This window comes from Sander lucioperca, chromosome 22, assembly GCF_008315115.2.
Source record: "Sander lucioperca isolate FBNREF2018 chromosome 22, SLUC_FBN_1.2, whole genome shotgun sequence".
In the NCBI taxonomy this organism is placed as follows: domain Eukaryota; kingdom Metazoa; phylum Chordata; class Actinopteri; order Perciformes; family Percidae; genus Sander; species Sander lucioperca.
Window position 1 is genome coordinate 19,983,125 of NC_050194.1, and position 114,558 is coordinate 20,097,682.

The 114,558-nt window shown below is 39.8% G+C and overlaps 8 protein-coding genes and 4 long non-coding RNA genes across 33 annotated transcripts in view; 7 read left to right on the forward strand and 5 right to left on the reverse strand.

Annotated features, from left to right (window-relative positions):
- Window positions 1-5,872, forward strand: part of LOC116061210 (alpha-N-acetylgalactosaminide alpha-2,6-sialyltransferase 1) — a 12,394-nt gene extending 6,522 nt beyond the window's left edge. For both annotated transcript variants that reach the window (XM_031315237.2, XM_031315238.2), the window contains exons 5-9: window positions 3,893-4,031; window positions 4,120-4,223; window positions 4,736-4,819; window positions 4,944-5,043; window positions 5,336-5,872. In XM_031315237.2, coding sequence (XP_031171097.1) covers window positions 3,893-4,031; window positions 4,120-4,223; window positions 4,736-4,819; window positions 4,944-5,043; window positions 5,336-5,509 — 601 coding nt within the window. In that variant the 3' untranslated portion in view covers window positions 5,510-5,872. The remainder of the gene's footprint in view (window positions 1-3,892; window positions 4,032-4,119; window positions 4,224-4,735; window positions 4,820-4,943; window positions 5,044-5,335) is intronic.
- A 5,596-nt stretch (window positions 5,873-11,468) lies between these two features.
- On the reverse strand, window positions 11,469-12,715 carry LOC118494253. The gene is made up of 2 exons (XR_004896370.1): window positions 12,279-12,715; window positions 11,469-11,754 (listed from the first exon to the last, which is right to left on the reverse strand). It is a non-coding gene; the product is annotated as an uncharacterized LOC118494253 (long non-coding RNA).
- Window positions 12,716-12,877: 162 nt separating this feature from the next.
- Window positions 12,878-18,842, reverse strand: LOC116061211. 4 transcript variants are annotated; one of them, XR_004107674.2, is made up of 6 exons: window positions 18,358-18,842; window positions 16,463-16,709; window positions 16,223-16,331; window positions 15,411-15,468; window positions 15,019-15,307; window positions 13,328-13,439 (listed from the first exon to the last, which is right to left on the reverse strand). XR_004107674.2 is itself a non-coding variant. In XM_031315241.2 (5 exons), exons 1-5 carry the CDS (start codon window positions 18,631-18,633, stop codon window positions 13,325-13,327), a joined length of 648 nt encoding a protein of 215 aa, XP_031171101.1. In that variant the 5' UTR covers window positions 18,634-18,842; the 3' UTR covers window positions 12,878-13,324. The 4 variants fall into 4 exon arrangements, 3 of the variants coding, with proteins under 3 accessions (XP_031171101.1, XP_031171100.1, XP_031171099.1); XM_031315241.2 differs by lacking the exons at window positions 15,019-15,307; window positions 15,411-15,468 and having other exon boundaries at window positions 12,878-13,439; window positions 16,463-16,496; window positions 16,596-16,709; XM_031315240.2 differs by lacking the exon at window positions 15,019-15,307 and having other exon boundaries at window positions 12,878-13,439.
- Window positions 18,843-20,185: 1,343 nt separating this feature from the next.
- LOC116061382 lies at window positions 20,186-29,822 on the reverse strand. Its single transcript, XR_004107708.2, has 3 exons — window positions 29,810-29,822; window positions 29,483-29,492; window positions 20,186-21,387 (listed from the first exon to the last, which is right to left on the reverse strand). It is a non-coding gene; the product is annotated as an uncharacterized LOC116061382 (long non-coding RNA).
- On the reverse strand, window positions 20,312-23,589 carry srsf2a (serine and arginine rich splicing factor 2a). 5 transcript variants are annotated; one of them, XR_004107705.2, is made up of 4 exons: window positions 23,032-23,589; window positions 21,512-22,492; window positions 21,149-21,241; window positions 20,312-20,651 (listed from the first exon to the last, which is right to left on the reverse strand). XR_004107705.2 is itself a non-coding variant. In XM_031315560.2 (3 exons), exons 1-2 carry the CDS (start codon window positions 23,391-23,393, stop codon window positions 22,189-22,191), a joined length of 666 nt encoding a protein of 221 aa, XP_031171420.1. In that variant the 5' UTR covers window positions 23,394-23,589; the 3' UTR covers window positions 20,795-21,813; window positions 22,165-22,188. The 5 variants fall into 5 exon arrangements, 1 of the variants encoding a protein (XP_031171420.1); XR_004896440.1 differs by having other exon boundaries at window positions 22,165-22,492; window positions 23,032-23,588; XR_004896441.1 differs by lacking the exon at window positions 20,312-20,651 and having other exon boundaries at window positions 20,795-21,241; window positions 21,601-21,813; window positions 22,165-22,492.
- On the forward strand, window positions 23,908-48,629 carry rnf157 (ring finger protein 157). 12 transcript variants are annotated; one of them, XM_035997951.1, is made up of 20 exons: window positions 23,912-24,688; window positions 27,257-27,375; window positions 29,851-29,939; window positions 30,424-30,573; window positions 31,697-31,814; window positions 31,931-31,997; window positions 32,095-32,138; window positions 33,001-33,048; window positions 33,215-33,286; window positions 33,448-33,607; window positions 34,741-34,853; window positions 34,929-35,161; window positions 35,808-35,908; window positions 36,684-36,794; window positions 38,666-38,880; window positions 38,999-39,061; window positions 39,146-39,194; window positions 42,778-42,888; window positions 43,964-43,998; window positions 46,568-48,629. In XM_035997951.1, exons 1-19 carry the CDS (start codon window positions 24,601-24,603, stop codon window positions 43,996-43,998), a joined length of 1,986 nt encoding a protein of 661 aa, XP_035853844.1. In that variant the 5' UTR covers window positions 23,912-24,600; the 3' UTR covers window positions 46,568-48,629. The 12 variants fall into 12 exon arrangements, with proteins under 12 accessions (XP_035853848.1, XP_035853841.1, XP_035853840.1 ...); XM_035997955.1 differs by lacking the exon at window positions 42,778-42,888 and having other exon boundaries at window positions 23,908-24,688; window positions 38,765-38,880; XM_035997948.1 differs by lacking the exon at window positions 43,964-43,998 and having other exon boundaries at window positions 23,908-24,688; window positions 35,808-35,907; window positions 36,686-36,794; window positions 38,765-38,880.
- A 2,408-nt stretch (window positions 48,630-51,037) lies between these two features.
- LOC116061380 (5-hydroxytryptamine receptor 3A-like) lies at window positions 51,038-59,760 on the forward strand. Its single transcript, XM_031315559.2, has 10 exons — window positions 51,038-51,112; window positions 51,487-51,647; window positions 51,755-51,799; window positions 51,934-52,043; window positions 52,403-52,572; window positions 52,668-52,828; window positions 54,547-54,757; window positions 54,859-55,011; window positions 56,703-56,749; window positions 57,960-59,760. Exons 1-10 carry the CDS (start codon window positions 51,073-51,075, stop codon window positions 58,176-58,178), a joined length of 1,317 nt encoding a protein of 438 aa, XP_031171419.1. The 5' UTR covers window positions 51,038-51,072; the 3' UTR covers window positions 58,179-59,760.
- A 2,196-nt stretch (window positions 59,761-61,956) lies between these two features.
- LOC116061379 (5-hydroxytryptamine receptor 3A-like) lies at window positions 61,957-69,285 on the forward strand. Its single transcript, XM_031315558.2, has 10 exons — window positions 61,957-62,016; window positions 62,861-63,021; window positions 63,436-63,480; window positions 63,640-63,749; window positions 64,573-64,742; window positions 67,015-67,172; window positions 67,687-67,897; window positions 68,014-68,190; window positions 68,666-68,751; window positions 68,868-69,285. The coding sequence occupies exons 1-10, from the start codon at window positions 61,977-61,979 to the stop codon at window positions 69,111-69,113; spliced, it is 1,404 nt and encodes a 467-aa protein (XP_031171418.2). The 5' UTR covers window positions 61,957-61,976; the 3' UTR covers window positions 69,114-69,285.
- Window positions 69,286-71,218: 1,933 nt separating this feature from the next.
- LOC118494276 lies at window positions 71,219-93,247 on the reverse strand. Its single transcript, XR_004896401.1, has 3 exons — window positions 93,145-93,247; window positions 87,848-87,853; window positions 71,219-71,229 (listed from the first exon to the last, which is right to left on the reverse strand). It is a non-coding gene; the product is annotated as an uncharacterized LOC118494276 (long non-coding RNA).
- On the forward strand, window positions 75,036-98,794 carry LOC116060994 (5-hydroxytryptamine receptor 3A-like). Of its 2 annotated transcripts, none has more exons than XM_035997740.1 (9): window positions 75,036-75,205; window positions 76,988-77,032; window positions 77,170-77,279; window positions 77,409-77,578; window positions 94,105-94,265; window positions 97,205-97,415; window positions 97,536-97,643; window positions 97,847-97,932; window positions 98,513-98,794. In XM_035997740.1, the coding sequence occupies exons 1-9, from the start codon at window positions 75,128-75,130 to the stop codon at window positions 98,750-98,752; spliced, it is 1,209 nt and encodes a 402-aa protein (XP_035853633.1). In that variant the 5' UTR covers window positions 75,036-75,127; the 3' UTR covers window positions 98,753-98,794. The 2 variants fall into 2 exon arrangements, with proteins under 2 accessions (XP_035853633.1, XP_035853632.1); XM_035997739.1 differs by having other exon boundaries at window positions 75,038-75,205; window positions 97,536-97,712.
- LOC118494275 (5-hydroxytryptamine receptor 3A-like) lies at window positions 80,973-82,550 on the forward strand. 2 transcript variants are annotated; one of them, XM_035997741.1, is made up of 4 exons: window positions 80,973-81,220; window positions 81,341-81,517; window positions 81,692-81,777; window positions 82,216-82,550. In XM_035997741.1, the coding sequence occupies exons 1-4, from the start codon at window positions 81,016-81,018 to the stop codon at window positions 82,453-82,455; spliced, it is 708 nt and encodes a 235-aa protein (XP_035853634.1). In that variant the 5' UTR covers window positions 80,973-81,015; the 3' UTR covers window positions 82,456-82,550. The 2 variants fall into 2 exon arrangements, with proteins under 2 accessions (XP_035853634.1, XP_035853635.1); XM_035997742.1 differs by having other exon boundaries at window positions 81,341-81,448.
- Window positions 86,211-89,325, forward strand: LOC116061383. The gene is made up of 3 exons (XR_004107709.1): window positions 86,211-86,296; window positions 86,542-86,619; window positions 89,293-89,325. It is a non-coding gene; the product is annotated as an uncharacterized LOC116061383 (long non-coding RNA).
- Window positions 98,795-114,558: the final 15,764 nt, after the last annotated feature.

Here is a 114,558-nt window from a genome sequence, read left to right on the forward strand (position 1 = left end):
CGCGACTGAGCATGCAGCGGCAAAGCAGCGGCACTTCAAAAGGGTCACAGTGCAATACAAACTTCCGCAATAACTTTGAAACACATGACAATACAGACTCCAGCCCGACACACCACATCTGTCCCTCATCACTCCTCCAGAACATAGTCATGGCATAGTGCATCAACATTGGAATTACATTTATAAGTGGAATACTCTGTCAACGTACCTGTCTCTCTCAGTTTCCAAAACAGACTGAGAGAGAGACGCTCATGCGCATGTACCACAATACACAGGTGATTCGCTGATCACAATTATCAACATATCTAAACGATAATAAATGTACATGAAACATTACTGCTTTCTTTTGGACTGAAAACAATTCAACAACAGTGACAAGGCTAATCTAACACAATCACTGCATTTTAAATGACATTAAGAAGGTAGTAAAATCCATACTCCCCTTGTCATTGTCGACAAATGGAACATCCTGTTTCCCCTTTTGAGACAGTACCACTTAAGAAAATAAAGTTAGCTGGAATATACACAAAACACACTATTACAATAGCTCCCACAACTACAATCCTTTGGACTTTTTAAAGCGTAACTCCCGCCAAAATGCAACCTAGGGTCTTTTTGTGAATGTACACGAGTCAAACTTTCGTTTAAAAGCATAATTAGGACGGAATCGCCACTTTTAAGATTTACTGTATTTTCGTTTTTCGGTCAAATGGCCTTTTTAATGGGAGTGCTAGGGACACTTTTATGCTAGCCTCAAAATAGCTATTTTTAAAACACTAAGAAGGCTCGACACAACATGAAACTTTGCTCCAAGTATCGCCAGGGTCTCTACACATGAACGCAAGCATTGAGAACATTGTTTGTGTACCCAGAGTTTACTAAAAAGAAAGGTTTTGAACAACTCACCGTCTTGTTTCCGTAGCCATATTGCCCAGTTCTATAGTTTGACATTTTGAGGATTATGCTTTTTCACTTTCTTGCAGGGAGATGGGGTAATTAATGCCACTCTTATGTTTGTACGCTAAGAATCAGGCTACCGCCAGCAGCTGCTTACCTTAGCTAAGCATAAAGACTGGAAACAGGGTCCAAAGCTAACTAAGTAACATTGTATCTCGTTTGTTTAATCTGTACAGAAACTCTTTATGAGAAAAAAGTGTAAAATCCTCACTCTCACTGAATCATGAGGTTATGAATGCATGGTGATATTTTTGCAATGTAGTCTAACATTAGACCGAGATTACCTCACTATAGACGATGCAGCTCTTCTGTCTCTCCTCTCCCGTGCTGCTGCTGGGGCATTTGGGTTAAGTGGCATCGGCACATGCAGTTCAACATCACATCTCCTTAAGTCCTCTAATATTTCCTCATTTATGTCATCAACGCATCCATGATTCATGGATATGTTGTGTAAAACAAGCTCATATTTTTCCTTGTATTTATGTATGGTTTGCAAAAATGGGAACTGCTGAGTCCGTGAGATGAGAGATGCAAGTGTATGTGCGGTGTGCACACTCTACATTACGGCCAAGCATGCGCCCTTAAAATAGCATCTGAATAACATACCACTGACTTTAGACTAGGTTTTTCCTGGTCTGTGGCGGAACTGTTTTCTGAAAAAATAGCACTAGGAAACGTTTGCGCCGGAACACGCCTCCTCTTTTTGCTTAACCGCAAGGTGTATGCTCATTCATTCAGTTTGGGCGTTCCCACTACTGAGAACTTGTGGATAGGGGCCCCTGAAGTGCTTACCCAGCTAGAATATTTGTTGTCACGAAGAATGTTCTGAGATTGTAATCATACACTGTTCTCGTAATGTTTTTAGTGGGAAGTTTTCTTTTGGTTCCCAGAATGTTCCAACTAGCCTACTGCTCCGAATAAGTGACAAAATAACACCAACATGTTCCTGTTTATGTGTTGTGATTTGTATAGTCACAGGGTGTACAAATAACAAGGTCACTATGCTTTTACTATCTAATAATTGTTGACTCTATTACTCCAACTCTGAGTGAACTCCAGGCGAACTCTCTGCTCCTCACCACAGGGCTTCAGGTGCTGCTAGCAAATCACTCCGCCCAAGTAGCAGAAGTAGCAGTGCTTCAACTTTCTGAGAATATAGTTCCCAGTTTATATACGGTTAAAAGATGGCTGTGTCTCATATGACCTTATTATTTGTACACCCTGTGACTATACAAATCACAAGATGTAAATAGGAATATGTTGGCGTTATTTTGTCACTTATACGGAGCAGTAGGCTAGTTGGAGCTGGTTACCTCCAGGATCTGTGCTAGGCTCAGCTAGCGCTGGGGGCGTCAGACAGAGTTACAACACGCACGGAGATGAGAGGGGTATGTATCGACTTGTCTAACTCTGGGGGATACGGTGAATAAGCTAAAGTCCCAATAAATCGGCGTGTTCCTTTAAAATCATTAATAAAATGTTTTGTGGTAACATTTAGTTTAAATATGTTGACATTATTAGAATGTTATGTCACAACTTTTCTGTAACTGTTTGACACTAAATTCCTGGGCAACGATGGTCACTAGGATGACTTAGATAATTTCCCTAGAAAAGGTTTGATGTTCAAAAGTCTTTCATATCTGCTATTTAAAGAGTCGCTCATCTCCTCTGTTTTGTTGGCATTGAGGATGAGAAAATGTTTGTCGCCCACTGGACAAAGTTCTGGATCTCAGTTTTATACACATCTGTATCTGATGTGTGAGTCATAAGGCCCAGGATGGCTGTATCATCGGAAAATGTTATCATATAATTGTTAGTAGTGCTGCATACATTCATTAGTGTACAGGGTGAACCGGACTGGGGAAGTGACACATCCCTCGGGGGGCACCAGTAGTACTGATCGTCAAGGTTTCAGACAGGGTCCTGTTGACCCTGACCTGCTGGGTAGGCCTACAGTTGGTGAGGACGAGTGGTAAAATGCAGTGATTAAGGCGTTGACATTCATCACTAGTGTATTCAGGAGAACATGAGGCTGTAGGGTGTTAAAGGCTAAACTGAAATCTACAAACAACCAGTGTTGTAGTCGTGACCACCTAAACTGAGACCAAGTCATCACCAAGACCAGAGTGTGTCGAGACCGAGACAAGACCAAGACTTTGAGGGGTTGAGACCGAGTCAAGACCAAGACCATATTTGTGACAGCTAGAGCTTCTTCTACTGTCTCACGCATTCACTTTCTGTGTGTAAAGGGGAGTGGAGGGTTTACGGTAACAAATTTCAAATTAGATATGAGTCAAGTTATTGCTTGCATTTGCAAGTTTTAACATATAGGGCTAAATCAGACAATGCACAGACAATTTAGCCAAATCCCTGCAGTTGTGGTCCTGACCGGTTTTAAAATAAAATCATGAGTCCTCTTCATCCGAGACCGAGACAAAACTGAGTAAAAATGCTCAGTTGATTCCGAGACGAGACCTTTAAAAATTGGTCTTAACACCGGTCTTGAGTACTACAACACTGCAAACAACTGTCTAGCATAGGTCCTAGGATTCTCCAGGTGTTTTGTCACTAGGTGCACTATACTGTTAATAACATCATCAGTGCCTCTCTGGTTTGTGTATGTGAACTAGAAGGGATCTAGCTGTGGGCCTACATACAGCCGTAGCTGCTCACCATGAGCTTCTCCATACACTTAATCACAACAGAGGTTAGAGCAATGGGTCTAAAATCATTATTCTCCTGTGGACAGGGTTTCTTAGGGACAGGTGTGATGATTGCCTTTTTGGCAGGTTCCAATTCATCTGCACATGTTTTTAATAGAAAAGCAGTGATACCATCTGGACCTGAGACTTTGTTGGCATTGATTTGCTTTTGTTTAATTGTTTAATTTGATTTACAAAGGCCACTCTCACATTTAGATCTGTTTGTGCGGCAGGATGAACGGTGCAATCACCAAAGGTTACGAGGAAGACGTAGGAAACAGAACATCAGTGTACATTCACACGGCCCACTCCATCACATCTGCGCTGTATTTCTTCAAGAATTTTGGATATACTACTGTCCCTCATGATGAGGTACTCAAACTTGTATGTTATGTGTAATATCATAATGGTTTATACCTCACACATACACACTTATCTGTCATCCTCTTCTTTTTGACAGGGTATAAAATACGTGATGGTTCCTGAGGGGATGAGGGATTTCAATTGGCTCAAGGGTCTTCTCAAAGGAGAACGAATCACTGCTGGCTCATATGAAAACATGAGGTGAATATCAACTCTTATCACAACAACTTAGAAGAGGGTAATATACATACACAAACACAAAAACACAGTATATCCAGTGCTGGAACATATTGGACTGGGCTTGAAGACGTGTCGCCAGGTCACCATGTTTATGGAAACAGTCTCATAGCTGATGCAGGTAAACATTTATTTTGAAAGTAATTTTACTCACAAGTTCCTAAATAAGTGAAATCAGGCAATCAGGCATCAGTTAGTACATTTTATGGAGGTAACAAGTCATGTTAAACACTCACAATATACACTACAGTATACGCTCCATTGTGGCTCAGGCAGAAAGTCACCAAACTCCCTTTCAAAAATAGGGTAATTTAATCTGCCAATCTAGAAGCAAAACTCATTACCAAGAGCAAAATGTAACTTGAGGTGCCTTCCTGCTCCAATTTTGCCTCAACTTCCAGCAGAGAGAATTAACTGCATTGTACAGACAAGAACGTTAGCTTTGCATCATTCTGTCATATGTTTTAACCCTGTAGGCCATGGACGTATTATGCCAGGCAGTACAATGAGACCCGTTTCTATGTTCTGCACCAGGATTTCCTCAGATACATTCGAAACAGGTCAACTTCTGCTCACAATCATACCAAAATATTTTTACTTTTAATGGTTTATAATTACAACCCTAACTTTATTTGTAGAATGATTTTTAATGTATGTTCACTTGACACTGTTCATTGCCCACAGGTTCTTAAAGTCTGCTGATCTGAATGCTTCATACTGGGCAATAGTCAGACCAAGCAATGGGGCATTCACTCTCTTCCTGGCTCTGCATACCTGCGACACTGTAAGTTATTAAACATGTCCACATGCCATCTATAGCTACTGTTAGTGAGTTCTATCTGCTGATTGGCAGATTACAGAGCCAAGCAAGTTTTTTCCCTCGTTTCCAGTATTTATGCTAAGCTAAACTAACCATATGCTGGCTGTAGCTTCCAATTTTCCAAACAGACATAAGAGTAGTATCGATCTTCTCATTCAACTCTTGGCAAGAATATGAATGAGCTAATTCCTCAAAATGTCAAACTGTTCTTTTAACAAATCATTTAGTTCCTGTTCTCTGTTTTTGTTGTTCTCAGGTGAATGCATATGGATTCATGACTGAGGACTACGAGAAATACTCAACTTACTACTTTGAGAAAAATATTAAAACCCCTGTCATTCTCTACGCCAACCATGACTATATCCTGGAGAAAAACATATGGAAAAAACTACATGATAGTAAAATAATTAAGCTATATCAAAGAACATAGTCAGAAACAGGGACAAAAAAGCAAAAGCAACACTGAAACGCTGAGAATGGAAGTAATGGCTTCAACAATGTAGGTCATTTTGTTTTAAATTCGTATTGTTTACACAAACCCTGCGAGACATACTATATGAGTTACAGTTTTGTCTTCCTAAGGTGTTTCTCCGTCTTAGTAAGACATTCCCAGATATTTCTATATTTATTCGACCCTCATTAATATGGGGTTACCGGGAATACAACAACTCACCTTACACAAGGTGAGGTGACAAACTGCAATAAAGCCAGACATTGAATAAAAGGTAGGACATCCCTTAGGGTATACATGGTCTATTATATAAATACTAAATGCTGTAACGTTAGTGGATAATAGATGCTTTCGTGTTTACAAAAATCAATGATGCGCGCATCATTGGGGTATAAAACTCACTGCCACGATGTCATGATAAATTATAGACCTTTGCAGTATTTTGGAGAAAAAAATCAACTTACCCAAAACCACTAACCTTTTAGAGGTAAACTCAGGTTCTAGACAGCTAACATGAATTCTGGCAAACATGTTAACCCAGACTACACAAAATTAGTTCTTACAGTTAGTGAGAAATTATCTGTGTTTATTTTACAGATTAAGAGCACTGAAATGCCCTCACACAAGTTACGTTAGCATATATGAAATTCCCGCTGTGGACAAGTTAAGAACACAAAGCCCATGTTAGCATGGTAGTGATTACCACCAAGATATACCATAAACCAGATATATATTTCAATGTATTATGTTATGATAGCTGTCAGCTATCTAAAAATCTAATTCTGCACAATTGAAAGGGAGTTTTTTTTCTTTCTTTCTTTTTTTTTAACCCCCCACATGCGCGCAGCTGCGCACATCTCACAATCACTTTGCCCAGAAACCCATCTATGTAGTGAGTTGTGAATTAAAAATATGATAAAAGTGTGGGATCATAGAAGTAAGATGTCAGTCTGTAAAAATGTGTAAACAACCCACTAACTTCATATTTGACCAAATGGCACCAGTGCTGAAAAAGTAGAACTGTACTTTACCTCAGTAATTCCAGGTACTTTATACTTCACTGCAGTTCACCTTATCTTTTTACTTACTTATTGTGATTTATCATGCAAATATCAGCTTTTAAAATATGCATTGTTACAGATTAAACAACGAAACAAGATATTAAGTAGTTCAAACTAACCCTACCTCGACCATCTACAACGTTTAAATGCTGCTTACATGTTAATGACACATGCACACACACACACACACACACACACACACACACACACACACACACACGCACGCATGCGCACACACGCACACGCACGCACGCGCACGCACGCACACACACACACACACACACACACACATATATATATGTACTGTATATATATATATATACAGTATATACACATATATACTGTATATATATAATCAAGTAATATTCCTACACTGAAAAAAAACTTCCCCACATGATCTGAATGTGGCTAACTGACACTTTTTTCTCTCTCTATTACTTATTTCTTGTCAAAACAACAATGACTAAATTACAACATTTTTTATTTTTTTTTTACTGAACGCTTTAAAATTTGAACTTTGAATTTGTACTGACACATTTTGACTGATTTTCAGATTTTTAGGCCCAGTGAGCTTTAGAAGAGCTTGTGGGCGGATTTTGTTTGGACAAAGCCAGGCTAGCTGTTTCCCCCTGCTCCCAGGCTTTGTGCTAAGCTAAGCTAAGCTAACCAGCTGCTGGCTATAGCTTCATATTTACCAGGAAGTGGTATCTTCTAATCTAACGCTCAGTAAGAAAGCAAATAAGCCTATTTCCCAAAATGTTGAACTAATATTATTTTAACAAGAGGCCATAGGTTCCCACTTTTTAAAAATAAATCTTGGTTGATTTCCAGCTGTGTGTGGTGTGTCCTGTGAGCTTACAGCAATTCATTATTGTTTGATATAAGTTAATAATCACACACATTTTCTGTCAAGATATTTGTTTTTGACGTTATAAATGTTGTTCTCTTGTTTAAAGGTTTTAACCGCAAACAGACCCACATCAACAAAGAAATGCATATAAAATGAAATTGCTCTGTATTGTTAGAGCACTGTCTCATCTCATCATCTCAACATTATATCACATCCATTGTTGTTACTATCTGAACAGATGTTGCATACTCTACCTTTGTAGTCACTGCTCTAATAAGTCAGCAAGTGGTGCTATTTATTTAAAAACTTCAAGATATTCATAATAACATAAGACTAATCGTCCTTATGGATTATGATTTAATCCCCTGGGGTATACGGCATCAAGCACGTTTAATGTCATATTTCTATGTCATATGCAATATCTCCAGATCAAAACAGTGTAGAGACTTACCTTTTTTTGTTTAGAGGCGGATCCGCTATAGCTGCCTCTGCATATGATACAGAGAAAATGTAAGCACATCATTTTCACAGAATCATTTTCACTTTCACTGAATCAAGGTAAATGCTAATAGTTGGCAATGGCAGAGCTGAACACACAGAGTTGCATTTGCATCTGGATTGAACACAAGGGATGGTTACAGTTATTACAAATCATCCTGAGGGGGACAATAATGTCTGTGCTAAATTCCATGGCAATCCATGCAATTTATAATTATATTATATTATATATTATTATTATGTAATGCAATTTAGTTGAATTGATTGATTGAATTGAATTTGAGTTGAGGCATTTCACTCAAAACCACACATGTTGTAAACTGCTGATATTGTTAGAGGAAAAGTCAGGAGATCATCAAAGTCACCAGGTTTCATCTTCTGGGAACCGGGAATGTCTGTTCAAGATTTTAGGTTATTCTAAGAGTTGTTGATTTCAGTCTGGGACCATCAAACCAACTTTGCCATGCTGCTATCAGCGCTACATATAACGCTGATACACAGCCTTTAAGTTGTACAGGTTCCCTGTTAAATATAAAGCAGATAGCAAATGATTCAACTACTGTATATAAAAAAGTTAAAGGTGCGCTGCTTTTTTGACTCGTTTGTAACTTTGGGTTTTAGGTTTTTATCTTTTAAATGATTTTCATTGGTCTTCAATTATTTTTTCCTTGCTTATTTTCTGTTGGATCTTACTGTATTTTTTACAAATGTTTATCATGTGAAGCGATTTGTGACTTTGTCTGTAAAAGGTGCTATATCAAATAAACTTGTTATTATTATTATTATTATTATTATTATTATATTATTTGTGACCTTTTTCTGCAGAATTGGTTCTTAATTATTGCTTATTGTCGAGTGTAGCGCACAGTGGCCACGTGTTTTTTGTGTTTTATCTGTGAAGCTCCAAATGTAAGATTAATTCTTTGAACTCATGCCATGTATAAAAATGTAACTCATTTCATCATACATAAAAACAACAAAACTAGTTGCATAATGTAATTGTTGACTGTGGTTCGCTAAAGATGAAGTGAAGAAGAAATTAATAGAAACTAGAAAATGCATTTCCTGCAGAAAATGTGTGGGAATGCTGAATAGCTGAATTGCTAAAGCTAAACTGGATGAATAGCTTAAATCCGTAAGACAAAGTTGAAGTAGTGAGAGTAGTTGAAAAAGTGGAAATCGTTTTAATAAGTATGAATTTCATTAAAAAGTTAAAAGTTGACGCTAAACTGAATTGTCGGCTTTAAAAGTTGAAAAATGACAAAATATGTAGATCATTGTGAGGTCTGAGTTTATTTTCTAACTGATAATGACTCACATATGCAAAAATATGAAACAAATTGTATGAAAAATCTTAAAGCCCAAATGCATTGCACCGCACTGCTGAAAGATCTGGAAAATTGTCAGAGATGGAAGCTAAACTGCATTACCTAAATAAGTGAAGAGCTAAAAAACATTGTTAGAAAAGCTGGAAGATGAACTGTAATACTGTCAAAGATGAAAATTTAAATGAATTACCTGAAAATGTCTTAATATTTAAAAAAGTATAAATAGTAGAAAAAAGTTGAAGAAGTCCTATCATTAGCTGAAAGAGTTGAACATTTTAAAAGTTGAATGGTTTTAATAGCTGAATGTATGCAGAAGTTACGGAGAGCCAAAAAAAAGTACGGAAGAGGGAATAAAAACAAGAAACAGAAACAGAAACAGACAGACAGAGACAGACAGACAAACAGAGACAGACAGACCGAGACAGAGAGAAACAAACAGAGAGACAGGGACAGACAGAGAGAGACAGAGACAGGGAGAAACAGAGACAGACAGATAAAGACAGAGAGAAACAAACAGACAGACAGACAGAGACAGGGAGACAGAGAGAGACAGAGACAGAGACAGACAGAGAGAGACAGAGAGAGACAGAGACAGACAGAGACAGACAGACAGAAGTGGAATGCAAAAGATGTAGACTAATGTTCATATTACTGCCTGTAGTATTCAATTCAACTGTCTGTGAAAGTGTTGTCATGGTAACGTATGACCAGTGAAAACAGCCTTTGAAGTCTGTGATGAGATCTCTTTGATCTTTAATCAGGTTAACGACCGTGTCACCTGCTGAAACTGTCAGCTGGCCACACTGGAGCTATTCAAAGACACAGAGCAAGCTCTCAAATAAAGCCTCAGACTGCTAAAACGATAAGGGCTACCGGTGAAATGATGTAATCGTGAGAACCACAAGGCCTTTGTGAACGTATTCATGTAAAATTTATGTTGATAAACTTAAAAATGTGGGCATATCAGCGATTTAAAAAAGTGGTTCGCTCTGCGTTTCGCTGGGAAATGTGGAGAATGTTAAACAGGGCAGCGAATTGCCTGAAACTAGACAAAAATACCTACGTTTTGATGTATAAATTGTGTATGACAAGTTAATATTGTGGGTGTGAGAGCAATTTATAGAGAAGGGACAACGATATTTTTTTAAGGCTCTGTGCTCTGGCGATGACATCATCCACTCTAGCTGGCCCCAACACACACTCATTAGAAACGCAGAAAAATCCTGAAATGATCACTAAACTTAAACAGCTTTTCCACAAAAACTGTAAAAGATATCAAACTGAAAAGCAATAGCCTAATATACCTATAGCTTTTGTGAACATTTTAAAGTTTGTTTGGTGTCTGTAGGTGAAAGTACAAAGGAGCTGAATCTTTTGGGAGTGGAAGAAGATTTTAAGGATTTGAAGCATGCTCTCATTGACTTCAATGTTAAAAAAAAAGTGTTAAAAAGCTTAATATTTTAAAAAGTATAAATAGTAGAAAAAAAGTTGAAGATGTCCCATCATTAGCTGAAAGAGCTGAACATTTTAAAAGCTGAATGATTTTAATAGCTGAACATATGCAGACGTTACGGAGAGCCAAAAAACGTACGGAATAAGAAAAATAAAGAACAGAATAACAATAATGGGAATGCTGCTGAATCAGCTGTGTGAAGCCACACACAGTATGGGTGTTGTTTACAGTGACTTCACTATATTATCCAATGTTACACAAGGCTATTTTAGTAGTCACAGATGTGCTGTTTTATGAACTTGAAACAGATAAACATCAACGGCATTCCATCAAAATGAAAACATGCTTAAACAGGATAAAACATCCTACAACAGAAAAAGCTGCTGCTTCCTTCTGCTTTAGTGTTTGATATCTGTGATGGTGCATGGGGGGCAGCAGAAACCAATGACATGTTTGAATGTAGATTACAAAATTCTTCAACACACACATTGCCCAAGATCAACCTTTTTTTCTTGACCCTTAAAACGAAGCAATGACAACCTGCGACCTATTGACGAGCGTGATATTCGTTTATTAAACTGTTTAATTTGTGTACTGAGACTTAAAACTGTTCAGCATTTTACAAGAAGAGAGCACAGACAAAGATTATTCATGATGACGTACAGTGTACAGTGTTTTGCTATAAATTTGGGAATTAGTCAAGCTTGCTCTTCAAATTATTTTCTTTTTTAAGATATATTTTTTTTTAAAACAGAAATGAAAATCTAATTACAAATTATTTATATAAAATAACCCATTACATTAAAAAAGTGATATGATTAAAAAACCCTGTAATGATATAGCCTATATCAATACTTTAATATCAATCAATACTTTATTACAGACTCTGGTCTGAGCTTTAATATTCATGGTTTACAATGGAATGTTTAGTTTATATAAAGTGTGATATTATACAGTGGCATGACTTGTTTAGGGCGATCCCATGACCTTTGTTTCATTTGATCAAAGGATTATTTTCTTTCCCCTCTTTGGTTCTTTAAAGGTCCCATGGCATGAAATTTTCACTTTGAGGTTTTTTAACATTAATATGAGTTCCCCCAGCCTGCCTATGGTCCCCCATTGGCTAGAAATGGCGATAGGTGTAAACCGAGCCCTGGGTATCCTGCTCTGCCTTTGAGAAAATGAAAGCTCAGATGGGCCGATCTGGAATCTTGCTCCTTATGACGTCATAAGGAGCAAGGTTACCTCCCCTTTCTCTGCTTTGCCCGCCCAGAGAATTTGGCCCACTCATGAGAGAGAGACATCATGGCTTTCAGACGAGCAAAGTGGCAGTTGGTCAAGGCCACACCCTCACCCTCCACCTTGCCCCCCCCCTCTCTCCTCCTCAATAGCTACAGATACAGAAACGGCACATACTAAGGAAAGCTCATTGTGGGACTGGCTCTAGTGGCTGTAATTCTGCACCAAGGCTGAATTACAGGAAAAAGACTTCAGATAAAGTATTAGGGGACCACTAAGGTCTATATAAAAGCATCCAAAGAGCACCATGTCATGGGACCTTTAAATTCCATGCAGTTCACACCAAAGACACCCGAACACATGGCTGTGCAAATAACCCACTCACACAAAGTTAACACATTCATGATATTCCCGTCCCATCTTGTTATAACATGCTTACTGTCTGCCTGGGTGGTGCATCCTGGTTATAAACATCATCAAAATCCCACTGAGGAAGCTTCGTGAAGGAGGTTTTGGAGAGTACGGGCATGGGAGTCTCAACCACAGCACCAAGTGTAGAGCGTTTCATCTGATCAGTTTTTAGCTTTGTTTTTGTGGAATCGGCTTTTTTTGCTGTATGTGTAAACACAACAGGGGACGGACTCGAGAAAGTAGTCCAGCTGATGTGGAAATTTGACAAAGAGCAATAGATGCAACATACAAGAATTAGCAAGATATACTTTAAAATGACTTAAATGGAAAAAAACATACCTGGAAATGTGCTGATACACATCCCCCCCCAGAGACAGAGACAGAGAGAGAGAGAGAGAGAGAGAGAGAGAGAGAGAGAGAGAGAGAGAGAGAGAGAGAGAGACACACACACACACACACACACACACACACACACACACACACACACACACACACACACTTTTTTTTGGCTGGTGAGTAAATCAAATCTACCAGCCACTTGCATACTTTACCAGCACTTTGCTAGTAGATAGTGCTAATTTTGGACCCCATTTGTACCAGTTACAGAATATTGAATTTAAAAAATGTAAGAAATTAATAAATATGTATTTAATTATAATATAAAACTAATAGAAACAAAAGTCCTTTATGCCTTTTATTTACTTATGGGTAGCTATACAATGCTGTTTTGGTTTATTCTTCATGTGGCTGACAGGTGGATGCTACAGCAATATAACAACATAATAAAACAAAGTACATCATATGAAAAAGTGGTAGCTGAGTGGACTGCACTGCTTGAATCGAATACTGTGAACAAATGTATTTAAATATTTGGTGTACTGGAGTAGTCCTTTAGCGTTCACGGGTTAAAGGAGCGCCTTTAAAGGGAGGATCCTAAAAACACGAAGAGGCGTCTCAGATGGAGTAGAGTCTGAGCTGCTCCTCCATTTCTCCCTCGGACACCTCCCCAAACGTCTCCTGGTTGTCTTTCAGCAGCTGGAAGATGGCTGCCAGCTGCTCACGTTGCACCCTGGGAAGACAAATATATCAAAGAAATATTGAGTGGTAAAAAAAAAAAAAAATAATCCTGCAGACTGTTATCTTTTGTATAAACTTATCAACAATGCTCATCAGGTAAAATCCGCAATAACAAACAGCACCGGTACCGTAAATATATGTAAACATAGCTGGAAAAAAACACAAATCAGAGCTCCTCCCAGTGTCCATTATGCTAAATGAGCTCCTGTAATTGCAAATAAGTACTGAGCTTTTCCAATTGTAAACAAGACAGGTATGTTTAAAAATGTCAAAAGATAAACTAAGTAGGTACATATTCAATATACAAGGATAAACCAAATAAATACATATAATACAATAGAGAATTTAAAGGAATAGTTAATACATTTTAGGAAACATCCTTCATCGCTTTCTGGCAGAGAGTTAGATGAAAAGAATGATACCACCCTCTTGTCTGTATGGTACATTAAGCTACTACCAGCAGCCATTTAGCTTAGCTTTGCTTAGCTTAGCATAAAGACTGGTAATAGCTAGCCTGGCACTGTCCAACAGTTACAAAATACTTCCAGTCTTCCAGCACCTCCAAAACTCACTAAATAACACACCAAGAACACTGATCACATTTAACTCTGAAGAAATAGGAACTGGTCATTTTTTTCTTGGAAGAGCCAACACTCTAAGTCCATTTTTCTCCTTTTTGACAAAGACATTTTACGCCGGCAACTCCTGCACAAACAGTAGCCTACGCTTGACAGTGTGTATGTAAGCATGTGGGATCTAAAATAGTGTATTCAGCATGCAGCCTGCTACTATTAGGACAGCACGACCCCCAGTGGACAAATGGAAATATTGAAAAATTGACTTCTCTGCAAATTTCACAATTTACAAAGTTATCCAGCACGAACGCACACACGCACGCGTACACACACACACACACACACACACACACACACACACACACGTTTTACTTTCTCTATTTATTTCTGTTTTTGTGCTAATGCAACAACTGAATATCCCTTTTGGGGATCAATAATGGCTTATCTAACCTTACTTGACAAGTAAAAGTGAATCATTCACACCTGTGCAGATCATACAGCATCATACAGCAAGTAATGCTGATAAAGATAAGCTACATGTGGCCGGGTTAGCTCAGTTGGTAGAAGAGGCGCACATGTATGGAGGTGTATACCTCGACGCAGAAGGTCCAGGGTTCGACTCCGACCTGAGACGATTTCCCGCATGTCATCCCGCTCTCTCTCCCCTTTCATATCTATCTGTTCTTTCCATTAAAGGCTGAAATGCCCCAAAATAAATCTTTGAAAAAAAAAAAAAAAAGATAAGCTACATGACCCTCATTAACCTGGTGTGAGTGAAAGGTCCATTCCAGTATTTAAAAACTTTTTTTATTATTGGTCCATACCAAGCCACATTAAATACCGTGCATTGAATACAAGGCAAACAGGTCCTATATCAGTGCTGCTATTGTAAAATACTCTGACATGAATATTCCTCCAGTTGTCTGTCCTCCTGAAATCACATATTACAAGATGTATTTCTCATATCAAAGCACAAATGCCCAATTTTACCCTCACCCTCTCTATTCCAGTGTGACTGAATAGTTTTGGAAGTGACTGCCGTGTCAGCACCAGTCTCAGTGTCTCCTTGTGGCAGAACAGAGGAGAGTCCTGAGAGGATTAACTAACACTCTTCTGTCAGAGGTGACGACTGGACACACAATCAACACCTGCTGTGACACCTGAGAATCACACGCTGAATAATGTGGAATAATGGGGCAGTGGGAGGTGGGTAAGTGGGATGTGTCAGTCGCTTCATGGCCACTTGAGGAAAAAGAGATGATGAGGCCAAAAAAATCACTGAAAACTGAGAATGCAAATTAGCCTGAAAAACGGCATTATAGTTTTTCACACAATGGCCAGAAAGTGACTCCCCTGCGATAAACGGGTGAGAATAACTCATACTTTACCACATATTTGCTCCTTTTTCAGGCTTACAGACAGTTAAAGTCTGTGCTGGAGTGTATCCTGCAATGATAAGAGCAGGGAATGCAGATACATTATGTCTGTGAGTACTCCTCTGTTTTCTATTTTTTCCCCCAGCAGCCACCGAATGCGTCGTGTGGTTTCTTTAAATCTTTAAGTCTCATGCCATTCATCCTTCAGCTAATGCCTGGCAGAGACTCAATCTCGCCTTACTCAGTCTAGCCTAAAAAGGAGGGCTGATACAGCACCTAAATGTGGAGTGGACCACAAACAACACACAAACACGTGAAGACAGTGTAGGGGAGATTAGAGGGCTGGAGAAATCGAGTCAACACGGGACTGAGGGAAGCACCGCGAGGAAACAAGGGAACTTAATGTAAATGTTGAATGAAAAGATTATCTTTTCGGTTTTCAGTAAAACTTTGGCAAATAATCTTTTGCCTCGACATTTTTGTTCTGTTTTGGAGTATTTTGGGAGTAAATGTGTCCAACTCTGTGAATTTACTAATTTATATGTGATTTTATTACTATTATATTTGGGTACTTTTTCATAAAGCACCCTTTAAATGACTTTATTAATGGTTAATACATTGTTCACTAATGCTTTTTAGATCCGTTATAAGCTATTAATAAGAATAACTTTAGTTTTTTAATTCATCAGGAAGGCCTCTCAGCTATTAGAAGGGTCTATTGGAGGGGTTTTCCCCAAATTAATTGTTCTTATTAACAGCTTACAAACACTTTATGAAGGGTGCCTTGTCAGAAAATGGTACCCATATTTGTAGTTTTCACTGACCTCTGCTCCTCCTCCAGCTCCTCTACTGACATCATCATTTGCAAGTGGTGGGTTCGCGCCTTTCCAGGGACGTACTTCAAGGAATTGTTTGCATTTGATTCCTCTTTATCTGATGAAACAGAATAAACATTGATAAGAAATCCACATTAAACCTTTATTTTGAAAAACCAAAACAAACAAAAGTGGTATCTATTTCAATGTTTAACTAACAGCTTTTTCAAAGTGGGTAAAAGTGCTCACCGTTGATCCCTGGGCTCTCTGTGGCTCCTTCAGCCTGGGGGTATGAGAAAGCACACTTTAGGAGCTCCTTATCAGAGAGCCCAATGAATGACCTACGGCTCGGCCCCGACGAGGCCTTGGATGACGAGTCTACCTCTAAGCTCATATGCCTACATCCAGGCCTGGAGATGCACAGGCTGGATGTGGAGGAGGAGTGCTCAACTGGTGTTGCCAGTTCTTCAGTGTGAGGGTGGGGATGTGCCTCCTCCTGTCAGAGATTTAAGGGATCAGATGAGGGGCATCAAATCATAATTTTCCCCGTACAACTTAAGCAATTAATATATTCTTTAACGTCTGAAATATGTGTACGTCCTTGTAGGCCGGCCCAGATTAGAAACTGCTGTACAGATATTTAGCGCCAAACAAATCACTCTTTGTGTTACCTATGTTCCTCACCTCTCCTAGATGCTGACTTGGCCTACACTTGGCGCAGGTGTCAGGTTATCGTTTCATACTTTGCTCCCTTGGGTGCTGATTTGACATCTCTCTCCCTGTCCTGCTTTGGCCTCTCTACATCCAGATATCCTCAACAGGCATTTTAGAGGCTAAAACAGGCCAGGAAGGGTCCTGACAGCTACCTGAGAGGTGTTTGGAGTAAAGTCATGTTGCTTCTTTCTATTTATTAATACCAATTTAGGCTAAAAGACACAACAAAAGACAGTTACGGCCAGTTCATGTTGTTGAAGTGCTCCTACTTGTTGCCCTCTCTGCCCCCAGTGCCCGTTATTTTTGTGCACGGCAACACACAAGTGGGCGGGATGTCGTCTGCTAGAAATGTCTGCAGAGGTGGAAATCAACCACATTTAAGCGCCATGAATATTGTGCTGTGTACTGGGTTTTTCCATTTTATGCTACTTCGCACTTCTACTTCTACCACATTTTACAGGGAAATGTTGTAATTTGTAGCCTACTTTACAATATTGATTTGACATAAACAGGACTGCAGCTAACTAGCTAATTATTAGCATTATTGCAAAATCTGATTATTCCCTTGATTAATTGAATAATCTTTGGATTACAAAATTATAGCAAATCCTAGTTTCCCAAAATCCAACGTGACGTCTTCAAAATGTCTTCTTTCTTCTGATCAACACTCAAAAATCAGATGGTTAAAGAACAGTAAGAAAAATGTAAAACAAAATACTTAAAATACATTCCCCATTTTAATATTTTCAACTAACTGCGGAAGCTTCAGCCATTCAAAACATATGATTATAAAGTAGAGTGCATAAACTACTGCAGTCTATAAAACAAGCTTAGCTTCATCTGGACCTGGTACAATGTTACAATTCTGCTTAACATGTTAATGCATTAGTGTACTCCAATAATGTAATAAAGCAATAGCCTACAGCAAAATTATTACTTTTAATTTTCAAGTAAATCTTACTGATAACACTTCTCACTGCAGTACTTTTACTTGTAATTAAGTATTGTAATGTGGTAGTGCTACTTTGACTTAAGGATCTGCTTAAGTACAATTTTGAGGTAAAGGTAGGCTACTTCTCTTGAGTATTTGTTAGTGTACTTTTTACTCCATGAAATGTATCTTCGTGTGCATATTCAGGTTTTCCATTAAATATCTTTCATCGTTTCCCGTCTTGCCTTTTTCTTTTGATTGTAATACTTGATTACATCACGCTGCAGCTAATTCAACTTATAGGCTAATGCAGCTTTTCTTTAGTTTGTATTTTCATTATTGCTACTTTTACTTAAATAGAGGCTTTGAGTGCTTCTTCCACCTCTGACTGGACTTGTAAGCTGCATCTGACTGGGAGGAAAACAGATTAAGAGAGAATAACATAATACAATGCAAAACAAAATAAACAAGCAGCGCTTTCTCATGACATACTACTTACTGAAAGCACAGATTTCACTACATCCCAGTGATCATGCGTGCTCCCGCTGATCTCACACCAGTCGTCCTCCTCCTCCTCCTTCTTCTTCTTCTTCTTCTTGTCCGGTAAATAGCCATTCTGCTTCGTCTGATCTAATCCCCCGGCTGCGCCATCTCCTCTGTTTCCGAAATAACTTGCAAAGTCGACTGTAGGCGACGAGCCGTTAAATAGCGACGTTGCCACCACAATCGCGAGAAGCGTGAAGATAACAGCTGATAATACAAAAGTTAGATCCATATTTGTGGAGCTCGGTGGATGATGTGTTTAGGCCTGTATTGTGACTGCCTCTATCCCGCTTTCTGTTCACCTGAGGCGGCTGCATTCACTCACAGTTGGCCATCCCCGCAGCTTGTAATAATCCTCACCAAACATTTACGTTAACGAGCAGCATTACGGGATATGGTAGCCTACAATCTCCTCTGCGATCAGGACGTCACATCCTCCGGTCCCGCCCCCCCCCTACCGCCCGGCGAGTCAGGTGGGCTGGCACGGCACGTTGCAACGTGCTCGGCTCTCTACTTTTGCCGTTAATCCCTTCAGAGGTGAGTGTACCGCACAGAACGGGAGATTGAAATGGTTTGTGACAGGACCCGTGTACTGGGTGCAGGCTATTAAAGTCAAGCAGGGTTTACACAGTCGGTGCAGGAGTGAAGTGTTCTCACCGAGGACGCACCTTCCAATCAGTCTGCACCAGGGTTTCATCTGGACAATACACATCTGAGAGCCAGAAAGCTGTAGATTTAATGTCCAATTAGTCTACAGTCAGTGATATAGTTGACATCAATATCATATTGTACATTTCTTGGTCAATATTTTGCACACCATTTGTTTCAAATACTGTAGGCTACAGCTCTCTTCTTTTAAAAGCAATCTATTTTAATATGTATTGTACTTTTCTATGATTCTTGACTGTTGTAGTAGGCCTACTTATGATTCTATTGTTTTTATTGCTATGCAGCCAATAAGAATATGAAGTGTATACAGTGAAAACACTGATTCAATCACATTTATTTTTTACCTGAAAAACATGTAAACACGTTAGTCCTTTTTTATTTTTAGCCTGACAGTGTCTTCATGTCTTCCTCTCAGCTCTAACAAGCTCCACTGATGATTACTTTTGACACTTTAATCTGCAGATGAAGATATGTGGTGATTGAAAGCTCCAGGACTACTATTAAATGGATCTTGCCGTCTGATTGCTCATTCAACAAACTGAGGAAATGACTTGTGTAGCACTGTTACACATATAATGTCAGACTTAACTCTTGCGTAAAACAAAAACATCAGTCTTTTTAAATACAGCTCGTTGGCCAATGTGACAGTCTAGTTGATATCACAATACAAAAAACACATGTATACTTATTACTGGCTGGATTACCAACCAGGCAAAAGCACCAGGGCCCCAGATTCAGTATGGATTGTGGAAATTTCCACTCAAAAATCAATATTGACAGCCCAAATCACCTTATCTTGAGGCTCCATCTATTCCAAGTCTCTGCTTGGAATATTTTGATTGCACCATAATTTTCCACAAACAGAATTTTTTAAATCCAAAATATTAATATACTTAATAAAGCTATATAACGTTTACCAAACAGCCACAAGAGACCGTTCTGTGACGATACATGTTATAATGCAGCGTGACAATGGCACATTTAGAAAAATAAGTCACGTCAGTTTTACTGCACGTTTCGTATTTTAGACATCCTTTAAAAGCATTGTTGGAGGGAGTCCGAGAACAATAATTTCACTGCCACTGTAATTGTTCAAAAAAGATTTGAAGCTTGACTTGAACAACAAAGATGTTTATTAGCATTCACCTAAAGCAATTACAAGACATTTGAGAGGTTCACAGAGGAATGAAATACACAAAAAGCATTCATTAGGCAGCCTAGACTGCCCTTTAAACCCTTCACTAGGAGTCACACTGGACCCAATTTCAAAAAAGCAAGCTAAACCAGTTCAAGAAGTGGAAAAACCACAGAGGGGGGACAAAGAAGAGGAGGGAGAATACAGAGAAAAAGAAAGGAGTAAATAATCTGTACAGCACATGGAGGGAAGGAGAGGTCACAAGACAGGAGAGGATGGATGATCTGCCACACCTGTGAGCTTACAAACCAGCAAACAGCAGCGGAGGGTCGAGCCCCGGAACAGGGCCGGGCACTCAGCACCGCAACACGCCACACCATGTCACCACCGCACTGCACCGCATCTTAACAGCTAACCAGCATTACTCAACTGCTACACAACTGCGCCTAGTGCACAAAAGATACACAAGAAAGAGGGTTAGAGTCATAGGAAAGCAACTTTAACCAGACAGAAAATAGAGATTTGACAGAAAAGAAAACGTATGCTGCCGGATTAGCAAATTACAAATGAAGTGGCATAGCGATATTAATGTTTTGCTTTTATGTCACTAAACAGTGGGCCATTTTTCAAAAGAAAAAAAGAGTGGTATAACATAGCTGTCAAGGCTTTGAACATCCAACATGACACCCTGCAAATAAAACTCATATCCATCTAGAAAGTGTTAAACAAGGGATTTTATTAAAATAAATCTATGGTAATTAAAAAAAAAAAAAAGTACACATGTAATCAAAATATAAAAAACCCAATTTAATTGAGAAAAAAAAAAATCTAACATTCTTTTCAAAAAGCTCAACTTTACAAACAATGATCACATCAAAGTCACAGAATTTGTTTATGTTAACTTAAGTCAAATTTAAAACATTTTAGACCAAACTCCAATAACCTTTCAGTCTGCATTCAGTGGTAATAGTGGAGTCCACTTGCTCAATGTGAGACTCTTCCTGATGTCCTCAGCAAAGGCTCAATCATCTGAGATCTGGAAGGAAAGACAGAACAGAGTTAAGAAGAGCAAACCAAAATGACTCAACTCCTGCAACTGACTTGGATATTTAAATACAGTACTCTCTGATCTTCTTTCCCCTGAAACTAACATTTATCAAACTGCATTTTTTTTCTGGGAATCTAACATTTCTAGTAATCTTCACATTTGCTGTTAACACACCACTCTTGCCCCCCCCCCCCCCCCAAAAAAAAAAAAACTAGCTCTAACAAGACTCTTACACTCGGGCGAATTTGAAAAACAAACCTCGGTTCCCTTTGTGAGAGGCGGAGGAACCCACAGGCACAGGTGGGAACAGTGCTCAGTGCATCTGCCTGTGATTCCCGCGAACGTACCTCACCACACCACCTCATACACCAACTGACAGCCCGAACCACCGCCATGACGACCTGCTCCATAGCAACCACCGTTGCCTTGGTGACCTGCTTCTTAGCAACTGCCATCGCTCTCAGCAACAGGCAGGTCACATGGGCGGGTCACACACTAACTGCTCTCACACTGCCACACCCCCATCTCCTCCTCCTCTCTTTGCAAACAGGACTCAGCAGCTTGGAGGAAAAAATTCCACATTTAGGTGAACGTTTTGAGTGAAGAACCCTCCCATACATTCCCCATTTTAAAGTATACTGTAGGTCACATTAACCCAAATCTCATGTCTGTGTGCGCTTTGGATTTGCTGAACGTACACGCAAAGTAAAGGACACACAGAACTAGGACTGTTGACTAGATCAGCCCCAATCTTATTTTAAATAAAATATTCAGGATTCTGCAGACTTTGTTGCTTGTGTGCAAATGACTGTTAATAGCACCAAGCCTGCAGAATAATAACCCAAGTGATGACAGATAGCCATCTCATATATTTGAAGCAAATAATATAATCCACCCTTTCCCATGAATACCGTCATGTTGTGTCCATGTCTGGATTAAGTCATTGCCTCGTTGTCCTCTGGAGATTTAGGCCTACTCTTGGATTTGGAGCGGGACCTGGATTTGGACCCTCTGTTGGAAGGCGGGGTTCGACTCCTTGACTTGGAGGACCGAGACCTGGAGGGAGACTTTGTCTTGCTCCGTCTGGGGGTCCTGGACTTGGATTTAGACTTGGACCTAGATCTGGAGTCAGAGTGAGACCTGGAGCGGCTGTAGTGGTGGTGGCTCCTAGATCGAGAACGGCTTCTGCTCCTGGAGCGGCTGCGGCTACGTCTGCGGCGACGAGGGCTTCCTGAACGGCTGTGGTAACAGAGAGAAGCACTTTAACAGCAAGAGGAAGCCAAAACAAGAGAGAAACTGACAGATGTAATCTAAAAAGTACTTAATAACGTATCTTAATGAACAGTATCTTAATAGCTACTCGACTTTAAACTGCACAGAGGTAGCTGCAATGTAAAGCAAAAACAATAACTCTAGATACTTGATCATTCTATAGACCAAATGATTAAACCAAAAAAATCTGTAGATTAACGTTACTAGATAATGAAAATAATCGTTAGTTGCAGACCTAACCTACTGTATTATATTAGCACATTAGTATATGCAAAATAAAGTGCAATTCAGAATAACTACATTATGATAACTCGCATGAACAGTCGAACTGAAAGTGTTGCTACAATGTATTAAAGGTTTAAGTTACAATACAATAATGTATAGGAAAACAACCAGGACTATTTCAAATTAAGTTAAGTTAGTTTCTCCAACATGTGCTGGTTCACTCTATTGCAAAACAAACGTAAACGAGTTGCACAGCTAAACCTAATCACACCAGCATTTACCTCCTGCTTCTGCGTCCGCCGTACCCGCCTCCGTATCTGCGTGGCGGAGCACCTCTCCTGCTGTACATGGAGTCCGGAGGTCGTCCGTAGCGGGCCATCTGCACCCGAAGCTCCCGCCCGTCAAGCAGCGCTCCGTCCATAGCATCCATGGCGTCCTCGGCGTCGCGCTTGTCGAGGAACCGCACAAAGGCGAACCCGCGGCTCTCCTTGGTGTACCTGTCTCGGGGGATATACACATCTCCCACACGGCCGTACTTCTCAAAAACTCGGCGCAGAGTCTCCGGCGAAGTTCGGTAAGTCAGGTTGTCCACTTTCAGGGAGGTCATACCCTCAACGTCTGGCGGCGCCCTTCCGTAGCTCATGTTTTCGTCTCCTAGCAAGACAGCCGGACTGTTAAGTCGAAACTCGTTAGGCCCTATTGTTAAGTAAACGGTTGCTGTTAGTTTATAAATCTCCAGTTGGCGAATTTGGTTCAAATTCTAGCTGGTGTTTTTAATTGTTTTGCACTAGTCGTCATCCCTACCGCGCTGCTTTCATGTGAAATGGCGGCATCTAAGCTTCCTTTTCCCCTTTCTTTGCGCCTGTGTTGGCCTCCTCCGATTGGCTACTCCACTGTTTACCTTCCGCCACGTAAACCGTTACACACTGCCCTCTATCGACAGGGAGTCGCTTAACGGCCATATTGCACAACCCCGTTTTGTTTCATTAAAAATATCATACTAGCTATTTGGTATGAGTTAACTGTTTTTTGTTTTTGTAGTTTATCCACGCCAGACATTGTTGCTATGATTCCCGGGTCGTTGTACAACTTTTAACATTTTGATTGCCGTGGCCCTACTTGTTGCGAAAAAATGCTTTTTATAGTAGTGTAGCCTACAGACAGTCTTTCCCGTTATTAGGGTAAATTGTCGAGTTTTTAGCCTTCCCCACACATGTTCAGAGGGAAGGCTAATATAGTTTTTGCTTGGAGTATGTATGCAACAGACAGACGCGTCCTTTCTCTGCACTGCAGTCAGCGCCACTCGCACATTTGGCGTAGGACGGTCACGTTACAAAGTGGGTCGGCACTGTAGCTGCTGCTGGAGAGAGGACTGCGCAAAAACCACGGCCCGGATTTGTGCCTGCCTTACGTCATGGGGAGCCTCAGACCTCTTTGACAGGATCCAACAACGAGAAGCACCGGGGATGTGTAATCAACATCCAGCGGGCCGGGGGATGTCGACGAGCACACGGCTGATTTGTGCCACATACTCGCCCTTAAAGTAAAACCAGACACGGATATTTCGCTTCGATTGTACGATTGCGGCGCACCATGCGACCGCCTCTCCGCTATTAAAGGGACTACAACGGCTGTTTTCTACCTCAAAAACGAGCTGTTGACCGAGGAGGGATAAGCACCCGGAGAACTAATCCGCAGAACGGTCACATTCACGGCGGGGTTTGGACCTGACAGAAATGGACAGGGCAGCACGAACTGGATTAAATGATAGGGAATAAAAGAGACGCCGCGAACAAAGCGAACCTGAAGTGTTATGCTCGTTAATACGTGTGGTCTTTATTTGACTGGAAATGGGAGCTTTAACAAGCAGACAGAACATAGGCGTGGAAGAAGTGGACATTCCGTCCAGTTCGGTGTACCGTTATCCACCGAAATCCGGTAAGTCACAGAACAACAGGTCCGACTGGGGGCGGGTAACTGTTACAGTATTTTGTGCTTTAAACGCATCCATCACCATCAAAATCCTCACCATTTTACCTTTTAGCTGCAGGGCATTTGGGCCTTAAACCTGGAGTACGTTACCTGTGGAGAGAACGGAGGACCAATGCCTGATTTTTCTGAGCTTTTTTCAACCTTATTTCCCCCTTAACATGTTTAAATTGTATCTTGCCTTTACTTCATGTTTATCTATTAGGCTACATGTTATCATGTCATCTAATGTATTTATGTCACTGCAGCATCTTCTTATTTACCCGTCCTTCGTGAATACCCCTTATAGCCTACAAGTTAACCTTAGCCTATATTTTCATCTATTTGCAGTGTCGGATACATAACTGGAATTGGCTCTAGTCTCGATGCATCTGGGCATCGATAGCCTGGGAGCTAGACTTGTGTTGATGGCATCATACCTACCTCAGTTTGTCTGTAAAATAAATAAGTAATGATGGATCCCAAGAGGATGAAAATGAAAAGACCAACATCACCATTAGCAGTAGAGACGTTCATCCATGGAAGTTGTGTTCAGTGTGAATGAGGTTTTTTAGTTGAAAAAAGGACTGTAACCAATGTTTTTTTCCCCATTATCCCTTAATTTGTAGATTTCTTTTCAATATAAAATGTCAAAATAGTGAATAATGTCATTCATAATTTCCCAGAGCCGAGGTTGACGTCTTCAAAGTGCTTTAAAAGAGTCCCAAAGCCAAAAGCATTAGATTTATAATGATTTAAACAGAGATTAGCAGAACATTTTCATTTTAGAAGATGGAATTAGACGTTTGGCATTTTTACTTTATAAATTATCGATTCATCTTTGTTATTTTCTTAATTCAAATGGAAAATGGTGTAAAACGTCCACCATCATTTTCCAGGCCCCATGTGACATCTTCAAATCGGTTTTTTTGTCTGACCAACCGTCCAAAGCAGAAATATATTACATTTTTTTATTTATTTTTTATTTTTTTTACAATAGAAGAGTAAGAAAACCAGCAAAATGACTTAATTGTCTTAAATTCAATTAAGAAAATTAATTTTAATTGACTAATTGTTTCAACTCCAAGGCAAACACATTTAGTACCCATCAGATTCCTGTTTAATTATTCTTTGATCAGGAATTTTCTGACTCAAATCATAATTTTACTGAATTTATTTAGTGTATTATTAAGGCAAAGTTCTTGAACCTCTGTTTGCTTTAAAGGACAACTATTACATAGCATTTTCAGGATTATACTTGCATTTTCTGTTTGTACTAGAACATTTTACATGCTTTAATGTTAAAAAACACTTTATTGTGACAATTTATGTGACATTTTCTGATTGCAGCACTGTGTTCAGCTTCCCATCAGGGTTTAGCAGTAATCCAATATTACCGTATTAAAATTGAATTGTGAAGAAATTGTTATTGCTTTTCAATTCTATCGTAAACAAAGACATAAAGTAAATTGAAAGCTTTCACATAATGAAACCTGGTAGCAAATCGGGAAAAATAAGTAGTTTTACCCAACTTGCCTCTCCCACCTGCTGTAAATAATAATAAGGTGATGAGAGGGAGAGCATCGTCATTGTGGCTTTTTTTAGTTTATGATTTGTCGTGTTTATGGATTTTTTTTTTTCTAGTGTGAATGGCTTTAATGTCAGAGCAGCCAAACCCTGCCTCCTCTCCTGCATTAAGAAGTGTGAAAGATGCCAGACTAGAAGTCCTCCGAGCAGATGCACGACTTGCCTGTCCAGCATGTATTTAAAGACTCTGTACCACTATTACAGTCTTATGATATTAGCTCACCCTGTGATTAAACTGCAGAACGTCTATTTAGTTTTGTTGTCATCAACCCAAAGTCTTGGTAAACAGGTGGACAAGCTGCAGTACACCCAATAACAGCCCAGCTTCAGTCAGAATGCCCTAGATTATTTTCAGGGCATTGTTTGTCTCCTGCCCCTTGTACTAACTTGATGATTTGAGGATGTAAAGCTTGAGTCTTTTGAGCTTATCTGGCTATGTCTGTGGATACTGCTGCCAGCCAAATCGTTCAAATATTTAAGGGAAATGTTAATGTGAAGTGTCAGGTGGGTAGAATTTGCAACTAGCAAAAGAATGACAGCAAAACAAAATCTGTATTTTTGTCTGTTATTGGGCCCTAAAATAGTTATTTTCCTCATATCGATAAGTCTTTAAAGCTAAAGATACTAACTTAATGTTTCTTGCAATGCATAACGTTTTGAATTTTTCAATTCTCAAAACCAAGATTATTAACTTGATTTAAAGAATCTATAAATGAGAACTTTTGACCGAATATTAAAATAAAAAAACTGTATGCTTGAGAATTGAAAGCACAGAAGTATTCCCCACTAGCCTAATCCTATGCCTTCCAGGCAGCGCTGCCTGGAAGGAGCTGTTGGGGGCAAAAAACAAAGATAAACCACTAGTTTTGTCTCTTTGTCATTAATATGTTTTTTCAGATGATATGATGTATTTTGAGTTAAGTGTGTTTAAAAGTGAGCCTCTCTGTGCAGGGAGTTACTTCGCCAGCCATTTCATCATGGGTGGAGAGAAGTTTGACTCCACCCATCCGGAGGGTTACCTGTTTGGGGAGAACACAGACCTTAACTTCCTGGGGACCAGACCTGTGGCGGTAGGTGTTCTCACACACTAACACCTGTAGTAAATGTTAAAAACTCAATCTCACCAGAAGTACAACTCATGACACATCTTCTTCCTCTGTGGATGGAGTTGTCAAGGAATTGTAGATATCTGCTGAGCATTTTAAAGACAACTTCACACACATGTTGGCCTAAAAGTTGAGATTGAGAGTTTTTGTCAACTGTTCTATCAAGAATGAGCTTTTCAGTCTCATAATTTAATTTGTATGAAGATTACAAAATAATAGATATAAAGAGGGGGAAAATAAAGAAAGGATCTCGACCTGCAACTAATGAGTATTTTCATTATCGAATGCCAGAAAATATTTTAAAAAACATCAGACAGCCCAGCGTGATGTCTTTGAAATTGCTTGTTTTATTAACAGTCCACAACCAAAGATATTCAATTTGCAATTATAAAAACCGACAAAAGCAGTAAATCCTCACATTTGAGAAGAAAAAACTGCTCATTTTTGGCTTGACAGATTACTTGGTTGTCAAAATAATTCTATGTTAATCAACTAACTGATTAATCAACTAAAAGCTGTAGCTGTCTCTTCGTCAATAAACAGCAGCTGATACATTTCAGCAGTCGTGAATCCGGCAGTGGCAATTAACAAGCTGTCACTAATTGACATTTATTTCAACGTCTCATCCTGTCAAACTAATTAAAAGTGAAATGACAGTCTGCCCTTGTACAGAGAGGCTGATAAGCTGCGGTTGCTCCAGAGGGTTCATTCAACCTAACTAATGAGAGCTGCAGATCGAAAAGGGCTCAAGTCCGGAGAGGAAAGAGAGAATTTGTCACAGACTGAAAGGCTTGGAGTGAAGCTGATATGGAGAGACTGCTCCATTACTGTGTGTGCTAATCTCAGTCGCACTGCTGTTTCTGTCTAGACTGGGGCTAGAATTAGGAGTGCAGTTTTTCTCCCGATTATGTGGGTGTTTATAATCCTGCAGCTGGTGATTTTTTCTTTTCTTGTATGTGTGTCCGAAGCTTTACCAATATTATATAATTTTTGGTTGGTTTCTAAGCAGATGGTGCTGTGGAATCATAAAACCAACCGCAGTTGTTGTGTTCTCGGTCTCCTGCACCACTCTACAAATATGATAATGGGTGGGGCTATATTTAGGGGTTTTCATTTATTTCACATTGATTTACAAAATGGATTTTTAGCCATGCTGGAGGCAATGATGGTCCATCAGTCCACCAATTCAGTCTGGACTGAAATACAGTATGTCAACAACTATTGGATGGATTGCCATGGAAGTTTGTACAGACATTTCTGGTCCCCAGAGGACGAACCCTACTGAATTTGGAGATCCTCTGACTTTTCTTACAGTACCACGATGAGGCGAAAGGCGAGGTGAAATGTTTTGGCAAATTTTGGATGGATTGCCATGGAAGTTTGTACTTCGATGGCTTACTTTGTAATAACTTTAAAGATTGCTTACCTGTATTTGAAAAGGAAAACAGTCTAAGCTTTTCATTTTAGTTTGAGTATGTGTGAGGAAATACAGACTTTTCCTCGGATGTTTCATTATTTTTAATATGTTACAGGACCCACAGTGTTGCCTGTGAGTTTCCCAATGAATGGTTCTTTTCAGCATCTGTTACTCCCTGTGTGTTTGTTTGTGTAGTTTACAGGCGTGACTCCCGCCGAGCCCAGATGTGTAATAGTACTGAATATGGTGCCATTCTCACACACACACACACACACACACACACACACACACACACACACACACACACACACACACACACACACACACACACACACACACACACTCACACACACGGACAGATGAGGGCTTGTAGTGTGTTTCTCTGCATGTTTCTCCTCCAGTGATCCTCAAACCACCTCTGCTCCCCTCTTATGCTCAGTCAGCAACTTTAGGCTTCAGACACACAACAAAAGAGACCCACAGATTAGGTCAAGGTAAAAGGTTATGTGTGGATTTTCCCGCAGGGTTTTTAATGTTGTTTCTTTATCGCTAAAGATTGGGTTGGTCATAAGAGAAAATAGTGAAAAAAGAAGGTATTTCACATCCATCTGTGAATTAATGCTATCAAAATTCTCCTGATGCGGTAAACTTCACCCATCTGGTCCTTGAAATAAAGACAGGAACTGTTGGACCTTGGACTGGTTTACACTCCTGTGGTCCCTGTGTGTGCAGAAATGTGCCCAAACACTGTCTGAAGTGTCAGCCTCGTCCCTGGAAAGACACAATTTGAGCAGATTTTTTGCTCTGGCTCAGCACTTGTCAGCACAGATCTCGCTGGTGCTGACCAACCGAAACACTTGTGTTAAGGTTAAACCAGGAGCAGCCGCGGTCATTGTGTAACCCTGAATTCCCTGTGGTAAAGAGAGGAATGTCGGGGTGGTTTGAGGGAAGATGAATGCTACTACTCTTCAGTCTCATAACATGTATTTTACATCTATAATTTGTTTTCTTTTTGTTTTCAGTTCCCGTATGCAGCCCCTCCACCTCAGGAACCAGTAAAGACTTTACGAAGCCTTATAAACATCCGTAAGGACACACTGCGGCTCGTACGGTACGCACCTCTAGCCAACTAAACATATACGTAACCCCTCATTACACCACTTAGCTATTTTTAGACAACAGGCCACAACAGCTAATTTAAGAGAGTGTCATATCATGCATGTTTTTTCTTGTAATTCAAACTTACTTTCTTGGCATACTTGGGGAATAGAAAACACAGTATGACAATGTAACATCCAATTTAAAAATTCAAGGCAACCATAAAAGTACAAAATGTCTCTTAATACATCACAGACAATTACATACACAAAGAAATGATGCTACAAACAAACAAACAAAGAAACAAAAATATGGAAATTACATTTCTGTATGATTATTGAGAATTAAAGCACTTTATCATTGGATTTCATGCATGTTTTATGAATGCTCTCCCTGACTCATACACTAGTAAATGGATTTTGGATCCTTCTCAGATTTCTGTTCTCTGCATGAAAAACGTTCTCCCTCGTCCTTATCTCCTCTTCTCTCACCCGTAGGTGCAGTGAGGACCTGAAACTGCCGGGTGACGAGGTGGCGGGGAAGAACAGGGCCTGCTACAACGTAGAGTTCACCTTCGACGCTGACACACAGGTGGCCATAACCATCTACTACCAGGCTATAGAGGAGTTTCACAATGGGGTGCCAGTGTAAGTGGAAACATGTTTCCTGGTGAACAAATAACACTGGATGCTTGTAAAGAAAGATTAGCTAAAATCCAATAACCAATCACTTTGGTCAATATCTATATTTTTAATTTTACTGTTCACGATGTATCTAGTTTCACTCAGTAGAATTTGCCTTGTGTCTTTTAAATTGTAGCTTTATTAATGCACCTGCTGATTTATTGCTAAACACTAAACCGTCTGCAATTACTCAAGACAAACACAAATTACTTCCACTCAAAAAGTTGAAATTGTGTACCATTTATTTTGGCATAATTTTAAATATTTTTGCACGTGCAATTTGTCAACAGCAGCTGCATCCTTAAACACTTTCTTCTAAAATACTCACTGTCATACTGTTTCCTCAAGAAACACCTGTTTCCAGGTGTTGGGGAGTACTTCTGCGTATGTGAAAATACTGTAGTTGTATAAAGCCTTCTGTGGCTCCAGAGGCAGCTGTGTGAAGTGTGATCAATTGCCTCAGTGCCGGTTGGGGCTGAAGACTACAAGTTTAGAAAATGAAAAAAATCACCTGAGGGTGTGGAGTTAGACAGAAGTGTGCTGACTAGACCTTTGCAACCCGAATCTGTATAGGCAGACAGCCAAAGTTGAGGTATCAGAATATGTATCGTAAGACTAGTAGAAAGTCTAATCATTGCATCTGTAGTAAATATCAAAAGAGGGACATCTTCTACTTTTAGTCATGAAAGAAATAGAAATACAGGCTACTATAGAGGAGAAAATGTTCCATAAATATTCATTTCATAAGTTATACCAACAAAATCTTACATATCTTTTTTCTATATATATATATATATCTCACTATTTGCATATGTTGCATAAAGAGCTGTCTGTGATTTCTGTCCATGCAGGATGCAAGCAGACGTTGCCTATCCTCCACTTCACATAGAATTAAAAAATCATCTTTTAATAAGCAAATAAAATGTATTCAACACTAGTAACTGTCACATTTAAACATAAATTACAGCCTGTTATAGTTTAAATATATTAAAATGCACGTAATCAACGAATGAATCCACAACTTCTTGATAGCGATAAGGTGGACATATATTTTTGTGCATTGACTGTATCTACGTGTTTCCGGCAGCTACCTGCCCCAGGACAGCTCTCTGCAATCTGAGACGGTGCACTTCAAGAGGGGAGTGTGCCAGCAGTTCTGTCTGCCCTCACACACCGTAAACCTCAGCGAGTGGGCTGACGAGGAGGTAGGCAGCTTGTGTCTGTCGGCTGAATACTGAAACACACGTCTGTATGAGGCTGTGCTTTGAAACCTGATTTATACACAGGGGCAGATATAAATCTACTTTGTTTCCCTCCACAGCTGCTGTTTGATATGGACAAAGAGGTTTTCCCCATGGTGGTGCAGGCCGTTGTAGATGAGGGGGACGGTGAGTTGCTGTGTGTTTATCATGCTGATGGTCTGATGTAAAAGTAGAGCTGCAGAAGTTTAAGCAAAGACTTGTCCACTGTTTTTATTCTTTGCAGAACATTTGGGCCACTCTCACATACTGCTGGCTACATTTGAAAAGGTAAGAAAGACACTCTTTGTCAGAGAAATTGTGGCAGGCTGAGGCACGAGATATTTGCAGGAATTTGCTGTTCTACAGACATTGCCAGATGTCTCAGATAGAGCCAAAACAGCGCCAGGACATTCTTCAGTAGCTATTTTGATATTGGTTAATAGTTTACTTTGCCAGCTAAAATGCCAAAGATTTGCAGCTTCTAATATGAGGGCCTTTTTTCTTTTCTTTTCTTTTTTATGCTTGTAAATTGTATATCTTTGGGTTTTGTATAACTGATATTAGTATAAAGCCTAATACTGCTCTGTGGTGATGAAACAATTCCTAGCTTGTAAATCTTGATTAACAAATACTCTCTTGAGTTTGAAACATGACATTTAGTTAATTTTGACACATTGGCACCATTTAAAATATGCTGAAATAGCTATTAGCAGTAAGGTTTGAAATGTACCCCTGGATGTACACACAACTATCACTAGATCACTTTATACCGAAGAAAACTTTAAAACGTTATGATTCTCAGGCAAGTTCTGGAGTCATAAGCAGATTTATGGACTTTGTTCTAGGCTAACCTGATACTAGATTAATAATTAAAAATGTTGGTGTAGTCAAACATCTTTATTTCTGGGTGCTCATTAACAAGGCCTCCAAGCTCTCATTTCTTTAAGGATGCTGTAGCAGAGGCAAAACTGCTCTCTGACCTCAAACACGAATATGTAGAAACATCAGAAGTCCTCTACACAGCATTACAGTTCAGCCGAGTGCCGTTCAAATATAAACGATGCAAAAGAATAAAAAATAAAAAGGCTTCCAGGATGAGTTTTTGAATGAATTAGACAAAGTAATAATCAACTGTTGCTTTCTTTGGCAGCACATGGACATGAGCTACTGTGTGAAGCCTCTGAAGCAGAAACAAGTGGTGAATGCACCTGCTTTTCTTTTTCTCTCTTTCTTCCTCCTTTTGTGTAATATTTATTATGTTTTTGAAAGAAAAAGATACACCAAAGCTTTATTTCCCTCTTGAACATTACGCCTGAACACATGAGACCTGCTGCCTTTATTCTTCACTGTGTTCCTATTCTCAGGTGGATGGGGTGAGTTATCTACTGCAGGAGATCTACGGGATAGAGAACAAATACAACAGCCAAGAATCAAAGGTAAATATCAGATGGCATGAGAGGTTTTTCCTCTCTGAATGCATCAGAAGTGACATGGCAGTGTAGTAAAATAAATCAGTTTGTCTGTCTGTAGCTCGACTGGATGAATTAAAAAAATCTTTTTTATTCCTAATATTCAAATGTTTTTTTTGGATCTCCAGCTTGCTGACGATGAGATCAGTGACAACAGTGCTGAGTGTGTGGTGTGTTTGTCAGATGTGCGAGACACACTCATCCTGCCGTGCAGACACCTGTGTCTCTGCAACGCCTGCGCAGACACGCTGCGCTACCAGGCCAACTGCTGCCCCATCTGCAGACTGCGTGAGTTCCCACCAACATGAGTTTTCCAGCAGTGAAAAAGTGGTTTCCACTGCTGAAAAAAAGAGTGTTAAAAATAATGAAAGCTGCCTCTTAAGTACTCCCTACACTGTTAATGAGCCGTTTAACATTTATATTTTACTACAACAGAAAAAGTACAATATTTCGAGCACAAATTGGTACAGCGGAATCACATGAGACTCGGTGGGTGTCCTTAAAAAAGGATTATTTAATCTGCAGGCTGGTTAACATTGTTGCCCATCAGGAATCACAGTTACTGTTTTCTAGACTTGACACCTGGACCTTAAGAAAGATGTACCTGTGTTTTGCACACTGAAAGTGATTTGTAGGCACTAAACAGTCAAATTGCGTTGTTTTTATTTCCTCTATTTAAGGAATCGCACTAATGATTTGCGCCGTTACAAATTGTGATTTGGTATTTTTAGGCGTTCCTGTACAGAGGCACAAAATATGTGAAATTCATCTGGGAAACACACAGAGTGGGAGAGACTATAGCAGACAGAAACATTGAGTGAGAGTGAGAGTGTAAAAAGAGAAAGGCGCAAATTTAAAGACGCATTACAAAGTTACTTTAGCAGAGCGGTCTGTTCAGCACCACAACACAAGACAAAAAACAGCAATGCAGCAGCTATTTTTTGCCTTTCTGCTTCCTGCAGTTGGCTCCTGCTTATTGTTCCTGACTTTTCATGGCTTATAGCAGCTTCAGTCCACGACTCATTCATTTTCTTTTTTTCACTTTTTGCTGTTGTTTGAGATGATAAGATCAGGCTCTATAATATTTCCTCACATATGGCCTTCGTCTTACGGGATGAATACAAACACTTGCAGTTCCAAAAGTGGCCTCTCTTCAACCAATACTCAGCAGAAACATTCAGCAGCAGGAAACGCTTTCAGCCTGGCATCATATCTTATTTAGTAGCAGTAATTTATATATGTAGTGTAAGAAAATATCTTTTACAGATCTCCTGCATTTTAAAATCATCAATTTTTGGTAGTTTGTTGTGGCCTCAAAATACTTTTGTGTAGATGTCATTATCATTGCAATTATTATTAGATATACAAATTATTTAAATACATTTAATTGTCATCTTGTTTTTTTTTTTTGTTTTTTTTAGCATTCAGAGCTCTGCTGCAGATCCGAGCCATGAGGAAGAAACTCAGTCCTCTGTCACCTACCAGCTTTAACCCCGTCATCACTTCCCAGACCTCTGACTCGGAGGAACACTCGGTGAGACGAGCAGACACTTACTGGGTAAATATAAAATAATCAGTAAACTCACCAGTGTCCTCTCCTGGTTTGCAGTCGTCTGAGCACATCCCTCCAGGCTATGAGGTGGTGTCTCTCCTGGAGGCGTTGAATGGCCCCCTCAACTCCTCCGTGGTGAATCCTCCTCCTCTCCACTCGGGTCCCAGCCACGTCTCGGGAACGCTGCCCCCATACAGCAGTGAGCCTCACCCGGCACTGGCCCGCTCCCTCTCCCCTCTAGACCACTCCAACTCTAGTCAGGGACTCAAACTCAAAAAGAGTGGTTCAAAGTGAGTATTAGTGACAGTAAACGTTTGTTTGTTTTCTGTTTGGAATAGCAGATTATTTTAATATCAATGTACTGTTGTCTGTCCTTCTGTCTACTACATCCATAGTCAAATGTGTCATTGAAGAATAATTTATTTCTACTTTTGAGTTTATTTATTTCTACCAAAAAATACCCCGGTCTTTGAAAAGGTACAGATTGGTTCAAATTTTTGATGTTTTCTGCTGCAAGACTCCACAAGTTTACAGTCATATTGGTACATTTCCTTGATGAGTATGAATAACATAAAAGTAGGAGAGTGAAAATGGGGAGAAAATGCGAAACAGCTGCTGATTATGTGCTATAGTTCCTCAAAATTATGAAGAAAAAAAAACAACTTTGGGTATGGACGGCTATGTTTCCATACCCATTGATCATTTTATGAGACCATATTCCAGTTTTTTTCTAATACTGATTTTTTTCACATTAAAACAAAAATCTAAATACACGGTACATTCATTGTTTTATTTTTTTAATAAAAAAAAAGAAATACCCCTCATTATCACCACATCCTGTTAAGATCGTTTGTCTGTGATGTTATAGTACAGGGGCATGTACATCAAACCTACTACTGTTTTATCTGAAGATCGTCCATTATGTTGTTATTTTAGGTCACTTTCCCAGAATTCCTCTGTCCTTCCTGAGGAGGAGGATGAGAAGTCTTGCAGTGAATCGGAGGCCTGTCGCCACAAACTCACCGTGGACCAGCAGGTGTGTGTGTGTGTGTGTGTGTGTGTGTGTGTGTGTGTGTGTGTGTGTGTGTCCGAGATGAAGAGAAAATACATTATTGTTTATCTCAGTGTCAGAAATCTCCAAAGGCTGTGGAGCTCGATGGTGTTTTAAGCCCCCACCGTCGACTTCAAGGCAGCGCTGCGACCGTCGACTTCAAGGCACCTTACCATAACCCTAAAGGCCATTTTATAGTCGTGCGTAGAATCGACGGCGTACCCCCGCAGACCCCTCTGACGTGCACCTCTCGAAAAATTTAACTACACATCGCAGCGACGCAAGTCACTCGGCCGTGGCTTGGTAGTGTTGCCTTTCCCCTGACTCATTTCCTGGTTCTCCTTCTCCATAAACAACATGAACTCAAGGAAGCTTAACTTTTCCTGCTACATATTTCCCACCGTGGTCAGAAAACGCAGGGGACTCTAGAGTCGGTACTCACTCCAAAGCTAATCGCCGTCACTCTCTCACTTCTCCCTCGCTCTATCACCCACTCCTCACACACACACACACACACACACACACACACATACATGCCAGCTCGACACACACACCAGCGCACAAGTATAAACATCAGGCCACTTACGTAGGCTACAGCGAAAGCTCTGCGTGGATCCTCCGCAGAACTGTAAAACAGGCTTAACCCTAACCATTGCTTAATCCAAGTGCCGTTTTAAACACCAAACACCGTCTGTGGAAGTGTACACAAATGTTTGAGTGAGCTCCTCTCTTACCGCTGTCTACTGCTCTTGTTGTTTTACAGAGCCGAGTGACTCCAGACAGCGAGAACCTGACTCTCTCCTCGTCTGGAGCCATCGACCAGTCGTCCTGCACGGGAACCCCGCTCTCCTCCACCATCACCTCCCCTGAAGGTACCCACATGTTTGCCTTTCTATACATAGCTAATTCTAACCTAGTCTTAACCCTCAAACAGTCCCTTCAAGTAGTGAGGACCGGCCAAAATGTCCTAACAATGCGGAAATGTCCTCACAAACATAGCAATGGAAGCCACGCAATCAGAACCAAACCTAAACTGACAAACAGAAAAATTCAGAGTAGCAGTGAAAACATTGGATGTAGTTAAGTGAAATTAATTGTATTTCCTTTGTTTATTTCTTCATGCTTTATATTGTATATACTGTAGTAGATGCTCATAATGTATTTAAGCCTCATTCAGACAAACATAACATAAATGTGATTTTACACGTCGGCCCCATGCCTTCACTTTTACGTAAAAGCCTCAACAGCAATCTCACTTGGTTGGACCTAATAACGTATCCATATCACTTTCAACATGGCACAACAACAACAAGTCTGAATTTAATGCTGCCAAATTACCATAAAGGCTGCAGCAGTACAAGGTAAAACATGCACAGAGAAATGTAATTGTTGTATTGTAAATGTAATGTTTTTCACTCCAACATCGCTGTAATACATGTATCACTCAATCGTCATCTCTTATGCACCAAGAACAAACACAAATCTGTTTTAATAAACCATGAAAAACTATGAATGAGCCATTTTTAAGTAACTGGGGCAGAAGAGGTTAAAAAAAGAACCTCCAGGTGCATTTTAACATGAATAAATCATAAGCTTGTACCACCTCAGCGTTTTACATTCGTGCCACTGGATCTGATTTTATGGAAATCTGCTGGACGGCTTTTCAGCACAAAACCGGAAGAGAGGACTGTTATTCCAGCTGGAATGAAAGACTCAATGAACTTCTTACTTCAAACATGTTTAACCTCTTCTACAAAGCAAATCCTCGTGTTGCCAGGGTTCCGTCTTGTGTTGCTGACAGAGAGGTCTGGAATAAATGGAATCAACAAAAAAAAATTGGGAAACTCATTTTCTTTAGAAATAGTCAGTCAGCTATGAGATTGAAAATGACCACCTTTCTTTCTTTAAGAGTTAAATGAGAAGATGGATGCCACGCTCATGTTTGTGCATTAAATACTGAGCTGGAGTTAGGAGATAATTAGCTTAGCATAAAGACTGGAAACGGGGAAACGGGAAAAGTAAAACAAAAAATACACCTACCAGCCCCTGAAACTCACTAATTAACACAACGTGTCTTGGTTGTTTAAATTGTACATACACAGGTCAAAAATGACAATTTGCAAGCTGCCAACTTTTTGTTGACGATCAACATTTTATTCATGCACCTAATACTTGCCAGTGAGGGTTGCTGGATACAGTCGTGAGGACAGGTTTCTGTTTAGGTCAAATGTTATCAAACCTGGCAACCTCAGGTTGTTTCTTTTACATTTCTGTTTATTTGTAGATCAATTCAAACAAGATACAGCATGTTAATTAGTGAGCTTTAGAGGTGCTCGTAGACATATTTTGCACTTCAGGCTAGCTTTATGCTAAGCGATGCTAATCAACCAACAGGCTCTAGCTCCGTACTTACTGCACAGACATGGGAGTGTTATTGATCTTTTCATCTAATTCCCTAAAAGAAAGTGAATACGCCTATTTCCCAAAATGTAGAACTATTCCTTTAATGTGACAACAAAACATTGAAAATTGCAATAAAACATTTCTTCTTGGCCCACTATTCAGAAAGGACATACTAATCTGCTGTATATGTTTTCTGCTGTTGGTAATTCTATGAGAGTAGGGATCACTTTTAAAAAAATAAAAAATGAAATGGTGGAAATCTCAACCGGCAACCAGAGAAAAATAAAAAGTCCTTTGAGACATAGCCCAACCGTGATGTGTGTCTCCGTCTGTCTGTCAGACCCAGTGAGCAGCAGCCTGGTCCAGTCAGTGATGTCCATGGCCTCATCCCACTCCCAGCACTCCCACATCAGCACTGACACCATGTCCTCCATGTCAGGGTCCTACCTGGCCGGGGCTGAAGGCGAGCCCGGGGATGATGAGGGTGGAGACGCTGAGGGCGAGGAGAACCAGGACGCCCCCATGGAGAGCCGAGGGCCATCGCAGCAGCACGGGGTGAGGAATCCAGGGGTGGAGGGATGAAGGAGAAATTGGCTGCAAGATCCTAACATATATTCTAAACATGTTGTCTCCTCATTGGACTGCCTTCCTTTGTATCTTTTCTTTCATTCAGGAGTTTTCCCAGGAGCCAAAGGAACAAAACTACTCAGTGGCTGTAGAGGAGCAGGACTCAGAGGTGAGTTATACACTGATGGGTCATTTCATGTTTTTATCTAAATTTGATAAAGTTTGACAAAGCATTTTTTTCTGTTTTCCCCAGGGAAACGATGTCACTGAAGAGGACTGCTCCTCCCCGTCTAATGGGAAAGGTAACTATGGTGACCATCCGTCACCTATCACCCCTGACCTCTCACCTCCCTTTGCATTTTGTTGCTCTCAGGCCATGTTAAAAAAGAAACCCACATTTTCATAAAAACTATACATTATGCACTGAGTGGTCGATCAAATTTATTGTTGCTGTCAGTAAATCTTTTTGAATCATGGCTGAGGATTGACAACCCTTTTAACATAAAGGGAGCCTGTGTCAGATATCGTTCTCTAGATGGGGCAGTCCTTTTCAAAATGCATGTAATGTTGGCTGAAACCACCACAGCATGCGGTATCTGAACTGGAGTGAATGGCTTCTCATACAGTAGGTGTGCACCAGAACCTTGGTCTAAGATTTAAGATGTATGTATTAGGACAATGCACATTAATCAACATTTCTTTAAATGTGCCATTCGGCTAATTTTCAACTGCAGTCCTAGTTACCTAGCATGCATGTCTTTATGACATGAAGGTTGAGCTCATAAGATTGACTTAATTAAAAATGTAAATGACTAAAATCAATACCATACCCATTGTCACTGATTGTCCCACTGTAGATTTCTTCTGTTGTTACAAAACTGGACTGGATTTGGCAAAAAGTGGCTCCTCAAATCTGATTAATTGTTTTCTGCAACAACAGGCAGCTGTTTTGAGTGAAAAAGCTCTAAAAACCCACTTTACACTAGCTGCTCAGTAGCAAATGGCAGACTGACACAGTTGGAGACAAGCTGGTGAACAAAGTGGAGCATTTAGCAGCTAAAGAGATAGTTCCCTCAGGAGTTAGTAGAGACTAAAAACAGAGCTAAGACTCCAAATGAATGATTGTGTTGATCTGTAACTGCTGGATGTGTAAATAAGCAACTGTTTGCAAACAAGTTCGCGGTATCAACTTAAAAAGTGACGATACATTGTATTCCCAACTTGTTTCCGCTGCCCCCAAGTGGCCCAAAAATCGGTTATTGCATGTTTATCAGCAAAAGTGATGAGTAAAATGACTCTTTTCTTTCTTTACTCAGCACAGCTCTGTCACAGGTGCCTTTTAAACAACTTCACGTGTAAAACATAAAAAAGAGACATACAAAAAGTCAGTCTACGCTTTGGAGGCATTTACTGACCATCAACAGATTCCTGGATGTAGGCTAATGTTAGTAAGCCGGCCAATAACATACTAAACATAAATATAATAATAAAAGAGACCAAACTGAAATCCACTCTGCATTCGTAAGAGGATCCATCCCTGAATTATTACACAGCTGACAGATCAGACAGTGAAACGTCTGTTTGAGTGACCTTTATTTATACAGTATGCGTCCCCTATTTTACAATCGGTTTCCTTATTGCCGAAGCTAATGACCGGTAATCAAGCAATTAGCAACCAATAAGGACTGATTCCTATCGATCGGAGCATCCTTTCAACAGGAAATGAGCACATACAGACATCCTGTATTGTTAAGATGAGGTTCTGCTGCACACCAGGCTACTAGCTTGCGTTTGCATGATTTGCACCTCTATATACAGTAAATGTTTGTGTGTACATGTGTATGTGTGCTTGTGGATTTATTATGTGTATGAGGTATTTCATGTGTTTGTGCTCAAAAAATTCTCTGCGCACCGTTTGCTTTTTTTTTTTGCTGCTGCATCATAAAGGGGTGTGTGTGTGTGTGTGTGTGTGTGTGTGTGTGTGTGTGTGTGTGTGTGTGTGTGTGTGTGTGTGTGTGTGTGTGTGTGTGTGTGTGTGTGTGCAGTAAGGCTTGAAGTGAAAACAACAAGGTCACCTGTATTAAACAACAGTTGGAAACTTGTAGGTGAATTAGTTTCTCTGTGGGTTCTGTGTGTGTGTGTGACACCTGGGGCCAGACTGAAACAATCTACCTGTGTACCTGTGAGTTACCGAATGACCTTTCAGTTCTTTAGGAGATGAGCGGACCTGTGGTGCCTGACAGACTGTGAATGTGCACATGCACTGTAGGATATATATTTGCATCTGCACCAGCGCTGCCAGACAGCTTCTGTATGTGCCCTGCCTGTATCTCTGTGCTGAGCTGCCAATCATCCAGTCACCCTCTTCCTTATTAGCACACACACACACACACACACACACACACACACACACACACACACACACACACACACACACACACACACACACACACACACACACACACACACACGCGCGCACGCGCATACTTGCTTGCTTGCTGCAGACATGAGGCACTTGCACATATTAAACAGGTCAGTATCTGTTATCTGGCCATGCTGGAAAAGGCAGAAAAATGCTAATCCACTCAGTTTATACTCATTTGTCTGTCGATCCAGTGTGTATCAGCAAACACGGTATTAGAAGAATATGAGTACAGAGTGGCAGCTTTCAAACAAAATGACAGATCATTTTAAATTACACAAAAACATGAAATATATCCTAAAATATTTGTTTATGCTTTAGTAATTATTTCCACTTACTGAACTGTCTGTGTGACTAGTTTTGTGGACATTCAAAGCTAAATTTAAGTGCAGTGAATCAAAGTGGGATAAACTGATAATATTAATTATTTTACAACAAAAGAGGACAATGTTTAATCATGATATATGTTATTACAGTTATGGTATCTGTATACTATACTGTAATAATACAACACAATTTATGGAAAATCAATTAAGAAACAGTATTTTGTGGATAAGATAGAAGCTGTCCAAATGATGAAATTCCTGCCAAAGCAAAGTTAATTCATCACACTGATGCAAAGATCATCAGATACAAATTGAATATTGCCATAAAACAGCTCTGCTCATTGATTTGTAACATTACCCACAAAAGACGACAACATTTTTTAATGATTTTTATCGTCACATGTAGAGGCCTTTTAAAATAAGAAATATACAAACTTTACTCATTTAGTATTTTGTCGTAACAAAGTTATAAAGTTGCTTAACAACTGTGGCTGCCTTCGATATATTTGATCATCACAGTGGTTGTCAAATATGTCCTGTCATGCTGCCTTTTTTAGCACCCTCAGAACGTAATTAACCAATAAATGAATGTACAACTGAAAAAAGACAGAAAAGATTCAAATCTCTCCTGCTATATTAATAGAAAGTAGAGAGCAAGATGAGCATCGCTTGTTTTTCTTGTCTTCTCTGTTAACACTGTCCATTTTGTACATAATCGTTCTGTCTAATCAAATCTTAGAAGCAAGACTTGCAAGTATCAGATTGCACTTGTTGGATTATTGTTCCTTCATGAGTCAGATTATTCCAACTTTACCAGCTCACCCTGGTCATGTGTGCCCCCTCAGTGTGAGAACCACTCGATTATAACAAAGTCTGCTTAAGGTACTGAGGATCTGAGCGAATTAACTGATTTTAGTGTCACCAACACTGGGTTCTTTAAATCTCACGTCTTAGTCAGATCCATGGTGGTAAAATGCAGAAATATTCTATCATTTATTATTTTATTAATGTCGTTCCAGCATGGCCAACCTGACCCCTCCACCTCTGACACCCTCGCCCCTCCCTCCCTCACCCTGCCTGTCCCACTCCCCCCGCTGTGCCTGGCTGCTCTTGTTTGACCTTTGCCCTCGCTTGCAGGTGGGCGGAGCAGGTGTCCAGAGTTGGCCAATAACAATCAGGGCGTCGCCCTCTGTGACACGCCCTCTTTGGGGTTGGATAATGAGCAGGCTTCCGACAGCCGATTCGCCGGTGAGTGGCAACCTCTCGAACATGGACCGATGAGAGCTGAGGACTGGGCATGAGAGTGAGAGGTGTAAGGGGTGGGGGGGTGAGGAGAGATACAGGACGGGAGGAAAAGTGAGGAAGATGAGAGGGTTAACAGAGAAAGAGTGCATGAGTCAGAAGAAGAAAGCTAATATGTCAGAAATTCTTTCTGACATATTAGCCTGCTTTGCTAACATGCTAATGCAGATGAAAGCTAGAAAGAAACAAGTCAAACTAATTCAATGTTATATTTACTCGCAGTTAGTGAACAGAGAGGGGCTTTTGTAGCATCTTTGCCCAGCATGAAGATCTGGAGCCTTCCTTCTTCTCTTCATCCTTACCCTTTGGTGTTGTGGTGCTTCATTGCTTTTTAAGTACCGGTTAGCTGTGCACTCTCTCCCTCCTCTCCCTCCTTCAGCTGAAGCCCTGGTGTGTGTGTGAGTGCATCTTATCGTGTGTCTGGCAAGCGCTTTCTTCATGCTGTGTTTTCTGTTTGTGTAAGTGTGTTAGAGAGAGTCTGAGAGTCTGGTCCATCCCAGAGTTTAAAGTTCATGTTCAGTGTCTGCCAGCTCCGAGCCCCTTTGCCAAACATCTGCAACCCGTTCTTACACCCCGTTCTTTCCCTCCTCCCGTCCTCTCCTAATTCTCCTCCTTGCTTCATAACACTCGCCGGGTTGCTGTGATGAGAGCTAAAGGTGTCAATTTTGTTCTTGATTTACTATATTTTTTTGGTTGTTAAATTAACAGTTGAGTCATTTTGGGTTCAAACTGGCTTCACAGTCTTTAGCTCTGCATCCTTCTCGTAGCTCTCAGCCACTAAAACCCTGATTTGCCTTCATCCCCTTGAACCTAACATCACCCCTTTGGTCTTTTATGGTGGATGGTGTGACATGTTTTATCTTTCTGTGTTGTAAAAGTGTTCTGTTATCTCTCTGTTTCTCTCGTTTTTTTCCCGTCATTCTTCACATCTTCTGCTGTCTTTTCCTGGACATTTTCCTTTCTATCTCTCTCTTCTCCTTTGTCTCTCTCTTCCTTCTTTTACCTTCTTTCGGATGGACAGATGAGGAGTCGTGCCCAGTGCACATTGAGGACTAGGTATGGAGTTATGACTAGATAGTAGATCAGACACCAGGGTTATATATTGCCATTTTCATGCACCTTAACAATCACCCTCTTTTGTTAATTACACGTTTTATCTATTTATCAGGATTCAGTTTTATTTAAGATTTCCCCCCCTAAAAAATTGTTTAATTCACTAATCAAATATCTTTAAAATGTGATGCAACAAGGGAAATCTTGTTTTTTTTTTTCAGTATTTATCTTTTCTTAATCACAGCTCAGAAACTACCATATATGTTTTGCAGAGGTGCAAAGATGAATCGATTAGTTGTCATGCAATTATTAAATTAATCGCCAACTATTTTGATAATTGGTTAATCAGTTTGAGTCATTTTTTGAAAAAAAAGTAAGATTTCTCTGATTCCAGCTTCTTAAATGTGAATAATTTCTAGTTTCTTCTCTCCGCTGTGGCAGAGAAAGTGAATTCACTTCAAAGTGAATATCTTTGAGTTGTGGACAAAACAAGACATTTGAGGATGTCATATTGGGCTTTGGGAAACACAACATTTTTCACCATGTTTTGACATTTTATAGATCAAACAACTAATCGATTAATCGAGAAAATAATCAACGGATTAATCGACTATTAAAATAATCGTTAGTTGCAGCCCTAATGTTTTCATACTTTCAAGTTGCACAGTAATAGTTGAGTGGAAGTAGCTTTAATTGCGGATGTTATTCATTATTCATACTCTCTGTGGTCAAGATCTAAAACGATCAATAATTGATTTTATTCCCTGGCTGATACAGTATTTACCGACTATGTTGGTTGGGGAGCCCTTGAGTTGCTGAAGTGGGCCTTATTACAGGCCAGGAGGACTGCAGTGTAATACATGGGTGCAATCATCTAGGCTCAAAATTACAACAATATAGAATAATATGTTTATTCAATAAACAAGACATTAAATTACAACAAAGTATTGTGCAGTTCAAGAAAAGTAGAGTATCATTTCCATTGCAATGGAACACGTCAGGTTTTAACCCTAGTAGGGTGATAACCGATTGTTTTTATCTAGATATGTGTATTGATCATTGTCCTAACCCTAGAGTGTCCAACCTGCTAACATCAAGTCAAAATCAGACGATGTAGGATAAGTCGTCACAAATATTTTAATGTTTTACAGGATGAGAAGAGAGGGAGCTTTTTGTGACATATTTTGACATATACCAAGAGATCAATCACTTAAAGCAGAGACATGAGATAAGCATTTGCATTTCAGTATGTCTTCAAAGTGTAGTAGTGGATGCAAATTAATTAATTAATTCTGCTGTAAGAGAATCAATTGAGCCCACCACAGGGGCACAAAGGAATCAAGGAAGTGTCTTATTAAGGCACAGCCATACGTACAGTAAAGCCAGGATCAGACACCAAGCCATTTATGTCTTTTGAAATGGCAACTATGTCGTATTAGGTGATCTCTCCGCTTTAAATTCCCGCTGTGACTTGGTGAGAGACATGTCAGACTACATGTTAAAAACATTGTGGCTCAGAACCTGCACAAGATGATTGGGCAGGAGGCTAGAGACCAACGTCGGGAATCAAACACGGTGGCGTCAAAGTGCCATGGAACACATCTTAGACATGAATCAAGCTTCCATTCAAACTTAGTGCCATTTCCAGTAAAAACACAAAAGAAAATGTGAAGTAATGCACGTTTCTATCCACTACTGTCATGCGCATCGAGATAAAGCGGTTGGTGGCGCTAATTCTCTAGTCAGTGCCATTCAACCATTGCAAAAGAAGAGGGAGCAACAAGACCTCGTAATTAAAAGAACGACCATTTTGAAAACGTGATGCAAATGTTTGTTTAATGTATTAATTTGAGAGAGGTTACGTTCTCCTAATTGCTCCACACAGATCTGATGTTTTCATCTCTTCAGTGGACGTTAAGCTTAATATACATCATGATTGTTTTACTATTGCACTTTGTTGTGTTTTCTTTTTATTAACACACATCTTTTCCACCTCAGCCAAGCATAAATACTTGCAGTATAGCAACTTTTTTTCAAATTTGCGGCGCTTCCACTCTGGTTTTTTAATCCACAAATTGAAAATGCGCATGAAAACAAGTGGATGGAAACACACTTATTGTTATGTTGTAATTATTAAACACACTCAGGTGAAAGAAGATAAAATGACAAATTACATCCAGTAGAGTGTGTGGCCCATGTAGGCCGAGTCCTTTGCAGCGGCCCGGGTTCGAGTCCGACATTTGGCCCTTTGCTGCGTGTCACCCCTTCCTGTCTATCCACTGCCAATATCTAATAAAGTAAAAAAGCCCCCTAAACATAATCTTTAAAAAAAAGACAAATTGCTTAGTAGAAAATGAGTGGGACAGTAGTTTGCTATCTCGGAGCTGTGTCTTGGTGTTGACATGAATCTACACCGGTGAATGTACAACTATGTTGTTAAAAGGGTTGGGGAAATTTCCTCTGATTTTGCAACGTAACCCTCTCTCTCTCTCTCTCTCTCTCTCTCTCTCTCTCTCTCTCTCTCTCTCTCTCTCTCTCTCTCTCTCTCTCTCTCTCTTCTTCTTTTCTTCAGGTCTGATGTATCTCGGGGGCTACAGGCCTGTTTTAGAGCCCCACCCCCACCACACCTCCACCAGCAACATCAACTTGGAGGAGCAGGGGGCTGAGAACAGGGACGGCCAGAGTCCCAAACATCCCCGCCGCGGACCACTCATTGTGTAACACACTCGAACAAACTTACACACAAAAACACTCAGACTTCTCCGTCCAGAGTCAGCTTTTCTTACCCTGCCATAGCGCTGCATCACTGGATACTGTCCTCACTGAGCAGGGAACACCTCCCCCCCCGTCCCCCCTCCATCCGTTTGAACACTTCCTGGATTAATTGTTGTGAGGAGGGAAGAGGAAGAGAAGGGCATCCCATGTCTGTTGTCTGTGCACTTTTATCTCACAGGAGTTTCTTTGTTTTTTTTTGTCTGTGACCTAACTTGTTGTGGGATTGATTAGCCTACTGTTACATTATTATTTATTACCTGTAGGTCTAACCAATGAGAGCTGAGTATTGTGACACTATCTCTAGAAAAATACATGCTGCTCTTCTCCTTCCCTCTCCTCTATTACCAGCCAAACAGTCAGGGGCTACTGTGATCGGCAATCTGATTTATTACTAATGTACTTCTTCTCTCTTATAAACTGTATGTTGAATGAGTGTTTGGACAATATTCAAAAGTCTGCTCACACCGGACTACCTTACCTTAGCGAACTAAAACACGCTGACTCCTCTCTTCGGATCAGGGAGCGCCCGTCTCAACTTCGCATGCAGCTTTAGACCTCTGCTGACGTTTTCCTCTCATTCCCGCCACGATTTCCAAACAACCTTTGCTGAATGTGAATACAGAAGCTGTCGGACTTAAGGCGGCTGACGAGCCAAGAAATGGTGGCCAAAATGAACAGAAATGGACTGAAAACGAAAAAGAGACTTGTCACACAGAATGTAGGACAATGAACGTGGATCTTTTAGAAGGGGAATGTACGTGACATTTAAATCGTCATCTAAACTGGAATTAAACATGAACTTTGAATTCTAAACTGGTTCTACACACACACACACACACACACACACACACACACACACACACACACACACACACCATCCTCTCCTTCTGCAGCACCATCTTAGCATGTCAGTATTATCGTATTTGCAACTGGAAACCAACAAGTACCACCAAGCAATAAAGATGCCGAAGCTGCGTCTCCTCTTCTCCTGCAGGAGGATGGTCATGTGCAGTTCAAACAAAAACTGTGTTGCGCTGGTCTGTTACATTCAAATTCAGACATTTCAGTGTGTTTGTTTATTTTGTTATTTTTTAAATTTTTTATTTTGCCATTGTAAAGGGATTTTTTTGTGAGGAAAAGCATCAATTTGAAAACCTTAACGTGAGATTTAGGCCACACTGTGGTTAGCTGGCATTTTGTTCATATTATTATCATCCCCAACGAGCCCTTTTCTCCTCGTTTGTGAGGCTTTAGTTGTTTTGGTTTTGTATAACTTTAATGTATAGCTCACACGTTGTTGATGTTCTCCTTTACCGTGTTTTAAGTTGTTGCAAAACACTGTGCCGTTTACTAGAATGTGGATGAAAATATGTGAAAATTGGTAAAGGTTTACACACATCCGTACTCACATAAAGAATAACTGAAAAGGGACAATATCAACATTTAATGCACTATTAGCTGTTACCTAGACGACACACTTTGCGGTGCATGAGGCGATAGTAGAGTAAGCATGTTAGTCTAGGTCAGCCTGCTCCCTCCTGTAGAATACTTGATTATGGATCATTGCACACATATAAAGCCGGACCACATCCTTCTGAAGTGTTATATCGGTTGCTGGCTCCCTATTCACTTGACCCGAACTGTTACGGTCAAGAGGACGCCACTAATATATCCAAGCTGCAAACAGTCATGCGATCCCAGTCCGAATGTGTAGATGAAGCTGTTCTCTGGCACCAGTCACAGTATGATATCAAAGGAATGGGTCCCAAATCTGCAAGCCCCCCCCCCCCCCCCCCACTTTTCTAAATCTAGGAGTGAAAATGTCAAAGAAAACAGACAATAAAGTTTTTGCAACTAAATGGTCACTGAGTGATTTCCTGATTATTTTAAATGGGAAAGATTCATTAATCAGCGCAGGATTATGTTTTGGGTCATGTCCCTGAACATGAAACGCTGCTCTGAGATGGTCATGTAGGGAATTATGTCTAAAATAAGGCCCTAAGGCCTGTCAAATCTGACTCCAATTTATTAATTCCCGCGCCTTCTTACATCGGGCTTAAGTTTACCAGAACACAAGGATAAATTGAAAAGTTTACTGAAGTCCATCATTTTAAGTTTACAAAACACCATAGACCTTTTTCACAGCAGGCATGTTGACATGTTATAGTAGGAAAAGCACAGGTGTATTCAAAACCATTAATGATGGCTGCATTCCACTTAGGAGAGGCCCTGGTATTGTGCATGCTGACTCACTGAAATAGCTTACTGGGACACTTGATGGAATTGAGCCATTGTTAAGGTTATCAATTTCAGCTGTGCTTTTCCTACAATGACAAGTCAAAATGTCTGCTGTGAAAAAGGTCCATTGTGGTTTCACAAAATTATACTAAGTTTCCCTAACCGCAGACAGATGTATATGGAGTTCAGTCATCAAAGTCTATGTCAGATTGTGAACCCCCTAACCATTTTTCCTAATCTTTCATATCTTGCTTGGAGGCGTCTCTCCTCCTCTCTCCTTCCTGTCTTCCGGGCAGATGTTCCAGCTCTTGACACACACACACACACACACACACACAAGGTCCAATCCCCCCCGTTCCACTTTGTCGTATGGTACAGTAATGCATTCACTCACATACCTGGGCTTATATGGCACTCAAAACTTAAGCTAACTTTTCTTTGTGTCCTGAGTCTTATACACACTCAGATTCCTGAACTTATAAGGTAATCAAAGCTTGAGCTACCTAACTGTGTGTTCCCAAGTCTATACATTATACAGGGGATACAACTATAATACTGAAAATAACACATCTAGAATATAGAAATATAATATACAGTCACCTTCACTGAAACTGTCCTCGCTGCTTCATACTATCATTTTTCAAACTGCCCTGCAGCATTTTCCCACCACAAAAGCTCTAATAGTATTTTTGCCTCTTTGAAAAATAACTTTGCAGGGCACAAAATCATCACCTTTCTCACAGAATTACGTCTGCTTAGCATTAAGCACTTCTGTCATCAGCGTGGTTGTGATCAGCTAAAAGCAGCTGTACACTACATGCTCTTTTAGAGTACACACTTTTGTACTTCTTTAGAGTACAGAATGGAGTTCAATTGACAGAAAGTAAATCAATTATATTTTTTTATAACCAGTAATCTTTTGTCATTAATCAAAACATTGGCTAAACTTTGACTGGGTTTTGAGTATCTTCAGATCAGTTGATCGGACAAAAGGAGTAATTAATGAGAACGGAAATAATCATTAGTTGTTCATAAACTCCAGTGTAAGCACAGAAGTCCATTAAAATACAAAATCATTATTTTCTGAATTAAAATGACATTAGCAAAGTCACAGTTATCGTTTTTCTTTTACATAAATAATAAATCAGCTTTAATGCTCGACTGCCCGCAGTGAGCCTGGCAACGGGATGTCAACAAGAACGAGTGAGTTTAAATGGCGTTAATGTTCATAATGGCATTACCACTTAATCTCACTGACTTTCTACAGTAACGCTTGGCTATATTTTGATTGATCATTATTCCCTGTTATTTATTATGTTGTAATTGTAGTCTCTGTGTGTTTTTTTTTTGTTTTTTTGTTGTCTGTTTTGAGTTTGTTGTTGTTTGGCTATTTCTTTCTGTTCTGTTTTGTTTATCATGTTTGTATGTCTGCAATGTTTTTTGTTGTATTTTGTTCAGGACCCCCTCGAAAACGAGATGGTACATCTCAAGGGGTTATCCCAATAAAAGAATTTCAAGAATTTCATATTTTCTGACGAAGTTCCGCTTTAATTGAATTTTCCCTTCTCATTTGGCTTCTCTGCATGTGCTACAGTCTGTTTTGTAACTGTGTGTCTTTACATGTGGAGACTTACACCCACTAACCTTTAGTCACCGGTGTCAAATAAGTTGCGAGCAAGCTGTGAATCCACATTAAGTCCCCTTTCAGATGGATGAATGCTCCACCTGCCTTTCCCTAAATTTGATTGTTACCTTCAATCTCATCTGCCTTGAGAGTGAAACAAAGGCCTGATATACACCCCTACCTGTCCCCCCTTCTCTGTTAACCAATTACAATGTCAATCCCTGCTGTGCACTGTGGGAGGGGTTTCTCATTTCAGACAGGGGCATTCATTCAGCCCAGCCCTCGTCCGCTCAAATCAAAGGACAGCAGCACAGAGTGGATCTGGTCTTACAGCAGGAACACACACTTGGCTGATAACACACACACACACACACACACACACACACACACACACACACACACACACACACACACACACACACAAACTCACCGCTGCAGATATGATGCATGTTGCTTTCCTCCTCCTGATCGTCTTCACAGGTAAGACTTTGGTCTGTATGAGTATGCTTGAGGTGTGTTTATGTGTTTGAACCACAGAGCTATTTCACATCATATTTGTACCTGAAAAATGTTCACATTTTTGTTATGCCGTGACTTCTCTCGTTTGTCTGCTTCACGCTGCTGTTAATTTCTTTTACCCTTTTTGAGGCTCAACATAGAAAAAAAATATATCCGGTAAAATCAACAACAAACTACAAAAATCTATAGTAGGTTATACCAAAGACAATTTAACATCACTTAAAGTTATGTGTTATATAATAAAAAGATTAGCATCCACACATTATAAACAAATGAAATAAAAAAAGTTGTACTTAGTTTTAAGACAAAACTCTCTGATAACTTTTTGAATGAAGACGGTGCGTCCTCTAAGAAAGTGTGCAGTTACCAGGACGTGGTGGACTACCTGAACCTGACCACAGATAACGGTGCGTTTAAACTGACCCGACCCGTTCTGGATTACAAACACTCCACTATGGTGGAGCTGGACATCATCCTGTATGCCATCCTGGCTGTGGTAGGTGCTGTATGATTCATCTGCTAAATGTTGCCATGTAGTTGATCTGTTCTGACTGTGTGTGTGTGTGTGTGTGTGTGTGTGTGTGTGTGTGTGTCTATTCCCAGATTGAGAAAACACAAACTTTTGTTCCTTTCATCTGGGTAACAATGGTGAGTTTTGATTTTATTTAAATGCAAAATGTTTCTTCTTTTCACCTGTGCCTCTCAACTAACACACAAAATCTGGCTACAACTCACTCATCTCTTATCTTTCTGGTAATTCATTCACCTTTATTTTTCTGCAGATGTGGAACAATGAACGCATCTCATGGGACCCGGCGCAGTTTTGTGGAATTACTCATTTTTCAGTTCCTAGAGAAATGCTCTGGAGACCAGACCTCTTTATCTATGAGATGTGAGCCTGCATCACACACAGACACACAGTAGTTTATGGGAAGATATGCAAAAACTCAAATCTGATTTTAAAGGTATGAGTTAGATGAGATGATACCACTCTTATACTGTATTTAAGAGCCAGTTAGTTTAGCTTAGCATAGCATAAAGACTTGCTACACACCCTGTTGGTAAATGATGTCACTGTGTGCTCACTTTTATTAAAGTACACACTTTCATTAAAGCAAACACATTATCCTGAGGTGGTGACAGGAGAAGATCCATCTTCTATTCATTCAGTTCATGATAAATGTGAAATAATATGTGGTTTGAATGCTCCACAAACATGACATGAAAAGATTGCGTGTGTTTTTGTCTCAGGATACAGAAGGATGACTCCCCTCAAAATCCGTACATGTACGTGTCCTATGATGGGACAATCATTTCTGAAGAGGACATGAAGGTGGTCAGCACCTGTAAGATGGATGTCCACAAGTTCCCCTTCGACACACAGAGATGTAACATCACTATTGGATCTGCAATACACTATGGTGAGTGAGGGAGGGAGTGTGTGTAATTGACTGTCTGCAGGGAAGTCAGTTTTTACGTCCACCTTTTCACTCAAACTTTCTCCCTTTCTTCTCAGTTAATGAGATCCGTCTCCTTCCTTCCTCCAACTCGTCTCGAGCCACGCAGTTTTCCCGAGAGGTGATGAAAAGTCAGGGAGAGTGGGAATTCCTCCAACTGTCCATCGCCAGCTACAATTTCACCTTCGACGATAGACAGTGGGAAAACCTCATATACACTGTGCGTATATATATATATATATATATATATTCTTGTTTTTATATTAGTATTTAATTCAGGCTCTTGCATTAATTAATTCGTACTCTTGAGTTTCTTAATTTGTGCTCTTGCATTAATAAATTGGGTTCCCAAAACAGGACATAATCTCGTTCTCTGGGGGAGGGTGGGGGTGGGGGTATATATATATATATATATATATATATATATATATATACATATATATCGCTATATGTTAGAAAACAAATAAAGTCAATGATTAGACATTTAGACGATTAGAAGTTATTGGCTGGAAGCCTCTTCCCACTGCTGTGGGTGGCAGAGAAAGAAAGCGCTCTGGATAGCTCCCTCGCTGCTCCAAGCAAGAGGATCAGCACCTTGGAGAGCGCCACAATGCACAGTCCTGTCTCTTAATTCATAATCTTGAGTTACTTAATTGTGCTCCTAAAATTGGGTGTACAAATTTACAGAGAATAATTAAAACAATATTGTCAGTTTAAAAGACCCCTAAAGCTGCAGTGGTTAAAAAGCAAAAAAACACCAGAATTTAAAGTAGAGTGAGACCACTTCCTACAGCCCACCCTGTCCCCTCTTTATTGCACGGGTAATAGGAATGCTCTCTCTCTCTCTGAAATGACCTGTGATTGTCCAAAGTCTTACGTCAAGGCTAGATTATCTATCTACTTTATTGTTTTTTCACAGACCACTTGAATTACAATGTGCTGATAGTTAAGTATGTAATTTTTTGCCCAACGACGCCAAAAATAAAATGCTTACCACAGCTTTAAATTAATGCTCTGGAATTTAATAATGTGTGCTCTTCATTTATTAGTATGCAAATTAACAAAACATAACGTTGTATGAATTACTAATTGCTATGCATGAATTAAGTAATATGACACCACAAATTAGGTAACTCAAGGGCAAAGAAGATTTTTTTTACATGTACTCCTGACACATTTCTTATTAGGTTTCTAACTCCAGATATGTCATAATGTCTGTTTATCTCCATCTAGTTTGACCTTTGAACCCATTTTTTCCAAGGGGGTAAGCCTCTCTCCACAACGCGTACCTCCTATGGTGCCATTTAGATGCTAACAAGCCATCACCTGTCGTTAGCATTCAATTGACTGCCATTCATTTTGGCGCCACTTTGACAGCGAATAACTTTACATCTGAAGCGTTTAAAGACTCTATTTGTCCATTGTTTATTTCTAAACAAACACGACAATGTATAAAAGGCTCCATTACCTTGTACCTCACGTTATGGCTCCGTAGCAGACGTTTTTGTAAAAATAGGCTAACGATTGTTTCATAACCACGCGACTTACTGTCGCATAGTAGAGGAATTACCGTATAGTACAGGAGAAGCTCGCAGGCAGTTTCGACTTACATTAGCTGTTTAAGTTTAATTACTAATGTTAACTAGCATTTAAGTTAGCAATAATTAGCCTGTGCCTATGTTATCTCCTTACATATACCTACGCTCTCTGTCTCTGCAAGATTGAATGATTGAGATTTCTCTTGGCACAGCTACCAGAAGACTTCCAACTTTCAGACAGGTTGCTCCCGTCACATCTACGTCTTCAAGCTCAGTTGGAGGCTGCGCAGTAACGCTCAGCCATCACCGGAAAAGTGCTTCTAATATACTTCACTGGTCTCCATCCAGAGCAATGGGATCTGTTGGTCCATTTATTTTACTGTCTATGTGTTTTTCCTAGTTCACCATGAAGAGGAGGCCCCTCCTCCATGTCATCAACTTCCTGTTGCCTATCCTCTTCTTCCTGAGTCTGGACCTCGCCTCCTACTTCATCGCAGACCATCGAGGAGAGAAGCTGGGCTTCAAAGTCACTGTGCTGCTGGCCATCTCTGTCCTGCTGCTCATCCTGAATGACATCCTGCCCTCCATGTCCAACAAGACTCCACTCATAGGTACTGACTCCCGCTTTATTGTTAAATGGATTATGAGTAATACAGTCAAGAGCTCTAGAAACCAAAACAAAAAGTAGTTAATGCCTGTTTTCTCCTCTCAGCAACCTACTGCATTGTGATTTTTGCTCTGATGCTGCTCAGCTTGCTGGAGACGATCTTGGTTACGTATCTTATGGAGAAAGACTCTGTGTCCCGGGAAGAGCTCAGGCTGAGGGACAAACAGGAGAAAGTGAAAATCGATAACTGTAATGCAGGTGAGACACATATCACAGATTAATAGGATGCTCCATGAAGGGAAATGTTCTGGCTACTGATTCTAGTTTAAGTCTATAATTTTAAAGAGCCCCTATTAAGCTCCTTTTCAGCGTCATATTTGTACTCTTGGGGTCTACTAGAGTAGGTTTACATGCTTTGATGTTCAAAAAACATATTATGTGTCTCATACTGCCCATTGCTGCAGCTCCTCTGCCTGAAACACTAGGCTCATTGGAGATGAGCCAGTTCTGCGCAGAATCGATTACTGGCGATTGCTGCCCAATGAATGCCGAGTTGTGTCCGACTTGATCCCGACTTGCTCTGACGTCATGCACACGTGGGCAACGATAACCTCATGAGATCAAGGTGGCCGCAGTTCTGAGACGCAGGCAGCGCAGTTGCTTTTCACCGACTGCAAGACCCAGGCGGACTCAGGGCATGCTGGGAAACGCCGGCCTCTCAGCTGATCTAACAGCTGATTGGTTTCAGAATCGACTCACTATGATGACGTTTTATATAAACTTTCTTTTATTTTGAATTGGAGGGATTTTAACTGCTATTTGTCTGATTTAAAGGCTTATTCTGTACAAACCACATGTTGTGTGGCTGGTAGTTACTTTTAGAAGTCAGAGAGACTAAATCTGTTCAGATTACGGATTATCTACAGTGTGTTGTTAATTAAAATCAGCAACAGATCGCATGTAGAGCATTTTGAGAGCTACTCTGTCATAATTAAAACAACTGGAGACTGTGTACAAGCTGATATATGGGTCTGATAACATTTTATTAAATCAGAATCGGACCACAGTGTTTCTGTGACTTCCTGTTCAGCCTGAAGGCTGCTGGAATCAGCTGGAAACTGTCCGACTTGACAGCGGATTTTTGTCACCGCCCCTGCTGCTGTCGCCTGCTCTCATCCACTTTACAGGCGAGGCGCAGTTCATCTCGAACGAGCCTACTCTGTCTGAGCTCTTGGCCTGCCTTCCTGAAGAGCCCAGTCTGCTCTGATTGGTCAGCTGGCCCACTCTGTTGTGATTGGTCAACCAAATTTAAACAAGCCACTGTGCTTGCTCAGGCAGCACCAATAGGCAGCACATAGGAAAAACTGGGCTGGCTTTCTCAATCAATGACATCACTAATTGAGGAATTTTAATATGGGTGAGCCGTTTTCAGGCAGTTGAGAAAAAATGCTGTCTGTGGAAGAGAACGCTCCATTTGGAGTGAAATGTGTTTTTGTGTACTTTATACATCTATTACATACACAACAAATGATATAACACACTAAAAGACGGGAAAAATCTAAAAAAGCATAATAGGGGATCTTTAAAGGCCTTAAAATTAAATTTTCTCCTTGACCTATTTCTAGTATGAATCCAAATCAGGTTTGCTTATGTTTCCAAGGAAGTGCCACTGTTGATCATATCTGATCAAGTCTCGATGATAGAGATTGACCTGGTTTTCAACAGTTACATTCTCATTAACTATAACCTGGGATGTTTTTTTCTTTTCATATTTAATCACAAAAAGGTAATAGAATAGAATAACACATAGATCTAAAACTATGTTTTCCAGTGCTTTTTAAGTGCAGCACAATTGTGAATCTTATTTCCGGCGTAGTCACTCTTGTGACAGACCTGCTGTGTGTTTTCAGAGGAGAAAAGACTAACTGGCTGTTCATGCATCTGTACAGCGTCTGACGGTGAGAAACAGCATGAACTGCTGCCGGTGGCTGAAGAGGTACAGACATTATGAGTTCAGATAAAGCATTATTATCACAAGATAGGTGTACAAAATCGTGAAGTTTCTCGTGTGTAATCATGCAAGATCTTGATGTCATTACACACTCAAATCTATTGTCTTAACAGGTAAAAAGTATGGCAAGATGACTTCCTTTTCCTTTAATTGTAATTGTATGCAGTGGTATAGCGCTGTAAAACTCTCCTTTACACCCTGTCATTCTTCTCTCTGTATTCAAACTGTTATTTGAATCAATAGTTTCTTTCTCAATTTAAACTAATAATATATTTAATAGAATTGATGCTAGAATATTAATTCTATTAGCCAATAAATGGGTTTCCATCCACCGGTTTTCATGCAAATTTTCAATTTGTGCATCTAAAAACCTGAGTTGAAATGCGGAAAACATTTTTTACCCTTGGCTGAAGTGGGAAAGTTTGTGTATTAAAAACAATGAATGCAAAAGTGCAATGGAAACGTCAGATCTGTGTGAAGCGATGAGGAGACGGATATGTTCCTCAAATGAATAAATGCAACAAACATAAATGCAATATTTCCATCATGTTTTCCACATGGTTTCTCCATCACTGGGCTCTTAATACTGCATCTGGTTGCAGTCTCTTCATCTACAATGGTTTAACGGCACCCAAATGGAAAATTAGCACCAACAGCCATTTATCTCAATGAACCGACTCCTATTCCTAATATTCTCTTAACAGTAGTGGATGGAGATATGCATTCAATCCCATTTTCTTTTTTTCAAATTCTGTATAAAAGATTGTGCTATGTTTGGGTGGAAACCTGACTAGATCAAGCAATGATTTTTAGAAAGATTATTATTGATATATATAAAAAAAAATCGTTTAGAAGATCAGTTGGAAATTACAGTATATTTACTCATCACTTAAGGGCATTATGTTTTTTATATACAGTACCAATGTTTGGGCTGCAGATTCATCTCCCCTCCGTGGAGATGGAAGCTTCAGTCAAAATTGTTGTAATAACATGGCAAAACTCAACATATTTACATGCTTTTAACAACCTAAGATGCCCGATTTAACCTGTTACAAGCTATAAGTTAGTCTGTTAAGAACTAAATACCCTGCGTGATAACGAGAGGCGATTTTGTCCACCTTGCTTGCTATACATTATCAGTCTCAGTGGGAGAAAAAAGCCACTCTAACATGTCTGTGACTCATGATGTGTGCAGGTTAACAACAGCATTCAGCCACGAGAGTCTCATGTGTTACTGCTGATCCTGGAGGAGCTCAAGGAGCTGCAGAAAACTCTGAATCTGCACCTCCGCTGCAGACAGGAAGTAGGAAAATCCGGCCACTGGGCCGCAAAAATTAACAGAGCTTTCTTCATTTTCTACATCACCACCGTGTCACTGTTTCTAATCCTCATCTTTATTGAATGGAACACTTAGAAATGTTGAATAATACCTCGGTTTCTGTATTATACCTTTATGTCAACATGTGATGGAAAAAGTTTACTGTAGAATCTACAAGTGTCGTGTTGTGCTATAAAAGCAAACGTTCTGTATTTACAGCAACTTGGTGTGGTCTATTTTAAGAAGTAAAGATGAGATAACTTTTCCACAGTTGAAGGTGAAGTTACACAATCCTGTAAATGTGTGCTGCTGAAATGTATACTGTCGATAAAAGCTTTGTTCGTTTTTGAAATTAAGGAAACATTACTGCAGAAGACAGTTTAATGCAGTGACTTTTGATATGATTGTATAAAAATGTGTGGTGAATAATCCTTGTTCGTTCACAGCCACATATACCAGAATAAAGTAAAAGCTAAATGTTTGAATTTCAAAAAAGAGAAGAGAAAACCAATGGCAAAATGTGGATTTGACCTGAAAATGTTTTATGATAAATAAACGCACTTACCATCCACTGGAGAGAAGAAAAAAAGTCTTCATTGTCCACTGATACATCCATAGCTGCAATGACTTTTATGCCCACAAAAGGTTGATCTAATTGTATAAATGAAGGTGCAGCTGTGTCTGGTGATGTACCTCGATGTGGTCACGACCACCTCCCAAAATCTTGTGTGCAAAACGAATAGAGACAAATCCAATCTAATTTAATCCAATCAGGACAATTGATTGTAAGATATTAAAGAGGAAACTTCACTGCCTCGAATTCAAATCCTTCCCTGACCTCGCTGATGTCATATTTTTTACTCTGTAATACTTATTTATATTATAATACACATTATCTCTCCGCTCAGAGAAACAGATGTATCCCTCCTGTCCTGTTTCTGTCTACTTTGAGTGTACAGCTCATCTGTCATTTAGACTTTAAACCAATTTTGTCCATCCCCACCAGCCTGATATAGCCTCTATGTTACTGCATATACTCATCATCAGAAAGGAGGATCTGGTGTTATTACATCGCTTAGAAACGAGCAGACAAAGACACGTGTATTCTCATCACTCAGGCTGCCCATAAAAAGTCCCCTCAGGACTTTTACATGTTTTATTGTTTCACCACATCGAATCACAGTGGATGTTATTTTTCTAGGCCATACTAGCGGGCAATGTTGGTCTGTCCGTCCACCACTTTGGTGAAATATCTCAACATCTACTGGATGGATTGCTAGACAGACATTCATGTTCCCCAGAGGATTAATCCTAATAACTTCGATGATCTTCTAGCATCACCAGCAGGTAAAAGTTTTCACTTATCCTGTCAGATAGCTCAACATCTTCTTGATGGTTTGGTATAAGATTTCATACAGATGTTCGTGGTTCCCAGATGATGTGTTCTGATGACTGTTTTGATCTCCCGACTTTTCTATTTGTGGTTTTGAGCCTCAACAACTATTGGATGGCTTACCGTGGAATGTAGTAATTTTAACATTCTATAATCACCAAGCTTATAATTTGGCGGTTGAATGTTTATGTGCCACTTACGGTGAGTGAAAGCTAAATATTACGCTTTGTAGAAAAATTGCAAATACATTCAGAAGTATAACTCAATTAACAGTCAGTTTCTGAGTCAATTTTGGATGAATTTGCATTTGATCACTTGTGTCTGGACTCTACATCTTTTGGATAGATTGCCAGAATTTGGTACAGGCATTCATGTTCCCCTCAGGATCAACTGTAATAACTTTGGTGATGCCTAATCCTTTTCAGGTCAAAGTATCAATGTGTTCAATACCTTGGTTTATGACCAAAAACCTAACCTGAATACCTTACCTGACTTTCCCCGCCAACCTGTTCCCACTTTCCTTATCAGTCCTGCAGATATTTAATAAGCCGTTTTTACTCATTTCTTGCCAGATTATGAAAATTGTCATAATTGCTTTACCTTTTAATGCCTTTTTTTTCAAGCCTCTAAACCCTGCACCCTACACCCTGGACCCAGTAATATAAATGTATTGTAATTTAATCCCAACAGCATCCTCTGGCTGTGTCTTTGTGCCGCCACAAGGTGGTGAGCTCTACTTTCTGCAAACAGCTTTGAATTTTCACTTCTTTTTTTTAATAGTACTGGTCTTTTCCAGTACGAGTGAGATCAGAGTTGAAAACTGATATAAAGCAAAGATTTCACTTTAATGACAGCACTTTAATGACAGCTCCAAAATGATTTTTTTTGCCTCCAAATGCAAAGTTGGATGTAACTACACTATATAACCCATAGCTTTACACCCTAATATGATGGTTGTGTCAATTCAATAAAGAATGTCACATTTATTATAATTAATCATCAATTATACATGACAGTAGGAAAATAATCCACATCAACAACATGTTTATGTTTATTTTTTTCCACACACATAAATACAAATCACATTGAAGAAATACATGATACATGTGAGGGTGTGGTGGAAACCTGTATTGGCTTATAAAAAAAAAAAAAAAAAAGACATAGTAAAGGTAAAATGTAGACAAACAAAATCACCAGTACATTTTAAGTATACATATAGTATAGAGTATCTATAACTCTTTCTGAGAGCGACCCTTTTTTCCCAAATCAAAAGCTTTTGACAGCAGCAGGGCAAGTCTATTCTTTTCCATAAAGAATGACAGAGAACTCCATAAAAATTACATTTTCATTCCACAAGATAACTTTACGAAATTTGATAGAAAACCATGGGATGTTTTATACAAAGGAAGATGGCTTCAGGCCCTATCTTGCACCCGGCGCAGTGCAAAACCCGACGCAAGTGTCTTTGCTAGTTTAAGACCGACGCAGTTGTCAATTTCCCGTCCAGCGGCCACGTCGTTTAAATAGCAAATGCACCTGCGCCCATCTGTGCGCCCATGGGCGTGCTGGTCTTACAGGGAGGTGTGTCCACGTGCATTCTTGGTGTATTGCTATCTTGAGGCAGCAGGAAGTGATCGTGCCATTGACCAACAAAAACCTGGTCTGAAGTCAATAACGCAGCATTTCATTGTTATTTTAACAGGGCATTAGTAAAATGTGCCTAGGCTTGTGCACAGCGCGCACACTGTGCTTGTTACACACACACACAGGGACGCGCAACAGTACACAAACATGCAAAATATTAATGTTAATGTGAAATAGTATTATGATATGATCTGATCGTGCGCTTTCACTTCACGCACGAGCAGATCAGTTTCTTCTCCTGAAAATTTCTACTTCCTGCTTAGCAAATCCACCATCATAATAGCAATGCACCAAGGTACAAACGTGCCTGGCTTTTAAAGGGAATGGGAGATGACACTGATTGGTTAATTGCATGTTACGCCCAAAACACACCTATGATTAATTAAGACACTAAGTACAACCCTTTTCAACCATGCTCCTGGCGCACGGACCCTTTTTTCCGCCGTTTAACTAGCAAAAGTGGATTCGTACATGCCCTAAACGCACCTGCGCCAGGCATTTCACGCCGTGCACTTAGATCGTTAAAATAGGGCCAGCCTGTCTAGTTGGGTCAGTATTCATACTGTGTTACTACTAAGTTGCAGTAACTGTACTTACTTTAACCATCAATCATCATTACAGCATATTGTTATCTCCACTAGGGCCCTCCCTGCCTTTTGGTCCTCCACTGAAAGAGCACTGAGGGATGCTATGATGACCACTGTGGGAGTGAATGCTGTCTCCGGAAGGCTGTCAGACCAGTAAATGATAGGTAATTCAATTGCCCAACCCTCTTCCAGTATGAAGCAGATGTATAATTACAGCATCAGACAACAGACACATTAACTGTACAGACAACGACTCACTGGATTGCAGTCATGATGCTTACTGGTTTCCTCTTTCTGCTCTTCCTCACAGGTAAGCTTGGACAGTGTTCAGCATGATGCATTCAGGTGTATCCTGAGTAATGTCCTGCAAGTTGGATAAAGGCTTAACTTTTTTTACTGAGCATTCCCATGGGTTGTTAATTTAAATACAATGCAATTGTATGCATGTTGTATTTTGAACATTAAGAGTAAACCAATTAGATGTGGTGACCTTCACAGTTAATAATTGCATGAAGGAATGAAGGAAGACTTTTAGTCTGAAGCACTGAAGCATTTCCTATTTCCTTCCGTTGATAGTTTTCCAGAGTAATCCCAAATATACAAAATACAAAAAACACAAGAGAAGGTTAGCATATCAATATTTTAAAATACAATTTTCAAAAAGATAGCTCATTATAGGAACACTAAAAGACACAAAATAGTGTTGTGGGAGAATCTTTTCTGACATAAATAGTTTTTAAACTCAAATTGTGCCTTGATTTGAACAAAATGGGTGACAAATTGCAGATTGATCTTAGACAGCTAGCCCCATTAAAACGTAAATTACTGCACTAATGCTCACATTTAAAATCATTAAAATTTAAAAATCATTAGTGGACTGATGGGATAAAACCCCAACGCCAACGCCCATTTCAAAATAGCCTTTCACTGACCACAATTACTGGATATTACTGCAGATATTTGTGATCTAGTTTTCAAGGTTTTATAATACATTCAGAGGCAGTGGATAACTACCCACAAAGACTGTTTGTCATTTCTTCTAAATTATACATTTAAGAGCACATACAACATGTGAAGTTCTAATTTAATCGAGAAGAAAAGTTAGTAAGAGCATGTTTTCTCATGGAGAATGTGTCTTGATGTTCCTCCTCTAGATGGGGTGTACCTGGAGCGTAACTGCAGTTATCAGGATGTTTTAAACCACCTGAACCTGAACAAAAACAATGAGCTGTACTCCATGTCCCGGCCCGTAAAAAACTACAAACACCCCACACATGTGTCCCTGGAAGTACTGCTCTACGCCATTCTGGATGTGGTAAGTGGTTCATGCTTTGTTTGTCAAATTTTAAAATGATAAACAAAAATGTATATTGGTTTTATTTGTCAGAATAGACCATGTCCATTTTAAATATTACTTTCAGTTATTTGAATTGTTTGTCAAATTATTTTAGCAAACAGCGATAACTCTTGAGCATATTGGGCAATTGCAACAAAATCGATGGTATTAATCTACAAAGGCAGACTGCAGTAAATACAGAATCGTGAAATGTAGAAAGAAGGTTTAAAATATTCCAGCTGGAAATGCAAACTGTGTAAAAAATATTTAGATCTGTTTGAATGCCTTCATTTTATGCCTTTTCTGTGTATGGGCTCCATGAGCGGTGTCTAGTTTAGATTTGACATAACTTGTGTTGCTCTGGCTAGAAAACTCACACGTTTTTGTTTACAGGTTGAGAAAGACCAGAAATTCATTCTTTATGTTTGGACTGTCATGGTGAGTTCTGTCAGTGAATTGTAGACTCTCAGAAAGATTGAACGTTTGTTGGGAAATGTTTTTCTTATTTGTCATCACCTAATTTGTGCGTCTCTCTCTCTCTCTCTCTGTCAGCCTTTTTAATGATCCTGTTTTTCTGCCTTGTTTTCCTCTCTGTAGAGGTGGCACAATGAATACATTTCCTGGGATCCAAATGAGTTTTGTGGAATTGATAATGTTTCCCTCCCTACTGAACTTTTGTGGAAGCCAGATCTCACTATTGAAGAAATGTAAGTGTGAATGTATTTGCGCGCACACACACACACACACACACACACACACACACACACACACACACACACACACACAGGTTTGTGGTACTATCTTTGTGGGGACCCGTCATTGACATAATGCATTCCCTAGCCCCTTACCCTAACCTTAACCATCACAACTAAATGCCTAACCTTAACCCTTACCCTCACCCTAACCATAACCTAATTCTAACCCTAATCCTACAACCAAGTCTTAACCCTCAAACAGCCCTTTAAACTTGTGGGGTCCAGCATTTTGGCCCCACAAAGCTATCGGGACCCCACAAGTATACTGGACTCCCGGTTTTTAGACCCCACAAATATAGTTAAACACACACACACACACTTACAATCACTTACAATTAAGTGTGTTTCCAGCCACCCATGCTTTTATGCACAAAAAAGAGCTAAGAAAAAAAATGAGTTGAATTGTGGCAAGGCTTCACATTTGGCTAAGGTTGTTATAGCAATAAAAAGAAAATGACTGCAGAAAACATCAGGCATGCAGATTACAGTTTGCGCTACTTGTCTATAGTTGTTGATACGTGTCAGTATAAACTAATTTCACTTTGCAGGAAAAATCTATAATTTAATTAAAATTACATTTATTAAGTCACATTAATCTGCGTACATAACAAAATGTGTGAGTTAAACATAGTGAGGCATACATACATTGAGTTTGGGAAAAATAGAGCACTAGTATTGGATCGATATTAGTGCTTCTTAAGTTTTTAAAATGTGCTGAAGGGATTGCCATCATGTGTGTTTCTGTGTTCACATGTCTCCGTGTGTTCTCATACAGGACAGAGAAAGACAAAGCCCCTCCGAGTCCTTATCTCACCATCAATGATAAAGGTGATGTTGAAGTCCAGAACAATCAGGTGCTGGTCAGCACCTGCAGGATGCAAATTTACAAATTCCCCTTTGACATTCAGAGCTGCAACCTCTCCTTCAAGTCTATCATACACACAGGTGAGAGCGGGCTGAGTTGTGTTTATAAGAGTTTAGTGTGACGTGCAAGTTGAGTGCAAGTTTGGTGCACCAAGTCAGAGGGTATGGAGCTAAATCAGGGCCAAATGTTTTGTTAATTTGAAAAAAAAATATATAGTTGAAAAACTAAATCTTGAAATTGAAAATTTAAGTTTTGGTCTAAAACTTGAAAAATAAAATCATGTATTCAAACTAAATATAAGTGTACCAATTTTTCTTTCAGTTTGAATAAAATTTAGATTAAATTCTGGAATTATTTTGAATAAATTATTAATTTTCATTTTTCACTTTTATATTTAGTTTCAGTTCCACATTTCATGTTTTCAGATTCAAAACTCAAAATTCAGTTTCAGATCTGTTTTTCAGTTTCAGATCAGTTTTTTTCAGTTTCAGAATTTTGGCCCCGATTTTGCATAGGGGGCGTGGCTTCAACTCAGAGGGGCGTGGAATTATGAGTGACAGCCTCTCAAAGAAGGCAGAAGACTCTCCTCAGTCATGTTGCCTTCAGGAAATTGTGTTACTGCGAGAACTATTACTGAATGCTTTCTATCCACCATATACATGTGATTTTTACTAAACAAACTGATGCTAGTGACAAAGTTGCATTTAAAATACTGTTTTGGACAACACGTGGTACCAATTACACTATAAGAGCAATAAACTTCCACGTACGACTTTGAATGAATGCACCACAGTATTTACTTGGCAGTCAGCATGGTGTCCGCTCCGCCAAAGCAACCCTGGCGCCAGCGCACAGGTAAGACATGTGAAAGATATTAGCATTTTTGAATAGATACTTTGGGACATTATCCCCGCAGTGGCATTTTTTTGTCATTAACACATAAAGAGAAAATAGGTGGACAGCTGGACAAAGCTGGAAATGAAGCATTGCTAGCACTAAAGTTAGCATTAACTAATGTTAGCTTCACACTAGCTGGTGTTTTTACACTAATTTCAGTGTCCAGCTCAAGTTTTTTGTCTTTAACGTGTAATGTCTTTGTTAACCTCTGTTTGTCAGAATGACCATAACTCGACAGTGGCTGCGATGCTTCATTTCCAGCTTTGTCCAGCTGTCCACCTATTTTCTCTTTATGTGTTAATGACAAAAAAAATGCCACTGCGGGGATAATGTCCCAAAGTATCTATTCAAAAATGCTAATATCTTTCATATGTCTTACCTGTGTGCTGGCGCCAGGGTTGCCTTGGCGGAGCGGACGCCATGCTGACTGCCGAGTGAATACTGTGGTGCATTCATTCAAAGTCGTACGTGGAAGTGGGAGAAGTCATTGTTCATGCTGAACTGCACAATCTGGCACAGTTTATTGCTCTTATAGTGTAATTGGTACCAAGTGTTATCCAAAACAGTATTTTAAATGGAAAACTTTGTCACTGGCATCAGTTTGTTTAGTAAAAATCACATGTATATGGTGGATAGAAAGCATTCAGTCATAGTTCTCGCAGTAACACAATTTCCTGAAGGCAACATGACTGAGGAGAGTCTTCTGCCTTCTTTGTTAGGCTGTCACTCATAATTCCACGCCCCTCTGAGTTGAAGCCACGCCCCCTACGCAAAATCAGGGCCAAAAGTCTGAAACTGAAAAAAACTGATCTGAAACTGAAAAAAAAGATTTGAAGCCGTAAAAAAAATAAGTTTTGAATCTGAAAACATGAAATGTGGAACTGAAAACAAATAGAAAAGTGAAAATTAATAATTTATTCAAAAATAATTCCAGAATTTAATCTAAATTTTATTCAAACTGAAAGAAAAATTGGTACACGTATATTTAGTTTGAATACATGGTTTTATTTTTCAAGTTTTAGACCAAAACTTAAATTTTCAATTTCAAGCTTTAGTTTTTCAACTATATATATTTTTTTCAAATTAACAAAACATTTGGCCCTGATTTAGCTCCATATGAGTGGACCAATGTCGGGTGCTAATGCATAACATAATTGGTGTGTGACAGTGTTAACATCAAAAGGAAAATATGTAGACAGAAAAATAATCTTTTCACAAAACCAATCAAATCTTTTCATTTTGCATAAATCAGTAACATCCCCGTCCTATCATTGGCTGGCACTGACAGTGACACTGACACCATATTTACGCTGTATTTTCATTTACAGTAATAGAGAGTGGGGGTTCTGGCTACTGGTCTCCACCACACACCACCAGATTCCACCACTTATCATCCATTCCTTTCCTGTTATCTCACCTAAAACAACCTTACAGTTCTTGTATCTCCCACCTCAGCAAGGGACATTCGGCTCCAGCCAAGTGACAACTCTTCAGAGGCCACAGAGTGGTCTCGTGAGGTGATGCGGACCCAGTACGAATGGCTATTCATCAACATGATAGTTACAGCCAACAATGCCAGCGATATGGTCAACCAAGACATCGTCATTTACACTGTACGTATAACTAGATACAGATGTACACAGGAAGAAAGTACTCATGTCATCAAGCTCTTTATTTAGTTACAGATTTAAGTAGCTTCCTTTTTTCTTTTATTTCTTCTTTCTTTCTTTCTATACTTTTTACTTTTTCTTTCCCTATTTTTTCCTTCCTTTCCCCATCCTGTCCTGTCAAACAACCTTTTCTTATTACTTTCCTGTTTTTTTCCTCCTTCTTCCTCTTTACCCCCCTTATTTCCTTCTTTATTTTCATTCTTCGGCTGATCTGAAAATCTAAAAATCCACCAGCAGCTCTCCTTTTTCTCAAGTGTTTTTTCTTTACTACATGTTACTGTTTTTACTCCAGTAAACATTTGAGTGCACTGTACTTTTACTTATGTTGCTTCTTTTGACAATGGAGACAAGCACATTGGTGCAGATGACCTTGTTACCTGTACATAGTTTTTTAAGCTGCCTTTCTCAGATGTGCAGGAGTAGGAACATCAACCATCTGACAAACATCATTTCACAGATCACTATGAAGAGGCGGTCTGTGCTCTACATTGTCAACTTCTTGGCACCCATCCTGTTCTTCCTATGTCTGGACTTGGCCTCCTTCCTGATCTCGGACAGCGGGGGGGAGAAGCTCAGCTTTAAGGTCACTGTGCTGCTTGCTGTCACTGTGTTACAACTCATTCTGAATGAAATTCTGCCTTCCTCGTCAAACAGGATTCCTCTTATAGGTAAAGAAGCTCAGAGTCATTCCTTTTTCTGTACTTGATATGAGCAGAACAAGCACATATACTGAGTCAATGAGTAGTTATTTGTCTGCATTAATTATGCTGCCTGCCCCTCCCAGCCCTCTACTGCATTGGGATTTTTGCTCTGATGCTGCTGAGCCTCCTGGAGACAATTTTGGTGATGCATCTAATGGAGAAAGACTCTGCATGCCAAGACAATGACGCAGATAAAGACCAAAGCTTGCATGAGGACTGTAACAAACAACGCAAGGCCAACCTCCACAACTGTCGCGAAGGTAAGACCTGGGGCCAGTTGCACCTGCTGTTCGTCAGTCCCAAAGTAGCCTAGTTACGTATAACTAAAGTATCCTTAGTAGTTACTGGCCTTATGTAGAGATAAGTTGGTGTAAATTATTTTACAGCTAATATCTCCCATGTGTAACTGTTGTAGAGCTATAAACCAACTAATAAACTAATACACCTGTTTAATAATTATGTAAATTAGGAAGAATTTAAATACCTAAATTACAAAACGCCATGCCAGTTACTTTAGAACATATGCCAAACAACGTTCGTAGGAAGGATTTTACACACAAACCTAGAAATGATTTTGTAAAAAAACTGGTGCAACTCAATCGGGAGACATACAAGCTATTTTTCTATTTATTTTGCTGTTATAATGTCTTACTGTTATGATGTCTTATTTTATTTCAAATGCATACGTGCTTGGTAATTGTATTATTTTAAATTCGGGAAACACTGTCCTTTCAGAGGAGCACAAATGGACTGAATGTGCGTGTATTTATGATGTGTCTACTAGCGAAACTCCATGTGAACTGCTGCCTGTGGCCAAAGAGGTTAGAACTGGGTTGCATTTAATCACAATGGACACACAATGCTAAATCTAAGTGTATTGTTATCAGCTGATAATGTCCATAATTGTGTAAACCAGTCTACTAAAACATATTTGCAGGACAACAGCAGCAAAATAGAGGAGTATCATGCCTTGGAGAAACTCTCTGATGAGCTGAGGGAGATGGAGAAAACACTGTCCCTGCTTCTCAACAACAGGAAGGAAGAGGAGAAGCCTGGCTACTGGACCAAAGTGGCTAAAAAAGTCAACAGAATTTTCTTTATTTTCTATGTAATAGTGATCACTCTGTTTTTAATAATTATCTTTTTACAATGGAACAATTCAGAGGGGAGCATTGCTACATAATGAAAACATGATTGATTAACTGTTTCCTTTGTTATGACTTAGCTATACCCACAGCTAATAATTTAATTACCATCTCCTCCAGTCTTTTTTTTCTTTTTTAGCTTAATACGTACCTGGTCTTCACTGGTATGTACTGTTTGCAGGAAATAGCACACCTGTGCTCTTTGAGTTCAACACCAGTGGTGTTGAACACCAGTTCAACACCAGCCAAAAGCTCTCTCCTCCCCCTTCTACTTGGCTTTTGTGTATTACCTAGTTATAATCCTTAAAGGTTAAGGTCGTTCTTGCAATGCATGTTTTTGCTCTCACCTGAAGTACTATTTATCAATCTAGATTGTTTTGGTGTGAGTTGCCTAATGTTGGAAATAGAGAGATCTGCCTTCTTTCGAAAATAATGGAACTAGATGACACTTGGCTTCTGGGCTTCTGGCGCTGTGACAGACTGTGGTAAACTTAGTTTTATATTGGGCGTTGGATATTCGACACATTCGAAAAATCTATTATGCAGCTTGATCACGGTCTGTGACACGGTCTGTGGGAATTTTGGTATCGATCCGATACCAAGTAAATACAGGGCTAGTATCGCCGATACCGATACCAATACTTTTTACTTGTAACGTCACGATCATTGAATCATTTTGTGATTTTGCCTTTAGTTAGTTGATTATGATTATGATAAAACACAGGACAAAGATTTTAGGCAAATCTAAATGTTTTTATTTACTAACTAGAACAATATAAAACAATGTAACGGTACAAAAATAATAAAAAAATGTATATAATAACAAAATATAAATATAACAAAGTCAACAGCACAACCAAAAATACCTTCTATTACACACATATCTGTGAAAAATAGTCAGTTGTGCAAAATAAGTAAACAAAAGCCACAATGTATAAATATGAATATAACAATATAAAAAAACACAACAAAAAATACACTGCACACAGATATTTGTGAAGAATAAAGTCAGTAGTAAAGTAACAAAGTCAGTTGTGCAAAATAAGTAAACAAAAGCCACAATGTATAAATATGAATATAACAATATAAACAACACAACAAAAAATTATCACAGGCTTCTCTCACTGTTCTGACTCTCCGCTCTCCACCTCCGGCAGAGCAGGGAGGGGGCAGAGAGAAAGAGAGAGAGAGAGAGAGAGAGAGAGAGAGAGAGAGAGAGAGAGAGAGAGAGAGAGAGAGAGAGAGAGAGAGAGAGAGAGAGGTGCGCTGTTTGCACACTGCGCACATACTTGGAGAGACGCTGTGCTCGCATGAACTCGGAGAGAAACTGCAACAAAAGTATCGATCTCACCACGACAGTATCGATCCGATACCAATACTCATCTTGGTATCGATACTATCGATATTTAGATCGATATGCCCAGCCCTAGTAATTGCATTGTTTCAAAAATGAGTGGAATAATTACTTCTGGCATGACATTTTATAAATATTTCAAATAACACAAAACAACTAAATGGTGGTAGGTAATACATCTGATTTCATATAGGCCTACTGCTTTAGTAAAAAAAATATTTTTTCAGGGCTCTGGCTCTCCTCTGAGACCATTGTCGACGCATATGCAGGACGCAAAAAACGAAAATTACTGTTGCACTAGTCTGGACATCTTACCGTGCCAACATTGCAATAAAGGTTGCCTAAATGCCATGTATATAAATTTGCTGCCAGCAGTCGGACTCAAATGACCCATCTGATTGGTAGAGTGCTAACCCGGAAATGGGGAGCAGAATGAGTGTGACTAGAGTCTCTCAAAATCTGACGAAAATCTGAAAAAAAAAAAAAACTGACCTTTGTTGATCTGAAATGAAGACAGATTCAGCAACTGCATGGCCTATTTCTTGCTTAAAATGTTTTCAAAAACACGTTTCGGTGAACTATTTAGTACAATATGAGATCGTATTCTGAACAAGCCACCATGACGGTCTGTCTGGGCCTTTGGAGCCCTGAGCACTTAACAGGGGTTTCATCACATCTTGCTCTGCTGGCAGATGTGAAATCATAAAAGCCTTGTTTTCCATTTACTTGTTTTGGCAAAGCTGATGAGGAAATATGTATTTGGCTGTTCAGATATTTAGTCCTTTTGTAAATTGCACCTACTGTTGTTTGCATGTTTTATGTAGTGCTACTTCTACATCAAACACATATACTGTATGTAGAATGAACTAGTCTGGTTGCATTGTAAATTCTTCTATTGTAATTATAGTACACTAATATGACATATAGTGTATATATATATATATATATATATATATATATATATATATATATATATATGCATTTGCATTGAAGCTACATTGGGTATTTGCATGATAGAATAAAAGTCCTGTCATCTGGTTCTGAAAACATGTATCAGACTTTAAAATGCTGAAATAAACACTAAAGACAAACTTTGTTCTTTGTTTTTCTTTGTATGTCTGTATGTTAACATATGTAGATTACAGTATACAGATGAGTGACAAAGCAAAAGCTAAATAAATGGTTGAAACATATGGCTGCAGATACTTACATGCAGGGTATTGGTCACAAAAGGCAAGGCAGCTTTATTTGTATAGCACATTTCAGCAACAGGGCAATTCAAAAGGGTTTATTGAGTATAAAAAGTATGTAAATAGTAGGCCATGGCCTTCACAGTCACTAAATCTCAATATTTACATGTCTATAGCGTGTAATATGCACAATCTTTATATTGTACATGCTCTCACAGGTTGTCTAGATTCTTGCAGGAAACTGAGATAGTAAAAGATGTAATAATTATATCACGTGTTTTCTTCTGAGAAAATGCTTTGCTTCGGCCTATATTATGCCATGATGTTTTCCTTTGAAAAACACACACACACACACACACACACACGCACGCACGCACGCACGCACGCACACACACACACACACACACACACACACACACACACACACACACACACACACACACACACACACACACACACACACACGTTATGACAGTTGTGGTGACCAGTGTTTTTTTGTCACTTGTGAGGACCACCTATTTCACATGGACACAGAATTAAATTTTACTTTGCCAAATTCTGGTGTGCTTGGTAGTAAATGTTATTTCCATGTTTTTCATTTTTATCTCTGTATGTTCAATACAGTTCATTGGTGATTGCAACATGTCTGATATTCAATTTGTGTTTGAAGTTGCTGTGAGATCCACTGAGGGAGTGACTATTGTCTAATGATGGATGTAAGGGTAGAAACACACCTAAAGTAGCAAGCTGAGAGCCACCGCTGACTGACATTAATTTTCTATAGAGTTGCGAATTGGGAGTTATACCAGACCTCAAAATCCCTTTCATTTTCTGCATAGACAACGTTAGCACTTTTGAGGCTTGAAATTGCTTGAGTCTTCTGTACAAACTAAATTTTAGATGTGTGAGTATATCCAGTTGTTTCTCGCCCTTGTTTGCTCATCCCCATAAATTGTATGTGTGGGACGCAGGAATTTTTTACCCCAAAGGTATTGTAAACAACCATTGTGATTGGATCTGAGGTGTGATTGGGAAATCGGTAGCTCCTTCCACCTCCCAATGTATCAAAAGCGCTGATTGTGAGGAACATGTTTGGTGGAAAAAAAGAGTGCAAGAAATGAACTGTGCCCTGGAACGGATGGGAAAGCATGGCGCTGTAACCCTCAATCACAACTGAGATCAGTTGTAAATTTTTTGTAAATAAATGTAAATGCTTGAGTCCTTTCAGATGCAGCGCAGACATTAAACTACTCAACTGGGAAAACCAGACAGCAACAACAGTGCAGGAAGTGAGAATTAAACTGCTTTTGGTATTATAGCTAAATTGATCTGCCCACTAAGTGTCAAGGGTGTTGGCAGTTCCTGGGAGCTTTATTGCATTAGGCATGTTTCTATCGTTATAATAAGGAGATTTAAAAATAAATAAATAAATAAAGGATTGGTTATAAACTTTGCCCGTCCCTCTTCTAGTACAAGGCAGTGATATTATTACTGACAGAATCATTTTCAGCCAGCACAGAGAGGACCGTGATGCTCATTTATTGTTCAGACCTCTTAGAGTCATGATGCTTGCAGGTTTCCTCTTTCTGCTCCTCCTCACAGGTAAGCTGGAACAATTCTGTATGATGCATGCAGGTGTGAAACTTCTGTTGTCAGCCCAATACAATTAAGGTGAATGGAGTTGTAGTTTAACACTACCTTCAATATATATTTCCAAAAACTTTCACAGTGTGGTAAGTGGATAATTTAGAGTAATGGGGACACTTCCTGGAAATATATGTTGTAATTCATTTTTATGTGTGTATGAAAATAATATTGAATCCAAATAGCTGTATACTCTTTTCTGTCAGGTGGAAGTCCCCTTAGTTTCGCAGACCAAGAGCTTTCTGGCGATCAACAGACGTCCAATTACAGCGTTAAGGAAAGTATGTACAGAAATCAACACTCCAAAAGTGCACAGTAATTATATGTATTATTATTTATTCCTGTAGTCTTAATTACAGAATCTCAAAGACAGTTAAAACCAAACAAAACTAAGGGGGAAAGTATTTAATTAGCAAATTTGATACTGACCCTATTTCAAATCACATTTTAAATACATGTTAGCAATAGTTCATGCATCATTTGCATATTTAAACATACAAGTTTCATTATGATATCTGTTTGTTAAAATGTCTTACCCTGTTCACCTGTAGTGTTCTGTGTAGCAGAATGTCTGGAATGTTAAAATATCTTTAAAGGCTGTTTTCTCAACAAATGTTTTTTGACTCTGAGCCAGAAATCTCAACTTCAGTAACACATACAGTACATTAAATGTTCCACTTTCATAGCTATCTTCTAAAGTATGTTGAAGAGGGGTATGTTCATATGTTATTCGTAGCCTGATATATGTAACATTTTACACCTAAAAACGTGGTGAAACTTGACTTTAGTATTTTTTGATTTATGAAGTGATGAAAAGAGATAAAATTCCCTCTGTAAAAACCTTAGACTCTATTATGTTAACCACAGGAAACAATAATTTTGAACCTGTCTTTATCCAATGTTCAGAATTCTGTTTTGGAAATGTATGCAAACTAGCAAATAACATATTTAACAAGATCATTTGTATATATACACATAACATTAGAAAAAAACTTCTAATACAAATAATATAGTCTTAATGTGGGGACATTTAAATTTAAATTGTAATGGTGATATCTCTTTGTTAAAATATTTTCCCTCTTCACCTGCAGTGTCTCCCTTAAACAACTGTGATTGAATCAGGGTAAGACCTGTATACTCTTTTCTGTCAGGTGGAGATACCTACAATAACACAGAGGCTCGACTCAACTTCGCAAATGACAAAGGTATGTACAAACTACACAGTATTATATGTATGAATATTTCTTTTTTACTGTAGCCTTAATTATGACAGATATATGTCCTGAAACTTAAATCTGTTTTTAACTATTGAGTTTCTGTTTGTAATAATAAAACAAAAAGATATTATACTGGTGTAAACAGTAAAGTGGTCTCGTTGACTATGCATTTGGACAGTGTGTACCGGATGGTTCTCAAATAGAGAGGCCTTTAAATGACTGTGAAAGCTCACATTTACAAATCATTAGTGGGCTGATGACATAAACACCCACAGTCCTGCCAACGCCCATCTCATAATAGCCTTTCACTGACCACAATCCCTGGATATTACTGCAGATATTTGCCAGCTGGTGTTTTCCAAGGATTGATAATAAATTCAGAAGCAGTGGATACCTACCCAGAGAGCTTATTGTTTGTCATTTCTTCTAAATTATAAGTAATCATGAATACATACAGTGTATCTGATGTCCAGACAAAAATAAGAGCATTGAAGCATTTCTTTATTTTTTAAGAAAAAACTCTGACTGAGATTGTGTCTTAAAATCTCCCAATAGATCCGGGCTCTGGAGAAAGTTCTGGGAAATCCTGTGGTTATCAGGATGTTTTAGACTACCTGAATCTGACCAAAAACAAGGATAAGTACACCATGGCTCGACCTGTTAAAGACTTTAAAAAGCCTACACGGGTACACCTGCAAATTGTGATCTATGGCATCCTAGATGTGGTAAGTTTTAAATTAAGCTTTACATTTTCTGATAGGAATTAGTTCCTTTTGCTAAGGAGGGTATTTTTTAAATTATTTTTTCATTGAACTCTCTGAACTAGAGACATTATGTGGAAATCAAGACCATGCCCAGGAATATGGAGCTAAAAGAGTCTCAATAAAGATAAATGCACACACATTCACATATGCACACACAGGATTCATACATGCACACACATGATTCACAAATACACACACAGGATACACAAATGTGCACAAAATTCACAAATACACACACAAAATTTAAAAAGCACAGAAGATTCACAAATGCATACAAAATTCAGAAATGCACACAAAATTCAGAAATGCACAGGACAAGATTCAGAAATGTATTTCTGATACATACACAAATATATCTTGATTTACAAACTGCTTGTGGTCTGTGAACTTCACTGCATTTGTGTGTGAATTTTGAGACTGCCCTGACTTGGCTCGACACACAAATGCCTTTTTTTAAACAGGGAATGTTCTGCAACCAATCAGATATCTCCCTTGTTTTAGCCAATCACAAGAACGCACCCCACGTGGGGGATTGTTTACTTATAAGCCAATCACATGAACGCGTTCACACAGCGCTATATGAAGAAAAAAAATCTTATCGCTGTTGCGATAAGATTGCGATGATTGTTGATACTCCTGATGATGATTGGCTGGTGTTATTTTAGCCTGACATTGTCATTCTCAGATTCTAGTCAGAAAATGAACTTCCCAACCTCAAATGTTGTGGGCGGGGCGAAGTTCGACTGGCATCCAGGCTAATGTTAGTTTGCTTGTGCGCTCCTTTTTGTTTGTTTTGCATTTACACATAACACCAGATTTTTTTTCAGCGCACACAGAACATAGAGAGCTAGATGACTGTGAGGAAATATTCACTGAACTTTATGAAAATTGTATTGCATTAACATTTTAACTATACTATACTATACCTTTAATTCTAAAAATGCAATTCTTTTTTACTGCTGCTTATACCGGGTCTAAACTGGTATACGTACTGCCTCCAAGAAATAGATCAAAGCTTTCACTTTAATGTCTGCCACTGTGTTTATATGTTAACAAACTAACTGACACACCATATTAATAGAAGCATATACAACCTGAAATTATGTTAGAATATCACTCAGAACTGTGTGACAAAGTGTTGCTTTCTTTAAGCAGTGCGGGTGGCGACTGACTAATAAATGTTTGTTTACCCTGCTGAGACCGTTCAGTACAAATCTGTATATTCAAATCAACTTAGCTGCTGCTGACCAGCTCTAATACTGTACATACTCGCTGCCCTCGACACTTCCTGTAGATGCTGAACTGCAGCATATCATGTTAGTGTGCTCTGCAGTCTGGGGGCCTGAAAGGCACACAACATCAAATACCAGGAAACGTAGCCACCGTAGGTGTGGCGTAACCGTTTGCCTCAGATGAATAAATGCAGCTTTATAGTCTTATCAGGTTACTGTTCTAAATTGGGTTTACACAGGTGCATGTCATCTATTCCAACTTGTCTGGCAAAAGTAGCACCTGAAGCCGATGGTTTTCCTTAAACATTTGAGTTGTGCTTAGATTTGGCATGTATTAACTGAAATGTTGTTTGTTCTTGTCCCTGTGTTATATATTAGTAAATCAAGATCAAGATATTAAAAGCGGCATAGTGCTGTGTTTAATGACAGTTTTGCTGTATGGTCAGCCACAATATTCATTGAATTGTGCAGCAGAAAAGACTTTCACACATACTTTTTTCTTTACTCATAGAGAGAGATTGACCAGACTTTCGTTCCTTACGTTTGGATTTATATGGTGAGTTCTCTCTGAGATCGACATCAGTTTTCTGATCATTCGTACCTGTTCATTAGAGTGGAAACTGAAATTATTTCTTTTCATTCTTTCTCTTCTTCTTCCTTTCTTCTTGATCCCCTCCATGTTTTCCTGTGTAGAAATGGCAAAATGAACACATTAGGTGGCATGCACCTGATTTTTGTGGAATTGAACAGGTGGTTGTTCCTACTGAATTATTGTGGAAGCCAGATCTAAGTATTGAAGAGATGTAAGTTTGAAGTTATGTGCATGCTCTCACACTCACAAATTCACATACACTCACAATGGTTATTAGTGATAGAGCATCAGACCGTTTAGAAAGTCGTTAGATAAAAAAACATAAATGTTTGTTATTCAGGACAGAGAAGGACAAGGCCCCTCCGAGTCCTTATCTTACCATTGACTGGGACGGCTACGTCACCCTGAGGAACGACCTGATGATAGTCAGCACGTGCAGGATGCAAGTTTACAAATTTCCCTTTGACGTTCAGAGCTGCAACCTCTCTTTTAAGTCTGCCACATATTCTGGTGAGCTTGTAACCAATTTTAAAAGTTCTAGACATTCATCTTAAACGTGTGTTTTTCATTTAAATACATGTGTGCTGTGATCACTTTGATCACACTGAACAGTTTGTCACCACCACATACATTCCTTCTTTGTTGACCTGATAAGAAAAAAACTTTTATTTTTATTTTCTACCTCAGATGACGAAATAAAGTTTGAGGCCATTGAAGATGGTTTCAAAAACACAGAGTGGACTCGGAAGTTGATGCGGACCCAGTACGAGTGGTTGTTCATATCCATGACAGTTAACAACAAAACTGTCAGCAATCTTATCGACAACCAAAGCATGATTGTTTACATTGTAAGTATTGAGAAATGTTACTGCTAAAATGTTTTCTTTCAGAAAAAAATCAATGTGTGTACTTTTTTCTTCTTTTTTTTTTTTTTTTTTTTTTTAAATCTCTTTATTGAGTTTTTCCAGGACATGCACCAAATGCATTGCACCAGCAGCACCCCATGTAATACAAGGTGGCAATGCAAGAAATGTCCAGATAAGCAAGCAAACCCTTACAGAACTAGTAATGGAACAGGCAGCAACTGAAACCTTAAAGGAGTAATTAAATTGTGACGGGAAGGCCCCCTCCCCTATAAATGTACATATACAGTACATGCATAGACACACACACACACACACACACACACACATACATACACCCATATACATATACACTCGTAAATGTACACACACACACACACACACACACACACACACACAAAACTAATGGATGTTATACTGGGCGTGAGAGAGAATGGCAGAAATGAGGTTAAAAAAAGAACCAAAAAGGAACTAACATGGCAACAACAGTGATTCAGGAAAAAGTAGCGGTACACTATGGATTACAACTTGACACGACTGTTCAGGCACATGAGGTTTGTAAATCAATTCATGACTGCTGGGTTATCGACCATTTGTCAAGAAGCGGGTTCCTTATATTTAGAAAGACTCTTGATTGGCAAGCTTATATAGAAGGCCTTCTATGTGGATTACATTGTCGAGTTGTCTCAGCCATCGGTGGAATGTGGGATGGATTCAGATTTCCATTGTTGTAAAATGAGGTGTTTCACTAGCAAAGTACAAAGTGAGATGGCTTGGACAATGTGATTATCCCGAGTGGAAGTCACAGAAAAGCCCAACAAGGTGAGAAATTGGTCTGGTCTAATAGGTTTGTCATAAGCCTTAGAAATGTAGTCAAATATTAGTGATCACAAGGCGTGGAGCTTAGGGCAAAGCCACAGCTGGTGGAGTAACGTACCTGTGTACTGTTTGCACTTATCACACAGGGGGGAGGCGTTAGTGTCTGTAGTATGGAGTCTTGATTTTGTAAGGTGGAGTCTGTGCATGATTTTGAATTGTATAAGCCGTTGTCTGGCATTTATGGAACGTTTGGATACCATTGCAAGAATTGCACTCCAAGGGCCCTATTTTAACGATCTGAAACGCAAGTATCAAACGCTAGTAGTTTTGTGGGCGGATCTCGGCGCTGTTGCTATTATACCAGCAGGATAAATGACTCTTGCGCCCAACGCAAATCCAAAATGGGTTGGTCTGAAGTAGCTACAGTACTCATAGGTGTGGTTTGGGCGTAATGTGCAATAAACCAATCAGTGCATTATCTCACATTCCCTTTAAAAGCAGGCGTGCTTGTTCCATGGTGGATTGCTATTATAATGGTGGATTTGCTAGGCGCACGCTCTTAATACATCCATGGGCGCACGCCAGGAGCTATTCACAGCCGAGGAGACCGACATTTGCTATTGATTTTTCTTTTTGACAAAATGTAAATAAAGAATTGTCACAAAAACATACTTTCCAATGTTTTGGGCTCACTCTCACTGAATCACATGGTGATATTTTTGCAATGTAGTCTAACATTAGACCGAGATTACCTCACTATAGACGATGCAGCTCTTCTGTCTCTTCTCTCCCGTGCTGTTGATGGGGCATTTGGGTTAAGTGGCATCGACACATGCAGTTCAACATCACATCTCCTTAAGTCCTCTAATATTTCCTCATTTATGTCATCAACACATCCATGATTCATGGAAATGTTGTGTAAAACAAGCTCATATTTTTCCTTGTATTTATGTATGGTTTGCAAAAATGGGAACTGCTGAGTCCGTGAGATGAGAGATGCAAAGTGTATGTGCGGTGTGCACACTCTACATTACGGCCAAGCATGCGCCCTTAAAATAGCATCTGAATAACACACCACTGACTTTAGACTAGGTTTTTCCTGGTCTGTGGCGGAACTGTTTTCTGAAACTGCAAAATAGCACTAAGGAACGTTTGCGCCGGGACACGCCTCCTCTTTTTGCTGAACCGCCCCCGAGAGAGCAAGTTCATTCCCTAATTTACCGACGTGGGTCTGTGGAGGGAGAAGTCCACTGTGCGTCGGGTGCAAAATAGGAATGATGCGTCCGTGTACAAAGTCAATTGCGCTGGGTGCAAGATAGGGCCCCAAGTATCATCAGTAATTTCAGCTCCCATTTCTTCTTCCCAAGCCTTCCTTATGTTAGCATCAGATAGGATTACATGGGCTAGCAAAAGTAAGTATAGAAACGAGATTGAGATTAGCGTTGTGATGATTAAGGCAGGTGAGGATGGTGTTTTTAGGTTTGTTTTCGTGGCCTGGGAAATGAGCTCTAACATAATTTTCTTATCTGATAAAATTTAACAAAACATTTATTCATCTCTTCCGGGGAGGTAATTAATTTCAGAAAAATATGATGTAATGCACATCCAAGTAGTTGCTGGTGCAGGACAAAAAAGTAAATGTTAATAAAAAGAAGGTAAAGTCTGCACAACAGCTCAATGCTCCAAAAAATACTTTGCACACCATGTTTTGGCCAACAATCCGGCCTTCCTCACCTGTTGTGAGGTAATTAACTTGCCAGATTTGTCTTTGATTTTGTGAATGGCACGGGAGGCTGTTTGACAGATGTAACAACATTTTTGATTCTGAACAAATAAGACATTCTGCCAAGCTAAGATAATACTAAATAATTTATACAGAAAGTCAAAAACTCCCAAAGTAATACAAAGTGGTACCAGGGGAGAGGGATCCTCCAAACTACCAGGATGCCGCAGGTCCTATATAACCTAGAGACAGTGGCCACTGGCCAGCTGTCTTTAGTTCCTTGATTACCTCCTGCTCTACCCAACCAGGAACCTGCAACGCTTAAAGACAACACACTCACAGCACAGCAGCAACAAAGCTATGTTGTTTTACGTTATCATTTCATACATTGTTAACTTACAGGTATATGTCAATGATATAAATCATTTAAAAGCTTCCTCAACCACCACAGATGTGAGCAGATACCTTGTTGTTGCAACCTGGGCACCACAGAGTTTCCTTTGACTAAAGTATTTGAACCACCTAATCCTTACTAGATCAAGATGAGGAGGCGGTCTATCCTCTACATCGCCAACTTCTTGGTACCCATCATGTTCTTCTTTTGTCTGGACTTGGCCTCATTCCTGATCTCGGACAGCGGGGGGGAGAAGCTCAGCTTCAAGGTCACTGTGCTGCTTGCTGTCACTGTGATGCAGCTTCTTCTCAATGAGATTCTGCCTTCGTCGTCAGACAGGATTCCTCTTATAGGTAAAGAAGCTCAGAGTTTTGCCTTTATTTGACTGTACTTCATATGAGCAGGAACAGCACATAAACTGAGTCAATGTGTGGTTATTCGTCCACATTAATGATGCTGCCTTCTCCCTTTAGCGGTCTACTGCATTGGGATGTTTGGTTTGATGATGCTAAGCCTCCTGGAGACAATTTTGGTGATGTATCTAATGGAGAAAGACGCTGCATCCCAAGACAATGAGGCAGATAAAGACCAAAGCCTGAGTGAGGACTGTAACAAACAGGGCAAAGTCAGCTTCCACAACCATGATGGAGGTGAGAATAAACATAAATTCTACAAACCTCTGGATCTAACCTTAATCTCTGCTTGTTTGCTAGTGCTACTTATATTCACTGCTATGATTTGAATACTCACAGACACAATTACAACTTACAATACATAATGTTGATGCTACAACTGTCTTTATTGTGTCAAACTTATACTTTCAGAGATGAAGAAATGGACTCACTGTGCTTGTGTTTGTGATGTGTCTGCTGATGAACCTCCATCTGAACTGCTGTCATTGGCTAGAGAGGTTAGGATCGGTTGCACTTTAAAGGGTTGGTTCACCCAAATAAAAAAAACCCAACATTTATAGATCAATGAAAAGTATAAAACATTTCAGCAGTAAGTTCTTCTGTGACAAAGATTATGTTTTTGGGCAAGGGTAGTTGCTGTTGAATTTCTTTAGTTGAGATTTTTAAATTAATTTAGCACGATAAACAAAATTGAAAAACATTGTTTGGGAAGAAGACAGAAATCTCAGGGATGGATATCTCAAAAACAACCCCAAAACTATCTGCACAACAAGATAACAGAAGGAGTGAGTCAGAAAATGTTTGTTATTAAGATGAATCAACCCTTTTATTCTCATCACAATGGACACAAAAACATGAATGTTAAATGTAGCAGCTTGCAATCCTGTATGGTCCATAATCTTGTTAATTACCAGTCAACTAAACCACTTCTGCAGGGCAACAGCAGCCAACTGACGGATGAGTCCAATGCCTTGGAGAAGGTCTCAGATGAGCTGAGGGAGATGGAGAAAACACTGGTCCTGATCCTCAACAGCAGGAAGGAAGATGGGAAGCCCGGCTACTGGACCAGAGTGACTAAAACAATCAACAAAGTTTTCTTCATTTTCTATGTCACAGTGGCCAGTCTGTTTTTAGTTGTTATCTTTTCAAAATGGAACCATGCATCAGACGAGTAGTGGCAAAGTGTAAAAACAGGATTAAGACAATGCTAATCTAACACATATACTCTGTATTAGCCCATGACATCAATTTGGTTGTATTATACAGTTCTTGTAATATTTGCTTTTGATTATATATATATATATATATATATATATACATACACACAGTTGTGTTCAAAATAATAGCAGTCCAACATCACTAACCTCATAAATCAATTTTTTTGGTAGAAGTGATATTTCTACATGGCAAATAATTTACTAGTAAGTGTTGTAGAATCATTGAAAACCAACAGACCCCACAGTCATGACATGCATGCTGCTCATTCTGTGTAATTGAATCTGTAATTGAAAAGGCATGTTCAAAATAATAGCAGTGTTGTGTTCAATTAGTGAAGTGATTGATTCTGTGAAGAAACAGGTGTCAATTTTGGCCCATATTTAAGGAAGGAAGCAAACGTTGTGCATGCTGGTTATAATGCACTTCACACTGAAATACTCAGCAAAATGGGTCGTTCCAGACATTGGACTGAGGAACAGCAGACTTTGATTAAAAAGTTGATTGGAGAGAGGAAAACATATAAAGAAGTGCAGAAAAGTATAGGCTGCTCAGCCAAAATGATTTCAAATGCCTTGAAATGGCATCCAAAGCCTGAACGACGTGGGAAAAAACGGTCAACTACCATTCGAATGGATCGAAGAATAGCCAAAATGGCAAAGGCTCAACCAATGATCAGCTCCAGGAAAATCAAAGAAGACTTAAAGTTACCTGTGAGTACTGTTACGATCAGAAGAAGGCTATGTGAAGCTAAGCTATCAGCTAGAAGCCCCCGCAAAGTCCCATTGCTGAAAAAAAGAAATCTACTGAATAGGTTGAAATTTGCCAAAGGACACATTGACTGGCCAAAGGAGAAATGGCACAACATTCTGTGAACTAATAAGAGCAAAATTGTTCTTTTTGGGTCTAGGGGCCGCAGACAGTTTGTCCGATGACCCCCATGCACTGAATTCAAGCCACAGTACACTGTGAAGACAGTAACGCATGGTGGTGCAAAAATCATGTTATGGAGATGTTTCTCATACTGTGGTGTTGGGCCAATTTATCGCATACCAAGGATCATGGATCAGTTTCAATACATCAAAATACTTGAAGAGGTCATGTTGCCTTATGCTGAAGAGGAAATGCCTTTGACATGGGTCTTTCAACAAGACAATGACCCAAAACACACCAGTAAGCGAGCAAAGTCTTGGTTCCAGATGAACAAGATTGATGTTATGGAGTGGCCAGCCCAATCCCCAGACCTCAATCCCATAGAAAACTTGTGGGGTGACATCAAAAATGCTGTTTCTGAGGCAAAACCCAGTAATGCAGAGGAATTGTGGAATGTAGTTCAATGGTCCTGGGCTGGAATACCTGTTCACAGGTGCCAGAAGTTGGTCGACTCCATGCAACACAGATGTGAAGCAGTTCTCAGAAATAATGGTTATGCAACGAAATATTAGTGCAGTGATTCAAAGTAAAGCAAACCCTTGAGACATTTTTCAGTTTATACAGTAAATGTTTGAGTTTGTAAAGAAAAATGTAAATACTGCTATTTTTTTATTCTATTTTTTTTCTTCACTTTCTGTAAAGGTATAACACAAACTTGATCAATTTTGGTCACATTTTGATTTGGAATTGAATGTGCAGTGTTTCCAATGCATTGATATTATGGAATTAAAAGCTATTCTAAGGATTTTGAGCATTATTCACTTTTTTAAACACACTGCTATTATTCTGAACACAAATGTGTGTGTGTGTGTGTGTGTGTATATATATATATATATATATATATATATATATATGAACAATTCTAATGTTTAATATGTCCATCAAATACGTAATAGAATATATTAAAATGTGGGTGTAGCTCTTTAAAGATCCATATCAAGTTATCTTCTAATGAAATGCAATGTAATCAATGCCTACTGTTTAACTGTTTTGCTTGCTCATCCAGAATATTAAGCATGTATACTATATACCAAGTGTGCTAATCTAGATGTGTAAATGTGTTTCTTTTATTTTATGGTTAGAGTAATGCATTTGCATTAAGCTACATTATGTATTCATGTGATGGAATAATAGTCCTTTCATCTGGTTCTGAAAAATGCATGTATTAGACTTCATACTGCTTAAATAAACAATAAAGACAAAGAGTCTGTGTGTGTGTGTGTGTGTGTGTGTGTGTGTGTGTATGTGTGACAAAGAAAAACCTATATACATATAAATGCATTAACAATAGTTTTTCTTCCAAAAAATCTTATAGACCTGTAGAATATTTTATAATCTATATATTTTTTATTTTTTTACATTCAGATATTCTCAACTGTCACCTGTTTGGTTGGTCTAATTGTGAGGAAGTTGTATTGTTCCCCATCAAGCCTATCTCTAGCCATCTGACAACTTATACAACAATGTAACATAACAATTATGTATCTAATATATGTGACAGGTCATTGTGGTGGTCAGTTGCTCTAGTTTGCATGAAGGGATTTACACAACAAACATGTATAATTACCTTTGAGAGTAATATGATTCAATAGCAAATGAATGCAATCTTTTTTGAGGCATACTCAATGCATTTCGTGTCAAATGACTATAGTCATGTGAACAACTGAGCTAATGTTCATATAAATAGTCATATAGTTTGACAAAGTTTAGTAGTCATTTGACGATTGTGCCAAATCGATTGAGAAAAACTGCAAGATATATGATGTGTTCTGGTTAATAAGTAACTAAGTAAAGTTTATTTATATAGCACTTATCACTGATAGAGTCACAAAGTGCTTCACTGGCCAAATAAATAAATACATTAAAATACATTTATCACAATGAATCACAGTAAATCACAATAAATCACAAAAACATAAAATACATTGCTTGTAGATTCAACAATGCAGCTAAATGAACGCCTGACCAAAAGAGATATATCTTTAGCTGTTTTAAAAGAAAATATCATCAGAGGCCGCCGATCTTAAAACATGAGGCAAAGAGTTCCACAGTCTAGGTGCCATTGTTTCAAAAGTTCTACACAATATATATATATATATACAGCTAATATAGATATATACAGCTAACGTTACTGGTGAACTTATTCGTGGGTTAGCCCAGTCCTGTTAACGATGGTCTGTTTGTATAACGTAGGCTACCGGGGAGAGCAGCAACTACACAGGGTTTGGCGAGTAGTATGTAAGGGGGAAATTCCATGAAGGGAGGTTGGTCGGGGTGGTGGATGGATCAAACACAGGACCTTCACCCAGGAGACAGGGGATTGTGTCCCACATGTGTCTTTAACCGTCCCGTTATTGCCACGTGTCACAGAAGCCGCTTTCTTCTTTAACCAACCTGTTATTCCCGCGTGTCATATAAGTGTAAGCCCACCCACGACCTTTTCCTAAACTCAATCATCCTGTTCTCGCAAGTCACGGAAACGTAAGCCTAGAGTCCTTTCAGATGCAGCGCAGACATTAAACTACTCAACTGGGGAAACCAAAGAGCAACAACAGTGCAGGAAGTGAGAATTAAACTGCTTTTGGTATTATAGCTAAATTGATTTGCCCACTAAGTGTAAAGGGTGTTGGCAGTTCCTGGGAGCTTTATTGCATTAGGCATGTTTCTATCGTTATAATAATGAGATTAAAAAATAAATAAAGGATTGGTTATAAACTTTGCCCATCCCTCTTCTAGTACAAGGCAGTGATATTATTACTGACAGAATCATTTTCAGGAAGCACAGAGAGGACCGTGATGCTCATTAACTGTTGAGACATCTTAGAGTCATGATGCTTGCAGGTTTCCTCTTTCTGCTCCTCCTCACAGGTAAGCTGGAACAATTCTGTATGATGCATGCAGGTGTGAAACTTCTGTTGTCAGCCCAATACGATTAAGGTGAATGGAGTTGTAGTTTAACACTACCTTCAATATATATTTTTCACTTTCACAGTGTGGTAAGTGGATAATTTAGAGTAATGGGGACACTTCCTGGAAAGATATGTTGTAATTCATTTTTATGTGTGCATGAAAATAATATTGAATCCAAATAGCTGTATACTCTTTTCTGTCAGGTGGAAGTCCCCTTAGCTTCGCAGACCAAGCAGAGCTTTCTGACGATCAACAGACGTCCAATTACAGCGTTAAGGAAAGTATGTACAGAAATCAAACACTTCAAAAGTACACAGTAATTATATGTATTATTATTTATTCCTGTAGTCTTAATTACAGAATCTCAAAGACAGTTAAAACCAACCAGAACTAAGGGGGGGGAGTATTTATTTAGCAAATTTGGTACTGACCCTATTTCAAGTCACATTTTAAATACACGTTAGCAATAATGAATGCATCATTTGCATATTTAAACATACACATTTTTAGAAAACTTTTGATACAAAAAACAATGGTCTTAGGTAATCAATTAGGGAAGTTTCATTATATCCGTTTGTTAAAATGTCTTACCCTGTTCACCTGTAGTGTCTTGTAGAATGTCTGAATATCTTTAAAGGCTTTTTTCTCAAAATCTAGTTTTTCTCAGACTCTAAGCTAGAAATCTCAACTTCAGTAACACATACATCACAACGTTCCACTTTCATTCCTATCTATCTTCTAAAGTACGTTGCAGAGGGGTTTGTTCATATGTTATTTGTAGCCTGATATATGTAACACATACATATACATACATATATATACATACATACATATATATACATACATACATACATACACATATACACACACATATATATATGTATATATATATATATATATATATATATATATATATATATATATATATATATATATATATATATATATAATATATATATATATATATATATATATATATATATATATACACACCAAAGTTTAAAAGTATCATCCCCACAACAAGAAATACCTGGATTTCTCCAAATTGGGGAAAACGGGGAGAGAGTATTTTTATATCCTAACAATTTATGAGACCACTTACCACAGTATAACAGGATTTCTAGTGATTTTAACCACTTCTTTAAGATCCATGTATGGTAAATATCCCGAGTTATATGGCCCAATGTTCAAGGATTCTATTCTAAACATGTTGTATCTAAAAACCATGATTTTATCAGTTTGAGCTGAGATGACAAAAAATAATAATAATTAAAGCTGCAAGCAGCGATGAACGGGCCCTCGCCTCTTGCAGGTCGGGGTACTGGCGGACGCCAATCTTTGCAGCCGTGCATTTGCCCGGCACTCAGACTCGTACTAGAATTGTCATATTTTGACCTGCCATCACCATGTATTCCTGAACTAGAAGGTAAACCATTTGAGAAAGACACTTGGGAAAAGTCAGTCCCCCATTAAAAACACACTAAAGGTCCTGGAATGGACGCACATAACACTGTCCTTCCCTTACTTCAAAATAAAACATTTGTCCTGTTATTAATAGGAGAATAAGCTCTTTCCAACTGGAGGTGTACATTAGTAGCAACTATAATCAACATAGATGCAGTTTAACCTATAACTCCATGAATGTAAATGAGAAATATGTGATGGGAATTTACTACAAAAAATATAGCTCACACATGTGATACTTCCTATTGCCTCAGCCAAACTACTATGGATTTCGCATTTGGATTCCACTTTCACATTAATGTAGGTCTGCAGGTGAAACTCACTGTTCTGAAGGATTACAGAAAGGCATCTTGATGCATATTACTTAATCAACATTTAATTTCCCTTACCTATATGTTTTCTCTATCATGTTTAAACTATAGTTTTTAGTTGTGCTGTTTAAATATCCCTCAATATCAGCTGCAGCAGCATAACTGCATGGTTGGAAACAATTACAGTTACTGATATTCTTGTCTATTTTATATTTACTATATCACATTACAATATATTTTTGTTTTCTAAGTCATAACTTTGACAAACATGTATGCTATATACAGTAAGTAAACAATACACTACGTAACCACTTAATCTAAAACAGCTAAGTAACTAATGACATATTTAAAAAAACATCAGGTTATCATATTTATCAGGTTCTCTCAGCAATCTAGTCCAAACTTATAGTCACCCACATAGAGCCAGGTTTTGTTTAAGGTTTCTGTATGATTAAAGAAGCTTTTCATCAACACCGTTGCACCAAATGCCCACTATACGCACTATACTATATACAGTACACTACATTTATTATACATATTGTATATCTATATGAGTATTAATAGAATTATACTTCAACTTAAGTTCATCTATCAGCAATAAAATATTAGTCATTACTTACATAGTGTTGCTTCTCCAGATTAATTATATCGTTTTCAATGCATTTCAACTCATTTTTTGTTTTCTTTTTCAATGATGATGAAAAGGCTATCACACACCCTCTTATGTAGGCCTTAAGCGTGTCCCATATTATCAATGGACACTCTGAGCTATTTTGATGTACCTTAATGAACGTTTCCAAATACGCATTCATATACGACATAAATTCCTATATATATATATATATATATATATATATATATAAAAAATACGACTTTAGTATTTTCTGATTCATGAAGTGATGAAAACTGATAAAATTCCCTCTGTAAAAACTGTAGACTCCATTATGTTAACCACAGGAAACAATAATTTTGAACCTGTCTTTATCCAATGTTCAGAATTCTGTTTTGGAAATGTATGCAAACTAGCAACTAACATATTTAACAAGATCATTTGTATATACACATAACATTAGAAAAAAACTTCTAATACAAACAATATAGTCTTAATGTGGGGACATTTAAATTTAAAATGTAATGGTGATATCTCTTAGTTAAAATATTTTCCCTCTTCACCTGCAGTGTCTCCCCTTAAACAGCTGTGATTGAATCAGGGTAAGACCTGTATACTCTTTTCTGTCAGGTGGAGATACCTACAATAACACAGAGGCTCGACTCAACTTCGCAGATGACAAAGGTATGTACAAACTACACAGTATTATAGGTATGAATATCTTTGTTTTTACTGTAGCCTTAATTATGACAGTTATACATCCTGAAACTTAAGTCTGTTTTTAACTATTGAGTTTCTGTTCATAATAATAAAACAAAAAGATATTATACTGGTGTAAACAGTAAAGTGGTCTCGTTGACTATGCATTTGGACAATGTGTACCGGATGGATCTTAAATAGAGAGGCCTTTAAATGACTGTGAAAGCTCACATTTACAAATCATTAGTGGGCTGATGACATAAACACCCACAGTCCTGCCAACGCCCATCTCATAATAGCCTTTCACTGACCACAATCCCTGGATATTACTGCAGATATTTGCCAGCTGGTGTTTTCCAAGGATTGATAATAAATTCAGAAGCAGTGGATACCTACCCAGAGAGCTTATTGTTTGTCATTTCTTCTAAATTATAAGTAATCATGAATACATACAGTGTATCTGATGTCCAGACAAAAATAAGAGCATTGAAGCATTTCTTTATTTTTTAAGAAAAAAACTCTTGACTGAGATTGTGTCTTAAAATCTCCCAATAGATCCGGGCTCTGGAGAAAGTTCTGGGAAATCCTGTGGTTATCAGGATGTTTCTGACTACCTGAATCTGACCAAAAACAAGGATAAGTACACCATGTTTCGACCTGTTAAAGACTTTAAAAAGCCTACACGGGTACACCTGCAAATGGCGATCTATGGCATCCTAGATGTGGTAAGTTTTAAATTAAGCTTTACATTTTCTGAATTTTCTTTTCAATGATAAGGATTATTTTCTTTTGCTAAGGATGTTTTTTTTTCATTGAACTCTCGGAACTAGAGACATTATGTGGAAATCAAGATCATGTGCCCAGGAACACGTGATTAGCTTTTGAAAAAAATTGTATTGGATTAACATTGCTTACTATACTATACCTTTAATTCTAAAAATGCAATTCTTTTTTACTGCTGCTTATACCGGGTCTAAACTGGTATACGTACTGCCTCCAAGAAATAGATCAAAGCTTTCACTTTAATGTCTGACACTGTGTTTATATGTTAACAAACTAACTGGCACACCATATTAATAGAAGCATATACAACCTGAAATTATTTTAGAATATCACTCAGAACTGTGTGACAAAGTGTTGCTTTCTTTAAGCAGTGCGGGTGGCGACTGACTAATAAATGTTTGTTTACCCTGCTGAGACCGTTCAGTACAAATCTGTATATTCAAATCAACTTAGCTGCTGCTGACCAGCTCTAATACTGTACATACTCGCTGCCCTCGACACTTCCTGTAGATGCCGAACTGCAGCATATCATGTTAGTGTGCTCTGCAGTCTGGGGGCCTGAAAGGCACACAACATCAAATACCAGGAAACGTAGCCACCGTAGGTGTGGCGTAACCGTTTGCCTCAGATGAATAAATGCAGCTTTATAGTCTTATCAGGTTACTGTTCTAAATTGGGTTTACACAGGTGCATGTCATCTATTCCAACTTGTCTGGCAAAAGTAGCACCTGAAGCCGATGGTTTTCCTTAAACATTTGAGTTGTGCTTAGATTTGGCATGTATTAACTGAAATGTTGTTTGTTCTTGTCCCTGTGTTATATAAAGTCTTATGTTTGAGGGCTGTATTTTATATTAAAACCGGCATAGTGCTGTGTTTAATGACAGTTTTGCTGTATGGTCAGCCACAATATTCATTGAATTGTGCAGCAGGAAAGACTTTCACACATACTTTTTTCTTTACTCATAGAGAGAGATTGACCAGACTTTCGTTGCTTACGTTTGGATTTATATGGTGAGTTCTCTCTGAGATCGACATCAGTTTTCTGATCATTCGTACCTGTTCATTAGAGTGGAAACTGAAATTAGTTCTTTTCATTCTTTCTCTTCTTCTTCTTCCTTTCTTCTTGATCCCCTCCATGTTTTCCTGTGTAGAAATGGCAAAATGAACACATTAGGTGGCATGCACCTGATTTTTGTGGAATTGAACAGGTGGTTGTTCCTACTGAATTATTGTGGAAGCCAGATCTAAGTATTGAAGAGATGTAAGTCTGAAGTTATGTGCATGCTCTCACACTCACAAATCCACATACACTCACAATGGTTATTAGTGATAGAGCATCAGACCGTTTAGAAAGTCGTTAGATAAAAAAACATAAATGTTTGTTATTCAGGACAGAGAAGGACAAGGCCCCTCCGAGTCCTTATCTTACCATTGACTGGGACGGCTACGTCACCCTGAGGAACGACCTGATGATAGTCAGCACGTGCAGGATGCAAGTTTACAAATTTCCCTTTGACGTTCAGAGCTGCAAACTCTCTTTTAAGTCTGCCACATATTCTGGTGAGCTTGTAACCAATTTTAAAAGTTCTAGACATTCATCTTAAATGTGTGTTTTGCATTTAAATGCATGTGTGCTGTGATTACTTTGATCACACTGAACAGTTTGTCACCACCACACTGTAAAAACAAAAATGTTGTGAAAACTCAAAATTTCAAGGCAATTTACTGCACTAGATTTTTGAGTTTTGAGGCCAACTCAAACTCCTACGTTTTGCCAACTAATGTTTTGTTCAAATAATTAACTTTCATATGTTGTGCCAACTAATGTTTTGTTTAAATAATTAATCTTTCATACATACACAAACTTAACATCTTAAGTTTTACATACTGCACAGTAACACACCTAATCTAAGTATTTCAAAAGGTCGAACACACACACAGATGTCTAGATACAGTAAAATCGCTACGTGATTACCGTTATATCCGAGGGTTGAAGTTGCATTTTAACGGGGCAGTGCAAGTTGCGGCTGTGGTTTAGCTGAAGCTAACGCAGCCTGAGCTTTCACGTTACAATATAAAAGGTGTTGACCGTTGACTTAGCTAGCACGCAAAGTTAATTTACATGTCTACGAGCATGTTAGCAAACTACACCAAAAGACAAATACTGAGGAATATTGATAGAAAGCAGGGGAAACTAGTAGGCTACTTCCATACCTTTTAGCATTGGCTAATTAGCAACCTGCCTTCCATCAGATGTAGCTTTCAGGCTAGCTAGCAGCTAGCCCCAGAAGGTCATGAAAACAAGGCTTTCACCGGAGCAGTCTTACGTTATTTCCGAACCACTCTTTTCGTTTCAAAGTCGGAAATCAAATGAACGAAAAAGTACACGGGCCCAATTACAGTTCACTGTTGTTGCATGAAATGTCGTTTGTGTTTAGCTTACATTAGTTTCTGTCATCTAATGTGAAACAAGAGGATATGAGGTTTGCTACCGTCTTGGTCCGTTCGAGCGTATGGGGAGACGACGTAGGTTAAGAAAAAAAAATTAAAAAAAATGACCGACTTGGATGTGGGTGGGGCTTGATGTCAAGCCCCGCCTTCCCGCAGACCGCAGCGAGATGCTCCTCTGATCTTGTATCACTTGACATAAAAGGGGCGCTAGTGAAGTGCCACGCCACAGATTAATGGCTGAAGGAAGCCTATTACTGCACAAAGTTTAACGATGCAATACTCTAGCTCATCTTACCAAAGGTAACAGTCACTTAACTCATGGTTACAAATGTAAACCAACAATGACAATTACCAGGCAACAAAACACTACATTCTAAGCAGACACGTTTAATAAACGGAATTCATAAAGTTACTACAAACTTTTCAGCAAATTTTAACACAACTCTATTTACCGCCTTGCATCATGGGAATTGACCAGCCAATGAACCAATTGCACCTGACTGCAGTACGCAGATCGGGGTTGGGCTAAATGTGGGCGGAGCTAAACGTTTGACATTTTAAAAGTACTTTCCATTTCAATTTGAGAAGAGTGAAATGCGAAATTCACAATTCCCAAGTTGTTGACAGGTACTCCATCTGCCGGTGGCACTAGTGCTTTCTTGTTTGCCACAACACGTGTTATATTTTAGTTGAAATTGCAATAGGCTACATCACTTATCTGCGGTGTATAATTAATTTATTGTGTCCATGCTTTAACTTTTCCTTGAAAGAAGTTATTTTAAACTTGAAAGGCAATTCTTTTTTGTTGCAACAAACACACCCGCTTTTTTTTCAACTGATAACTTAACTTACATACCCAAGTTCAATCAACACATACATATCTGACAAAAAATTAAAATCGTCGACCCAATGAATAAATGCAAGTTTAACTTTCAAAAACCAATAAGGTGGAGTTCAAAATCCACAACTTGTATAAGCTCGTTCAGTTAAAAATAAGAAATAAGTGGACATAATTAAATGGGTCTGTAATGTTTTACAGTGCATACACTAAGAATTCAAAAAAAGAAATTTGTGCCAACTAATTATTTTGTAAAGATAAACAAAGACACTTCAATTAACATGTTTATTTTAAACATACAAACAGTTATAAAAACGTTACTTGTAAGATTCTCAACCTGAATTTAAGTGCTTCAGGTTAGTCTAACTACAATTTCAAAGTGGCGCCACCATACATTTTGAATTGAGACCAACTTATCACAATAAACTTAATTCATTGAGTTGAAGTAACTACTTTAACAAAGTTTACAATGCCATTATGTATTTTTTGTTCTGTTTAATTGAAAATCAAAGTAAGATGAGCAATTTCAAGTTCTCGTTTTTACAGTGATACATTCCTTTATTGTTGACCTGATAAGGAAAAAAGTTTTATTTTTATTTTCTACCTCAGATGACGAAATAAAGTTTGAAACCATTGAAGATGGTTTCAAAAACACAGAGTGGACTCAGAAATTGATGCTGACCCAGTACGAGTGGTTGTTCCTATCCATGACAGTTAACAACAAAACTGTCAGCAATCTTATCGACAACCAAAGCATGATTGTTTACACTGTAAGTATTGAGAAAATGTTACTGCTAAATGTTTTCTTTCAGAAAGAAATCAATGTGTGTACTTTTTTCTTCTTCTTTTTTTTGAAATCTCTTTATTGAGTTTTTCCAGGACATGCACCAAATGCATTGCACCAGCAGCACACCATGTAATACAAGGTATATGATACAAATGTACATACATACGTACACACACATATACATACGGTATACTGTACACTTGTACATACATGCAGACAGACACACACACGCACACACACACACACACACACACACACACACAAAACTAATGGTTGTTATACTGGCCGTGAGAGAGAAGGGGAGAAAAGAGGTTGGATTGTTGGTATGGATTACAAATTGACCCGACTTGTCAGGCACATGAGGTTTGTAAATCAATTCATGACTGCTGGGTTATCAACCATTTGTCAATAAGCGGGTTCCTTATATTTAGAAAGACTCTCTCTTGATTGGCATAGGTTTATCATACGCCTTTGAAATTTTTTTTCTTCAAAACTTTTGACTTTTACTTTGTTACATTTTGCAGCAATTATCTATACTTTCTACTCCACTACATTTCTACAACGTTCTGTTACATTTTCGTTACATTTCAGATCAGTTTTTCCACCTGCCAAAACGTCTTCTGACCGTCACACGTTTGTAGTCCGCAGGGAAGCCTTCAGCAGCGTCCGTCCAGCTCCCGGTGCCGCTCGCGTTATTACGAATCCCACTATGGCCACGCCAAGACCCGCCCTTCAATAGCATTTATTGGCCAGGCGCGTACCGCTCCCGCTCCCGCTCCCGCTACTACCGCTGCTCCTGTTAATGCTGCTGCTCCCGATACTCTGCTTGGTCATATGTGACGCATCCGTTCACATAGGGTTAATATACAACCCGTATATCTAGCTTAAAAACACTCCTGGTCATCCTCACACCAACTGTCCGAGTTTACATGATGTTTCTGTCAGCAATTACCTAAAGTTAGCGGTTAGCCCAGCCAGGTATCTACCAAGAGTGTAGCTATACCGTTAGCTAACGTTGTCACTCTCCACAATGCATTGAACAGTAACGTTCCACTAACGTTATCAGTCTCAATCTATCAGTAGCAGCTAGGCTAACGTTATGGAAGGGGCTAGCTTTATTAGCTAGCGTAGCCTACAAAAAGTTATTACCTGTTTATCAGTAGCTGTTGGTGCATCTGGAAAGATGGATGGAACCGCATTCGTTGTCAGTGACTTGTGGTCCTTTAGATTGCGGTGTTTTTTAAAGTCGTCTGGTCTAAAATGATCACTACACATTTGCCAGTTGAGTAGAGTCTCCGCCGGTATCTTGATGTCCAAGCCAGCAGCTACTAGGTGTCCCGGCTGGAGTGCACTCCTCTGTTTACTTTATGGCACAGTACTACTAACCGGAGCTAAGTAAAATTCCGCCGCTGCTGAGAAACTAGTCCCTCAAAATGTAATGCGATCATTGAGATGCAAGGGTAGTTTTATTTCTAACATTATTTTATCAACAGACATTTACATTGATAGTCTGGCGTTATAATTTATTTGCCTCGGGTGTACTGTGGAGTGGGTAAGACTGTTTTTAGTGGCAGGGCTAGCAGATACTGTTGACTTGCGCTAGCCTAGCACCAGCGAACTCTGCAACTGGAAGGACTGGATGAAAAGTGTTGAAAACTGTCTCCACTGATTAATAACACACTGGCTAACTTGGAAATGAGGTCCTATGTCCAAAATTCTGAACCACCGAGATTCAGTACTTCTTCCAGCACTGAATATTAGTGATCATAAGACATGGAGCTTAGAGCAAAGCCACAGCTGGTGGAGTAGTGTACTTGTGTCCTGTTTGGCCTTATCACACAGGGGGGAGACGTTAGTGTATGTAGTACGGAGTCTTGATTTTGTAAGGTGGAGTGTGCATGATCTTGAATTGTATAAGCCGATGTCTGGCATTTATGGAACTTTTGGATACCATTGCAAGAACTGCACTCCAAGCATCATCAGTAATTTCAGCTCCCATTTCTTCTTCCTTATGATAGCATCAGATAGGATTACATGGGCTAGCAAAAGTAAGTATAGAAACGATATTGACCCCTTGCTGTTAGCGTTAACGATTGACGTGACGATTAAGGCAGGTGATGATGGTGTTTTTAGGTTTGTTTTCGTGGCCTGGGAAATGAGCTCTAACATTTTCTTATCTGATAAAATTTAACAAAACATTTATTAATCTCTTCTGAGGAGGTAATTAACTTCAGAAAAAGACGATGTAATGCACATCCAAGTAGTTGCTGGTGCATGACAAAAAAGTAAATGTGGAAAGAAGGTAAAGTCCACACAACAGCTCAATGCTCCGAAAAATACTTTAATAAGGCACACCATGTTCGGCCCACAATCTGGCCTTCCTCGCCTGTTGTGAGGTAATTAACTTGCCAGATTTGTCTTTGATTTTGTGAATGGCACGGGAGGCTGTTTGACAGATGTAACAAAATGTTTGATTCTGAACAAATAAGACCTTCTGCCAAGCTAAGATAATACTAAATAATTTATACAGAAAGTCAAAAACTCCCAAAGTAACACAAAGTGGTACCAGGGGAGAGGGATCCTCCAAACTACCAGGATGCCGCAGGTCCTATATAACCTAGAGACAGTGGCCACTGGCCAGCTGCCTTTAGTTCCTTGATTACCTCCTGCTCTACCCAACTAGGAACCTGCAACGCTTAAAGACAACACACTCACAGCACAGCAGCAACAAAGCTATGTTGTTTTACGTTATCATTTGATACATTGTTAATTTACTGGTATATGTCAATGATTGCCACTTTAAGTAAATCATTTAAAAGCTTCCTCAACCACCACAGATGTGAGCAGATACCTTGTTGTTGCAACCTGGGCACCACAGAGTTTCCTTTGACTAAAGTATTTGAACCACCTAATCCTTACTAGATCAAGATGAGGAGGCGGTCTGTCCTCTACATCGCCAACTTCTTGGTACCCATCATGTTCTTCTTTTGTCTGGACTTGGCCTCATTCCTGATCTCAGACAGCGGGGGGAAGAAGCTCGGCTTCAAGGTCACTGTGCTGCTTGCTGTCACTGTGATGCAGCTTCTTCTCAATGAGATTCTGCCTTCGTCGTCAGACAGGATTCCTCTTATAGGTAAAGAAGCTCAGAGTTTTGCCTTTATTTGACTGTACTTCATATGAGCAGGAACAGCACATAAACTGAGTCAATGTGTGGTTATTCGTCCACATTAATGATGCTGCCTTCTCCCTTTAGCGGTCTACTGCATTGGGATGTTTGGTTTGATGATGCTAAGCCTCCTGGAGACAATTTTGGTGATGTATCTAATGGAGAAAGACGCTGCATCCCAAGACAATGAGGCAGATAAAGACCAAAGCCTGAGTGAGGACTGTAACAAACAGGGCAAAGTCAGCTTGCACAACCATGATGGAGGTGAGAATAAACATAAATTCTACAAACCTCTGGATCTCACCTTAATCTCTGCTTGTTGTTGTTATTGTTTACAACTTACAATACATAATGTTGATGCTACAACTGTCTTTATTGTGTCAAACATATACTTTCAGAGATGAAGAAATGGACTCACTGTGCTTGTGTTTGTGATGTGTCTGCTGATGAACCTCCATCTGAACTGCTGTCGGTGGCTAGAGAGGTTAGGATCGGTTGCACTTTAAAGGGTTGGTTCACCCAAATAAAAAATAAAAACATTTATAGATCAACGAAAAGTATAAAACATTTCGGCAGTATGTTCTTCTGTGACAAAGATTATGTTTTTGGGAAAGGGTTGTTGCTGTTGAATTTCTTTAGATGAGATTTTTAAATTAATTTAGCACGATAAACAAAATTGAAAAACATTGTTTGGGAAGAAGACAGAAATCTCAGGAATGAATATCTCAAAAACAACCCCAAAACTATCTGCACAACAAGCTCAATGGTATTTTTTTGCCTCCAACGGCGCCTTCCAGGCTGCTAACCCTAACCTTAACCCTAAACGTAACCATTGCCGCGCTGCCTGGGAGGAGACGCTGGGGGCAAAAAAACACCAAAGACTGCACAACAAGATAACAGAAGGAGTGAGTCAGAAAATGTTTGTTTGTTATTAAGATGAATCAACCCTTTTATTCTCATCACAATGGACACAAAAACATGAATGTAAAATGTAGCAGCTTGCAATATGTACCTGTATGGTACATAATCGTATTAATTTGAAGTCAACTAAACCACTTCTGCAGGGCAACAGCAGCCAACTGACGGATGAGTCCAATGCCTTGGAGAAGGTCTCAGATGAGCTGAGGGAGATGGAGAAAACACTGGTCCTGATCCTCAACAGCAGGAAGGAAGAAGGGAAGCCCGGCTACTGGACCAGAGTGACTAAAACAATCAACAAAGTTTTCTTCATTTTCTATGTCACAGTGGCCAGTCTGTTTTTAGTTGTTATCTTTTCAAAATGGAACCATGCATCAGACGAGTAGTGGCAAAGTGTAAAAACAGGATTAAGACAATGCTAATCTAACACACACTACAGCCCCAAACATGTCAGAAATGTTGACACATTTTGAGGCATCCGCCTGTAGATTCTTAATCTTTTTCTCCCGTAATTTCTCTGCATCACCCTTGCGCTTTGGTAGTCGTTTGTCCATTTTAACGTGGATGCTAAACTTCCAGCATAAGCATAACTATTACAGCTTGTGTCTAAGGGCCGGGAGTGGGGAAGGGGGTTCCTGGATTTGATTGGGTCAGGCCAATAAAGAAAATTAACCAATGGGCTGCTGTCAGTTCTTTATGGGCCGGCGCAGTCAAAAAAATAAAAATAAATAAAGCCTATCAATTATATCGGCGATTCAGCCCAAAAGTGCGTCGGCCCACCGGGAAACTGCCCTGTATGCTCTGTATTAGCCCATGACATCAATCTGGTTGTATTATACAGTTCTTGTAGTATTTGCCTTTGATATATATGAACAATTCTAATGTTTAATATGTCCATCAAATACATAATCGAATATATTAAAATTCAGGTATATTCGGGTTTAAAGATCCATATCAAGTTATCTTCTATTGAAATGCAATGTAATCAGTGCCTACTGTTTAAGTGTTTTGCTTGCTCATCCAGAATATTAAGCATGTATACTATATACCAAGTGTGCTTCTGTAGACGTGTAAATGTGTTTTTTTATTTTATGGTTAGAGTAATGCATTTGCATTAAGCTACATTATGTAGTCATGTGATGGAATAATAGTCCTTTCATCTGGTTCTGAAAAATGCATGTATTAAACTTCATACTGCTAAAATAAACAATAAAGACAGTGTGTGTGTGTGTGTGTGTGTGTGTCAAAGAAAAACCTATATACATATAAATTAACATTAACAATTAACATTAACAATAGTTTTAATTCCAAAAAAATCTTATAGACCTGTAGAATATTTTATAATCAATTTTTATTTGGGTTCATTAAGAACATTTACAGTTTCTCTCAATCGATTTGGCACATTTACTGAAACAAACTCACAATTGTCAAAACTTTAATTAAAATCCTTGCACCACGTAGTACATTCAGCACACCACTTTATTTGACCTGCAAAAAGGGATTAGGGAGTGTTATTTATTTCAGGGGCCACCGGAGGAGTTTTAGGATCTTCAGTCAAAATAGACCTGACTCTCCCTTCACCAGAAATTATTTTTGGATGACCCTCCAAAATGATATGGAAAAAAGGGATGACCCTCCCTGACTACTTATTGATGCCTTCTGTACTGGTTTGCACTTGGCAAAGATGTACAGATACCCATTGTTTTTTAACAGCCATGTCATACATGACTTAACCTCTGCATTCTCATCTGACGCATCACACTCCTCTGTTATGGTGGCCATTTCAGTAGATTTACTCACTAACATTGTGGAAACACAATAAGCATGGAAACTAAATGCACACTTCCTGCATTACTGCATTACTTCAAAGACTAAGTTACTTCTCAGCAATCATGCTAATGAATAAAATATTTTTTTTCAGCAGATGTCTTAGTTACAACACGATGGAAGCTAGCAAAGCAGTTTTGTGTTTATATGTGCGAGCGGGATTTATTCAGTTTGGGAAATCCCACGGTCAAAGCTACAGCTCAAATTGTCTGGCTGACTAAACAAGCAGGGACCCATCTGCTAGCGATAGGGGCTGAGACTGAGAGAGCTACATGGAGCTACATGGATAAATATGCACCAAACAAGCCACTTTGAAATTTTGCTGTTTTCATGAATACAAAAGTTGGGTGACCCTCCCCCCGAGACTAAAAAAAATTGGATGACCCTCCCATCAACAAAGAATAAAAAGACATGACCCTCCCCTATTTTCCGTGGTCCATTCCATAAATACCGAACGGTCCCTTACTCAATGAAAGAATTAACTCCTGTTTCAAATGTAAATAAATCCATCAACACAAAAGGTTCCTTTATCATTACTTCGACCAAGACAGTCAAAATGCAAAGACATCTTGTGATATGACTGTGTACTCTAAAAAGGTGATAGTTACCCACTCTGAGATATTGTCCAAGTGCTTCTATTTCGTATAGGCTTTGCCCTCTGAGGGCTGTCGCTATTGGATTAATCCCTTTGCGCGTGATCAGTTGTGAAGATTTCTTTTGCGCCCTGTGCCCCGCACAGGCCTCTCTTACGTCCGCAGATACTGTATATTACAGTGGCGCGACCAGAGATCTGCTCCCATTTTTTCAACACCACGGCAGTGGAGCTTGGCCTCCATCGCCCTTCCGACAGCCCCTTTTTTCGACCGACGGAAGCCCACACTGCCATCTCCCCGAAACCAGGTCCATGCTCGCTTCACTGACTGCGCATACCAGTGTACCGCCTAGGTGGCCGCGGCGCTGAACAATACCGTTTTTCTAGCATGACCGCTAGCTCTGCTGTCTTCGCCATGACCGCTAAGCTTTGGCTGTTCCCCGCTGAGGCTGGGGCAGCCACGAGCTGTAGGTAGTGGAGGGGATGTGGTAACACACCTCCTAGAGAGCAGCGCTTCGGCCATAACGGCGGCACCAAGGTGTTGGCTCAAGGAGACGCCCCGCGGGCTGCGGTCTGCGACTCTCCAAGCCCTGGCTCCAGCTACGGCGGCGCGGCCATGAGGTCCGGCAGACAGCACCCACCTTTACCATCCCATTCGCCAATCCGCAATGGCGGTGGCGGTGGCAGTGACAGTGACGGGGCACCGGGAACGCGTGTCTCACTCCAGCTAGAGTTGGAAACATAACAACGTTTTTAAGGGCCACATAGTTCCCTTAAAATAAAATTTAAAAAAAGCAGTTTTTCCCTCTCAGTCAGTCCGCCTTGTCCCTCCTGAGAATCTTGCGTCCGCTGGACCTCATGTTTCACCTCACACACATGCAGACAGGCTCGCCGCCACTCCCACGTGCAGTATGAGATCGGAGCCAGCCTCACTGTGTCAGGATTGACAGGCTCACTCACCCACTCAGAGTGCGTGTTTATAGCCTACTCAGTTTTTTCTCCGCCTCCCAGCTGATTACGCGGAATGGTGAGAATGTTGAGTGAATGGCTTGTGAGAATCGCGATACTCACTGCTGTGTAAACAGCCGACACACATTATGCGCATGACGCTCTCTTGTTCACGCTCTACCATGGGCTGTGATAACCGGGCACTCCACAGCACGGGAAGGCTCAGCGCTCTCTGTTGCTATGGCAACAAACAACACACGGCTTTAAGCCTCAATTTGCCAGCCTTCCCCCGGCCCCTACCGGCGTGGTAAAAGCTATCATGCTAACTCGAGTTCAGATAACGTCTCTGACTGGTGCCATTGGCGGAGCCCAATCACTCTCGCACTGTGTAAACACCATAAAACATTTTCACAATCCACATGACATGGGCCTCACGATCAGTAGGCCTACTCATGATGATGACAGGGTTTTCTCATCAAAATAATGTGTGTTTTGATTCATTAAACTCTTGTTCAGTGGGAATGGAAAGACAAATTAGTCTGTGTTCTGCTTGTGGACCTTGTGTCGCAGGTGGCATTGACTACATCAGCTTCGCCCTAACCCAATAGCGACAGCCCTTAGAGGGCGAAGCCTATACGAACTAGAACGATAGTTACGTATTGTAACTCCAGATTCTATGCATATAGGCGTAGCCCTCTAAGGTTCGGGCCACCAGATAGATAGATAGATTGATCAAGTTCAAGTGTTTATTTTTGCCATTTCCTCAAGTACAACGTACAGGTGCATTGGAATACTTGTGCGGATCACTCAGTCAGTAAAAAAACACTCAATTAAAAAGAAGACACAGCAATTAAAAAAAGACACAGCAGATAAAAAAGTCCACATACTACTAAATAACAATAAGTACAATAAATACAGAAGTGCAAAGTGCAAACTGATAAAGTACAGCCTCTACTGAGCCTTTTTCACAGTGACCATGGTGTTCTCTGACCAGCTGAGAGTGTTGGTGATGTGCAGGCCCAGGAACTTGAAGTTGTGAACACGCTCCACCACAGCACCTTTAATTTCCAGGGGTTGTAGGGGGGAGCTTTCTTCCGGAAATCCAGAATGAGTTCCTTGGTCTTATCAGTGTTTAAGACAAGGCAGTTTTCCTTCCCATAGGCCAGTATTCTGTCCACCTGCTGCCTATACTGCGTCTCATCATTTCCCCCGATGAGTCCCAGGATGGATGTGTCGTCTGCACATTTTTAAATCCGGCAGAGTTTCTGTGAGGATAGACAGTCATGGGCGTATAGTGTGAACAGTCTGGGGCTAAGGCAGCAGCCCTGAGGGGTCCCAGTGCTGATGGTCAGTGCTGTTGATACCCTGTTTCCCACTCGAACCACCTGCAAGCTTTTGGTTAGGAAGTCAAGTGTCCAACTACAGGTGGGAGAGGGCAGTCCAAGGCCTTCCAATTTAGCCACTAGCTTAGTGGGATGAACAGTATTAAACACTGAACTGTAGTCCAGAAAAAGCATTTGGACATATGTGTTGGGTTTGTCAAGATGCTCCAAGACTGAGTGCAGGGCTAGGGCCACAGTATCGTCCACTGATCTATTTTGCCTATAAGCGAATTGAAGGGGGTCAGTGGTTACGGGAATGATAGTGTCCATAGCCTTCATCACCAGTTTCTCCAGGCACTTCATGGCAACTGAAGTGAGTGCCACTGGATGGAAATCATTCATACAGGTTGTATGTGGCTTCTTAGGAACCGGTATGATTATTAGGGTTGTCAAACGATTAAATATTCTTAATCGCGATTAATCGTTGAATTTCTATAGTTAATTGCGATTAATCGCATGTTTTATCACATGATTAAAATTCTATTATTTAGCATTTCAGAACAGTTTTTAAGTACATATTAACAATGGAAAGCCATTCTTACCAGTGTATCTTGATTGGGAATCAAATGAATGCAAAGAAAGTGACTTTATGAACTTGATTTTAAGATTTGTATTTGTTTATTATATATTTAATCTAGTCACACATTTGAATTTAACAACAACTTTGAATGCGCCACAAGGCTGTAAATTACCAGTTTCATTGAACGCACCGTCTGTGTTTTTCCGACAACGGCAGCTGCAGATTGTTACATGCCGGTGTTGAATCCTCTACAGTGAAATACAGACAAACTTTACACCGTTTAGCGTTAGCTGTCAGCATTGTAACCGTGTTTAATCCAGCTACTAGCTAGCGGTAGGCTAACGTTAGCTGCTGTCGAGTGTAGTGTTAACTAGCGTCATGTTTCTGTTGCCTGTAACGTCTGTTTCAGAGCATCAGAGAGAAGTGCAGGCATATCAGTGGCACCAGAATGAGGCACCGAAATCCGCGTTGCTATTCCTGCAGCAGCAGGATGTGTTACGAGGAAGTACGGCAAAATAGTAGCCTGTTAGGCAAGACGCAAAGCCGAGTGAAGTGAAAATAAATTAATAAATGGCGGCATGCGATTAATGCGATTAAAAAAAATTAACGCATTATCCTCGACCCTTAATCGCATCGCGATTAACGCGTTAATGCTGACAGCCCTAATGATTATGGATCTTTTGAAGAGCAGTGGGACAACAGCCTGAACTAGCAAGGTGTTTAAGATGTCGGTGTACACATCAGCCAGCTCTGCTGCACAGGCTTTCAGTACTCTTGATGATACCCCATCCAGCCCTGCTGCCTTGCGGGGGCTGACCTGCTGCAGAGATCTTACAACTTCTGCCTGTGTTACCTGGAGACTACTCTCCCCCAGGCCTGGATGCCCTGCCACATCCTATGGGAGTCAGTGCCTGTGTAGCAGTTCTCCAGTTTTTCTGCGTGCAACTTTTTTGCAGCTCTGATTGATTTGAGCAGAGCGTATTGGGCCATCCTGTACTGTTGTTCACTTCCAGACAGGAAAGCCACGTTCTGTTCCCTGATCTTGGCTCGGATGTCCTGGTTAAACCACGGTTTCTGATTTGGAAATACTCGATAACTCCTAGATATGAAGGTAAATATGGTGCAAACCGGGAGAGCTTGTAGAATACAATGTGAGAACTTGCAGAACAAAAAAATCTGAACTTGTATGTTAAAATTTGCACTTGTAAAAAATATTCACACACATGTGATCTGAATTTGAAGTCATACAAAGAAAAAAAACATGAGAGCTTGTAAAAAAAACTTGTAAGTTGAAATTTGCACTTGTAGAAAATGTTCACACACCTGTATTCTGAATGTGAAGTTACAGAAAAAATATTCACAAATGTGTAGATTGATATTTACATGAACACAATGACAGCTGCAAACTTATAATGCAAAATTTACTCGTATACTTTTTTTTTTACTCTGGTTCATTTTCCATCACAACCACAACTCAGTGATTACAACCTCTCGAATCTGTCACTGCAACTTCACATATGTGCTCTCTCGCATCACAAAGTGGTGAATCTGCGCACCTCGACTTTCACAACACTCTTGACGATACATTTGGTGCAAAACTAATTTGTACCTGTGGACTTAGGCTGTGGAGCTCTGAGCTAACAGAACGGGAAAAGCCTTCTTATATACAGTCTATGGGAAAAGCAGGGTTTCTATCGCCAGATCAGGGACAACTCTGTCTGGCTTATTTATGTAGCATGGAAACTTGGTGGAATAGCATGCTAGCGTTAGCTAACTAGCAGTCAGCCCGCTTCTAAATAAATACCTTTTAATTGTCTAAACACTTTTTAACAGTCAAACTAAAACACTGGCGGTGAGCTCCAGGACCTGCAGCCGCAGACGGACTGTCATCATTGGGAACAGGTGCCAAGTTTCGCATCCCTGCCGAGAATTGCATCCACTAGGGAAAATAATGATTTTATAAGGCAAAGTACTGTTTAAAAACTAGGCAATAGTAAATCTCTTTGTCATGTTCATCAATAATGATTAGAATTTTAGAAGGTTTAGAGACATCAATGTTTTATCAGACTCTGTAGTAGCATTTCCTTGCTACCTAGATGCAATTTTCGGCAGCAATGAATTCTGCAGAAATGATTGTTTCTGCCCAAGCGGGTGCAATTCTTAGCAGGGATGCACAACATCAGCAAAGCAAGCTCTGGTCATGGCCGGGGGATGGGCCGCTGCTACCGGATGTGGGGCTCTCCGTGTCCCGCTGGAGCTCCGACTGCAGGTCGAGGTCGGCAGCGAAGCTTTCTGGCAAAAGCAGTGTTGCTACGCTGGTCGATCCCCACTGATGACAGTCCGTCTGCGGCTGCAGGCCCTGGAGCTCACCGCCAGTGTTTTAGTTTGACTGTTAAAAAGTGTTTAGATAATTAAAAGGTATTTATTTAGAAGCGGGCTGGCTGCTAGTTAGCTAACGCTAGCATGCTATTCCACCAAGTTTCCATGCTACATAAATAAGCCAGACAGAGTTGTCCCTCATCTGGCGATAGAAACCCTGCTTTTCCCGTTCTGTTAGCTCAGAGCTCCACAGCCTAAGTCCACAGGTACAAATTAGTTTTGCACCAAATGTATCGTCAAGAGTGTTGTGAAAGTCGAGGTGCGCAGATTGGCCACTTTGTGATGCGAGAGAGCACATATGTGAAGTTGCAGTGACAGATTCGAGAGGTTGTAATCACTGAGTTGTGGTTGTGATGGAAAATGAACCAGAGTAAAAAAAAAAAGTATACAAGTAAATTTTGCATTATAAGTTTGCAGCTGTCATTGTGTTCATGTAAATATCAATCGACACATTTGTGAATATTTTTTCTGTAACTTCACATTCAGAATACAGGTGTGTGAACATTTTCTACAAGTGCAAATTTCAACTTACAAGTTCAGATTTTTTTTACAAGCTCTCATGTTTTTTTTCTTTGTATGACTTCAAATTCAGATCACATGTGTGTGAATATTTTTTACAAGTGCAAATTTTATTTTTACAAGTGCAAATTTTAACATACAAGTTCAGATTTTTTGTTCTGCAAGTTCTCACATCGTATTCTACAAGCTCTCCCATTTTGCACCATATTTACCTTCATACATAGAGGGCACACAGATGGATGTACACCAGCTAATGTAACATCTCACAGTCACAGTGTATACTTGTGAATGTTATCTGTGGAACCCGGAACACATCCATGTCGGTTGTTTGTAGGCAGTCTCTCAGTTCAGATATTGCATTTTCTGGCCACTTCTGATAGATAGAGATAAATAGATAGAGATAGAGATATATAGAGATTGATAGAGATATACTATAGCGATAAATAGATAGATAGATAGATGAGATATATATCAGTAGAGATAGAGATAGATATAGATAATAGAGATAGAGATAGATAGATATATATAGAGATAGAGATATATTATATAGAGATATAGATAGATAATAGAGATAGAGATAGATAGAAATAGAGATAGATAGAGCTAGATAGATAGATAATAGAGAGATAGAGATAGATTAGATAGAGATATAGAGTTAGATAATAGAGATGGAGATAGATAGATAGATATAGAGATAGAGGTAGATTAGATAGAGATAGATTATATATAGATAGCGATAGCGATAGAGGTAGATAGATTTAGATAATAGAGATAGAGATAGATAGAGTTAGATAATAGAGATAGAGAGATAGAGATAGATAGATAGATAGACTGATACAGATAGATTAGATATAGATAGAGAATATAGAGAGATAGATAGAGCTAGAGATAGATTAGATATAGATTAGATATAGATAGAGATAGATTAGATATAGAGTTAGATAGAGATAGAGAGATAGATAGATGCACTTTATTAATCCCAAATTGGGAAATGACTGTGTTACAGCGGCTAGTTACGACGACACACATATGCAGTAAATACAAATAATAACATAAAAATAAGATAAGCAATACCAAGAACACCTACTTAAAAAATATACTCAGAGGAATGAAAAGAATGTACAAAGTGTAGAACAAAAATATACAGTACAATCTACATAGATAACAAAATAAATTATGTATTGCAATATTAATTAAAGCTGCAAGCAGCGTTGGACGGGCCCTCGCGCCTCTGCGCACATTGGGGTGGCGGACGCCGCTCTTTGCCACTGTGCATTTGCGCGGCACTCAGACACCGCAAATCGTCACCAATGAAAAGGGAACTCCCTGCTGAGTTCAATGATACCTCACACAAGACCCTACGTCGTACAGTTCATTAGCTGTGAAAGGGGCGTGGCTAAATCATGGGGAGTGGGCCAAACCATGACTAATGAAAACGGAACTCTCTGTTGAGTTCAATGATACCTCACACAATAGTGTACAAGAAATGAGTCATTAGTTATTAAAGGGGGCATGGCTTAAGCATATGGGGCGGGGCAAATCGTCACCAATGAAAAGGGAACTCTATGGTGAGTTCAATGATACCTCACACAAGACTCTACATCATACAGTTAATTAGCTGTGAAAGGGGCGTGGGTAAATCTTAGGGGGCGGGCCAAACCATGACCAATGAAAACAGAACTCTCTGTTGAGTTCAATGATACCTCACACAAGACTTTACCTTAAATGTTATGAAAAGGGGCGTGGCTTCAACATAGGGGCGGGCCAAACCATGACCAATGACAAAAAAAACCTCTCTGCTGAGTTCATTGACACCTCACACAAGACTCTACATCAAACGGGTCAATAGTTATGAAAAGGGGCGTGGCTAACGCATAGTAGGCGAGTCAAACCATCACAATCAAAAAGGAACTCTATGCTGAGTTCAATAATACCTCACACAAGACTCTACGCCAGCCATCGTCAACTGGCGGCCCACGGGCCAGATCCAGCCCGCCAAAGCGTTTAGTCTGGCCCGCAGAATAATCACGAATTCAGAAAATGTAAAAAGGAAAAAATGCGTTCTGTTATTTAGCATTTCAAGCATTTACAGCAGGTAACATTACACAGGTAGAGCACAAACCCAGCCCCCTGTATTTGCATCTCTATTCACATGCCGGGATTCTGTACAGCAATGCCTGCGCTCCACACATAGCTGAGCCGAGATGTGTGTGCGTTAAAACACACAGTATCTGACTGGTAATGATACAAAGAAGATTACCAACGGCCGCTGGGGCAAATGAACTCACACTAGTCTCGCTACTGTAAGTAGGCTACAATAAAACCTTTGTGAGTAAAAAGTCAACACTTCACACAATCTACTCTGTCTGCTCAGTCCACTCTTGTCCACCGCGCTGTTTTATGCAAACACAGCTCTACTCTGCAAATAGCGAATTTTTACAAACAAGCTAAAACAAAAGCTGTCGGTTTGTAGTCTAACTGTTTCTTAGTTTGCCGGGAATCTTGAAATTTGGACAAATTCTTATGAACTTAACTGCTGACTGAGCAAACCATCCTCTCCGCTGGAGCGGTAAATCTATGGATGTATTAAGACTAAAACAGATTACTACTTAATATGCACGTGAATGACGCGACCATTATGTTTGCGTTCTTCATTCTTGATGATGATGCTGGTTGTATTACTTTGCAACAACATCGTTTCATTGCAAATGAGGCATACATGACGAATGCATAGCCTGCTATTCTGTCCATTCATCATTAAAGCTGGGCTTTTCCACGTCAACTTTTCGCTTCAGCCTCTTTGACAGTGACATTCTTACCTGACTACAGCCATTTCTTTCTGCAAGCATTTTCCACCAATCAGGACGCTGCATACTACAACCATGTTTCCTAATCACAGACTTTAACCAAACACACAAAATAAAATAACATATGTTCCGTTGTGCGGTTCTAGTGGGAATTGTAGTTTTAAAGTATATTGGTATATTTCTCATAATTAGAAGTTGGCAGTGTAGAATTTTGGATACACCCTAGGTTTTTTTGGGATGGGGAACACACTGGTTTCATCAGATTTTAAAAATCCAACCGTTAAATAGTTGAAAATAGCTTATTACCATATTTGACAGTGCTTACAGTGGGTAAACTTTGGTGACCATATCTACATGACAGCTAAGGTCCAGAGCTTTCTATAACAGCTGGTCATATGTGTGTAGCTCCTTCTGTTGCTAAATGACAAGTCTTCAAACATGTACTGGGTTCAAGGTTCAAAGGTCAATATTTCAAAGCAGGAGTAATGTATCCTCTTCAGACTGACATATGTTATTGTCCAGGTTGAGACCCTTCCAACGATGTGTTTAGTTTAGTCCACTGACAAAGTTTTAATTTTAACATTTCATGAACACCACTTTGCAGGTGATAGTCTATTGTATTGTCCACATATGGTATATTTGCCTTTGACTCAAATGCTCCACACATAACACATTAAATATTGTCTTATCATACAGCTGACATAGTACTTACAATAAAAAATAAATAAACAAAAGCAACATGTACTGAAGCACATTACTATCACAATTTACATATCAAATCAAAATTTTAAATAGATTTGTACGATTTGTAATGATAGGCCTGAGAAGTGTGCAATAATGTACAGGTGTTCTGCATTTTTTTTTTTTTTTTTTTTTTTACGTGTATTTATTGTCTGTAATAGCAGCTACTAATATGCACTACGCATTTTTGAGTCCATGACAAATTCCCCCTAGGGGACAATAAAGTATATTTTATTCTATATATTGCTTTCACAAACAGTGATAATAGCAACCTATTATACACCCTTTGTGTCATATCATGAAGATATTGCACAACCTCATGCAAGTCAAGCAACATTATTTTAAGTTTTAATTGAGTTACTGTAGGTCCAAATAACTTTGCATACAAGTGAACAACAAAATGAAGGTTTCGTGAGACCGTACCTTGCTCATGGGTGCAATATCCACCCTCTCCTCTAATGACACAGATGGTTGGAGGTATGGCTTTAAAAAAAACATTGATTAAGCATTCCCTGTTGTGGAGAGGCTGTTTTTTGTGATGATGTACATCACAGTCCCCACAGAACCACTCCTCCCGAAGACACTCTCTGCACCTGAGGAGGAAATACAGAATATTTCTAACAAAATAAATAGTTTCAGGTGAGTAACTTTCATAAAGTACTATACACTCAATTTAAGATGCACTGAATTACTAAGTCAGAAACTAGGTTTTTAAATAAATCTAGTACCTGATAGTGCTTAACACTGAGCCACCATGCAATTGCTTCAAATAAATAGATTTACTTTATACATTCATATAGGTTAACTTTGGGTATCCAATTTTTTCCAACCCACAAAAAAATAGCCTATATAGCAGTGCATGCTCAGCAAGACTACCCTGGGTAAATAAAGTCTAATATTAGGAGACCCAACCTAATGACAGCAGGCTCTGAGCAGAGACAACACAGGGGATGACCAACAGCCTCTGCTTCAAGAAGGCACTTTAGGTGGTATGGTCTTGCTTCTTTCCAGCGCTCTGAGGCTTTCTGCTGCCAAAAAGACCATGACGATGCAGAGCTTCTTTGTGGCTCAGCAGAGGGACATGAAGCTAAAATAGCAGAGATCCTCTCCATATTTTTTTCTGCAAAGAAATTTGAACTCAAGCTATAAAGAGCAATTTAGATGAGGACAATTAAAGGTCAACTGATGAACTGTAACTGTATGTATTCTGTAATCTAAACTTAAATCCATCTCTAAGATTTACCAAATTCCTCTTGAGGATTAAGTTGTTGTGAGGGTACAGTGAGTGGAACCTCCATATTAGAAGATTTGGAACACTCAGCAGGGGGATGTGAGACTGGAAAACAGTACATAGAAGAATATTGATAGGTAAAATATTGTTATTGCTGATTAACAATTTATTAAATCAGACTTAATATATTCCTGTTAACAACTGGTAATGTCTTGGAAATTGGGATATTTTTAAACTATCAACAATGAATTACAGTTTTCAAATATAATTTGGTCCACCATTTATTTACACATATTTGTATAAATGTGAGGTGAGGTGAGGGGCCAGACAAAGAATGGTTCAAAAACCCTATGAAAAAACGAGGTAGAGATGATGTGACCCTGCCCGGAGGAAGCCCGGGGCCCCCGTCTGGAGCCAGGCCCAGATGGAGGGCCCGTCAGCGAGCGCCTGGTGGCCGGGTTTGCCACGGAGCCCGGCCGGGCACAGCCCGAAAAAGCTACGTGGCACCTCTCTCTCCAACCCATGGGCCCACCACCTGTGGGAGGAACCGCTGGGGTCGGGTGCGCTGCCACATGGGTGGCAGTGAAGGTCAGGGGCCTCGACGGACCAGACCCGGGCAGCAGACGCTGGCTCTGGGGACGTGGAACGTCACCTCTCTGTCGGGAAAGGAACCGGAACTTGTGCGGGAGGTGGAGCGCTACCAGTTGGATCTGGTGGGGCTTACCTCTACGCACAGTCTCGGTTCTGGAACCATACTCCTGGATAGGGGTTGGACTCTTTTCTTCTCCGGAGTTGCCCAGGGTGTGAGGCGCCGGGCGGGTGTGGGGATACTCACAAGCCCCCGGCTGAGCGCCGCTACGTTGGAGTTTACCCCGGTGGACGAGAGGGTCGCCTCCCTACGCCTGCGGGTTGTGGGGGGGAAAACTCTGACTGTTGTTTGTGCGTATGCACCAAACAAGAGCTCGGAGTATTCGGCCTTCTTGGAGACCTTGAATGGAGTCCTGTATGGGGCTCCAGTAGGGGACTCCATAGTTCTGCTGGGGGACTTCAACGCGCACGTGGGCAATGATGGAGACACATGGAGAGGCGTGATTGGGAGGAACGGCCTCCCTGATCTAAACCAGAGTGGTTGTTTGTTGTTGGACTTCTGTGCTAGTCATGGATTGTCTATAACGAACACCATGTTCGAACATAGGGATGCTCATAAGTGTACTTGGTACCAGAGCACCCTAGGCCAAAGGTCAATGATCGATTTTATAATCGTTTCATCTGATCTGAGGCCGTATGTTTTGGACACTCGGGTGAAGAGAGGGGCAGAGCTGTCAACTGATCACCATCTGGTGGTGAGTTGGGTCAGAGGGTGGGGGAAGACTCTGGACAGACCTGGTAAACCCAAACGGGTAGTGCGGGTGAACTGGGAACGTCTGGAGGAGGCCCCTGTCCGACAGACTTTCAACTCACACCTCCGGCGGAGCTTTTCGTGCATCCCTGTGGAGGCTGGGGGCATTGAACCCGAGTGGACAATGTTCAAAGTTTCCATTGCTGAAGCTGCGGCGGGGAGCTGTGGTCTTAGGGTCTTAGGTGCCTCAAGGGGCGGCAACCCACGAACACCGTGGTGGACACCGGTGGTCAGGGAAGCCGTCCGACTGAAGAAGGAGTCTTTCTGGGATATGTTATCCCAGGGGACTCCGGAGGCAGTTACAAGGTACCGAAGGGCCCGAAGGGCTGCAGCCTCTGCCGTGAAAGAGGCAAAGCAGTGGGTGTGAGAGAAGTTCGGAGAAGACATGGAGAAGGACTTTCGGTCGGCACCAAGGTGCTTCTGGAAAACCGTTCGCCACCTCAGGAGGGGGAAGCGGGGAACCATCCAAGCTGTGTACAGTAAGGATGGGACGCTGCTGACCTCAACTGAGGAGGTAATAGGGCGGTGGAAGGAGCACTTTGAGGAACTCCTAAATCCGACTAATACGCCCTCTATGGTAGAGGCAGAGCTGGAGGATGATGGGGGATTGTCGTCAATTTCCCTGGTGGAAGTTGCTGAGGTAGTTAAACAACTCCACAGTGGCAAAGCCCCAGGGATTGATGAGATCCGTCCAGAAATGCTTAAAGCTCTGGGTGTGGAGGGGTTGTCTTGGTTGACACGCCTCTTCAACATTGCGTGGAAGTCGGGGACGGTGCCTAAGGAGTGGCAGACCGGGGTGGTGGTTCCCCTTTTCAAAAAGGGGGACCAGAGGGTGTGTGCCAATTACAGGGGTATCATACTTCTCAGCCTCCCCGGTAAAGTCTACTCCAAGGTGCTGGAAAGGAGGGTTCGGTCGATAGTCGAACCTCAGGTTGAAGAGGAACAATGCGGATTCCGTCCTGGTCGTGGAACAATGGACCAGATCTTTGCTTTCGCAAGGATCCTGGAGGGAGCCTGGGAGTATGCCCAACCGGTCTACATGTGCTTTGTGGATCTGGAGAAGGCGTATGACCGGGTCCCCCGGGAGACACTGTGGGAGGTGCTGCGGGAGTATGGGGTGAGGGGGTCCCTTCTCAGGGCCATCCAATCTCTGTACGACCAAAGCGAGAGCTGTGTCCGGGTTCTCGGCAGTAAGTCGGACTCGTTTCAGGTGAGAGTTGGCCTCCGCCAGGGCTGCGCTTTGTCACCAATCCTGTTTGTAGTATTTATGGACAGGATATCGAGGCGTAGTCGGGGTGGAGAGGGGTTGCAGTTTGGTGAGCTGGGGATCTCATCGCTGCTTTTTGCAGATGATGTGGTCCTGATGGCATCGTCGGCCTGTGACCTTCAGCACTCACTGGATCGGTTCGCAGCCGAGTGTGAAGCGGCTGGGATGAGGATCAGCACCTCTAAATCTGAGGCCATGGTTCTCAGCAGGAAACCGATGGAGTGCCTTCTCCAGGTAGGGAATGAGTCTTTACCCCAAGTGAAGGAGTTCAAGTACCTTGGAGTCTTGTTCGCGAGTGAGGGAACAATGGAGCGGGAGATTGGTCGGAGAATCGGCGCAGCGGGTGCGGTATTACACTCAATTTATCGCACCGTTGTGACGAAAAGAGAGCTGAGCCAGAAGGCAAAGCTCTCAATCTACCGGTCAGTTTTCGTTCCTACCCTCACCTATGGTCATGAAGGCTGGGTCATGACCGAAAGAACGAGATCCAGGGTACAAGCGGCCGAAATGGGTTTCCTCAGGAGGGTGGCTGGCGTCTCCCTTAGAGATATGGTGAGAAGCTCAGTCATCCGTGAGGAGC

Excerpts from the sequence above, each read along its gene's own strand:
- LOC116061211 (XM_031315239.2), bottom strand. The coding sequence starts at position 18,633 with ATGGATCTAACTTTTGTATTATCAGCTGTTATCTTCACGCTTCTCGCG. Across the intron at positions 16,332-16,462 it reads AGAGAGCCCAGGGATCAACG|ATAAAGAGGAATCAAATGCA; the intron begins GTGAGCACTTTT and ends CTGTTTCATCAG. Across the intron at positions 13,440-16,222 it reads GAGCTGGAGGAGGAGCAGAG|GGTGCAACGTGAGCAGCTGG; the intron begins GTCAGTGAAAAC and ends TTGTCTTCCCAG.
- srsf2a (XM_031315560.2), bottom strand. The coding sequence starts at position 23,393 with ATGAGCTACGGAAGGGCGCCGCCAGACGTTGAGGGTATGACCTCCCTG. Across the intron at positions 22,493-23,031 it reads GGCGGACGCAGAAGCAGGAG|CCGTTCAGGAAGCCCTCGTC; the intron begins GTAAATGCTGGT and ends CTGTTACCACAG.
- rnf157 (XM_031315545.2), top strand. The coding sequence starts at position 24,601 with ATGGGAGCTTTAACAAGCAGACAGAACATAGGCGTGGAAGAAGTGGAC. Across the intron at positions 24,689-27,256 it reads CCGTTATCCACCGAAATCCG|GGAGTTACTTCGCCAGCCAT; the intron begins GTAAGTCACAGA and ends CTCTCTGTGCAG. Across the intron at positions 29,940-30,423 it reads GACACACTGCGGCTCGTACG|GTGCAGTGAGGACCTGAAAC; the intron begins GTACGCACCTCT and ends TCTCACCCGTAG.
- LOC116061380 (XM_031315559.2), top strand. The coding sequence starts at position 51,073 with ATGATGCATGTTGCTTTCCTCCTCCTGATCGTCTTCACAG. Across the intron at positions 54,758-54,858 it reads CAACAAGACTCCACTCATAG|CAACCTACTGCATTGTGATT; the intron begins GTACTGACTCCC and ends TTCTCCTCTCAG. Across the intron at positions 56,750-57,959 it reads TGCTGCCGGTGGCTGAAGAG|GTTAACAACAGCATTCAGCC; the intron begins GTACAGACATTA and ends TGATGTGTGCAG.
- LOC116061379 (XM_031315558.2), top strand. The coding sequence starts at position 61,977 with ATGATGCTTACTGGTTTCCTCTTTCTGCTCTTCCTCACAG. Across the intron at positions 63,750-64,572 it reads GATCTCACTATTGAAGAAAT|GACAGAGAAAGACAAAGCCC; the intron begins GTAAGTGTGAAT and ends GTTCTCATACAG. Across the intron at positions 68,191-68,665 it reads CCTCCACAACTGTCGCGAAG|AGGAGCACAAATGGACTGAA; the intron begins GTAAGACCTGGG and ends CTGTCCTTTCAG.
- LOC116060994 (XM_035997739.1), top strand. The coding sequence starts at position 75,128 with ATGGCTCGACCTGTTAAAGACTTTAAAAAGCCTACACGGGTACACCTG. Across the intron at positions 77,033-77,169 it reads CTTACGTTTGGATTTATATG|AAATGGCAAAATGAACACAT; the intron begins GTGAGTTCTCTC and ends TTTCCTGTGTAG. Across the intron at positions 97,713-97,846 it reads CTTGCACAACCATGATGGAG|AGATGAAGAAATGGACTCAC; the intron begins GTGAGAATAAAC and ends ATATACTTTCAG.
- LOC118494275 (XM_035997741.1), top strand. The coding sequence starts at position 81,016 with ATGAGGAGGCGGTCTATCCTCTACATCGCCAACTTCTTGGTACCCATC. Across the intron at positions 81,221-81,340 it reads AGACAGGATTCCTCTTATAG|CGGTCTACTGCATTGGGATG; the intron begins GTAAAGAAGCTC and ends TTCTCCCTTTAG. Across the intron at positions 81,518-81,691 it reads CTTCCACAACCATGATGGAG|AGATGAAGAAATGGACTCAC; the intron begins GTGAGAATAAAC and ends TTATACTTTCAG.